At 38.1% G+C, this 144,179-nt stretch overlaps 6 protein-coding genes and 2 pseudogenes across 14 annotated transcripts in view; 6 read left to right on the forward strand and 2 right to left on the reverse strand.

The window, feature by feature from the left end:
- The first annotated feature begins 1,386 nt into the window (after positions 1 to 1,386).
- LOC127438891 (phospholipid-transporting ATPase IC-like) lies at positions 1,387 to 10,992 on the forward strand (annotated as a pseudogene).
- Positions 10,993 to 13,789: 2,797 nt separating this feature from the next.
- LOC127439310 (phospholipid-transporting ATPase IK-like) lies at positions 13,790 to 26,135 on the forward strand. Of its 5 annotated transcripts, none has more exons than XR_007896899.1 (14): positions 13,790 to 13,999; positions 15,830 to 15,952; positions 16,029 to 16,119; positions 16,392 to 16,505; positions 16,621 to 16,647; positions 17,141 to 17,259; positions 20,149 to 20,210; positions 21,584 to 21,650; positions 21,839 to 21,930; positions 22,157 to 22,315; positions 23,557 to 23,653; positions 23,778 to 23,986; positions 24,080 to 24,356; positions 26,000 to 26,135. XR_007896899.1 is itself a non-coding variant. In XM_051695579.1 (14 exons), exons 7-13 carry the CDS (start codon positions 20,165 to 20,167, stop codon positions 24,292 to 24,294), a joined length of 885 nt encoding a protein of 294 aa, XP_051551539.1. In that variant the 5' UTR covers positions 13,790 to 13,999; positions 15,830 to 15,952; positions 16,029 to 16,119; positions 16,392 to 16,505; positions 16,621 to 16,647; positions 17,141 to 17,259; positions 20,149 to 20,164; the 3' UTR covers positions 24,295 to 24,341; positions 25,989 to 26,039. The 5 variants fall into 5 exon arrangements, 2 of the variants coding, with proteins under 2 accessions (XP_051551539.1, XP_051551540.1); XR_007896898.1 differs by having other exon boundaries at positions 25,989 to 26,123; XM_051695579.1 differs by having other exon boundaries at positions 24,080 to 24,341; positions 25,989 to 26,039.
- LOC127438892 (phospholipid-transporting ATPase IC-like) lies at positions 25,167 to 33,402 on the forward strand (annotated as a pseudogene).
- A 12,288-nt stretch (positions 33,403 to 45,690) lies between these two features.
- Positions 45,691 to 59,433, reverse strand: LOC127439294 (hepatocyte nuclear factor 6-like). Its single transcript, XM_051695535.1, has 2 exons — positions 58,389 to 59,433; positions 45,691 to 45,995 (listed from the first exon to the last, which is right to left on the reverse strand). Exons 1-2 carry the CDS (start codon positions 59,431 to 59,433, stop codon positions 45,691 to 45,693), a joined length of 1,350 nt encoding a protein of 449 aa, XP_051551495.1.
- Positions 59,434 to 91,387: 31,954 nt separating this feature from the next.
- Positions 91,388 to 92,853, reverse strand: LOC127438893 (forkhead box protein E4-like). Its single transcript, XM_051694801.1, has 2 exons — positions 92,387 to 92,853; positions 91,388 to 91,741 (listed from the first exon to the last, which is right to left on the reverse strand). Exons 1-2 carry the CDS (start codon positions 92,762 to 92,764, stop codon positions 91,388 to 91,390), a joined length of 732 nt encoding a protein of 243 aa, XP_051550761.1. The 5' UTR covers positions 92,765 to 92,853.
- Positions 92,854 to 97,898: 5,045 nt separating this feature from the next.
- Positions 97,899 to 111,887, forward strand: LOC127439065 (E3 SUMO-protein ligase PIAS4-A). Its single transcript, XM_051695100.1, has 11 exons — positions 97,899 to 97,950; positions 100,139 to 100,520; positions 100,640 to 100,724; positions 101,638 to 101,679; positions 101,793 to 101,883; positions 102,150 to 102,278; positions 102,439 to 102,544; positions 105,115 to 105,188; positions 105,293 to 105,453; positions 105,538 to 105,689; positions 108,710 to 111,887. The coding sequence occupies exons 1-11, from the start codon at positions 97,924 to 97,926 to the stop codon at positions 108,976 to 108,978; spliced, it is 1,518 nt and encodes a 505-aa protein (XP_051551060.1). The 5' UTR covers positions 97,899 to 97,923; the 3' UTR covers positions 108,979 to 111,887.
- A 2,916-nt stretch (positions 111,888 to 114,803) lies between these two features.
- On the forward strand, positions 114,804 to 131,795 carry LOC127439045 (dual specificity mitogen-activated protein kinase kinase 2-like). Its single transcript, XM_051695066.1, has 11 exons — positions 114,804 to 115,409; positions 115,641 to 115,851; positions 115,953 to 116,099; positions 117,913 to 117,990; positions 122,460 to 122,511; positions 123,905 to 124,029; positions 124,221 to 124,434; positions 125,065 to 125,129; positions 125,261 to 125,322; positions 129,322 to 129,367; positions 130,000 to 131,795. The coding sequence occupies exons 1-11, from the start codon at positions 115,327 to 115,329 to the stop codon at positions 130,108 to 130,110; spliced, it is 1,194 nt and encodes a 397-aa protein (XP_051551026.1). The 5' UTR covers positions 114,804 to 115,326; the 3' UTR covers positions 130,111 to 131,795.
- Positions 131,796 to 135,403: 3,608 nt separating this feature from the next.
- LOC127439054 (zinc finger and BTB domain-containing protein 7A-like) overlaps positions 135,404 to 144,179 on the forward strand; it is a 21,542-nt gene continuing 12,766 nt past the window's right edge. Inside the window, exon 1 of one of the 5 annotated variants that reach the window (XM_051695080.1) lies at positions 135,404 to 135,515. In XM_051695080.1, the coding sequence (XP_051551040.1) occupies positions 135,507 to 135,515 (9 nt within the window). In that variant the 5' untranslated portion in view covers positions 135,404 to 135,506. Of the gene's footprint in view, positions 135,516 to 136,180; positions 136,312 to 136,385; positions 137,668 to 141,524; positions 141,558 to 144,179 lie in introns of those variants that run through there. The other 4 variants (XM_051695081.1, XM_051695082.1, XM_051695083.1 and 1 more) reach the window with 4 other exon arrangements.

Genomic DNA, 144,179 nt, shown 5'->3' on the forward strand with positions numbered 1-144,179 from the left:
GACATGCCGGTGTTATGGACGTCGCCATCTTTTAGTCACTGTCACTATGTTTACAGGTGTGACTTCGGTTGTTCGTTCATACAGACAGTATTCGAACTGCTACAGTATGCTGTTGTATGAATATGACATTTCAAGACTCACACCTGTAAGTAAATACGGTTGTCAATCCCAAACACTGACTGTGTGAATGTAGCCTATGTAACAGGTCTGCCATTCATTTACATTTTTTAATGTAATTAATTACATGAAATGCCAATTATATCAATATTTGCAGAAAAAGGTCCTCAAATAAACATAATTCAATATATAATAATCATCAATAATGAATAATAATAATTATAAATATAATGGAGTTTCATTAACAAGATTCGGGAGGAGCAAGTTAATTTAATCCGACCAATCACACTGCCAGAGTAAGCGTATATACACAGCTGCTTACCTCTACGAGGCATTGAGTCTTCCGGTGTCCCTCCACCTCCCCTTCTCCTTGTTTCTATTCATCAATAGCTAATCTAAGTCCAGGGGGGTCAAGGTCAAGTCACTCAGGGGCCAGTTTCAACAAAAATGTTCTTAAGAGAGAGAGAAAAAAAAGGGTTCTTATAAGAACTTTGTAAGAATGTTCCCAAGTGTAAATCTTAAATTCTTAAGGTTCTCAAATATTTTCTTATAAACCTCTATTTTTTTCTCAATAAAAAAAAAGAAAAGGCTTTTACACTGTCTGAATTTACTAGCCTGCTCATGAGGTTGCTTTATGTATTACAACCCCAGTTCTGAAAAAGTTGGGACAGTATGAAAAATGCTAATAAAAACATAAAGGAGTGATTTGTAAAGTCGATTTACCCTTTGCTATATTGAAAGCACTTCAGCAAATTTAATATTTTAACTTGTGAATTTATTTAATTTATTTTTAAATAAACACTCATTTCAAATCAGATTATTGTAACACTTTCCAAAAAAAGTTGAGATGGGCAATTTTGGACTAATAAAAATCTGACTGTCAAACAGCAGAGTCTCAGAAAACGAGGGTGTGGATCCAAGTGCATTTTATTAAGGAAAAAGAAAAAATACGAAACAAAGCAAGGCACAGACAAGGCAAAAACAAGAACTGAAACTCATGCTACATAAGAACTGACAAAGAACACAGGGATTAAATACACAAGGAACTAATGAGAAAACAAGGAACACTTGGATCTAATAAACACAAGAACCAATGAACAAAGACAAGGAAAAGAGTTACAAAACCCAAAAGCAACTGAAAGACAAGTGAACAATAAACATACATGCGACCCCTAGTGGTCATCATGGTAACCCTTAATAAGTGGCTCCTGACACTCAAAGACATACATAACACACACACAAAATAGTTCATAAGAGGAGCAGGAGACCATGGGGGAGCAGACATACCAGGAGACCACAGGAGGAGAACAAATGGAGCTGAAGACAATGGGGGAGCAGGACACGAAGGGGGCTCGGGTGGAGCAAGAGACAACTGTGGATCCAGCGGATGGCCAGGAGAGCAAGTAACAGAGGAAACACTGAGGACTCAAAGAGCGGAGCCGCAGGAGTCAGGGACGTAGTGGTCAGGGGGGTGGCCAGGGACTTGGGCGAGGTTGCAGGAGGCGGAGAAGCCACTGTAGGGGGTGCTGGCCATGGCCCTCTGCCACCTGGCATATCAGACCGGGTGGGCTCTTCCAGGCCATGCCCAAAAATGTCCTTTAGAACTAATGCGTCCCAGTTCACAAGGTTGGAAAGCTCACAGAAGTCAGCCACATATTCATCTATAAGGCAAGCTGAGAGTGCGGATTGTATTGCCTGCAGTTCTGACCAACCCGCTAACCCACCACTTGTTGCCCTGTCTAGGTGTCCTGTCAGCTCCTGTTTCTGAGCCTCACTTCTGTTCTCCTGCTGGTCCTGGCTCGTTTGGTGACTGTCCCAACTTTTTTAGAGCATGTTGCAATCATCCAATTTGAAATGAGAGTAGATTAATATATATATATATATATATATATATATATATATATATATATATATATATATATATATATATTTAAATTCTCAAGATAAAACAAAATAATGTGTTGTTGTGGTGCTTTCAATATAGCAAAGGGTGAATGAAATTTACAATCACTCCTTTATTTTATTAGCATTTTCTATACTGTCACAACTTGGGGTTGTAGAACAAATGATATCATTATTATGTTTCAATGGACTCGTAAGATCATAGAGAGAGAGAAAGCGCTACGTAGCACATCCTTTTACATTTACTAGCATGACTGGGCACCACATTAAGAAGCTTTAAAACAACCTTTATTTTTTGAATTCCGTGATAACATTTACAATATGGTGGCCCAGAGGTGCACAACACAGGGAAATTTATAAACCAAACAAAAGTTCACAACACAAAGAAATCAAGCCCCAAATAAATTAAGCTGCAACACAATGAGATGAAGCCACAACACAAATAAATGAAGCCACAACACAGGTAAATTAAGCCACAATGCAATGAAATTAAGCTACAACACAAATAATTAAGATACAACACAATGATTAGGAAAGTTCTCATGAATCGAGTGCTTTATTTTGACATAGCAAGCCAAATTTTTGTATGTTGCCTGGAGGCAACACCATCCCATAGAGAGTTAATTACAATACTCAGCTTCACAATGCACAAATGTCTTTGTTAAAATGTATTAGTTAAATTAAAATTATAACATAATCAAAACATAAATCTACTTTACTCACATTGGAAATGTCTTATCATGCCCTGTCCTCCTCATGTAAGTATGTAATTCTGCCAATAAAGTTTTAAAAATCGAAACATTATTTACCAGTTTGATGTTGCCCCCTAGTGGCCGGGAGTATTTCTGTTGTGTTGTGGCTTAATTTCTTTGTGCTGTATCTTATTTTCTCTCATTTCTTCTCTAACATCTTATCTTTTGGGATTTAAGACAACTGTGAGGTTATCAACAACTTTAAGATGTTATTTATGATGATTTTTAAGAAGATTTTTTTGTAGAGAATTTGAATTCTTCTTAAGTTACAAACTTCTTAACTTCTTAAGAACAAATTTAAGAAAAAACATAAGAACTTTCTAAAGAATTTTTATTTCGGGAATGCAAAATGTTAACTTTTCTTATTCGCACTGAATTAATGCATTAAACTCACTGCCTTAACATGAAAATTAAAATGTGATATTCGATCTTGACAGGTTCAGACAGTAAAATCCTGCAGAACAGTGGCCACCTGAAACTGAAGAAAACTCAGGTGGAAATTTTGCTGAACAAAGTGGTTTTGGTGGTAAGTGAAAGAAAAAGAGAGCAAAGGAGGTTAGAGAAATTTATTTATATACTATTCCTTTTACACAGTCTTTCTACTAAATAATTTTAATGGTTCTGCCTTTGAAATTTTACTTGCTTGACTCGCTATTTATCATATTTCAGATTGTGCTCTTCGTGCTCACAGTGGCTCTTCTCCTGGCTGTGGGTGCTGGGCTTTCAGAGTACAAGGTTTCACCCAAATATGAGGTTCTCTCTGCCATGCAGCTCGGCTCCTCTGCTGCCTACCTGGGCTTCCTCACCTTCTGGGGCTACATCATTTTGTTCAGCCCTGCTATGCCTGTGTCCCTCTACATAACGTAATATAAACTCTCTCAAAACTGCTCTCACAATTCAGCTTGCCTTTTAAACATTTCAGTCATTGTTGATTTCTTATTTGTTGTTCCATGCTAGATTGGAGTTGATTCACATGGTGCACTGTTTCCTGATTGGCTGGGATGTAGAGATGTACTGGGAGGACAATGATAGCCCCGCTCAAGCTCGTACTTCCAACCTTAATGAAGAGCTGGGTCAAGTGGGCCACATACTTAGTGATAAAACCGGCACACTCACGCAAAACCGCCTGCTCTTTCGTCAGTGCTACATTGCTGGACAAATTTACGGTCTGTCAACATCCCTGATATTCTATGTTTGTTCAGTCTTATTGTGTAGAATCAGGGCCATGGTTGTGATAAGGGGTTATTGTATAGCCCACTCATTGGGCCCAGCATGAGGGGTCCCATCCATAAAAATGTTGTCCTGGTCCCTGTGAATTTTAGTGATGACCCTGTGCTAAATATTTATGATTTTGTTTTTATAGTTCAATTTTTTTGTTTTTTTCTTTCTTTCTTTTTTTTAATTTTTTTGTTCAGGTGATACGTCAAAGGAAGTCAAGGTGAGATAGAATGTTTTGATAAAAATTGTCTTCTTCTGATTCAAATTTATTCTTCATTTAATTCATGCTTGAATGGGCCCACTCAAAATCAACACCTTATCTTTTTTCTGATTTGTAAGCCACTAGATCTAAGCTGGAACAAGTTATCCTGTGGTGGATTAAAGTTTTCTGACCAACGTCTGGTGGAGAAGCTGCGAGGACAGAACAGCCCTGAGTACCAAGAGTTCTTCACCGCTCTGGCCCTCTGCCACACTGTTATGTGCGAGTGGAAGGATGGTTAGCATACACACAATTCCTCCATCATCCATAGATTAATATAGTAATAATCTTAAGAAATAAATCAATAGAATTTAGTACATTCTAGTGTATAAATACAGGATTGCCTCAGTATCAGGCTGCCTCTCCAGATGAGGATGCTCTGGTGTGTGCAGTGCACGAGAACTGGGCTGGGTGTTCCTCTCCCGCACACGAGACACTCTCACCATCAGTGACTTGGGCGTCACACGCAACTATCAGATCCTCGCCCTTCTGGACTTCACCAGCAAAAGGAGATGCATGTCAGTGTTGGGTGAGTTTCATCATCTGGCCCTCAAGAGTCTGAAAAACTAGAGCAAATTACCGTAAAGTTAACCTTGAGCAATCACGGCTTTTGTATGTGTATAGTACGGGAGTATGGAGGTTGGTTGAAGCTGCACTGTAAAGGTGCAGATTTTGTCATTCTGGAGAGGCTGCAGAAGAACTGGCCACTTCAAGAGAGCACAGAGAGAGCGCTAGAGGTGAGGTGACTTGAAGAGGACACCACAATTGGACAATTAGTGCTTGTATACAATCTTTGTGTTTCATGTCTGTGCTCCTTTTTGGCAGGTCTTCGCTCAGAGTTGTCTGAGGACTCTGTGTGTGGCTGTGCGCTCGGTTCCTGAAGCCCTGTGGACAGAATGGAGCCACGCCCTCAATCAGGCAAGCACTGTGATGGGTAACCAGGAGACCATGCTGGAGGAGATATATGATCAAATGGAAAGAGACTTGACGGTACTAATAAATGCCTACAATTGATTCTAGTGTTATTTAGACTTATTACTTGTGCATTTAGTGTTAGTCAGTCACTTATATAACATGTCTGTGTAGTTGTTGGGTGTGACCGCCATTGAGGATCGTCTCCAGGAAGGAGTAGCTGAGACCATCGCCACCCTGCGGAGGGCAGGCGTGAAGGTGTGGGTGCTGACAGGAGACAAGACAGGTGAAGTGTTTCAACATAAAACTGGGAACAGAGTTGTACAGATGAACCTACAGCAGCGAATGACATGTTTTTCCTGTGTCTTCTTCAGAAACGGCTGTGAATGTGGGTTATGCATGCAAACTCATGGATCCTGACACTACCCTCATTCAAGGCGAGGAGCTTTGGTCAGAAAATACACACATGCACGCATGCACGTACGCACGCATGCACACATATAACCATGCATGTGGTATGACGAAGTATGACAGTTAATTTATTGACATCTCCAGGCAGCTTCTGGAGTCTCCCACTCCAGATGTTTGTGTCATGTCTGAAGAACCTGAGGTTTGGATCACAGACAGGAAAGCCGTTAAGAGAAAATCTGCACTAGTCATCACTGGTCCTGAACTGGTGAGCATGTTCTACGATGTTACAATATAACTAGCTGCCTTTGTGGGTCTCCCTGCTGTAAAAAAAGAAAAAACATCTTAAACCAGTCTAAAGTGGTTAGCTGGAAGACCAGGTAAAACTGGTAAGGCTGGTTTGTTTTGCTTGTTTTAGAGGGTTCTTTTTTTTTTTTTTTTTGACAATTTTCAGGTGGTCAGGCTAGGACAACAGCGAAACCAACTTTAACTTGCTAAGTTCAGAAAATCAGGCTGGTTTAAGCTTTTTTTTTTTTCAGGAGGATGTGGAAAAATAATGCAGGTTGTCTGCTTTATTTATAGTTTTTAGAATATATTCTCTTTGTACTTCACAGGCAGAACTGACCAGAATGCCAGAATGGGGAGCGAAGTTTGTTACTTTGTCCTGTCAGTGCCAGTCTGTGCTGTGTTGCCGTGTGACACCAGCACAAAAGGCGGAAGTGGTTGAGATGGTCAGGACGCATTCGACTTCCATTACCATGGCAATAGGAGATGGAGCCAATGACGTGAACATGATCAAGAGTGAGAAATTCATATATATTGAGAATAATGTTTAATGTTTAATGTTGGGGCTAACGCATTATACCATAAGAATTTTTCCGTAGGGATTTCTTAAATTCCTTCATAAAAATGTTCTGAGCCATTAACCAAACCAACCAGCTTCGATGTAAATTACAACATTACACACTTTGATTTTGAAGCAAAAAAGTATTTGAAAAGCAGAAAAAATGGTTTCAACAGAATCATAAAGCATCGATTATCATCCTTGTAACTCACGACAGATCTGTCTTTAAAGGTTTATAAGTTATTGTTAAAAATCTATTTGCCTATGGAGTGAATAAATGGGATTTTTACTTCCAGAACTAGACTGTTGCGCTCAATTGCAACACATTACTTTTAAAAGTAACGTTCCCCAACACAGCAGAATGGTAACCTCTAACCAATTTTTATTGCTACTACTTATCTCTGTTTGTGTATTAGTTACACAGTAAACATTGCTAATTTAAAATTCTAACACTATACACAGATCATTCAGATCATAGGTCTGTCTTTTTATCCACTTATTTATTACACTATAATTTATTCTCTCCTTCTATAACAGCGGCACATATTGGCGTGGGTCTATGTGGCGTGGAGGGCAGTCAGGCAGTACAGAATGCAGATTTTGCTCTGGCGCAGTTCAGCTTCCTTTGTAGGTTGCTTCTGGTGCACGGGCACTGGTCCTACTACCGCATCTGCAGCTTTTTGCGGTATTTCCTCTACAAAACCACTACTTTAGCTCTGGTGCACATCTGGTACAGCTTCTATAATGGCTACAGTGCTCAGGTAGAGCAGCTAGGTCATTTATTTCACTTTACTCCCACCCAACCGTATTGCTACAGAAAGACTCAGTAATGTTTGAGATAAAAGTTTTTGTCTTGTTTTGTTTTTTTCAGTCAATATATGAGAGCTGGTTCATAAGCCTCTACACGATAGCATATACCTCTTTGCCTGTACTGTGCCTGGGTATTTTCGAACAGGTGAGCCAAAATTCAGAGATTTTGGGCCAATCATCTTTAGAATTTGAGCAGGCAATGACAAATCTGATCGGTTCATTTGTTTATTTCTGAACCATGATATGATGTGAGCGCCAAGAGCTGTCTCAGCTGGCCAGAGGTCTACCAAATTGGACAGAAAAAAAAGCTCTTCAATCCTTTTGTTTTGGCAATCACACTCTTTCACTCCGTCTATACCTCCATCATCCTTTTCTTCATCCCGATGGGAATATTGCAATACTCTGCTCTCGATTATCAGACTTTTGCCATTACTGTAGAAACATCAGTGGTGTTCACCACCACTGTCGAGGTAACCAGATTGCATAAACGCACTTCCATGAATATGATTGAAAGCCACAACATTTACAGTGCATCCGGAAAGTATTCACAGCGCTTCACTTTTTCCACATTTTGTTATGTTACAGCCTTATCCCAAAATGGATTAATTTCATTATTTTCCTCAATTCTACAAACAATACCCCATAATGACAATGTGAAAGAAGTTTGTTTGAAATCTTTGCAAATGTATTAAAAAAAAAAAAAAAAAAACACAACACCCCACACACACACACACACACACACACACACACACACGTACAGAAGTATTCATAGCCTTTGCTCAGTACTTTGTTGAAGCACCTTTGGCACCAATTACAGTCTCAAGTCTTTTTGAGTATGATGCTACAAGCTTGGCACACCTATTTTTGGGCAGTTTCTCCCATTCTTCTTTGCAGGACCTCTCAAGCTCCATCAGGTTGGATTGGGAATGTCGGTGCGCAGCCATTTTCAGATCTCTCCAGAGATGTTCAATCGGGTTCAAGTCTGGGCTCTGGCTGGGCCACTCAAGGACATTCACAGAGTTGTCCCGGAGCCACTCCTTTGTTATCTTGGCTGTGTGCTTAGGGTTGTTGTCCTGTTGGAAGATGAACCTTCGCCCCAGTCTGAGGTCCAGAGCGCTCTGGAGCAGGTTTTCATCAAGGATGTCTCTGTACATTGCTGCATTCATCTTTCCCTCGATCCTGACTAGTCTCCCAGTTCCTGCCGCTGAAAAACATCCCCACAGCATGATGATGCTGCCACCACCATGCTTCACTGTAGGGATGGTATTGGCCAGGTGATGAGCGGTGCCTGGTTTCCTCCAGACATGACGCTTGCCATTCAGGCCAAAAAGAGTTCAATTTTTGTTCATCAGACCACAGAATTTTGTTTCTCATGGTCTGAGAGTCCTTCAGGTGCCTTTTGGCAAACTCCAGGCAGGCTGTCATGTGCCTTTTACTGAGGAGTGACTTCCGTCTGGCCACTCTACCATACAGGCCTGATTGGTGGAGTGCTGCAGAGATGGTTGTTCTTCTGTAAGTTTCTCCTCTCTCCACAGAGAAACGCTGGAGCTCTATCAGATTGACCATCGGGTTCTTGGTCACCTCCCTGACTAAGGCCCTTCTCCACCGATCGCTCAGTTTGGCCGGGCGGCCAGCCCTAGGAAGAGTCCTGGTGGTTCCAAACTTCTTCCATTTACGGATGATGGAGGCCACTGTGCTCATTGGGACCTTCAGTGCTGCAGAAATGTTTCTGTACCCTTCCCCAGATCTGTGCCTCAATACAATCCTGTCTCGGAGGTCTACAGACAATTCCTTGGACTTCATGGCTTGGTTTGTGCTCTGACATGCACTGTTAACTGTGGGACCTTATATAGACAGGTGTGTGCCTTTCCAAATCATGTCCAATCAACTGAATTTACCACAGGTGGACTCCAATCAAGTTGTAGATACATCTCAAGGATGATCAGTGGAAACAGGATGCACCTGAGCTCAATTTTGAGTGTCATGGCAAAGGCTGTGAATACTTATGTACATGTGATTTTTTTTTTTTTTCCGTTTTTTATTTTTAATAAATTTGCAAAGATTTCAAACAAACTTCTTTCATGTTGTCATTATGGGGAATTTTGAGGGGAATAATGAATTTAATCCATTTTGGAATAAGGCTGTAACATAACAAAATGTGGAAAAAGTGAAGCGATGTGAATACTTTACGGATGCACTGTACATTAGATGACATGCAGCCTTTAAGCAAAGGCAGTATTAGCAACATAATTCAGTAAATCATGCACCTGTTGATAAAAACATTTAAAAAAATAAACTGGTCTTAGCTGGTTTAATCTGGTCTTCCAGCCTGACAAGTGCCCCAAAATACTTCTAAAACCAGCCAACAGAGCAAGCATTCTTTTTTTTTTTTAGAAAGGCTTAACATTTGTTGTTTGTAAAATTTGTTTCTTGTTGTTTTTATCTGTTCTAGGTTATTCTACATACAAAACACTGGACCATATTTAACATTATACCAATTATTCTTAGTCTAGCAGTGTTCTTTCTGTCCACATGGGGTCTTCATAGCGCTTGTTTGTTTGTTGCCTCACCTAAATTCTTCTACTTCCTGGGTAATTATCTCTGCTTAATTAATCATTTGAGAGATTATTAATAATTATCTAGAGTGACAATATATGAAAGAATGTTTTTAGGTAATTAGTAGACTCTCTACTTATCTCATGTTTTCAAAATCTGGTGTAAAAGGTATGTGGGTAGTTGACATATTTTGTCAAGTTGATACATCCTGCGTTGTGACTCCATCTAGAACTGTTTTAAACAGCATTTCCCCAATTATTATTATTTTTTCAGAATTATTATGCATGTAGCTTTTATGGTCTGGAATATTTGGAGGATTTGTTTATTTTTATACTTTTAAAAATGTTCCTGTAATGTTTCAAGAGCTCAACTGGTAGAGCATGGTGCTAGCAATACCAAGATCATGGGTTCAATTCAAAGGGAACATACAAATTGATCAAATATACACATCAAATGCAGTGCTTTGTATAAGTGTCTTCCGAATGCATGAATATAAATACAAAACCTCATTTGGAGCACTCTTCACTTACACCTCCCTTATACATTCATAAACGTTTCAACCTAAAATCTTGATGTTGATGTAAAAATTCCATGGACATGTTTTGGTTCAGCTACTGAACCTATGTATCACATCTTGGCCACTAGGGGGCAGTTGAAAGATCAGTTTATAAACGAAAGTTACTGATTTTTTATTTATTTATTTTTTACTTTTCATATCACAGTTTTGACCCTAATTCATAGTGGTCATCTTTTTGGAGAATGTTTTTAACTAACAAAGTTAGCCTATTGGTAATTTTAAATTCGCAGGAACATTTGGAAATGCTTACAGTACCCCTGAGGTTTGGCTGACTGTATTTCTGACCACCTGTGCTGCTGTTCTCCCCTCAATGACCATTGGAGCCGCAAACATTATGATAATAAACCCCAACAAACATAAGGTTAGAAGCCCTCTAGTGGGTTTTCTTACTACAATGCCTTTTCTCCACTTGCTGTTGTCTTCTTGGGTGTTTTCAATATAGATTTCTTTTGTGCATGTCATGTAGATTCACAGTTCAACGAAAGAGCCTGTCGAGCTGCAGTCGCCGTTTCGGAGAGGTGCTTTTCAAAGGCGTTCTTCTTATGCGGTGTCTCAAGGAAAAGGCTTTGGAAGGTTAATTACCACAGGAGCTCTGCAGTGTCCCCACAGGACAGGAGAGTTACACAAGATGGTTTGAAGAAAGACTCAGTACAGGGTGCACATGGAGAATCTAATAGTCAGATGGAAGTATATTTTTCTACAGTCTAATTTCAGGCACTTTAATGCCAAAAATGTGATAAGCTAATGCTCCGCTTCTGAGGCTGTCAATCCGCACATCTTATGACATGGCTCGTTGTGCATAACACCGCGGAGACTCCTCATGTGGAGGCTCATGATACTCTCCGCGATCCACACACAATTTACCATGCCATTGAGAGCAAGAACCACTAATTGTGACCACGAGGAGGTTGCCATGTGACTCTACTCTCCCTAGCAACTGGGCCAATTTGGTTGCTTAGGAGACCTGGCTGGAGTCACTCAGCACACCCTGGATTCAAACTCGCGACTCCAGGGGTGGTGGTCAGCATCACTACTCGATGAGCTACCCAGGCCCCCTGAAAAGCTAATGTTTTAATTTATTTACGGAAAAAATATATTTCAATAGCTGTTTTGTTGGAGTACTACTATTTTATATTGCAAATAGTATTGGTAATTGTTACGCATATTGTAAGGCCCAATAAAGTGCAACAGTTGGGTTCCAGAAGTAAAAATCCCATTCGTTTTCTTTTACCCTTTTAAACAGACCAACTGTGAGTTCCGAGGTCGTTAATTGATTGTATATATTTCTGTTGGTATAATCGATGGTATAAGTCATCAGTCTGCGTTATTTATTTATTTTTTAACCTTGTTTAAGAGCAGAAGTCCTGGTGAAGAACTACACTACCCATGATCCTGAAGAGAAAACATCCACCAATCAGAGAATAGCGGCAAACAAATCCTGCCAAAAGAGCTCTGCATTGACTGCCCAATAACGTACTGTGAATGATGCAATTGAGTATGTCTGCCTAAACTATCTTACTGCTAATATATTTATATACGGTATATCCGAGTATTTTGTAATAAACTTAAAATCTATTGATTCTATACTTATGATAAACAACTTTAGTTGTATATTTTCCACCATTTTTAATTAGATTTATTGTTCGCAATACTTCATAGGATGTAGTTAATTTACTCATTACAGCCGATAAGTACACAGCGCTGTAACTTTGTTTCCAAATACTTTTTGCTTCAAATCAAAGTTTGTAATGCTGTGATTCATCTTGGAGCTGGTTGGTTTGGTTCATGGCTTAGAACTCTTTTATGTAAGTTTGAAATTCCTATGGGAAAAATGAATGGGAAAAATAAACTTTTCTGTGTGTCTATTTTGTCTGTTTTTATCTTTAAATGTACAAATAAACTGTACATTGTACAAATGTACAAATAAAACAAATAAAATTAAACATTAGCAGTCCAATCAAATTATCATTCAAGTGGTTAAAAATTATGATTGATTCCGGGAGTTTCTGGTTCATTGTTTTATTGGAAGGTCGAGTCAAGCAGATTGCATTGTAGAGTAAAGCATTTCTCACAGTGTGTACTGTTGCACACATTTTGGCAGATCTAGTAGGTCATCTGGGTATTCCATGCATACAGAAATGTTTCATACTGTGCTCAAAACATAGTGCAAACTGCAAGAATATTATGAGAAGTATTAAATTCTGCATTTGTCTTTCTCTTTGTACTTTTTACAATGAATTAGTGTATTATATATCACTTACTCAATAGCACCATACTGTATTCAATACAACAATCACCCTTTACGATGTTTTGATAATTGGCCCAAGCTCTGGATGTTGTAATGATAAATTCACTTTTAGTTCTATTTCATGATATTTTCCTCTCTCCTGCTCCTTTAGAAAACCCATTTTTTTTATGAATCCCAGTAATGCTGCCAATTTGATCTCTTTATTTTTATCAGACTTAATGTCTGATCTACTGAATCTGATTACTAAATAACTGAATATTGACATTCTTTTTCTTTGCTAACAACAACTAAACCTAAAAAAATGTAAGTGCAACCTCTGCCTGCCCCATAACTGGGTCTGAAATGCCCATATTTGAATTTTCTATTTCATATAACCCTTAATCACTGGCTATACATGTTTCTACTGCCAAACAACACGACTATACTTGGTTGAGAAGTTGGTGCCTTGGTGACTGTTTGATTTAGATCTTAATGATGTCACAGGTGGGGATAATTATCAGTCAAATCTTACTAATTAATCCTTCCCTAATAGCCAGCGTTACCCAAGCCCTCCCAAAAAACAGACTTAAATCTCTGCAGAACAAAAATGGGCTTTTCCTAATCAGTGGGCATTTTCAAACCATTAAGATTCATTACTTTGATTGGTTAGTTTAGAAATGCCCATTGATTTCTACACTGAGATTCCCTACTTTCATTGGATAGTTTCGAAACACCCACAGATTTGAAAACACCCATTACTGTTCTGCAGAGACCTATACTTCCAAAAAACTCCTGTTTGCCACATTTGGAATTACGTCACTGGTCACCAGTGGTTATGTATGTCAGTCCAATCCCATGGGGCCTAAAGAGACACAATGGAGCTTTGTTAAACTGAATATTACAGTTTTGACGATGATTTTACAATTGTGATTTTTCTGGCTTTGGTAATCAAACAAAACCTAACTGAAGTCTTATGGTGCATTTCATCCTCTTTGTCATTATTATCATTCGAAATTATTCTCTTTTTCTTTTTCTCGTCCTATTTTCCCACCTGTTGCTACATATCAAGATCCATCCCCTCCCTTTACTTGGTGGAACACATTTGCACAAACTCTCCAGCTATGCAATCGAGAGGGAGGAGATAGAGCTGGAAAAAAAAACGAGGAATCAAATGAGTAGTTGGAGTAGTTGGAGTAGTTTAGTTTTTAACACAAGACAGAGAGATAAACAGAAGAGCAGAGGGGACATGATCCAGCAAATGTGCTAACATAGAGACTCAGGCGGTTCTTGGAAGTGTAGAGCACCTGATCACACGGATAGAGCAAACTGTGATTTACCTGGATGAGACGCAGGGAAGAAGAGTGCAGAAAATGACCCCACTGGGATCTTCTATCAAGGAACAATAAGTAGTAAGCAGGTGAGGTGTTTTGTAGGTGAAATTCCCCAGTGTTTAACACTTTATTATAAATCATGCACCATGTTAAAAAGTTACATTGTACTACTGTGTCTTTTTTCTGAATAGAATGCACAATTCCAATAGCCTGTAATGGGGGCAGGTGGCCTGTTAATTTGGATATAACATATCCTGTAGCTTTTCAGAAGTGATCTAATGGTTTTGTTTTCATTCTCTCTAACGCAAATGCAAATACAACTTCTCAAGAATCAAAATTAATGAATCAAAAATGAAAGAAGCTGCTAGTATTTTTGATATCCTGTTCATGTGTTCACGGTTGATTCAGAGAAGAGAAGTGCTCTGGTTTTAACCCCTAGTTTGCTGGTCTTTAAGGTCTGGTCTTTAAGTAGGTTTAAGACCAATAAACCAGTTTAGGCTGTATTTTAGCTGGGAATTGAAGTGTTAAATGGTGCTGTAACCTGGAAGATCTTTCTCAAATTATTTGGCCTCATAAATTAGAAAATCAGGATTGTTTTAATTTATAATTTGGTGGTGTGTCCAGTACCTCTTAACTATTTGCAGGACATTCCTGAGATGATGTGTAAACCCTACTTGCTCTGATTCTCCTCTCGTATTTTAACGCACGACTTGCATTAGAACTCCACTTATTACAATGGCAACCATGTTGGATTGTGATTGTGTGGGATGTCATATGCATGCATTGTGCTGTGTGTACTGTGATGCAATGCTTTCAGCCATTCAGCAAAATAATTTGAAGTGCGTAAATCTTATGTTTTTCTTTATTTTGTGATGTCATAAGCTAAGCGTAACATGTCCACTCTGTTATGGGAAAATGAGTGTAATGTTAAAATGTCAGTATATATATGTTAATTTCAGTTGTTAATAATACAATTATTACAATAAGCTTACAAATTTGTACCAAAAAATCTTTCAAAGACCATGTAGTGACTAATTTTACCCACTGAACGTCCACCCTGTTATTTTCTATGAGAACCCTGCCCACCTAACCCAATGGACATCTGAATTTAAGTCATTTAGCCTGACCTGTATGACTTATAAAATCTTTAACATGTCCCTTTTAATGATGAAACCTAAAAATGCCTATAATGTTGTTTTTTGTTTTTTGTTTTTTAATAAGTTGAAAGCTGAAAAAGCACCAAATTGTACAATTGACTGCTATTTATTAATTTAATGAAGGAATCAATGCTTGTGATGGCATTAATTCCAGATCCACAGTCTGCATTCAAGACTAATTCAGATGATATACAGTGGGGTTCAAAAGTCTGGGTCCACTTGAGAAAATGCATTTTTCTTATTTAATATTGTTTAGTCATGACAACTATCTGAATATAGACATTAAAAGCTTATGCTGCTGCTGAAGAGCAAGTACAAAGTCTTGCTACTGCTAGAACAAACCCAGACATGCTGCTCCACAATGAGACAAACATTCAGTCCCATTGAAACAGATCTAGACAGCTTGTGCTGGGGAGGAGGAGGGTTTCAGAAAGAAAACTCTAGTAGCACACTAAAAAACTGAGGCAATTTAAACATTAGACAAAGAAAGAATATACAAGTTGATTGGCTAACAGATTACATGTCAAAGGAGCTCCAGCAGCAACATGAGAGCCAAGTGGCTAACAGATTACAAGTTCAAAGGACCTATCATTTTGCACCATGTGGAGCTTCATGACTGACTGAAATTTTAGTTTTATCCATGACAAATTAATCTGTATTATCAGCATAAACATTTGAGTAAAAATATTAAGGTACTTAATACAGGTAATTCTGTATTTTTTAGTATTGTAATTGGTAATGTCCCCATTTTTCTTTAAGGACAGCATGTACACGAGCTGGCATGGACTCCACAAGTTTGTGCAAAACCTGATGATCGCAGACAAGAAAAACTCAAGATTAAGCAAGTGGACAGGGTGGAGCAGAAACTCTATATGAGCTGAAGTATGTCCAGGTTAAAAGGAAAACATTTTTGTATGGCATTAGAGGTTAGATCTTCTCTCTGTCTTTAACTCCCCAGGAGTATGTTGGGAGGTGCGGGCCACAGTCGTCATTTTCATGAGTCATCGTGCTGCAAATCCTTCCTATGTATCCGCTGGGGGGGCTATGCTGTACGTGAGAAACTTTTTGATCATATTGACTAAGGAAAAGTAGTTATGGAAGCATTGAACAACATTTGATACAATGGCACACCTTGAAGTTCCCTTCAGCCCCATATTTTAAATGGATAGTTCATCCAAAAAACGCTGTCATTTACTAACCCTCATACAATGAATTTTCATTTTTGGGTGAACTGTCCCTTTTAATGTAGATGTTCCAGTGGTGAAAATTGTGGCCAGTCTTATTCATTGCTTAAAACTTTCCTAATGGATAATTTTGCCAGGACAACATGGTGCAGAGCAACAAATACAACCCCCTGACCTTTCTGCCCTTGAAACTGTATGAATAATTCCAGCGAGCAGCAAACCTTTTCTTCTTGCTTATTGTGGTCTTGCAGGTTTGTGGGTTTTATCTCCCTCTTTAGTAATAGAAAGTTTCACACAGCTAATACATGTCTAAATACCAAGCCTTTGAGGAATATTTGACTAGCACATTTTTTCCTATGAATACAGAGTTTATGGTGGCTGCTTGGATTCAAGGTAAATGATGGAAGCATTTGCTCTTTTGCAAACAGTGGGTCAAAAATACCTGCTGTTTGGAAAGGACATGGTATTTACATTAATGATTTTTAAGCATTGTGACATACCATGTCCTGTTTTGTAATTTATTATACCCAGTAGTCATGGCGAACCATTTGCAAACACGTTTTGTTCCAGTGAATTGGAAAAATAAGGCATCATCAAGTTATTCTTAAATATTTGGAGTTCCTGTTAACTCATTTAATATTTGCAGTGATCTTCTATTATTAACCATTTAATTATTAATTCAATCAGACATTAATACTATGAAATAACACCACAGTTCTTCAGTAATCCTCAACTTACCCTGTATTATCTGCCTAATAATGGTAACACTTTACAGTAACATTGTATTCATTAACATTAGTTAATGCAATAGTTACATTATGTAAAAGTTTTGTTCATTGTTATTAATCTTGGTTAATGTTAAACCAAGATCAATAAATCTGCGCAGATGAATGTGGTTTGAGGCACCGGTGTACACATGGATACAGGACATATTATCAGAGCGAATGGACAAATAAATAACGAAAGATAGGACAAGACAGACATCTGAAAACGTCATCTGAGCAGGTAAGTGCCATATCTCATGCTGTTGTTTTGACTTATTGGAAACATTGATGTTTTGCGTTACAAAAGCTAGGCAACGTTCATTAACATGAGTTATAACGATTGCTAGTCTGATAAGGTCAAACGTTGTAAAGTTTTTATAACTGCAGGACATTCTGGCCAAATAGACCACAGTAGTAATTAATTTATAGATTGTCATTGTTATCAACCAGTGGTCAACATAATTTCAAGACTCACATGTCCTTGGCAAGCCTAGAACTAAAGGATCTATTTATATAAATTATTGCCGTTATAAAGAAAAATACACGTGTGCTAGCAAGTGAAAATTTCTGCACCGATTACAGTATAATTATTGTATTTCAATACACACACCCACACAGACGTGCTTTCATGCACCGGTGAATGAGGTATGTATGCAATTTCCTGCTAAATCCGTCCCGACATCTCTAAAATATAAATCATTACTATAGGTTTATGAAAGTGTATTTGGGTAAAGTAAATACATGGTTTGGAAGATGGATTTTTGTTGCACTCTCTCATTAATAACATTGTTATTTTTTAACAAAATTAATTATTCAAATGCACGAATTCAGATCGTCACATTCAGATTCAATGTTTTAATATGCTGATTCAGGTTTTATATTCAGATTCGGGTAAATTTTACAAAGACATCTGGGACACTCAGAAAGAGGTATCGAGCCTGTATGTATTCTCACTCCTGCTTGACTAATCACAACGTAGCTCAGAGTTCACATTTGGAAGAGGAAGGGTCCATTGTGAAATAGTGCCAATTTTTGGTTCTGAACGAGAGTCATCACCTCTCTCTAGCATAAGTTACTCGTTCTGCCCTGATGCAAACTCCAGAGGTAATTAGTGTGATTGGCAAACAGGCTGTTAGATGCATTAAATAAATGTTTATCAGTGATCTGATATCTGACGTGTTTACGTTTCATTATCAGATCAATGTTTGCCACCCGTGTTGTAACTACAAGGCAATTAGTTTATCTTTACTGCTGTTGTTTTATTTTTTTATTTAATTTGTTTTTAATGTTCTACATAACACCCAGTGGATGCATTAATCTTTGCTGACTGACCTTCCAATCCAGACCTGACTTAATCAACGTTAGCTTCGCAGTTGCTATGATTTGGACACCTGCAATCGAGGCACGTCCAGCTTACCATCTAAACTCGAAAAACTAAAAAGTAGAGTAGACTATATAGCAAACATGACATTACACAGAATGTGGTTGGCTCGTGAAACACAGCAATCATTAGCTAACTACCTTTTGGAACCTGTGGCAAACATTTGATCTGATAAACATTTATTAATGCATCTAACAGCCTGTTTACCAATTACACTAATTACATCTGGAGTTTGCATCAGGGCAGAACAAGTAACTTACCCTAGAGAGAGGTGGCTCCAATGATACTACATTGGCAATATTTCACAATATTCCTCTTTCAAATGTGAACTGTGAGAAATGTTGTGATTGGTCAAGGAGTGCGATTGCATACAGGCTCGATTGCTCTTAGTCAAATTTACCCGAATCTGAATGTAAAACCTGAATCAGTGTATTAAAAACTTTAATCTGAATTCGTGCCACATACATTTCAATATTAAGTGTGATGTAATTCAAGCTCAAAACTGCAAATTCAAGTAAACATGTTCAAGTTCAAGTCCCAATGGCACATATTTCATTCCATATACAAACACGTCCGTCTGAGGCAGGCACCTGTTCATAGAGCCACAATTAAAAATAGCGCAGACGGAATGCAAGAACGGGTACTGTGAGAACTGGACACATTGACGAACTCATTGCAAAACAGATTGTTGCCAGCTGTAGGCTTGTTCAGTGAAATGAGAATAAAACAAACAATATGTTCAGTTCTTTTGTTTTGTCTGATCAATGCTGTATTAATCTGCAACAGTAATGCAATTTATTTCAAACTGAATTTCAATCTGTTTTATTTATTATAGGCCCTACATATCAGATTTATAAATATAAACATTTTTATGAAGATTTTACTTTTTTCAGCTGTGTTGGATAGCATATGTCATACTGCCATAAAACTTCCTGTTCTATTATCTGTATTTGTTTTAATATTATGTATGAAATACAAACTTTGACAATTGTAATTGTGCATCAGAACTGATGTGGGGCAGTTTTTGTAAAGCAATTCAATGTTCTAGGGATGACAGAATATGGAAACCATCATTAGACATTTATTAGAAATACAAGAACCATCATTAGGTATTTATTAGAAATGCAAAGGAAAATTTTAGTCAAAACTTTCTATCCAAACAACCACCACAGCACAACATGTAACCACATTCTGTTGGTAAATTAATCATCTGTCCTTATGAATCATCTGTGTATTGCCTTGTGATTAGACTATGTTTCACAGGTGTGTGAAAATACATGTTGGTTTGTGATCTTTTCTATCTGGTTGTGTGTTTTTTCTTTAATATGCAGTGAGTTCCTGCAATTGCAACTATCCCGTGGTACAGCATATATATACTGTGTGTATATATATAATATATATAATATATTATTATTTATTTATTTATTTATTTATTATTAGAATTGTTTTTAAATCTGTTATTCCAAGCCCTGTATGACTGAAATGATGGACAAAATTCACCATTCACTTTCATCGTATGGAAAAAATATACAGTGAAAATGAAAGGTGACTGAGTAACACACTGCCTAACAATTCTTCATGTTGTTCCTTTTGGGTTTGGAACAACATGAGGGTGAGTAAATTATGACAGAACATTCATTTTTGGGTAAACTATTAATTTAAGGGTGAGATAAGCAGTATGATTCACTGTTATTTTTTCCCTCACTCTGCATCTATCTGTCATTCTCCCACTATTCCCATGTCTCACAGGAGCGGTGGCACAGTGATGCACAAATTAACAAGCGGACAAGTAATATTCTCACTCCCGATGGGTGAGTAATTTTAGCGATATTTTCACACAAAGCTATGGAAAATAAAACAAATACATGATCATCAGAATTAACATTTGTCTCATTTGCAGTTTTAAAACAGTTAAGTGGAAAAACGTGTGTATTGGTGATATTCTCCGGGTTCATAAGGACCAGGTCATACCTGTGATTGTGTATTTTTGAGAGTGTGTGTATCCAGACTGATAACACTGTGAATTTGGCAACAGTAAGTCGAATGTTTTGCTGCTGAAATCAGTCTGTGCTCACCAAAATTCGAATCACTGCCCCCTGGTGGCCAAAGCTGGATGTTGAACATATGGGCATGTGGGAGCTCAAGTTTGCTGGTGAAACGTCCACAAAGTGACAGCAAAAGCTAGTTGTATTTTAGGTTGTAAATGATGTAATACTGTCAACAACAGGAATGCATATTTTATTTACTTGTCCCTCTAAACCATACTCCAACCCTAAACCTAAACTATTAGTTGAGAACGAATGTAATTTTAGCACGTAAATGCAACCTCTGAATCACACTCACCATTGTTGTGAATGCGATTACTTAATGGGTTCCATTGGACCAGAACACGTCTTAGAGGTTGCTCGTGCATTACGCTATCAGTAGGGAGATGCATTCACACTTAAATTGATGCAAAAAGAAAAACAAAAGTTTGATGGGGGATGGCGCTTGTCAGTAATTCGGATTACATGAATTTTCAGAAGCAATATGTCCATTTCCAATGTGATCATGTTGGTTTATCTGTTTTTAACCTACTTTGGGGACATATTAGATGGAAAGTGGTTTGATGGAAAGTCCCTAAATCCAACAAAACTTTGTTTTTATGAAATCTTCAGAGAGAATAGTTTTCTTTTGAATTAAGATAAGAATTAATCTGCAATCATTTTATGTAGCTGTATTTCAAAATGACCCCTAGAAATTGCTTAATGAATGCCATTTTTTTTCTGTTTTGACCTATTTCATATTGAAACGGGAAGTTGGGGTGGTACATATCGAAGGGCTTGTCAATAACCTTACATTTATGGCACATCCATGATCGTGATTTTCATCTTGCTTTTGCAAATCAGTGGTATTAGTGGGAGGGGCATTCTCATTCTAGAACGCATTTGATTGGTCAAAATGTGTGAGTGCAGTATGAGTCATCCATATTTTTTGCTCCATTTTTCCAGGAAAGAAAGACAGTACATTTTAAATATGTGTATTTTACTATCATATAGATGACCTCAAAGCTAGCAGACATGGACTCAATGCCACAAAACTCCAATTTTGATTTAATGGAGTCTTTAAAAATCAAAATAAATGTGTCTCTGTGTGTATTCAAGTTTTAATGCTCTAATGTTCTAATACTGATTCCCTCAGGCAGACCTGCTCCTCCTATGCAGCACTGAGCCACATAGTCTTTGCTATGTAGAAACCACAGACATTGATGGGTAAGAGGACCTCCATCTGGCCAGATACTAGAATTGACTTCAGCTTAACACTAATACCTATAAATACTTTTCAGGGAATCACATGCAAAAAATAATAAACAAATTGGCACTGTGTTTTGCAAAGTAGTTCTAAACTGTCAATGGAAAGGTTGTTGTCTAAAGATCATGTTTAATGGTGCCATTTGCAGAGAAACCAACCTGAAGTTCCGTCAGGCTCTTGCTGTCACTCATACGGAGTTGAATGGAGAACAAACTGAGAAAAACCTCACAGCTTTTGATGGTTAGTGTGCAACTACAGTATATGAATTTTATGGGCAAACATAGTTAGAAAAAGTGTGCAGACTCTTCCATATTATGTCAGGCACTCTGATTATTTCTAATTCTATAAATTGCATGCAAAGATGTGTCCTAAATTAAACCCTACTTATCAAAGTAAGGTGATCCAAAGTTATTAAAACATATCCTCCCTAATTCTTTCTTTCTCTCTCTTTGTCTTTTCTTCCCAGATGTTGTGTGGTGTGAGGAGCCAAATGGTAACCTGCACTCCTTCAGAGGTGAATTACACTGGAAAGGAGAGCGCCACCTGCTGGACACAGACCACCTGCTGCTCAGAGGAACTGTACTGAGAAACACAGACACAGCCTATGGGCTGGCTTTATACACTGGTACATAAAATGTATAGCTTAACTGCTACCAATCCATTGCAGATCTATTGTAAGAGCTTAAAATGTTAGCGCAATTGTTAAAGCAATAGTTCACCCAAAAATGACAAATGTGGCATGTTACATTGCACCAAGTCTGACTGCAGAGGTTTGACAAGTGTGGAATGAAATGATGATAATGACAAAATTATTGCATTAAAAAGCCATTGCTTTTAAATTAAAAAACAAATCTTTCTCAGCAGGTTTGGACAGTAAAATGCGAATCTGTGGCCGTCTGAAACAAAAAAAAAATTTGAGTGGAAATACTACTCAACAAAACGGTGTTGGTGGTAAGAGAGAGAGAGCAACCAACCCTGATAGCGCATGTACATCCCCCAGACGTCTTTTAGATGTGTGTGTTTAGATCTGGAAGACGTCTACTGTATATTTAACGTTGTTAGCTCATCTGCAGTACGTCTAGATGCATTGTATTTTCCTCTCAGATGTTTATTAGAAATTCAGTAGATGTTTTTGAGACGTTTATGATTGAGAATGTTTGTAAATCTGATTTTTTTAAGATGTTTAGCAGATGTTAATTAGATTGTGATGCTTTGGAAAAGATCCAAAACAGACATCTCTGGGACGGATGTGTGCTGTCTGGGAAGAAACAAAGAGAGAGTGAATCCCATAATACTGTATAACACAGTGATAGTAATTGGCAGACCATTAAGAAACATCACTTCTATTTTTTAAGGAATGGTTTACCAAAAAATTAAAATTTTATTATAACTCGTTCATTATATTCCAAGTCTTCTGAAGACATATGATAGATTTTGGTAAAAAACAACCCGAAATGTAAGTAATTTTTCAGTTAAAATGTTGGCGTTCTATGAGCTTGTTCAAGCGTGTTGCTCACCAAAACCTATCAGATGTCTTTAGAAAACATGGAATTTGACTCACAAGTTGCACTGACTAATTTCATGATACGGTAGGGTCCTTTGTTAAACTTTAAAGTGAGTCACTATGACACTATCCACTGCCATTGTATTGAAAAGAAGGACTGTGCTATTAATTATCTTACTGTTCATCTCCTTTTGTGTTCAGTATAAGAATACGTTTTTGCCTTTGAAATAATTCCTGACCTGCTATTTATCATGTTTCAGATTCTACTCTTCATGCTGTCAGCAGTTCTTCTCCTGGCTGTGGTTGCTGGGCTTTTTGAGTACAAGGTTTCCCCTAAATTCAATGTTCTCTCTGCCTTGCAGCGTGGCTCCTCTGCTGCCTACCTGGGCTTCCTCACCTTCTGGGGCTACGTCATTTTGCTCAGCCCTGCTACAGTATGCCTATGTCTCTTTATATAATGTAACACCAGCTTTCTATATTCTCAACTTTATGCCTTATTCCTTTTTAAATTTAGATAATTTTGTTTGCTGTTTTCCCTCACATTTCACTCACTGTTGCTTTCTGATTGGTTGTCCCATACCAGATTTGAGGTGATCCACATGGTGCACTGCCTCCTGATTGGCTGGGATGTAGAGATGTACTGGGAGGACAATGATAGCCCCACTCAAGCTCGTACTACCACCCTGAATGAAGAACTGGGTCAGGTGGGCCACTTGCTCAGCGACAAATCCGGCACTCTCACGCAAAACCGCCTTGTTTTTCATCAGTGCTACATTCCCGGCCATATTTACGGTTTGTCAATATCTCTGATACTGTTTTGTAGAATATGTGAATTTATATTTGTTTTTTACAATGTCGGTAACAACAGCGGTCTGGTTTGTTCAGGTGAAATGGCAAAGGAATTCAAGGTAAGAATTTATGCCATATTAATGCAAAGCATACTTTCCCATTTGAATCTACTGACCCAACCAAAATGGACACATTTCACTTTTTGTTTTCTACAAGCCACTAGACTTGAGCTGGAACTGGCTTTCATGTGGTGGGTTGAAGTTTTCTTACCAGCGTCTGGTGGAGGAGCTGCATGGACGGAGCAGCCCTGAGTGTCAAGGGTTCTTCGATGCTCTGGCCCTCTGCCACATTGTTATGAGTGAGTGGAAGGATAGTAAGTAGATTTGAAATGTATTCCTTCGTATCATTATTTATTATAACATTTTAACAACATTTACAGGGCCAAGCAGCAGATACATAGCGGCTCAAGCAAAATCCAAAGAATCAGAGGACAGCAGAACTAAGATTTTCAGGAAAATGGTTATGAGCAGATTTAACCATTAGATACAATCTTTAACCACCAGGGGGCCCCAAAGTTTACATGGACTCTCAGAACATTGGTCCTGAGGGCGATCTGTTAACTTGAAGAAATGTTCCAGGTTTAATACAAGTTGTTAATTACCACAAAAAACTAAGAAAACAACAAACAAAAGAATTGACTCGTCCCATTTTTTTATATTTAAAGAGCAGAAATCATGGTTAGAGTAAGGGACTTACAATGGAAATGAAAGTGGCTAGTCCATAAGTGTTAAAATGATTTGTTTCAAAAGTATAACCACAAGATGTAAACATTACATGTGTTAACAAGATTTAGATTTTAGTGTGATAAAATTGCTTACTAACATTATCAGCAGGGATGGATTATGACTAACAAGGGCCCCAGGGCCATTTGTTTTTTTTTTTGTTTTGTTTTTTTTTTTGTGATAAATGTGTAAACGTGCATATATTTAAAGGGGCAATAATACATTATGAAATATTTTAACTTCATCGAACACTTTAAATATTGAATAATTTAACATAGGCTACTACAGTATCTATGCAACTAATTTGTGAATTATTTGGAAATATACTTGATCCAACAGGAGGGTTGCCAACTGTCTTGTTTTAGCCGGGACATCCTGTATTTTCAAATGTCCTGAACGGGATGCCTATTGTCCCATATTCAAGTGGTAAAATGCAAGGGGGAATCCCCCCTAATTTGATGAAAAAAAAGATTTTTAGAAGAATTACTCAGCTCTTTTGGTCCATACAATGCAAGTGAATGGGTTCCAAATTTTGAAGCTCCAAAAATCACATAAATCAGCATAAAAGTATTCCATAAATCTCCAGTGGTTTAATCCATGTCTTCAGAAGTGATATGATAGGTGTGGGTGAGAAACAGATAAATATTTAAGTCCTTTTTTGTTTTACTATAAATGATCCTCCCTGCTCAGTAAATCTCCACTTTAACTTTCACATTCTTCTTCTTGTGTTTTTGGTAATTCATATTCTTTGTGCATATTGCACCCTACTGGGCAGGGAGAAGAATATTTAGCAAAAAAAAGACTTAAATATTGTTCTGTTTCTCACCCACACCTATCATATCACTTCTGAATATATGGATTAAAACACTGAAGTCGTATGGATTACTTTTATGCTGCCTTTATGTGCACAAATCATAATATGTGTTCTGCAGAAGAAAGAAAGTTATACACATCTGGGATGGCATGAGGGTGAGTAAATAATGAGAGAATTTTCATTTTTGGGTGAACTATCCCTTTATGGTGGTAATATATCATCACAATCTGTGAAAAAGGTCCATTCTGCTGGTTTGATTGGTTACTTCAATGCAGCTTGTTTGATAGTGAAATTGCACCCAAAAGCCTTTTCTTTTTTTTCTTTTTTCTTTTTATCAGGGTGCCTAAAAGCCTCAAAGCCAGAGTGAAGTATAATTCTTCATTTAGTACATTCCAATTTCTAATCTCAGGTTTACCTCAGTATCAGGCTGCCTCTCCAGATGAGGATGCTCTGGTGTGTGCAGTGCAGGAACTGGGCTGGGTGTTCCTCTCCCGCACATGAGACACTCTCACCATCAGTGACTTGGGCATCACACGCAACTATCAGATCCTCGCCCTTCTGGACTTCACCAGCAAAAGGAGACGCATGTCAGTGTTGGGTGAGTTTCGTTAACTGGCCCTCAAGAGTCTGAAAAACTAGAGCAAATTACCGTAAAGTTAACCTTGAGCAATCACGGCTTTTGTATGTGTATAGTACGGGAGTCTGGAGGTGGGTTGAAGCTGTACTGTAAAGGTGCAGATTTTGTCATTCTGGAGAGGCTGCAGAAGAACTGGCCACTTCAAGAGAGCACAGAGAGAGCTCTAGAGATGAGACAGGCCCAGTTCCAGATCAAATCACTGAGGGTGCTTCTGAAAATAGTGGGGGTGCTCTGTATAAAGTGGAGATGTATCGTAACTACACATTTTTTAATAGATTAAATCATGTTTAAATGCTACTTAATGTAAAGAAAAGTTTTTTGTTTTTTTTAATGTACAAAACATTTATTGCTTTGGGGGGTTTTTTCCCCATGATCTGTCACTGAAAATGACAGCAAAATTCTGCGCCTGCAGATTAGGACATACTGATTTGCAAAATCACACACTTTTATAAGTTTTGATGCAGCATTTTGTGCATTCACAAAATGCAAGGATTTTTGTGTGTTTGCTGGTATTCAAGAAAATCTGCTTGCCAATTTAGAGTATTAGTCTTACATATTCAATTGAGCAGGGGTGTACAATTATTTTGGTACTGGGGCCACATCAACCATTAAGTAGAACATGGAACAGAGAAGATAAAAAGTTCTGCATAGTTTTATCTTTTAAGCCCAGACATGCACTCAATGAATGATGCATAATTTTCTGAAGGTGTATACTGATGGGACGAATCTGTGATTGCTTGAAGTTTTGCTGCTATACTTTCATGTGTATCATGTGTTAGTAAAACCGAATAAAGGCTGAATAAAATTATTAATTGATTATTTTACCATACTTCAATGCAAATTATAAAATAAATTTTAATAAAATAAAAGCTTATTTAATGTTGGCCGCAAAGTGGACCCGTTTACTTGTTTTATTCTCAGAACATTATCAACCTGTTTACATGCTCATGGGTCATGATGTGGGTCTTGTCAATGTTTGGCACCCCATTCAGCACACCACTGAATAAAACAGGCTGCATGAAACTGATAAATGATTACTGCCAGAGTAACATTCACATACAGGTGTGAGGGCATTTTACAAATAACACAAAGAATAAACATATTCCTCTCTCACTTGGTTTTACTTACTTGTCCCCTCCATGAACTATTGAGCGCTAAGTTGTTGTTTGTTTGTTTTTTGCGGAGAGAAAGCTCATGCACTCGCATGTATGGTTGCCAGATTGCATAAATTAAGTATGACATAAGGCGAAATATTTCCAATTTGTGCAAGTATAAATCTCTGATTGGGGTGTTGCATATATTATCTGGCATCCCTGAGCATATTAAAAGCTTGTGGATGCCCGATAGGTCCAAAAGCCAGATAAATTAAAGATCTAATAAAAAAACGTTCATGATAAATCGACCCGCGGGCAGTAGTTTGCCCTGGTCTGCAATTGAGGGTGCTCTAAGTTTCGTTTGAGGGTGCTTAGCACCCTCAAGCACCCCCGTAGAACCGGGACTGAGGTGAGGTGACTTGAAGAGGACACCCCAATTGGACAACTAGTGCTTGTATACAATCATTGTGTTTCATGTCTGTGCTCCTTTTTGGCAGGTCTTCTGTTTGTGGCTGTGCGCTTGGTTCCTGGAAGCCCTGTGGACAAAATGGAGCCGCGCCCTCAATCAGGCAAGCACTGTGATGGGTAACCAGGAGACCATGCCATTATAAAATACAATCTGCCTAAAGTTGACTCTAGAGACAAATTAGCAAATTATAATCTAGCATCAATTGTTCTGAGATAGCATGTTTGTGTAGCTGTTGGGTGTGACCACAATTGAGGATCGTCTACAGGATGGAGTACCTGAGACCATCGCCACCCTGCGGAGGTGTGGTTGTGACAGTAGACAAGACAGGTGACATGTTTCAACATAAAACTGGGCACAGAGTTGTACAGATGAACCTACAGCAGCGAATGACGTGTTTTTCTTCACGCTTGTGCCTTCAGAAACGGCTGTGAATGTGGGTTATGCGTGCAAACTGATGGATCCTGACACTACCCTCATTCAAGGCGAGGAGCTTAGGTCCGAAAATACAGTACACATACTGACACACATATAACCATGCATGCAGTATGATGTCGTATGTTTATTGTAGTTTACTGACATCTTCAGGCAGCTTCTCGAGTCTCCCACTCCAGATGTTTGTGTCATGTCTGAAGAACCTGAGGTTTGGATCACAGACAGGAAAGCCGTGAAGAGAAAATTTGCACTAGTCATCACTGGTCCTGAACTGGTGAGCATTCAAAGGCATTGGGGTATGCTATTAGATCTGACACCTGACCCCTGAGTGGTTCAAAATGGCTTTTAAAGATCTGCCCACTATAGTCGAAACAATGCGTCATGGAGTTAACCTTGTGTTATGATGCATTCTCTTTGCACTTCACAGGCAGTACTGACCAGAATGCCAGATTGGGGAGCGAAGTTTGTTGCTTTGTCCGGTCAGTGCCAGTCTGTGCTGTGTTGCAGTGTGACACCAGCACAAAAGGCAGAAGTGGTTGAGATGACCAGGACGCATTCGACTACCATTACCATGGCAATAGGAGATGGAGCCAATGACGTGAACATGATCAACAGTGAGAAATTCAAACAGAATGATAATTAAACCTTGATCTGATCAAAACAGTAACTAATGTAACTGTTTGGTCAGCACTATGTATCTCTTTTTTAGTAATTCAATGAATATTTTGGGATCAGTTCAAGTTAACTGTTGTCATTTACCACAAATTAATGTTGGACTCATGCTTCAGTTTGTAAAAACAAGCAAAAATTACTTTTGCAATAATGCACTTACAGTAGAAGTCTATGGGGCAAGACTTTGCACCGAAATCAAATTAAAGTGCACATTATTTGGAAAGTGCAGCTATACGTGATAAAATCACTTACCAACCTTTCCGTGCAAAGCTATATATAGTCTTTTAACTCCTGCCATTGCCATAGAAAACTGCTAATCCCGATAACTTTTAATACGCTAATAAATAAGAGAAAGTAAAAAATTTATAAAGTGTTTGTTAATAATGCAGAATTACTGTAGATGTTCATCTGCCTCGAATGGTAGTACCACCACTAGAAGGATGATTTTGTACTTTACAAATAACACCCAATTTTGTATGGAAGAATTAATATAAGCACTTTAAAAATATAAGCTTCACATTTCTGCTTTTAAACCTAATGGAATGCCTTTCCCCATAGACCTCCAATGCAAGTGCATGTTTTTACAAACTTGTCGAAACAGTCGAATTTGTCTGTACCACTTGTGGTTCTTGACAGCATACTAATTCTACTAGTTTTCTTGTCAGTTAGTACTTCACCAATTCTCTCCTTCTATAACAGCGGCACATATTGCCGTGGGTCTATGCGGCATGGAGGGCAGTCAGGTGGTACAGAATGTTGATTTTGCTCTGGCACAGTTCAGCTTCCTTCGTAGTCTGCTGCTGGTGCACAGGCACTGGTCGTACTATCACATCTGCATACTCCTATTTCCTCTAAAAAACCACTGCTTTTGCTCTGGTGCACATCTGGTACAGCTTCTACAATGGCTGCAATGCTCAGGTAGAGCAACTGTCATGTAATTTACTTTACACCCACCCTGTTATTACTGTTATTACATATCTGGATTTAGATATGTTTGAAATAAAATTAAGTTAAATCACTCCATAACATCAAATGAATCAAGTAAAGAATTCTAAAAAATTTGACAAATGAGTCTGCTTTACCTAATGTTGGCCAAATTTTATGCAAATAGGGGTTGTTGGGCAACATGTGTAATTGTGATTGTGAAAATGATTATTTGAATTAGTAAGCTTTAGTAGGGTTTTTCCCAGTACATCTACACAATTTAAAACAACTTCACTCTCAAAGGCTTTCTTTTTTACAGAGTAAAATAATATTCTTGCTAAGGCTGCGAGTTCACACATTAATTTAGTGTGATAATAATATATAATGTAAAAAAATATTCATTATATATTTAAAAAATAATAATCATGCTCCCTGACCTATACATTGTCTATAATAAAAGTATCGGAGCAATTCATGCTTAAAGGGGCACTCAGTATTTTTTTCCTCATTAAAAAAGTTTAACTCTTAAAGACATGAACTGTAATTTTGCAATATATGTAGGAAATCATGACCACTCACATTAAAATGAAGACTCCAGTCATATCAGTAACCTTATAAAAGCTGTTTTATTCTACATGGAGAGGGTCCGCACATGGGGGCTGCCATATTAGAATCACATGACCAGATGAGTACTACTCGCTTAATCTCAGTATCCGTCCTGTTATTTGACACTTTCACTCATTGATTAAAATAATCATGACTGACTGTGAATACTACATTTCTAAAATGGTATCTGAAACTGAAAACTATTGATTTTAAATTATGCTGCATCCAAGCCGCTAAGTGTCAGTGTAACTCCAAGATGACACAAAGACAAAAGTTACTGAGTGCACCTTTAAATTATATGTAACATTTTACGAGCCGCGTCAGTAGGGGGCAGTCAGCGCACCTTAATGAACCACAGAATAGCCGATCACATAGGACAGGTTCTTGACAGCTGGATGAAGCACAACAAAATGCAGGGATCTCGAGATGCTATTTTCAAAGTTCATCTACTTTTAACTTGACACAACGTCCTACAAATGCAGCATTTATGAAGCTGAATGTTCAAAACAAAGACCAAACAAAAAAAAATTGCGAATACGGAACGCAACAAGTTCGCATCCTCTCAGAACAGGATAGACTGATGAACTCCGTTGCAAAATGAAATGCTGTCGACTGTAGGTTTACTGTATGTTCAAATATATGGGAATAAACAATATATTGACTTCTGTAACTTTTTGTATCATCTAATCAGTGCTTTACTCATCTTCCACAATAACACAGTTTATTTTCATCTGATGTCTATGATATGTTTAAATATATTTGTATTTATATTGAATTGTCTTTATTTGGTGGCATTTCTCAGCAAATGTTGACTTGTGTATAAATGCAATTAATTAATCTGCATGTCATGCAATTAATTCAAATAAAATTGTAATCGATTAACCACCCTAATTCTTGCATTAAAAAAATCTTCTGTCTGTGCAAATTTAAATATGTCAGTGATATTAATATGCTCAGTATTGTTTCTCTAATTATAAATCACAGAAGTTTACCATAGTGCAATTCTACCCTCTTTTCAAGCCTATGTATGAAAGCTGGTTTATTAGCCTCTACACAACAATTTATACATCCCTGCCAATACAGTGTATGGGCGTTTTTGAACAGGTAAGCCAAATACACTTCATGACCAATAACATTTGGAATTTTAGCTGGCAACGACAAATTGTACAGCTGAGTGGTTCATCTGTTTATTTCTGCACCTTAATAGGACGTGAGCGCCAAGAGCCGGAGGTCTACCAAATTGGACAGAAAAAAAAGCTCTTCAATCCTTCCGTTTTGGCGATCACACTCCTCTACTCCGTCTATACCTCCATCATCCTTTTCTTCATCCCGATGGGAATATTGCAGTACTCTGCTCTCAATTATCAGACCTTTGCCGTTACTTTGGAAACATCAGTGGTGCTCACCAGCACTGTAGAGGTAACTTGATCTGCAAACCCATTTGATTGCATACTTCAGTGAATATGATTGATGGCCACAGTATTTACATTAGATGACTTTTGGAACCTATTCAATACTGACTAGAGAAAATATTATTTGCCTAACCTGTTGAAAGTCATTCTCTGCATTTTTACATAATTCAGGGAAATAATCTCACTGTGGAAATTAACATTTGTTTCTGGTTCTTTCTGTTTGTTCTAGGATATTCTACATACAAAATACTGGACCAAGTACAGCATTGCAGCAGTTATTCTTAGTTTAGTTGTGTTCTTTCTGTCCACACTGGCTCTACATACTTTTTCCTGGGTAGTTATCTCTACAGATTCATAATTATTCATACAAATTGAAAAAATAAAGATCAAATAGCAAACTTTCTACATATCACTTCAAAGGTTATGGATCAACATATTTTGATGGTAATGGAACAAGATTCTTGGGAAAGAAATGTTGTCCTAACCCTTACTATGAATTAAAATCAGAGGGAACTGATGGTCGGTTAACACCAATGGTTTACAAGCCCATAAGCTAAACCCTAAGCCTATCACTTTCGCTGACCCTAAAACTTGATTGGTTGATGTTGTTCCAGGGCCAACAAGGATCCAGGAACATTGGCCAAATTTGTACTCAAAATGAATTTATCTGCAGTACTGGGGCCACCAGGGGGAAGTGTTGAAACTGTTTAGCTGAAAAAATAGGTTTTCTAGACTTCTAGACTACTACTACTTCAGTTGTTTGGTCTTTTGTCTCCAAAGTGGAGCATATGGTATTTCCATAACCTTAATTTCTTGAATTTGCAGGAGCATTGCCAAATGCTTACTGTACTCTTGAGGTTTGGCTGACCATATTAGTGACTACCTGTGCTGCTGTCCTCCCTTCAATAACCATACACACCCTAGGCGTTGGGTTAACAAACCCCAACAAACATAAGGTTGAATACCTCCCACAAAGCCTTTTGGTTTAATAAGCATATAATACATGTTGTAGCATTGCTGTTTATGCTTACTTTATTTCCTCTTTTCATATGTAGATTCACAGCTTAATGAATGAGCCTTTAGAGCTGCAGTCGTGGTTTTGGAGAGGTATGTTTCAACGTCTTCTTATGCAGTGTCCCAAGGGAAAGGCTTTGGAAAGCTGATCACCTCAGGAGTTGGGCTCCTCTCTGCAGTGTCCCCACAGGACAAGAACGTTAAACCTGATATTTTGAAAAAAAGACTGTCCACAGGGTGCATGTAGTTCTGTGGCATGAAAGCATCAAGAGTGTATCATGCAATGCACTGAAAAAGTGATTTTAAAAAAATTAGAAAGGGTAGCTAATATTGTAACCAATGATCTTTGGTCCACAAGCCCTGGTCGGTGCATTTCCAAAATGCATGTCAAAAATACACCAAATAAAATTAAACGATTGATAGTGACCATTTTGTAAATGTTCAGTCTTTTTGGAGAGGGTTTGTACATTTACCATGTAAAAAGAGAGAGAGAGAAATTGTTGGTTTAATCGCATAACCTCTAGTTTTATAATGCTTTATATTTTAAATCTAGTTGCACTTTTTGTATACATATATTTTACAAATAAATAAATATATTTAAATGAAACCGTTTCCTTTTTATCAAAATGGTGTCATGAGTCAACTATAACATTTCATGATCTTATGGCAAAAACATAATCAAAACACTAAATGCTTACATTCTTGTATGTTGCATGTTCATGCATTTTAAGGAATATTCAAGGTTCAATGCAAGATAATCTCAATCAACATAATTTGTGGCATAATATTGATTACCACAAAAATTTATTTTGACTTGCCCCTCCTTTTCTTAAAAAATAAAAAAAAAATCTGGGTCACAGTGAGGCACTTGCATTGAAAGTGAATGAGGGCCAATTTCTTAATGTTAAAAACTAACTTTTTCAAATGTTTATGCATGTAAACATGATTTTAGTGTGATAAAGTCACTTACTGACCTTTTCTGTGTAAAGTTATAGCCAATATTACAACTTCGTTGCCATGATGATGTAATGACAACAAACCCCAAAATGACTGTAAAAACTATGATTTAAACCAGTGGTTCTCAACCTTTTTGACTCCAAGGCCCCCCACTGTCCAAGACAATATCTGAAGGCCCTCTCACCCGAAACTAGATGTGTCTGATTAAAATAATTAATCATGGATCATTTTTGATTCTAGAAGTTTCAGAAAGAATCTGTTAATAATTTGTAGGCAGACATCTTAAAATAATTTTTTTTTAGCATTTTAATTTGAAAAGTTGAATTATTTTAATAATTTTAATATTTTTTATTTTTTATTAATTTTAAGTCGACTTGAGGCCCCCTTGGAAGTGTGCTGTGGGTCCCGGCCCCCTGGTTGAGAGCCACTGATTTAAACAACTTAACAGCTCAAATAATGCATGAGTTTTAACAGAAGAATTGACCTATAAAATTACAAGATTCACATTTCAGCCTTTAAACCCTTCAGAAATTGGCCACATTCACTTCCATTGTAAGTGCCTCACTCTAACCTCAATTTTCTTTTTTTTTTCTTCTTTTTTTAAAGAAAAGGAGGAATGATTCAAAATAATTTTTTTTGTGAAATCAATATTATGCCACAAATGCTGTTGGTTGAGCTTAACTTGTATTGAACCAAGAATATTCCTTTAAGTATTTACACTGCACGAAAAGTTTTTTATGTTTCACTAAACACGTTATGCTTGTTGGTCACTGCCATCTTGGAAATGACATCAAATGGCATCCATTACAAAAATTACAGAGTTCTGGAAAACTTGACACTCAAGTGGTGTTCCTCCTTTACAAAAATCGAGAGTTCATGTCAAATTTGCCTCAAAGTGCCACAAATTTGCCATTGATCATTTTCACATGCAAATGAGCTTTGCGGCAAATTGTCCATTCTTGCCAAAGGTTTACCAGGGGTGTAAAAATTACTCTGAAATTAAATTTAAGTGAAAGTATGGATACCGAGTGAAGATTTTACTCAATTAAAAGTCCAAGTATCTAGCCAAAAACATACTTGAGTGAAAGTAAAAAAGTATTCACATTAAACTGTACTTGAGTATCAAAAAAGTAAAAAGTAACTTTTTTCCAATCTATAATGAAATCAAGAGAGAAGATTGTGTGAGAAAGGATTTTTAAATTTGACTGTTTTGTTAATTTGCCTTTTTACTGTCTCCGTCGACTGTCATTTCTCCCCTAGTGGCATTTGCAACCTGGTCATAGGATCATCTTTCAATAACAAAATGTTTGCAAAAGGATTTTTAAGTGACCTGTTGTTACTGTATGTAACACGGCAATTTCCTGGTGGAATGAACGCTAGAGATACTGAAACAACGACTTTTCTCCCCTTTCACTCAAATATCGAGTAAAACTGCAGATTATCAGTTCATAAACACTTACTTTTTGCTCTGTACCTCACACAATGCTATCTTATGACATATAAACACCTTTACTATCAGCAATGTTTGCCCATTGAAGCTAAGCAAGGTTGAGCCTGGTCAGTACCTGGATGGGAGACCTCCTGGGGAAAACTAAGCTTGCTGCTGGAAGAGGTATTTGGGAAGCCAACGGGGGGTGCTCACCCTGCGGTCTGTGTGGGTCCTAATGCCCCAGTATAGCTTATGTAAGTGTGATCAAATTGCACGGTAGCTCAACTGATAGAGTGTTGCATATGTGATACAAAGGACCGGGGTACGAGTCCTGAAGAGCAAGCAAGTCGACACGTGAACTGAAAATCGCACAAATATTTCAACGTATCCGAAGCTCAAATTAGATCTGAAATTCCACCTCTGCAGATGGTAGGAACTCCACACAGCCACTGTGCGACACAGCATTTTGAAATGACTGAACTCTGGTCTGTCATCTATTGTTTGTCGAATGCAGTAAATGGGTGGCTTCAGTCCAGTGGGATGAAAGAAAATGATCTGCAAAAATGTAATGAGTACTTTTCACATTTAAATAAAATTGTAAGGAGTAAAAAAAGTACTATTTTTTTTTTTTTTTTTTTTTTTTTTTGGAAATGTAATTAAGTAAAAGTATTCAGTTTAAATTGCACTGGAGTAAAGTACAAATCCCAAAATATAATACTTAAGTATAATACTTAAGTATTTTTACTCAATTACTTTACACCCCTGAGGTTTGCTGCTGGTTCACCAGTACCATTTGTGAAAATAATGAATGATACATTTGTGGCAAGTTTGCAGCTAGTTTGCCAGAACTCTGAATTTTCCCACCTCCTACGTGAAAATAATGACTGCCCTTACAAAAAAATCTAGAGTTGTCTGAAATACACCATAAGCATGTAAAGAAATGAATAGCAGTCAATTGGCCTCAAAGCATCTAAAGCAAATTATGTTATGCACTGAAAACCTAACCAAAAATGTGCAATAGTTGCAAATAATGAAAACAAAGATCTGTGGTTCACAAGCCCAGGGTTTTAGCATGTTTTCAAAATGCACGTCTTCAAGGGCATAGCAGTCATTTTAAAAATGGGGGGGTGGGGGGGGGTGGCTGTCAGTAGGTGGCTCGCAGAGACCCAAACACTTACAGTGCAGTATTAATATATTACAGTATATATTAATATATAATTATTATATTAATATATACGTATTATATACTTTTAATATTTGTAGTATTTTAAAGATTCAAGTATTGCAAATTAATTGCAAAATTTAGCAAAATTAGCTGCAAAAATAAAGGACATCTCGTTCAGTGACCATTTCTGGTAATGCCAGAAGGTGGTGACAAATGAGTGTCTTGTGTGAAATGAGTTAGTCACTGAATCAACAATCAAAAGAAAATCTGAATCCTTTAAAATTTGTATGTCTGAAAGAGACTTTAGTGGAGGTTTTAAGCATTATAAGAACAAAGCAAATCTATCATTTCCCTACAGTTTGTGAGCTGCTAAGCATGACTTATCAAAAGACAACAATAATAGTCTTATAATTATTACGAGTTTCAATAACGTCCATAAGTTTTCATGTTAAAAAAAAAGCATGTCTACATATCTATTCACTTCAGTAAAATGCTTTTACTTCAATGATTTTAAAGTGTTTTAAAAACATAGCAGATCTATCATTTTTTACAGTTTTTATACAATTTGTTGACTGCACACCATCATAGAGGTAAAAAAACAGGAGCTGTCTGATTGACGGCCTATTACATAAGGGTTGTTTCGGCTCATGAAACTGACCTGTGATTGGCTGGATGGTTGATCAGTCAGCCCAAGTAACAAAACACAAAGAATACTGTATACAAATCCACCATTTGGACTCGATATGGGTTTAGCTTGAAAAAGTGCGGGGGACCAAATCACCTCGTGAGGGACATGTCCTCCATGCTGCTATGCCCTTGCATGTCCAAATTGCTCCATTTCAAATTCATTTTGATAATTTCTACAATGTTCAGTGTTATTGGGGGAGGGTTTGTACAATGCAAAAGAGATGACACCGTGAGTATCATATACAGACAAATAATTGACTGGATAAAAATCCTATAATCTCTAGTTTTGTAATGTTCTATCTTTAAAGTATAGTTCTACTTTTTGTTAACAAATTTGACATTTAATTGAAAATTGTTCCTTTTTCTTCTTTGTTTCCTTCAAACATGTTATCCAAAATAAATAAGCAGAAAATAGCGTGAAAATGTTCAACAATGTTTTATTTTATTTCAAAACACGCAATTTACCCATATTACCTTTTGTTTTTGTTTTGTTTTTCAATTTTCTGTAGCAATTATTACTCCAATTTTCTTCTTTTCAAGAGTGTCCTCTTGCACTAAATGAAAAGTGCTCCACAGGCTCTCTGGCGCCCCCTGTAGGACAGGAGGAGGAAAGATGCTCTCCATTAAGTCTTGCCCATCATCAGCTGCCTGAGAACTAGTTTTTGTGTGTGCTTGTGTGTGTATGTGAAGCTTTTACATCATTAATGGGATATTAAAAACTGGACACATGTGCATTAGATTTTGAACATAGACAGTTAGGTACTTCCATGTTTTCTGTATTACGCCAGCCTGGACAACTGATTGGATGCTTTTAAAAATTATTATCCTTTATTGTGAGAGAAATCCTTGTCCCCTAGCATCAAATATAGTCCACCTGGACAGCTTCAGAAACACACAGAGTGGTTGGATTGTCTTTACCCTTTGATGAATCTTTGTCTTGAGTAGATGTGCTCTAAGGATAGTTTGTGCGCATTTTTTTTTTTTTTTTTTTTTTTTGCACACAAAATTGTATGTGCTAATCTGCTGCATTGCTGATTTATTTTACAGATACACAACAACAGAGGTTTCCCTAGTCTATAACTGGTGCAGGCACCCTTTAACAACATCACCCTGGGTGACTGAGGAACTGGAAATAAAGCTTGAACCAGTAGCATCGATAAAGATTGAGGTAAAGGCATATTCTTCTTTTTTTATTTTTTTATTTTTGCATAGTTTTCTGTGCAAAGACAACCAGCCTAAGCAGCTCTACATTGACTGGTGTGTGGTTAATAGAGAGCAATGTTGGCGCAGAATTTAGCATGTGTCTGTCCTGCGCTAGCTCTTTTCAATTGGTCTGGCAGTGTGGGAGCAGGTGAGCAATGTAGCTGAAGTGACCTTTAGCATTGCAGTTTTCATAAAAATGCTAAACTGCCTCTCTTGTTACTTGTCTTTTTGGATGGGCTATAATTTGTTGTGGAGGTTAATTTTATTACTTGAAGTTCTTGCTGGAGAAACCACCTTATACTAGCCTAAGTTTGTTTGCTGGTATGTCAGCCTTGCCAAGCTGGTCATCAGCTGGTTTAACTTGTCAGCTGGTGTCCTGGCCTGATAAGTGCTCAAAACCCTTCTAAAACCAGCAAAGTAGACCAGCCTAGCCAGACAGTGAGATCAGCTAAGACCAGCAAACCATCTTAGGCTGGTTTAAGCTGTGTGGGTTTTTATTTATTTATTTATTTATTTTTTTCAGCACGCTTTGTTAGTTTCTAATTCCCATTCAAGGTTAATGTCTCTTTTGGATTAAGGGGGAAGTGCGTTTGAAAAGCTGGGTAAAGTTGCACACCATAAGCACCACAGCAAGCTAAATAGGGCAGTAGTCACCTCTCAACTTGTGACCTATGAGAGCTTCTTTCCTCCATCCTTCCTCCCCTTCTCCTCTTCCTCTCAGCCTGTCTTCTCTTTACCATTTTTCTCCTTGTTTTGAAACTGATTGTCTTCTACCATCACAAAGACACTTGGTTCTGATTGATTGACAGGTAACAGAAGAGGAAGAGCACAGTGTGACTTGGGGGGTTGGATCTCCAGACAGACACATAAAAAAACATGATGTACCTGTCATACACAATGCTGTTTTACAGTCGATGAGAGACCATTTCTGGTTGGAGGGGTCCTTTGCAAAAGACTGGCCGGTAGCTTTCCAGTTTGGAATGAACTGGTGTGCAACCCGAATTGAGAAACACGCCACATGTAAACAAATGCACAGAAGATTACAGATTTCAGAAGAGGAGACATGTGTACTTTGGGTCCATGACCAAGTTCTGCTTGCCCAGCTTACACGGTCATGTCCTGCTATAAAGAGTTATATACATTTAAAGAAATACAAGGAAGGCAGAGAGAGCTGCAACAATACATGCACCAGCCAACCATCTCTTTTCCAGCCAGTGAAAAACAACAGTGACAGAAAACTCTACAAAACAAAGACCCCTCCAACATCCAAACCTTAACCACCCTCACCCTTCCCACCAATCTTCATACTCCCCCGGGGTCTATTTGTCCTATTCGCTTCCAACAAAGTCCAGGCCGATCCAGCTTTATACAATATACAATAGTCATGCAGAAAATAAATTCCCCCACCACTTTAAATGGGAGGAGTTTGTTTTTTCATTATCTTTTAAATTAATGCTAAGCACTTAACACAATCAAGAGTTAGCTTTAAGGAATGAAAAATAAAAACAAGAACTTAAACTATATCATGATAGAACAAGTTTGATTAATGATAAAATTCAAATGATTAGAAAAAAAACTTGATTTGGTTTCTTATTATTAAAATTCAAATGCCCATGTATTGGAAATTATCAGTAATTGTACTGTGCTTACACTCATTCTATTTTTTTTTCTTTTCTTTTTTTTCTGTTTTTCTTCGTTTTCTTCAACTCTCAGATCTTCCTATTTCTTCATACCACATCTTTCATTAAAAACATTAAAACGTCTTTCTTTAATAAAGAATTATGTACCACCATAGATCAAAATAATATTAATATTAAACAAGAAATTGGCAAATTAGCAAACCAAACAACAACAAAACACAATTCAACAGTATAAAGCTTCAAGTCACATGTTGAAAAACTAACTATTATTAGTTTTAGTAGTGTTAGTGTACTCATTGTAATTATCATTAGTTTAATCTAAATTACATAAACTTTACACAAAACATTTGAGGTATTTCAGAATCAATTGTCAACACCTGCCTGCCAAGTCCGTGTGACTTCCATTGGAAGAAATAGAAGAGGGAAATGGTTCAATGCATCATCTAAAATGGCCTCTTCTCCTGAATCACTTAAAGCCAATTACATCTTGATAACCAGACTGCCAAAAAGAGGACAATTTTATTCTTAATTTGGTCCTTATACCTCATCCCATTTGACTTACACCCAATCAATGTATAATGTTAGCTTTAGAAAATGCATCTAACCCTGCTAATTAAGGTCAGCTTTAGGCAATATCCACACTAATCCGGTTTCCTTTGAAAAGTTTTCCTCCATTGAAAACAGAGTGTATTGGAAGTGCTCTTTATTACTGCAAACTTTGGAAAACATCACGGAAAATGGAATTCTTAAATTGAAATGAATAATTGGCCACTTCCACACTAATACGTTTTCATTTGAAATCACATTAATTTAGGTATGTTTATGCCTCTCATCCACACCAGGGGCGCCTGCAGGATTTAATCTGAGGGTACGCATAGAAATTTGCCTAATAAACCTTATATCTAGGGGGTCTGGGGGATTTTCTTTTTTTTTTCTTTGGTGTATGTGCAAAAAAACAACACCAAAGCGTTCAATTCTGGTGACTTTGAGATACGCATTTTTTTTCTAGAGTATGAGTAGCATTCATGTAACTATTGGCTAAAGCATTTCTTCCGGTAACCGTTCAGATAGACGCGTTTTCGCGCTAAAAAAGCGAAACGCATCACAACGAATAGAGCAGAACGCAGGTGTCTCAAGATGTATTTTTATCAGTTGAAGTTCTTTTTAACTTGACACAGCATCTAAAAATGATCTCCCGTGAGAGATGCTAAAAACACAGTGAAACGTGACGTAGTTTTCAAAAGACATCTATCTAGCGAATGTTTACATGGAAAACATTTGAAAAACATCGTGAGTGAATGCAAAAACACGTTCAGTTTGAACAGCCTCTTGTTCACGTAACAGCACTAGCTGAAGTTTCTCAAAGTTACCTCTCAAAAAGACAGACTTTTGTTTCAGTTGATTGTTGGTACATTTCCACTGTATCCAGCGCTGTTTGTTTTATGTATTCGTAAATATCCCGACACTGTTTTACTGTGTGAGAAACCACTCCAAATGATTCAGTGAGAGAGCACTCTGAACGAATTGTACTGAATCACGAATCAATTCAGACAGTTTTGCAAGCCCGTTTGGTCAATTCACTGAAAAGAACTGACTCAAAATAATTATTCATTCGCAAAGTGGGCATTGCTAGTTCTTTTAAACAGCCAACAGAAATACGGGACACATTTCATGATTGGTGAAATGTTCTGAGAGTAAATATTTCTCAGGGCAGTCGGAGCGCTCATGGTACGCACAGTGCATAGGCCCGTACATCTGCAGGCGCCCCTGATCCACACTAGAATAGCATTTTCCTCCTACGAAAATTGAGCGTTTCGAAAATACTCTCCATTTCGCAAACTTTGGAAAACGATAACGTTAGGAAACTGAAAATTGAGTTCTCAGATAAAAATGGATTGGTGGCCTTGTCCACACTAATATGTTTTTGTTTAGAAATTTATTGATTTTGCTTCGTTTAGTCCTCTCATTCACATTAAAGTGGTGTTTTCATCCACAGAAAACAAAGCATTTCGAAAATGCTCTTCATTACCACAAACTTTAGAAAACAATAAGGAATCTGAAAATGGATAAGTGGCCACGTCCACACTAAAACGTTTTTCGTTTGAAAATGCATTAATTTTGGTACGTTTACGCCTCTCATCCACACTAAAACGGCATTTTTCTCCACCAAAAAAGCTCTCCATTTCTGCAAATTTTGGAAAATGATAGAGTTTGGAAACTGAAAACAGAATTCGCAAATGAAAATGGATTGGTGGCCATGTCCACACTAATACATTTTTGTTTTAAAATGCATTATTTTGCTACGTTTACACCTCTCATCCACACTAGAACATGTTTTCCTTAGCTGAAAATGGAGAGTTTCTAATAACACACTCTAATACTGTATACTTTTGAAAACAATGACATTAGTAAACTGAAAACTGAGTTTTCAAAACGAAAATTATTCGTGTGAATGTGACCGGGCATTTAAAAATGGCAGCCAGTTGATATGGAATATAGCTTAATTTAAATTAGACCATGCTCAGGAAAATAGGCCATATGTGGGTACAGCAGTGAGCATATTGAGTGGAATCAGAGTACAAGTATGACATTAGAAATACTACGCTAACATTGAAGGATACTTCAAGAAAATCTGACTGTGCAAGCTGAATAAATCGCCATCGGCTCCAGCTCTACCCCTTTTCACATAGCAAGGTTTAAAGGTGGCTCAACCAAGACAGCTGACCAACAGAAAACTGGGCCTTTTTTTAAATCAGATAAATAAGGGCTCTACGCCAAAATAATTATGGTAATTAATAATACATAAATAAATAAAGTTGGCATCATAAAGTGCTTAAACAAGTTAAAATCTCACATACTCTATTTCCAAGACTCTATGCTTACCTGCTGTACATTCATATGTATGCGTAAATTCTATGTGTGTGTAAGTGTATGCATGTGCTTCTATTTGTGTGTGTGCGCGCGCGCTCCAGAGCAGTCCCACCCGTTGTTGAAGAAAAAAGGCACTCAACTCAATCTGCATTGCAGCCACATCCCTCAGTGTGGTGCTTTGCAGTCTGACTGCACTGTGAGAGTGTGTATATGTCATGTATGTGAATGTTTGCATCTGTAACAGCTTTGGTTATGCTATTGGGTACTTATAATATTTGATGTGTATCCCTCCCTTTGGCAGCACAGGAATGGCAGGTCAAAGAATCTTTGGTATCAGTGGCTGTTTCACAAACCACCCAGCTCAGTGAGGTAGCCATACTGGTTCTCACTACAAACAAAAGGTCTTTTTTTTAATCAGCTAATATACATAGATGCCTGCTGATTTGTGTACCACAAATCTGCTTTCGTCTCTTAATGCTTAAAAGTCAATGCTTAAAGCATTGTTTAGCTCGCATTAACAGTGCCCACTTCTATCTGTTCAGCAAGTCCTGCAACATTTCCAGAAATGCTACTGTTGCATTCAAAGATGCCTTAAAAAACTCCTCTTCGATTTTGAACATCTCCCCATGGAGGTAAGGTTGTGCACTTGTTTCACACCCATTTTGGCAGGGTTTTTCAAGATTTCTGGGAGGAATTCTGGGTGGAAAACTTCTCTTATTTCTCTCCAGCTTTCCCTTCCTTTGTGAAAAGTTCCTTCCTTCATGACCTGTGTTATTTCACATGCAATGCAGAGATGTTCCTTGTCCAACTGCAGTCTTCCAAAGCTATTCTTTTAGAAAGTCTTTTTTATGATTTTTGTTTTTCAAATGATCAACAAAGGTGCCTTACATATGCACAACAGATCACAAGTTTAATAAGAAATAGAAATATTTTTGTACCAATTACCCGCTTTAATATTATGAAGAGAAAGTGGGAGACAGACAAAAGAGGAGAATGGGGGATTGTAAAGAGGAATAGAATCAAAGATATATCAATAGAAATTATAGTGAGCTTGTTTTCCTATTGTTTTTCTCTCCATTTCTGTCACTGTAGGTTCATTTCTACCTGTTCAGGTGTTTTTGTCATTGACTTGCTGAACTGAATGTTCTAAATTATTATTTTCATATTTTTGCTTTAAAAAAGATGATTGTTGATTGCTATGGCACATAATGCAGGTTAGGGGGATGGACTCTGGCTGAGGGTATGTGAACTCCTACATTAAGGCAAACATTATTGGCACTAGATTTATGTAACATTTTGGACTGTTTACCCCTAGTCCACTTCACAGGATAAACTAAATATTTGATTTGTTTGCAGGATTTTAGTTATGTGTACCATTTTGTAACAAATATTTCCATAAATTTTTTTAAATGTGCCTCTCCTTGTGTTTTCCTGTTTTGACCTTTGGCCTATTGTGTGGGTAAATACGGAATGAAAAACACTTCAATTGTAGTTGAAATGTCATAGATTGCTGGAAGTGGTCCGGTACATTGACTCCAGTCCAATGCAGATGTGGTGACAGTTGTTGACCGATACACTTCTTGCATTACAGGGTATGGATGGCTGCAGCCTGTTCTCATAGAATCACGTTGCTATACCTACATTTTGCACAATTATTTTTACGTGGCTCATTGTACATATTGGTTAGATTTAGGTTCAAGGTTTAGGGTAGGGATGTATGTTTTGTTAATTTGAAACTTGATAGACCATTAACCTCAAAAACCTCATCTGTTTGTGAGAAAAATATAGCTCACTTTTAGCACCACACTGTGGATATTTCATGTAGGAAATGTTGTGATACGTAAGTGTAACCGGTCCTGCTCGATCCACTCAGAGTGGGATTTATGGAAGGTGGGCGCGCTAACGAGGAGGCTAAAGGCCACAACCTCTAGCGTCAGTCGCCTCTTGAGGCCAGGAGAGTGAGGTTTACACATACCGCACAGCTATCACGTACCAGCTGGCTCCCATTATACTCACACCCCTAAACCTCACTCCCATACAGGTCATGGCACCACTGTAACCGGTCCTGCTCGACCTACTCTGAGCAGGTTTCGAACCACCTTCAGCCGGCATGGGGGACGAGCGCACTAACGAGGAGACTAAAGGCCACAGTCAGTCGCTAGTGCACTTCTTTTTGCCTCATTTTGCAAAAATGTCACCACAGTCACGTAATTTTCATGAGATCAGGCTGGATGGTTCGGTTGCAATGTGCTGATTGTAGATTGAGACAATATGGGCTCACAGGATACAGACATCGCTCAGAGAACACGTGTTAACCACAAGTGCCGTGAAACGTTGTAGCCCAGGCAGGCCTCCATTTACATCTGTGCAAAATAAACCAAATGGAGAGCTGTGCTGGGAAAACGTGAGCGCTTGTTCCTTTTCACCTTCAGTAGAGGTCAATGTCCTTCGCTTTTTCGGTCCGTATCGATTAGTGTCTCAATTCATTAGCTTAGCATATGATCTGAGAGCCTTGGTGATACAACTGGCCATTAGGGAATTGTGCCGCGGTGGACAGAGAGTGATGATGCAGGTGGTAGCTTACTTTGACAACCTTGCTTGAGTTACAAGCCTTATGTGCTGTGAAAGTGCTCATTTGTCCTCAAACACACAGTGTGATGAAGAGAGCAAAGACTGCAAAGTGATTGGGATCTTTGGTTTATGTGATTAGTTGCCTTTCCATGATGTGGACTTGGGTGCTTTTCTATTTGAAGGTTTTTGGCTTGGTTCATAACAGTCCCAAAGAAGTGACAGGTTTTTTGTGGCAGCGGTGGGATTTATTGGCACGCAACGAGTAACTACTTAAGATTGGACTGGAAATTGCCCGGTCTCAGCCACCCAGGGGGAAAGGGATTTAGACTTAAGCCTTCGAGAAGGTGGTGGCGGAGGTGCCTGCCTGGCCGGGGCTGGCACCATGGCTGTGATGATGTTCCTCATGCCAGCGGTCAACGCAGCGGCGACGGGCATTCATGAAGAAGTTGCTGACGGTGCTATGTTCCAAGCCCAGCTGCTGTGAGATGGTCAGTTGCATTTCCTTTGAGGGCCGCTTGTTCTCCTTGAAAATGGCAATAAGTGTGCGACGCTGCAGGTCGGTGAAGACCAGGCGCTGCTTCTTGGGTGCCATGTTACGCTCCTTGTGCTGCTCCTGTTCTTTACGCTTGCAGGCTATGAGAAGACAGAAAACGGGAAGGGACCAAGACAAGGGGATAGACAAGAAAAGGGAAGGAGACAAAGATGGAGAAAAGATTCATTAGCCTCATGTTTGCGCTACATACTGAAATGCCCTATTTGAGAGCAAATTCCACAGATGAGCTGCTTTCCAGGGAGTTAAATTTTTCAGTCTCTGTTGTTTGGCTGTGGATTAATAGTGATTTAAGACAAAGCCATTCTATCTCCCCGGAGGTCAAAAATAATCCCTTTAAAGAGAGCAGACAGAGCAGGCTGGTGGTGAGCACCTCAGACTGGTCATTGGAGACACCGCTGTTTGATTCAATATTAATGCAGTTTGGGTTCACAGTAGGAGAGCGAGTGACTGGTATACAAAAGTAGGGGCCTTTTGTATGTGTGTGAAAGAGAGAAAGAAAGACAGAATTAAAGAGAGAAAGAAAGGAAGATAGATCACAAAGGGATATTGACTCATCCTATTTTAGTGTGTATGTGTCTGTTATTGGAGGTGGGGTCATCCACGGAGAATTCGTTCTGAACGCCCCTCCAGCAGGTTTGCAGTCTGCGACTTCAAACAGAGGCCACTGGAGGGCACAGACCTAAGAGAGGCAGGGTATTTTCAAACTGCCTTGTACTGGCACCACCGCCTCCCTGTGTGTTTCTGTCCTGGCAACACAGAGAGAGATAGTCTGGCTGCTACTTGAGGGCACTAAACACTGAGTGTTAGGAAACATGAACAAGCCAACAAATGTTAAGTTCATTTACAGCTTGCAAGTAAATCTTATTTTATTAGGTGAAAGAAAATCTGATGTGTTTTAGCAGATGCTTACTTACAAAAGAGATTTGCTATGTGCCCAAATCATGTTATTGGCAATTACCAGGTTGGGTAACAGAGATTATATTTTTTTATTTTTTGTCCTCTAAAGTCTCTCTCTCTCTCTCTCTCTCTCTCTCTCTCTCTCTCTCTCTCTATGCAGGTAGGAACCTTGTGCTTCTTTCAACGATCTTTGTGAATAGATCATTCATTTCACACCTCTGCCCTATCATTATCCTGTAAAAGTAGCTCTTGGTTTTGTCTGTGTTCATGTGTGGAGTGACTGGAGCCAAACGGTGGTGCCATATATCTAATTACACAGCTGAGGCCCATTGATCACGTCACCTCTCGCAGTCAAATCTGTTTACTACTGGCGTCTAACTGCCTGGAACGCATGATACGCATCCATCATATTCAGATTTAATATCAGGCACTCAGCGTTTACATGCACACTTGGGGGTCGTTCACAACGAACAAGTTTTGCATCTGGTTGCTCAGTTACTTAATTGTTTTCCTATTGCGACGGGTGTATTTGACCGCGCTCATTTCTCTCTGTCTCGTGAAGGAGCGCTGCGTTTATTAAAAGAACGTTAACTCTATAAACTAGCGCAAGGACGTGTTCAGTGTGAACGGCCCCTTATAGACGCACGCCATTAAATGCACTTGAAGCCTGACATTTAAAATTTGGCACTCCCTTAACGTGCATAATGTCAGGCAACTCGTTGTCGCGTTTTCGATGGTGTAGCCTGGGTGTACCAGCAGGTGTCGCTGACGCTATTCCCTGGTGTAAATGGTTTACAGGCGTAAGATTTTGTAGTCAATATTGATCGATCGGTTGGAAAGGGGGCCCTAATTACTGAACCAAGCTCGGCGTAGAAAAGGGGGAAAAATCGATAGCTGCAGACTTTAGAGCTACAGTGAGCAGAGACTGGGACTGAGAAGCGCACACATATTGTTAAGAAACAAATAAGGCAATGAGTGAAATAAAAGTGAATTGAAGTATTGCGTGGGGATTTTTGACACACTATAGGCTAGGCCTACTTATAAACAGGTCTGACAAATTTCACACATTCTAAGTAAAACGGGACAATGAAGGTTCTTAATTTCTTTTTCTTTCTTTCTTTCTTTCTTTCTTTAATTCTTTACTATACTAATGGATAAACAAGCTATGAAACAAGTAGCTGCTATTTTTCTGTGTTTCAGACAGAAGTCGCTTATAATATTCTCTGCCTTCCATAAAGAATAATTGGTAACACTTACAGTCAGGTTCCATTAGTGAACATGAATTCATGCATTAGGAATCATAAACAAGCAATGAACAATATAGGCTATATTTTACAGCATTTATTAATCTTTGTTAATGTTAGTTAATAGAAATACAATTGTTCATTGTTAGTGCATTAACTAATATTAAATGTCACTTTTGATTTAAGAATGCAATGTTATATGTTGAAATTTACATTAACCAAGAATAAATGCTTTAAAAGTATTGTTCATTGTTAATTCATTTTAACTCATGTTGTTAACTAAAGTTAACCAATGGAACCTTATTGTAGTGTGTTGCTGAATATTTCAATTTGGTCTGATAAACTGACAAAACCTTGATCTGCAGCTTATAATTAGAATTTCGTATACACCCTTCGTGTAGTTACACACAAACAAACATTGTTTTTTGCTACCAGTCGGGTTACAACATGCTTTGACTAATTTAGCAGGTTGTGGGCACAGTGTGTGTCTGCAAATGGTGTAATGGCACACCAATCGAGTCACTGCACTGTTCTCTGACTCTCAAACTCTGCAGGAAACAATGTGGTTTTGGATGTGGTTTTGACCCCCCACCACCATCAGGTAACACATGATGGACAATGTGAATGTCAGCTGCTTTAATACATTAATGTACTCAGATTAGATTGAGATAGATTCATACAAATATTATTATGAGAATGTGGGAATGCATACATTTTCAGTGCAGGCAGAGAGAGAAAGAAAGACAAACCCGAATCTGAACTTTTAGACGACTGTTCCTCTGTTCTCTGGAAGGGTATGATGACTTGCCCTGCAACACAGGATAGGGTAGGCCTTGTGGTGTTCAGTATACCAGTCGATAAATCTGTAAATAATTAGTTTTTAAAATTCATTTAATCTAATTAATTATAGTTCCATGAGGTAATGAGGCAGAAACTATGGAAGACCTCCCAGTACCAATGGGACGCTGAGTCTAAATAATACCAATTTAATAGGACTATGTGTGTTGTGCAATGTGGGGAATGACAAATGAGAAATCACTGCAGTGTAATTCTGAATAAAGACTGGAAAAAAAAAAAAAAACACCAGCTGCAAACCTCCAGAAAACCTAATCTATGAAAAGCCTGTAGTGTTAATTAGTCTGAATGCGGGACATTGGCCAACTGCAGTTGCATCTTTAATTTACGCACATTAGCCTTTCTTGTGAAATTGAAATGTAACATGTTTTTTTAAATAAACAAATCTTCTCGGCATTGGCTTAAGCCATTTGAGTTGGTGTAAATGCTAATATGTTCTGTAATGAGCAGTCTACTTGGCCAACCAACTTGAATAATGAATTATTATCTTTTAAGTTTTTGTTTTGTGTTCGTCTAGTGTGATGTAGTTTTATCGTATTTCATTTTGTCTTCAAAAATAAAGATTCTGAACTTTTTCAAATAATCAAATCTGCTACAAATGCAGTCTAAAATATGTAAAATGATAAAAATGATAGGCCTGAATTACTCGACCATGAAATTACCCAAAAGTGGAACTGCCTGTGAAAGCTGGCGAAAAATTGTTTGGTTCAATTTCTTTTCTTTTGTCCTTTTCTAATTATTGGCTAGGATAGTTATGAGCTGTTAATTGGTTGGCCTAGCTGTTCTTCTTAACCAAGTTGTGCTCAAGGCTCCATGTCTCTAAATACTCGAGTAAATTTAGTGTAATGTAATAAGAAAAGATCAGTATGCTAATGTTTAGGTAATTTGAAATAACAGCTCAGTCAGTTAAGAAAATCTATTAGTTATTGAGACAGAAATTATAGCAAAATCATTAGCCTAGTCATGAACTTCTCTTTGAGAACTTTACCAGCAAAGGGAAAATACAGAATATTAATAAAATATAATATAGGCCTACTATAGCCTACGGACAAATTAAATATAATAGCTATAAAATATAGGCTATTTTAGAGTATAGTAGTGTCCACCATCAATCTATGGTCTAGGTTTCAGTTGGTTATCGGCCTATATAGGAATCGTTGCGATATGATAAACTATTAAAAACACAGAATACAGTAGGCATATGTGTCTTTTAAAGGTACACGTAGGCCTACTACTCATCAAAGGCAGTTATAAACGTTTGAAGTATAGGACTACAAGGCCCAAGGCAGGGTCCATTGTCTTTGAGGGTTAAACTTGGGTTCATCGTCACAGTTAATTGGAACTATAATAACCGAACTCCAAGGGTTCTCAACTTTACTTGCTTCACAGTGTCTAAATAAATAAATGGTGTCTCATGTGAAAGCTGGGGGTGCATGTGCGCTCTCTTGGATTTCAAGTGGGAGGACTGAGGGAGTGGAGAGCTCAATGGCTGGCCTCGCCCCTCAGCCAACCAGTCTGCCTAGGATCGATGCATTGAGTGCTGCTGAGCTGAATTTGGGAGCGGAGTGGCTCCCGTGGAGGCCCATCTAGCGGTGGTTAAAAAGTCAGTGTGTCATGAGGTTGCCCTTGTATTAACATGAATTTTTATAAGCATTTAATAAATTTTATTAAAGATTAACCAGGGTGTGTTTTGCATAAGTAGGCTATGCTTGTGTTTTAAATCTACATATTTAGCATCACTGCATCCTAAGGCTAGTAGATTTTGTCTTGACTTAAAAAAAAAAAAAAAAAACTCCCATAAAATTACTTACTGTCCACCTTTTCAGACAAAACTTAAAGGGATAGTTCACCCAAAAATGAAAATTCTCTCATCATTTACCCTCATGCCATCCCAGATATGTATGACTTTCTTCTGTTGAACACAAACATTTCTCACAGAATATCTCAGCTCTGTAAGTCCTACAATGCAAGTGAATAGTGACCATAACTTTAAAGCTCCAAAAAGTACATAAATGCAGCATAAAAGTAATCCATAAAACACCAGTGGTTTAATCCATGTCTTCAGAACCATTCGGTTTTAGGTGAGAACAGACCAAAAAATAAGTCCCTTTTCACTATAAATCAGCAGTCTTCTTGGCAATCATGATTTCAAGCTCAATTACACTACCTAGTTCCATCTCGCGCTCTGCGCATGCATCAAGAACTAAGAAGTGTTATCGAGCTTGAAATCATGATTGGGTCTAGAGACTGTAATGGCAAGATGTACAGTGAAAAAGGAGCTATTTTTGGTCAGTTCTCATCCAAAACTGATTGGATCGCTTCAGAAAACATGGATTAAACCACAGGAGTCATATGGATTACTTCTGTGCTGCCTTTATGTGCTTTTTGGAGCTTCAAAGTTTTGGTCACCACTCACTTGCATTGTATAGAACTATAGAGCTGAGATATTCTTCTAAAAAACTTCGTTTGTGTTCTGATGAAGAAAGAAAGTCATACACATCTGGGAGTTAAATGAGAGAATTTTCATTTTTGGGTTCCTTTCAATGTTTATAGATGTTTATCTTGGAAACTCCATTTTATCATGGAAAATATCTACATTAGCCTAGATATGTTAAAAGGATAGTTCAGCCAAAATGAAAATTCTCTTGTCATTTACTCACCATCATGATGTTAAACCAGTATGACTTTCAACTTGCTTTTCTCTGTGGAATACAAAAGGAGATATTAGGTAGAAGGACAGCCTCAGTCACCATTCACTTTCATTGGATGGAAAAAAGATGGAATGTAAGTGAATGGTGACTGAAATTAACATACTGCCTAACATCTCCTTTTGCGCTTCTCAGAAGCAAGTCATATTAGCAAATGATAGCAGAATTTATTTTGAGGGTGAACTATCTCTTTAAACATATACAATGAGGGGTTGCCCATAAATATTTTTAGTGACTCAGTTATGTTAACTAGTTAGGCTTCTATATGGACTTATGATCTGTGTGAAGCTTGTTAAAAGACCGTTTCTGTCTCTCTAAAACATTTCTATTAAGGTTGCACCTTTTTCAAATATTTCCAGCTGCTCTTTCCATCAAATGGTCGTCTGACTAAATGAACACATGACTTTTATAAGTGTCCCACCTGGTAGACTACCATTTCTTTAGGACTTATCATGGATTGATATTATCTTTGTCTCTGGTTTGATTTATTGGCTGCTGTTTTTATCAGCGGGACTTGGTGCTAATCGTCTCAAAGGTCGATGTTTTGACAGTGGCCAATTCTGCTGAGTTAGCCGGAGAGGAGTATGGTGGGCCAGTTACAGAGGCAAACCCAGGCTGAGACCAGTTCTTGCTACCGTGCACGCAGGTGCTCTAAACATAAAAGGTTTTAAAAATGTAAAATCCTCAAACGTTTAAATTTAATTAATTCAGGCTTACTGCTGACGTGACCATAACAAACGACTATCGTCGTGAGATCAATAGCTGAATGGTCTAATAACACTGTTGTTTAAGCCAAACATCCACCCCATAGGCCTATTGACGCACAGGCATGCATTTAGTTGTAAAGACTGCTTGACCTGCTATTACAGTCAAGTGAGTTTAAGAGGTCTAAAGAGCTGAGAGACCAAACACCTCGCACATGTCTTGAAAGAACATTTAAAACCTCTGAAAATACCACAAGATTAATCAATATGTCTCATTTCTTGTGTGGACTCAAGCTGACACTGAGCACGCCCAACTAACTTCGCAGAATATTGCAAAAGATGACAAACATTCAAAATTAGCTAAACGACTCAACACTACCAGTCGGGTTACAACACGCTTTGACTAATTTAGCAGGCTGTGGGCACAGTGTGTGTCTGTAAATGGTGTAATGGCACACCAATCGAGTCAATGCACTGTTAAATGATTCTCAATCTCTGCAGGGAACAATGTGGTTTTGGATGTGGTTTTGACCACAGTGGCTTGTTCACATGTTTTTACAAGTTCACGTTCATTGTAATGTAAATATAGGCTTAAATACAGTACACCACTTCATATTTGATTTCACACTGATGTTACTACATTGTCACAGTGTTGCGTGTCAAACGGGCAATTCAATTCTTATTCTTATTTGTGTTGCATTAAATTAGGATATATTATGATACATAGAAAAATGATGCCAAAATCTGCAGAATAAAAGGCATATCAATTTTTTAATTCTATTGCATGAGCTAGATTCTCCAGACAACTATTTATTCTTTTAAATGACGCAACCTTATAAATTACGCTAAAAGGGAAGATACGAAAAGTAAAACGTTTGCCTTGTCGGTTCCTACGTGGCTCTGAAAGTTGGAAGGAACTATGTTTAACTTTCTGGTAAGGCAGAGAGTAAACTGTATTTAGGCTTCACGCATATGATTGAAGCCAGTTGGGGGCGTTGTTCTGTAATATCAGCTTTGATCAAATTATTAAATCCTTGGTAGAATTTAGTGGTGACGCAATGCAGTTAACCCCTTGACGCTTTCCTCATAGGCGGCACAGTCTCGTAGCAATTTGATTTAAAGGTCACTCTCTCCTATCGATCCATTTTGACGGGCGAGTACAGAGATTGATCATGAAAATCTAAGCTTGCGGAGACAGTATTGCGCGCATTATGAAGCAACAATTTTAGATCTTATGGTGGCGCGCGTAGGCTATATTTATTCTACTCTGTCCCCAATTCATTTCATGAAAAGTGGCGAGGGGGTGTTTTTGAACATATTTTTGGGTGTACATGGTATGGTGTCTGCCATATTGACTTTCACTGTTCTGGATTCACAGAAAAGGTTGCTGGTGGTATTGCAAGATCTCAACGCAAAGCAGAAAGATCACAGGAGGTGTGAATATAGATCTGCTAACATCAAACGGGCATTCAACAAAAGCTATGGCACTTATAAACGTTGTTTGCACATTTAAAGGAATATTCCAGGTTCAATACAATTTAAGCTCAATCGAGAGCATTTGTGGCATAATATTGATCAACACAAAAATGTAATTTGAGTTTGCCTCTCCTTTTCTCAACAAAATAATAATAAAATAAAAAATAATAATAAAAACTGGTTTCAGAACAATGGAAGTGAATGGGGGCCAATGTGTAAACGTTAAAATACTCACTATTTCTAAAGTATAGTCACACAACTTCATCAAAATGCGTGTTGACATGATTTTAGTGTGATAAAATAGCTAACCTTTTCTGTGTAAAGTTATAGCAAATTTTGCAAATTCGCTACCATGATGTAATGTCAACAAACCCTAAAGCTACTGTAAAAATGACGATTTAAACAACTTTACAGCTCAGATAATGCATACGTTTTAACAGAAGAATTAATGTAAGTGCTTTTGTAAAATTATAAGCTTCACATTTCTGCCTTTTAAACCCTCCAAAAACTGGCCCCATTCACTTCCAATGTAAGTGACTCACTGTAACCTCGACTTTTGCATGTTTTTTTTTTTTTTTTTTAAGAAAAGGAGGGAAACTTTGTGGTAATCAACATAATGCCACAAATGCTGTCGATTGAGCATAACTTGTACTGAACTCGGAATGTTCCGTAAGGTATAAGGACCTCCTAACTAGGATTAAAAATAAGAATGGTGCATAAGCCAAAGGGGTAGAGGAAGCTATTGAAATAGAATACCAAGAAATGGAAATCAATACAGATTCACTGCGTGTTAGATAGACCATATATGTATGATGCAAGCCATACATGACATACAAACAGAAAGCCTAAAGATTCAGACATAGTCATCATGGCATTTGTTTAAGAGTATAAAGATTCTCTTTGAACAGCCTAAAGTAATCAAATGAAAAAAGCCCTGTATGCATTTGTTTACCAAACAGGTGACCACGTCTTCATTTTTTCTCTTCTGGCTCTATCAATTATTAAGGGCATCGATCATTTTCTTGGCCTGCCAAAGCCCATCTCCCCTGAAAATGCCTTGATTCGCTAATCCTAAATCAATTGCGTCCATCCTCGTGGGTTGGGAACTGGAGGCAAGACTTGAAGTCATTTTGATGAAGATGATGATGATAATGCTGACTGAAAAGCAAACAGCCAACTTAAAAGTGATAAAGTGCATAAGGGACAACTTGCTGTATCAATTCCAAAATGCACCTCTTTGATTGGTTTCACGCAAAAGAATAATTCTTAAACTGGGCAAGATTGAATAATCCAATTCTATGGCATGAGGACAGGCCTTCAAATGGCATAGGCATGCTCTTTATTTGTTAAGGAAAAATAGGCCAAATCAACTCGCAGTTAGCACACGTACATCTCCGAGATGTCTGTTTTAGGTATTTTCATCTGGAAAGCATCGCAATCTAATAATTAACATCTGCTAAACATCTTAAAAAGATCAGAATAACAAACATTCTAAATCGTAAACTTCTTAAAGACATCTGATGAATTTTTATTGACATCCGGAGGTGTTGTGAGCAATCAAGCTAAAAAAATACGTCTTCCAGATGTAAACACACATAAACATCTGGGTGATGTACATGTGCTGTCTCTCTCTGTAGCGCATTTCGTGTAGAAACGCTTGCTGACTTTAGCTATAGACAATATTTGAACTTCTCTCGCGCTGACTACAAGAAAGACTGCATAAGACATGGTTCACAGTCAAATCTGCCTCCTTTCTTCCAAACTAAACAGTAGGTAAATCCAGAGTCCAATGGGAGAGAGTGCTGACCCGGTATAATTGATAGATGTACTGGCTATATTTATCGATCGCTCTATTGATTGGACCAAATACATTGAGATGGAGTGTGGAATACAGCACAGATGCTGAGACGAATTGTTTTTCTTCATTCATGCAATCTTTAAACGTCCCTCCCAACTGCTGGTCGTCTGCATTGCGCATTATTCGAGGATTGTAGGCTATAGGTTAGGTTACTTTTTTCTTTCAGAATTAGTCATATATCCTGCATATATATGATGCTTATATCTGAGAGTTTTTTTCTCCCCAATATAATTTATTTCACTATTTATCTGCCAATATATATATATATATATATATATATATATATATATATATATATATATATATATATATATATATATATATATATATATATATATATATATATATATATATATATATATATATATATGGGCATCACCTGTGAATTATGCTATAATAAAAAAATAAACGCCGTGTCAGCGAGTTGCGTCAATGCATTGTGTAATATTATTGTTTTTTAACTAGCATGAGCTGTGCCTGTACTGTCGCAAAACGGTTCGCCACACTAGTAGAACAATACCAAATGATCATACAGACACGCGCATTTTCGCATTAGCCAAGCAGTGCCACGGCATTGATTTTTGTGACTGTGATGAATTTGGAATAGTAATTTGAATTTATTGATTGATGTAGTGAACGAGTATTCCCAGACTCTCTATGAAACAACCCCCCAACTTCAACATGCGCGCGATGCATAATGGCTCGTTTAATGCACTTAAGTAAAATCATGCCTTTTGTCGTTTGAATACCATAGTAATTAATCATTGCGCTAAATGTATTATAGATCCGGACTATATTTTTATTTTATTCAAGGAGTACCTGTGTTTGTCAAAATACAATATTACAATGTTCCTCTGTTTTTAAGAATATTTTTTTAGAAAGACCGTTTGAAATTATTTGAAATAGTAATATAAATAGGCCTACTATGCTTTCCATGTTTAAAGCAGTTCACACTTTACATTAGGATACATGTTAGGCTGCAGTAATTCATTGTTGTAACATGAATTGCGTGTAACATTGACCATGCATTGTAAAGCGTTGAAGAACAAAAGCTTAAAAGTTTACCCAAATTACATAAATGTTGCAATCTCCAGTTCAGGGAAACTTCATTTTAATAGAGTGTGGAAGAAATAAAAAATCCCGATGCCCAATTAGCTTTAACAGCAACGGCACTTAAGAAGACAATTGAATAGCGTTTAAATCTTTATTTACCAGGACCACTTTAAATGCGCAAAGGAACAATTTACATTCCATTAAGTGCTTTTCAACAGGGCATTGACCGGAAATAAAATATGCCACTATATCCTGGTTAATTGAACCCACAACTGAAATACGACATGAGGTGGTTTGGACGGGTAAGCGGCCTCTCTGCTAATCAAAGGTAGGCCTAATGTTCAAACACACACACACACACACACACACACACACACATGTTTGTGTGGCTATCCTTATGAGGACTCTCCATAGACATAATTATTTTTAATACTGTACAAACTATAGATTCTATCACCTAACCCTACCCCTACCCCTAAACCTAACCCTCACAAAAAACTTTCTGCATTTTTACATTTTCAATAAAACATCGTTTAGTATGTTTTTTTAAAGCGATTTACATTATGGGGATACTAGAAATGTCCTCATAAACCACATTTATTGCATAATACCCTTGTAAACATTTAACCATAAACCACTTAAACCTGCCCACACACACACACACACACACATATATATATATATACACTGCCCTTTTCAGTTTTTTAGGCAGAGATTGGTCTTCAGCAATGGTCACCTCTGTCTCAGTTTGGAGTAATATTTGGAAATTTCTGGAAAGAGTTGCTACGTGATAATGCATGCAATGTCAAGAGCTAAGTGTTCAGCAATCACTGAAATTATTCTGAAAAACAAGTGACCTCTAAGCCTAATGTTCATTAATGAGAGGGCGTAGATTAGGCTTGAACATTGGGGGGTTTGCAGCGTGAAGCATTTACATATTTCCATTGATCATTGTATAAATAATGGGGGGGGGGGGGGGGGTTGTTGTACTTGTTTGTTTTGATTATTGGGGGGTTACCTGGAATCTACCATCCCCCCCTATGAAAAATTCCACTTGAGCAGGCCTCAAATGGTGTATTGGTGTATGTATTAGTAATTTAGGCTAACCGAACTTACCTGTAGATAAACCTGCAATCTTAAGCATATTTATAAGCAATATGTGTTTGCTTTAATTTTCAGCAAATACAGCCCATGAAATCATTTTTGAATGCCTCTGAAAACACTTTTTGTTCAGATAGAATGTTTATTTGTCTGGCCTTTAAACCTGTTATATATTATTACGATCTGCCATCTAAAATGATTATATTTCTTATTAGTAATAAACCCCTGACTTTTGCGTGAACGCATCTTCCTGCTTTTAAAGGACTTCTTGTGTCCGTAGCATCTATTGCGTGAAATCAAGCACAAATACAATCATTTTAACACTCAAAAATATTTTGGGATAAAAAAATGTGCCTTATGATTTTTGGTCAAGTAGCCTACAATGTGTTCGATACACTGTTGAAGAGAATGAGATCAGAGTGATATAGATTTTGTGTGACTGTTTTGATTGACTTGGGGCAAGCCTCTATAGGCTAAAATCACCAGGATCACATGGCTCTGTCACACAGCGATAAGAAATCCTTTCCTTTTTGGGCTGTAAATTTTCCTCGAGGAGACTTCTGTCACCTTCACTCACCTGCAAGCCTGAGGGCCGACATACGCTGGAACTCGGGTTCCTGCAGCCACTTCCACATCCTTCTGAACGTCTCTCGACCTGACTTGAGTTTACTCCAGGGTTTAGGGTTCCTCAGGAGATCAGAGAGAGTTCCTTGAGAGCGACACAAGATCCTCTGGGCGAAGATGGCCTGTGGAATGCTATACCTCTTTAACTCCGCCGTTATTCGCTGAGCCACCTCTTTGGTGTTGATCTCCTCCACCTGCCCGGACCCTTCACCCTGTCCGCCGGCGCCTGCCGCCTGTCTGTCGCGCTCTGAGAGCACCGACCCGTTCACCTGAGCGTGCGAGTGGCTGTGGTGGTGGATCCCGTTGAGAGAAGACATGATGCCCGCCCCATGTCCCCCTAAACCCCGCGTCAGGTGCTCCTCGCCCCTACCGAGCATCGTGGCGTGGGACTCGAAGCCTCCCGTGGAAATCATCTTTTCGTTCCCCAGGTGTGAACTAGGACCATAGGCGCCCAGAGTCTGTTGAGAGTTGTGCAAAGACCCAAGGCCGTTGGAGAGAGGTGATAAAGGCTGTCCCATGCCGGACAAGTCTTTGGAGTAGTGGCCGTATAGGTTGCTCATGGACGCGAGGCCCCGATCGTCCCGCATCAGTGTGAAGCTGCCGCTGACGTTCCCGGCGGTGAGACGCTGGTGCGCTGGATGGTGATGAGCGTGCGGGTGCGGGTGATGGTGGAATTTCTCTGAGACGTTGGATATGGGAGGCAGGTGGTGCTGCAGCGGCGTCAATGTGGTGTAAGTGCTGCTGAAACTCATGTTCGAATCACAAGACATGGTCATTGCTGGATGGAGAGGACCGGACAACGAATGGTCCGTGCGATACTCCCCGGCCCCATCCAGTATTGAGGCCATGCTGGAGACCATCGCTGATCTCCCGTGCGATGACACCAAGTTCCTATGTGTCGCCGACTGTCGCGCGTGAGGAGAGTTCATCAAGTCCCCCGTTTGATGGGAGTGTGACACGCCGTGCAGATTTCCAATGTTATCCATTGTAAGTTCCATTGTTGAAAGACACTGTTTCTTTCTCTCTCTCTCTCTCTCTCTCTCTCTCTCTCTCTCTCTCTCTCTCTCTCTCTCTCTCTCTCTCTCTCTCACCCCGTCACACTCTCCCTTCCAATAAATTTTAAACGATCTGAAAGCCGCGCGCCATTGATCCCGAGATCTTCAGCGTTAGTCAATCCAGCATTTCACGGGGCTCTCTCAGTGCTTCAATCCCACCACGCACATGCACGTACGCCTGGTGTCTGTAAACGTTTGTATCTATCGCCGTGGCGCGCCTCTTACTACTGACAGTCGAAGCTGAGCGAGTGAGAGTGTCTGCCTCGTGACCGCGCAATATATTAAGATGAGTGTGCTTGTGCGCACGGGCGCGCGCACCGTACATTCACACTGTTTCAGACAGACTAGGAAGGGCTTGACGTCACCACTACTGTCTGTCTTACAGAGGACGGATATCTAGGTGATAAAGGCCACTTACACTTTCGAATCGCCCTACTGCTGCTTTTGAATAAATGGTTTTGGACTCATATGGGGCGGCGGAGCTATCTCCACACTTTGACACCAGCAGTGTTGTTGTGAATTATTGGGGACTCCTTTATGGACACGATTCATCGGTTTCTCCTGCTTAAGTTGCTTCACTTGGCGCCAGCGCGCGACATCTTAATGGTTAAATATTAATGGGTTTCCCAAACCCCATGTAGATAAGATAGTCAAATTCCTTTTGAAGCATATGAGATCACATGATTCATTGTATCATATTTGTGTTAAACCTTTAAGTGTAACGAAATGTGATTATCTAACAAAATGGGCCATTTGCACATTGCACTCAGGCTTTATGTTGTGGTAGAAATGTATGTGATGAAATTAACGCCACTGCTGCGCCACAATTTGAACAACAGAATTCAGAACAACACATGAGCTAAAAGAAGTCAGTGTGTTTAATTTTGTCTTAAGGATGCCCTGATAAACCTGGAAGAGAAACTGAGTGAGGCAAATAAAATAAAAAATTACAAGTTGCTATAGCATGAAATTCACGCGCACTGTGTTTTTAGGCTGAATACGCACTTGTTCATTTGACAAGAGTGAAGCTGTTTTTCAGATTTCATAAACTGTATTTCAGATGCTTGTGTGCATGGAGGACGGTCAAATTAATTTCATTACATTCATGTGCCGTTTCATAGGCTACCTGTGTGATTCAATAGAGTATCTAGAATGCATTTACAAGAGCAAATTTCTATCGGTCTGCAACCCTAGTCGGATTTTTAAAATAGATGGCCTACATATATAGGCTATTTAATTTCCCTCCTTTTCAGGATAATCGTTCGCCTTAATCTCGTTCAATGCTCGTTACTAATTAAACTTGATACGACAACCTTTACAGTTGTCTCCACCTTTTTCAGATGATCAGTTCTGATTCACAACGATTATTAATGCGCTCAGTCTTCGGTCAATAAATTGATCATTCATTATCCTATGCGATAGGTGATAAATAGCCTAGCTATAAGCCTGTTTGTTTTCTCTCAGCTCGCAAAGGGTGAATTCGGATTGTCACGATGACTATCATATTCATTGGTCCAATCATTCATTGATTGTAGGCGTATTTATTGCCTTCAGTGAATAAATTGCGTTTAGCCAAACAAGAAAATAGCTGAACCGAAAAACACGAATAATGATCCCACTATCTGTTGTCGAATTTCTGAAATCTTCGATATCGTTTCTTTACCGCTACAACAAATTTTGCTTTTGAGACTTAAATGCTGTTGTTACTTCATAAGTAAAAATAAATAAATAGAATAATAATAATAATAATAATAATAAATAACAAAAATTAAAAAAACTCACCATAACATATTTAGCTTCAGGTAGTCTGATTATTCAAAATATTATAATGATGGCATTAGACGAACAACCGCGGCCCCTGGGATTGCTGTTCCCTTATTGATCTTTGCAATCACTGTTATTGAAAATGAATTAGGCCTACCGGACGCGCGCGACACATTACCCGTCATCTTCACAAGACTGGGCGCCCGCAGTTCCAGCTGTTTGCTGCTGCCTTAAAGAGCGTCATTCATATATGTCAAGTATTTTTATTATTTACATATTCTCATTTAGCTGTCAAGTAACTGTTTATTAGGCGTCTCGAGCACATTCAAAATATGTATCAAACCCAATGTTTCAACCCAATTAAACCCAATGAGATCCAAATGGATTTAGAGGTCAGTGATAGCCTATACAACAACATTATATGGCGGTCGTATGGGCTAGCAACGATTAAATGGTTCAGATATTTCTGGCTCACATATCCGAACACAACCACAACTGATTATTGCATTGATTTGTCCCTTGCTATTTACAAAATCAAAATCATGCTCTGCTATGACAGGATAATTGAATGCGGTTTAATGTAGAGATGAACTGTAGCATGCGTTTGCTATGAGTGAGAAACCCATACAGGCAATTCTATCATGAAAATAATATAAATAAAGATATTGTAACAATTGGCAGAAAGCATGGATTTGAGAGGCTAAAGTATCCTAAACATATAACAGGGCCTTTGCCTACCTGTAGGTATATTTACAAGTTAAAGATAAAGGGCAATTAATAGGTAATAAATAATCAAGTTAGGACAGAATGACTTCAGCGATTAAAATGATATGAAATGTCATCTTGAGTCAGAGTGTGCATGCTATTGAAAAAAATATATAAAACTACAGTAGCCTATACAATATTTTTCGGTTTTAATACAAAATAAGCAATACAATTCTAAATTGTATTGATCCTACTTCAGGAAGTAGTTAGAAGGTGCCGAGAGTGACGCAGGCATCGGTTGATTTTTTCCCCCCTGATATCTGATCAAATTAATTTAATGGGTGTTCAAAAAAATAAAAAAAATAAAAATCCTTAAATTGCTAAAATGTTTTCACAAAATGCGGGATAAAGAAATACCTTTCCTATAAAAAATAAATAAATTAATTAATAAAAAAAACAAACAAAAAAAAAAACATTTATACTGTTTTTTCTAAATGTAATTTTCTTACAGTGGCCTGCGTGGGTCAATAGGTTACTTGTCCATATTGCATATTTACAATCACGATTGTTTTTCTTATTTTTTTCTACTTATCCATCTTTTTTTTTTTTTTTACAATTCTTTCAATAATGGTTTATTATTCTCTGAATAATATCTAGAAGCGTATAATGCAACAGTGTACTCGCTGCATAAATTATTAGAGAGCAGACCCTGATTTAATTTTCAAATGAGCTAGACGTATCCTGTGGCTCACACAATATGAAATATTAACGCTGTCGATATCCAAATAGAGACGAGGGATGCCATAGAGACTCAATCTTTTACTGGAGTAAAATATCTGGGAGTCTAAAAGTCTTCAAACACAATTACTTCTGTTGAGCCCATAATAATTCTGTCCACCGGTTGCATATAGTATTCACATAAAAGTCATATACACATGAATGAACATTACATTTATATACCGCTTTTCTGAAATGAAACTAAAGATTGAGAAATCTGTCATAAATGAATATCTGAAAATGATTTGTCCCCCCATACTGATAAATGACTGTTATTCTGTTTTAATTAGCATGCGATAGGACTGCCAATAATCAATAATCAGTATTTGTAAACATTTGTCTAGAAACCAATTGAAATATTCAAAGAGATTGAAATGAACAAGTTTTAAAAAATAAAATAAAATAACTGGAAACTCACTTTTCAAATCCGTTTTTACATTCAGTAGAACTGTATTTTTCTGATGTTTTCTTAGATATTTCATTCGTTGAATGTAATTCCAGTATGGGAAGTGTGAAAAAAAACGAGTGCATTTTAGAGTGTGCTATAAAGTCTTTTCAGGTGTATAGTGTGACAAAGATAGACTCAAAATTGCTTGACTGCATTAGTAGTATCGCTTGGCTGATCGATCACCTCCTAAAGTAAATTTACTTGAATTGGTTTATTGGCAGAAGTCGAGCAGCCCTGTTGATCCGACCATTGCAACCCGCAATTCGCGTGGAGTTGAAATTCATGGTCTCCTCAGTCAGACAAAACTCCACCAGAATTTACTATATGTGACCTCAAATCTGGCACCTTATACGTTTTAAAATATATAACCATTTACGTTTAAATATTTAAAGAAATAATGAAACTTCCAGATCACCTTTGATTCTTGCAGAGCAATTTGTCTGACACTTGGAGGAAACTTGAACACAAGTAAAAAATCTTGCATTGTCTCTACTGACAGTTAAATCTTGCATGAAAATATTTTGTTGCAATGTCATTTTTACCTTAGAATTTATTGCTACATTAATGTCTGTGCTTCAAAGATTAACCTAAACAACATGCCGGCAACAGTTTTGTTTCAAACGATATAACAGCTGGGATAACAGGAACTTATATGCAGGATGTGCCTTTATACATAATCTGTATTAAAATGTCTCCAGTTGATATCTTTGTAGCTATGTATATACATAATCTCATCTTCTCTCAAATGCAGTCTGAGAGTCTCTTTGGAAGCAGTATTTCAGAAGAATCAGGCCTGTATTTAGAGACCTGTGTATTTGAAACCGCTCTGAGAAAGAGAGCGTGTGATCTTTTGCTCTGGTCCCTGATCGATATATCCGCTTTCTGATCGATTGGTATGGCAGAAATCTCAGGGACCCGTATAGAGCTTTTCCATCTTATCAAAACGCTCATTTAAAAGTGGTTCTTTAGACATTTTTGGTTTAAGAAAAGTGCCAATTTTATAAATGTGCATGAATTATTTTCGTCGGTTTCGAAATATTTTTAATCAGTTGGCTGTATTTATTTTTGCGTAGACATGTTTGCTGCTCACATCAGCTTAATACGTTTATTAGGGAGTTTTAAACATGCATCAAAATTGTGTTTTAGGCCCAGAATGCTTATTAGACATTTGTTAGAATATATATCTATAATTTATTTTTTACTCTTTGTAATAACAAATTTGAGGTCCTTTGCCGATATTGCGATAATTTGTACCCTTTTCCCTAAGTTTCAAATGGAAATAGATGTGCTAAATTATCGTTATTTATCTTATTCGTATTGCCTATTCTTTTTCCACTTTTTATAAATTATGCTCAAATCTAAAATGTCCTTTTCCACATAGTGCACTTTTCAAAACACCCAAAATGTCTCTGCTTCTCAGTCTAACGAAAAGTCAGCATCATCATTTACATATGATCGACTATATCGATTATTTAAGCCTGCAAACGCCTGATTCACATATGTAACATATTTTCCTATTTTAGCTGACCCCTCATTTTTCAAATGAAAAAGGCTTTTACTCTGTTGTAAATTCGGATGCGTGTGGACTGCAATCATTTTTTATTTATTTATTTATTTTAAACATATCTAATCACGAACTGTTGCATAGATTGGATGCAAAATGTCAATTTCTCTAATCTAATTTCTCTAGCTATTTCAAGAATTCATTCTGAAACTACAGAAATAACTTTCAGTTTGCCACAGTGCAGTGGCACACGCAGTGCACTCCTCATCTCATGTAGTTTTATTTTGCATTTTAACTGCTAGAGCTATGGAATGGAAATATCTTCTTACATATAAGCAATTCATCTCGTTTCACTGAAGTTTTTAGTTAAGTAAATGTCAACATGTTGTTCCTATCACATGTCTGGAACATGTTGGACACCTCAACTCCTATTTTTCCTCTCCTTTAAAAAAAAAAAAAAAAAAAAAAGTGTGATCAGAAGATCAGTAGTTTCACTACTTTGTATTCCCTGGTCACACAGCTTCTGTCCTAAAGTAGCTTATGATTTTCTTTTTAAATAACAGACTTTGAACCTCCCTTTGAATATGTTAATTAGACAGACATATATTAGTATAGTAATATAGTATTATTTACACTACAATAATAATGATAAAAACATCTATCAACATAAATAATAATCATGCAATTATTATTATCAGTGATCAATCATAATACTTCAAAAACAATAGCTGTACTACACTGATAACTGTGGTGATCACAAGCTTAAATATTATTTATTATCCTGATACATTTTTATCAGTTCATATATTGTTATTTTTACTTAAGGAAGAGAAAGTCTAAATAGCTGCCAAAAAATTCAGAAATAGATAACATGTCTTACATCTGTTCTGCAATCATCTCACGCCTGTGTTTAACAATTACACTTTGGAATAGGCTTGCCTAAATATATTATAATTCAAAAAGCTCTCCCTAAACAAGTTTCTTTAAATTTCCTTTTACTTGAAATGTCATAGACTGCATATGCAACCTTCTAAGGGAGTTATGCAAAGTCAACATACTGTATATTGCAAATTGTATTCATTTATAGTATGTAATAACTCCTGGTACAGCAATGTATTTAGAGTCATCAATATATGAGTTGTACTGTATGTGTGTGTGTGTGTGTGTTTGTGTGTATGTTTGTGTGTGTGTGTGTGTGTGTGTATGTGCACACCAGCTTTCAACACAAGGGTTTAGACTAAGAGAGAAATAAAGAAAAAAAACATTCCCAGCCTCCACAGCTGAGAAAGCACTGGTTGCTAGGCGACAAGCGAAGGAGAGATGGATTGAAAAGGCATACTCGATCAATTCCGGTGAGAGTGAGGGAAAAGGAGAGAGTGACCCAGAGAGAAAGAGATTAAGAGAGAGAGGGAGAAAGCAAGGAAAGCGATTGCAGCCAAATTTACACTGCAATCTTTAAGCTCAGTTGAAAAGGATCATTCCACGCATCTGTCTCCATTAGACATACCTGCCTCTGCTAATACATTTACCTCTGTCCACCCCGTACTCTGGGTGAACTCAAACCTGCTCATTCACCTGTGTCAAATACACCTCCATTGATGGAGGACTTCTCAAAATGGTGTATTTCACAATTCGCAGCCCGATTCGACAGATCCGAACAGATGCCCCTCCACCCCCCAGTGCAAGCCATGCACACATATGCATGCACACACGCTCACACCCCGCAGTGTGTGTCTGCACAGAGCAGTGTTGAGTGTATCGACTGTGTATTGATCCTTCCACTCACCTCCCTGCAGTCAGCTCTTGTCCTACATAGCAAGGCCTGTCTGATTCCTCCATTAATGGCCCTTATCCAGTGCCAATCTTTATTTAAACTGAAAAGTAGGAATCAGCACTCCTACGCTTCTTTCTTTCTTTCTTTCTTTCTTAATTCATGTGGTAACATCCAACCGATTCACTGTAATTGTAAAACAGTTTGTGTTTATATTTGTTTTGAGTTTCAAGAGTTTCTGCGGCTTTGACATTTGAGCTGCAGCAAGTGATGGGGATCTTTATCTTAGTCATGCAGAAACAAGCCATACGCAATAAGACATTGGCTTCTATCTGTACTAGCACACACAATAGGGATTAATTGATCCCCTAATACCACAGATAAATCAATGTCCCCCTCGCCATCTCTCTGTCCAATCAGAGTAAGTGTCACTGGATCAAAAACCTTCTCGGCCAATAGGAGATAGACTGGGAGTGGATTGACAGCGGGACAGTGCCAATAGGAGATGGACTGGGAGTGGATTGACAGTGAGACAGTGCCAATAGGAGATCGACTGGGAGTGGATTGACAGCGGGACAGTGCTCAACATTGGATGGAGTCAATCAAAATGGCATCGGCAAGGGAGCTGTTATTCACTGCTCCAGCATAGACGTAGCATCGAAAATACTCTTCCTCTTCCTGAGCCATATCTGCACATGAGATACCATATGTTGCTTATGTTGAGATAACCATGTTGTACAATGTGTAAATGTTGGACTCTTACCTGGAGAAGTTTTGGACCTTCAGGGCAGACGCCATATTTGATTTTACTCCAATGAATGAGAATGCGTCTGTGATGGATAGGTGTATAGATAGAATAGAAGATCTATTTTCACAACTATCTGAAATGTGTTTTGAAAAGATCAATCTGGTTTCATGACAAGTCGTAAAAATAGTATGAGATGGTGAAATTGTACGAGTTGGCTCATACACAAATTTACAAGTTTTACTCCCATAGAGAAAAAATAAACGAACCAACGAACAATGTTATAATGATTTCTCCTAAGTTAAACCTAAACCTAACCATACAGACCACTTCAAGGACTATTTGTCTGTTTAAGGAAGTGACATATTTGTCCCTTGAACATTTTCTGATAGTTGTGGAACTCATTCAAAACAACAGCGGGAGGTGCTTTATTCTTAGTGACTTTAACACGATTAACGTTACTAACGCTAACACGATTGTCATAAAATTTTGTTCGGTGGCTGGATGCTCCCTGGATGCCTGGAACTAATGGAAATTAAAGTGTTTAGATCTCCGAAAAAGCAACCACAAATGGACGCATGAACTGCTGCAGTGAAGCGAAACAGCTGGATACATGCAGTACACGTATCACAACAGCTGTAGCACACATCTCTGGTAGGTGAACAAAATGTATGCCAACTAATAGTAAGTTTGATAGGCAGAGCTCTAAAAATGACTATAGATCGCCCCCATTATAATGAATGAAGCTGCAGTCATGAACACGACAAGCAATTTATCACACAAAAGTCAACAATTTCTGCAGTATCGAACTGCTAAGTTTTTAGAGTAGCTGTAGTATAGAAGCTAGAGCAGAAGAAAGAGACAAGAAAAGTATTTTGTAAATAAAAAATTAAATTCTTACCTTGTCTGCAGATCACACAGGCAAGTCACTTCAGGTACTTATCTTCTTTGAGAAAATTTGTTAACTCAGAGCCTTGTTTTAAGGATCTGTTAATGATACCAGAAATGTGTCAGGGTCAGTAGTGTTCTAATTCCTTTGTTATTGTTTACATCCTTGAAATGGTCTCCTAACCACCTTTACCCGAACCTTAAACCTAACCATGATTTAAATAGGAAATTAACTTCTGTTTACCACTGAAGAAGAGTGGTTTTCAAAGAGGGCTCTTACTAAAGTTTAAACCCAAATCTAAACCTAAATATGAAGTCTAACCCCTTAACAATGATTTTAATAGGAAAATAACTTTTGTATACCATGGAAAAAGAAAACATCAGGGTTTGGGACAAGACAAGGGAAGCGGAATGAGTAACCAAATTTGTTCACAGACGTTTCCTTTCTTAAATTGAGGAATCCATGGGAATAAAGTCATACCTTTTCATACAAGCCAAGTCATACAATATCCTACAATTTCGCCATCTCATACTAATTATTATGAGATGTCAAGAGACTGTTGGAAAGATGTATTTCAATGTTTTATCAGCTGAATGATCTACTACGCATAAGGACAAACCACTGAGCAAACTGCGAGTCTGTCCATCACAGCCTCGTTTTCATTCATGTCAAATTAAATATGGCATCTACCCTGTCTGAGGTACGTGCATCTACATATTGTAAATAATGGAGCTGCATTCTGCATGATGTCCTTCTGCTCTCAGACTGACCATCAGTTTTGACCTCTCTCTCTCTCTCTCTCTCTCTCTCTCACACACACACACACACACACATCCAATTTTTATTTCTTCATACCATCTTCACTTCAGACTTCCTTCTTTTCCACAATCAATTTATCCAACATTCTGTATCAAATGCTGCTAAAAATATTCCCTTTCTTTCTCAAAATATTGATTTTGCCTGTAGCATTGTCTATAGTGTGTGTGTGTTTGTTTGTGTGTGCGCGTATGTTTGTGTGAGTCTTTGGATGTGTTTTATTGGGGGGTAAGGGGGGTGGGGGTGGAACCAACATTAAAGCTAAAAGAAAACGTGTTAAAATATTGTTTTTTCCACTTTTAATAAAATCTTTAAATTTCCTGACACCACACAATCAGCTTCATCAGCTTTGCTCCTTAACATATGCTCAATTACTCGGAGCAATTTGACATGCCCTTGATTTTTACCAGACAGTTTCATTCAAGTACACTATGAATTTTGTAAGTTAGTCATTTGCCAAATGGATGAAAAGCATATAATTTTGCCGCAACAATCGCAGGCTCTTTTGTCATTGGGGTATAATGGCAATGGAGGGAACTGATCAATAGGTTATTGATTTTCATTGGACAGAGTTGGGGGAATTGAGAGAAAGGGAACAAGAGAAAGAAAGAGATAGAGAGGCAGTGGGGGTTGACTGTGAAATGCAGGTTTTTTAAATCTATTTAGAAGATGAAGGCACAGTTCTCAGTGTGTTGAGGATAGGCTGATTGACGTGGCCGAGAAGGTCTCCTAAAACTGTGCTGTAAAAACATGTTATGCAAACTTCAATAAGTATCTGTAGAGGCACTGTGTCTAAAATCTACAAGGCGCATGGTGAGTTGTGCGTGGATGCCGCGGAGAATAGTGTGAAGCCTCCACACGCGCTATGTCTCAGATTGACGGTCTCAGACGCGGAGGCAACTGAGATTGGTCCTCCGCCACCCGGATTGAGGCGAGTCACTACGCCATCATGAGGACCTAGAGCGCATTGGGAATTGGGCATTCCAAATTGGGTTTAAATGTAGTGATTCAAAACTGGTGGAATTCAGCTGCAGTTTTACATGCAGTTGCCTCATGGTTGCATGCATGCATATGCTACAAATACACCATTATGTTTGGCTCTACACTCTTAAAAATAAAAGTTCTTCAATGGTTCTTTGCAGCTCTTTCGGTTCAACAAAAAGCCCTATTTTTATCAAGAACCATTTTTCGTCTTGAGTTGGCTTTAAACACGATCATACAGAGAGTCGATATGTTGCCATCGAACATTCCAATTCCCTGACATCAACCCCATTCTGCTGAGTTATTGGCAACTGCCATCTCCCATCAGACATTTCTGGATCAGTTCAAATGTGTTTACATTTTCCTGTGGTGCTATTGATAGACAGCAAACTTCAGAGATGCGGTTTCAGGTCCTGCGTGGAAGCCAGTGGCCTATATCACAAAGCAGGATTAAGCAGCTAGCTAGATAAGTTTAACCCTTGTGCGTCAATAAAAAAAAGTTACTCAGAGAGTTACTCAAAAAACTGCCATTATAATATTATATATTAATATTATTTTCCACTTTCAATTAGTTAATTTTTTAAACCAACATCAGTCCTGATCATAACTACCAAACATTCAATCATTTTAAGTATTTTAACCCTTTAAATGCCAATTTGTTTATATAATGCCACTATTGTTTTTTATATAAAAAAATAAAAATAAAAAAACACACAAGCAAATGAATTATTTTCCATATAATAAATGCTAAAGGGGAATTTTTTGGAGGGGCGGGGGGGGATTATCACAATCTGGGATATGTTGATTTTGTTATGTTGTAACATTGATTTTGATGCATTATTATTTTTTTGTGCATTGTCAGATAAAAAAAAATAACTCACACTCAGGACCTTAGAGGACAAAAATGCCTGCGTCAAAAAACTGCCATAAAAATATTATATATTAATATTATTTTCCACCTTCACTGACATCAGTTCTGATCATAACTACCAAATATTAATTCATTTTCAGGATTTTAACCCTTTAAATGTCAGTTTGTTTACATAATTCCACTGTTGATTTTTACGCACACACAATTTTCTCAATACACACATACAAAACACACTCTGACATCTATACCAATACACCCACACAATTCTAGCTGCATAATTTATTCAATTGGCCTGCTGTGCTCTATAATACAGCAAACAGAAAATAGGGAAAAAGCATGTATTTGCTCCATAGGCTAAACATGAGAAGAATGGCGCCATCTGGTGGAAAATATAAAAAATTTACATTTTGAAGCCAGGGCTCTGGAATGAAAGCATGATATCATAGAATTCATGATTTTATGCTTTAATGGCACTGGGATCAAATATTGCAATGGGGACATTTTATCATTGAGGTTCTCAATGGGGACTATTTGTGTACACAGTGTATTATAGATGTATTTCAGAACTGAGGTTGTAACATCAAAATTCCTCCAGTGATACACACCGTTAGTAAAATTTATACGATTGGTATTAATATAGCCGAAACAATCGAAGAACGAAAATGAAAAAGACAAAAATGTCCCGAAGGTCGCACAAGGGTTAAACTTAGTTTAAGCGAACTCTGAATTCGCCGTGGTAGCGTAAACTAATCGGCTAACCTGCTCCAGGGCAAGTTATGTTCCCCATCAGAGATCTCATCCAGAGACTGGACCAATCAGCTGTGAGCAAAGTGACAGTCACTCCCCCAGTGTCTTTCACTCCAATTTAAAGTGCACTTCAATGAGACAATTTTACACATTTACAAAATAAGCTATTAATGATCATTATTTATTGCAAGAAATATATTTTTGGCAGTCTTGCATTTGTTTAAAGACACTTTAACTTTTCCCCAAGCATTTCCCCACACTGGCCATAAAATATGTATGAATAAATAAACCTAAAATAATTATAAAATTTCAAGTAAGATGATAATACAATATCAATAATGATCGAATGACTTTAAAATATAAAAACTTAATCACTCTACAATATACTGTAGATATATCAGAAAAGTCTGAATGCCACCCAAACCCCTTCTGATTAGGATTTGCTGGCAGAGATGCCATGAACATACAGTATTTCACTTGAAGTTCAATAAAAGCACACTAGCACACAAATGTGTCTTTATTGTGTCTTATGCTTAATATAAGTCTTTATTTTTCCAATGGCTCACATTTGTATTATTCGATAGTGTATTAATGTCTAATAGTATTAAATAATATTAAGTTAGTATTTTAAATAATACTAAAGCTTTTAATTTAAATCAAGATATTAAACTTTTAAAATTACAAGCCTGAATGTACTTGTTGTGGACCTATATAAAGTTACTTTCACAACGATATATTATCTATTTTTATATTTTCATCACAGTCAGATTTTTTTCGTGCTCTAGCAGCAGCAGCAATGTTTCTTCTTGCTGTGCAAATGCCTTTAAATTATTTTATCATTTATTGTGATAATCTGTGCTGTGTGAATGTATTATAATTATTCATGATTTCATAGTCATCATTCGTGTTGTGTAAATGTGATTTTGTTGATCATATTTTTTAACGTCCTCTTGTACTGTGTTATAACTGTGTTTAAATTCTTATAATTTGTCATAATTTTCATGTGACTCGTGCTGTCTCGCACGCGATTGACTGTTCGCTTCATGTGAACGCGCACGTGAACTAATCATAACCTCGGGATCAAACTCTGAATTGACAGAGAAAGTTGTTAACGAGCTTCCTGATACCACTTAACCCTAATGAAGCCTGACTAGATTTGGTGAGTCTGGAATCTAGAATTGGTTCAGCTTTTTTTGTGATACATGGCACAGGAAGTAATCATGTTCACATAAACAACTGTGAGCGTCATTTGGAAGTTGAATTTTCCCTCTAAGATACATTTTTTACCCCACTGATGGTTAGGTTTAAGGTTAAAGTTTGGTTTACGGTTTATGGTAAATAAAAAAGCATTCCTCTTCACTGTATGACAGCATTTAAAACTAAAAACAACTCGCTTTACAACTCGCTTTTGGCGCCCCTCTGTGGAAATTTCACCTGGAGCACACATGTGCCCATACATTCAACAACACTTCCGACTTTGGCTTTTGGGAGCAGTGGTGTGAATTTCGGTAAGCACAAACTGATTTCAGCAGCAAAACTTTGACCTAATGTTTCCGAATCCACAGTGTGATCGATCTGTCTTGAGTTGGCTATATGGTCATTTGGAGATGAAAAAGGACAGGTAGACATAGGTTTTCTATAGACACATATTTCTATAGACATAGATTTTCTATAAAACTATAAAAGTAAGAGTTCATTGTGGAACGTACTGCCTGGACTATTAACTATTCTTCAGTCTGCCTCAGTGTGGAAAGTACATGCTAGGACCTCTTTGATTATCCTCTACTAAAACTCAGACAAAAACCCCCAGAAAATTACAATCAGACCAATTACATGCACATAGACTCTCATTTATCTACTCATTTGTTAGGGAGTTCTAACTGATCTATCACTGAGGCTGATTCGCCAACACTTTCCAATGTTTGGGGTACAGGCTTTATGTTTTCTGGGCCGGTATCGCAGGCGGATGTGTGGTGATACGTGTGTATGGCGCGTTAATATGTGAAGCTGGACTTCCATTGATCCCCGTGCAGGATGTCAAACATTTTAGCGGCGATCTTGTCCTTGTTATTGCCCTCCACAGCCAGGTTGTTAATGCATAAAAAATCTTTTGTCCCCATGTTTTCCTCCCCATCTCAATTGGAGGCCCAGAGCAACAGAAGAATACCATGTTGGCGTACTTTACATCCGCTCCTCCCCCTCCCATCGTTCTCTTCTCCTCATCCAGCATATTTCCATTTTTGTCTCCATCTGTCTTTATGACACCTGGTTTCTTCGCCTTAATGTTTCTGGACTTAACAGTCTCTCTGGTCAAAAATTCTTAATTAAGCCTTCTGTGTGTATTTGCAGTTAGGAGAATTGCAACCTGACGGGGCTAATAAAAACATTTTCAAATGTGAGAAAGTGAAGGCACCGAGCGAAGGTGAGGAGAACCATCATCTACACCCCAACAACACTCTCTATTCCTTCCTTTCTTTATCACTGTTGTCCTCGGCCTGCATCCTCGCATTTTCTACATCACAGCCCAGAGGAAGAGGAATTGATGGATATTGCGGGTATATTTGTGCAGGTCTTTTAATCTCTCTCCCCTGTTGTTTTGGCCTGCAGGACTCATCGATTACAACATTAAATAAAATATCCCGGAGATACAGATATGAAAGTTTTGTTTGCATGCCACCACCTCATTTTAAGCTTTTCACTCCTCCTTGTTTAGTACTGTCAGTCATGGTTTCCAATAAGTGTCTTTAGATTTTGCATCCAGGGCATAGCCAGTACGCAACAGAATTTGCTCAAGTACCTACTAAAAGATTAAAGTACCAGTGCATTCACAGCTTACACATTTATATTCTGAAAACAGCTGTACGAAACATCCCGTTTTGGTTGGGGGAATGTATAATCTCCAGTTTTCTTAATGCGAGTAGAACATTAGCAGTGTAACATTGTGGAAAACATTCTCTCAACGTATTTTGTATTAACAACCTACCATTCTAGGATTCAAGGATGTTCTTTTAAAGTAGTATACAGAATATTGTGAGAACTTCGGTATCAGCTTAAAAAATCTAATGTTCAAAAAACAAAGTTGCACTAAGCACATTTTCCCCTAATATTGTGAAAAATGCAGGTTTTCCCCTAAAACTGTGAACTTCATAAGGACGTTAATATTATTTTAAGCTTGTTTACTCCTAACATTTACACAACCTTTGCATGTTATAGCCAAAAATTCCTTGACAGGTGCATTAAAGGCCTTTTCATACCAAACACAAATTTTTGCTGAGTTTTCTTGCCGCAATGATGATGCAATTGATGGTGCTAAAGCACAAAAAGCTGTTTTGCCCGCAGATGTTAAATGCTTCAGTAACGCGAGGAAGAAATCCTGAAACAGCAGTGAGGATGTGTATTTCATTTGTATCAAATGTCTTAAAAAAAAAAAAATTCTTACTTCATATGGGTTCGCTTAACATGTATATGATATTGCCTCATCTCTGCCTTGCATCACCTTTTAATAAAACTTCATAAGAATTCATAAGAAAAGTTGCAGTAAGCTTGTCTTGGAATCTGGCAACTTACCTAGAAGACCATATACTGACTCCTCAGGATAACTGGTTACATGGATCTGTGAAGTCCACATAATTGCTTTTTCCCACTTATTGTCCTATGGGTTTTCAAAGGTTTTTCATTGTTGCCTGAACTTGGGCAAATAACCTGTCTTTATTTTGCAAATTCAGAGCGTCATTTTCTTTATAGGATCTATAATGTTTTAAAAGACTGCTGTATGACAGGATATTGTACCCAGTGTGTTCTAAGAAACAGCTCTACATGAGCTGACACCTTGCTGTCCTTATGCCCATCACCTATCTGATGGGCGAAAATCCATTTCTGTAGTATCAGGCATTCCTATGAGGGACCAGTGAGCTCCTCACACCTCTTGTAATAGCTTATGAGATCCATACCTTCAACAGAACACCCCGTGGTATTGCTTGATCAAGTGAGAGAGTGGACATTGGCTGTTATGCTCACAGCTTTCTAGAGAGAGAGAGAGAGAGAGGAAGAACAGGAAGCAAAGGTGTCATAGCATGTCAAGAAAAGGGCTCTTGTGTGCCGCGACATGTCAGATTGTCATTGTGTTAAATGTGTGTGTGATTGCATCAGCCTCTTTAGTGGAGGATGCTGCAGTTAAACAGCCCAAGAGGTCCTGTAGGGTGTTAGTCTTAGAGTTATAGAGTCCTCCTCTCCTGCCAAGAGTCTTGACATCTCTTAACCTCTGTCAATTGTCATGGTGTCACTAACCGTGTTCATTCCTGCTTGAAGCCAAACGGCTCCTCAGACACTCCCTCTGCATACAGTTGTGCGGTGAGAAGACTAGTTTAATCTACAGATCTTTTCATCCCCATAAATGAGGCACCTGATTTGATATTTTTGATTTAATTAGATTTGTATTTAAATAAACTGTAGTGTAGGCATGTACAAAACCATTGTTTGAAAGGGTAATAGTGTTTATTCATTATGCAGCAGTAGCGGTTCCAGCTTGTATGGCGCCCTGGACGAAACCCGCTTCAACATGCCCCCAAAGTTGTTGACTGGGGGGGGGCGGGTCTGTGTGGGTGCCTCGTGCTGTCCCCCTGCAAGATGCTGCCTTGGGTAACTGCCCCTGCCTAAATCCACCACTGTTATACAGGCTTGGTAGAATCAAATAGCATTGCTCTGTTAATTTCTGTGACGTTTCAATGATGTTTGTAGTAGTTTGTGATTACACATACAAACTCTGATCATTTTATAGTAATTGCACTCACAAACAGCAATTTCTAACTAAAGAAATATTTTAGAGCGAAGCATAACTAGAAAAAATGTATTGACTATAGAAAATGCCATGCCTTTCTCCATGATTTTTTAGAGATTTTATTAATTTCCATGATGTCTTCTCCAGGCCTTGAAATTACAGTTTACACCCTGATATTTCTACGTTTTTCCTTGACTGTGGGAATCCTGAACAAACCAATAAATTTGTAATTTAATTAAATAATTATTATTGTTATTATTTTTGCTTTAATTTACTGGAAAATTGAGATAGTACAGAAAGAGGGAATGGGGTTGGCACATGGCACAGGCAGTTCTTGAACCTTCAACCCTATGAGCACAACTGCAACGTGTTTTTGAGCACACTGGCCACAGCTCCAATAACTTGATGTAACGTTAATGAAAAGTTATGTGTTAAAACTAACCTGGTTTCACAGAATCACATAACTATACCTACATTTTTGCAAAATGATTTTTACATGGCTCGTTCTATGTTTGGCAAATTGTGCAGTTGCTCAAATAATTGAGCGTTCTACTTGCGATGCAAGGACTGTGAAACGAGTCTTGAAGAGCACACGAGTTGACATGTTAGTCGAAAACATCATAGAAGCACCACAAGATTAGTTGGTTGCTTCAGCAATTGCATTTTTAATCTCACATTTCTGACACTATCAGTTAGGTTTAGGTTTAAGGTATAGGGTATGGTGGTCGGTTTTTGTTGATGAAAAACTTGACAGGGCATTAACCTTTAAACCCTTTAAAAGCATCATCTGTTCGACATTCGACCCGCTTTTAGCGCCACGCAGTTGACATTGCACCACGGAACTGCCGCAATACGCGTAATGAACCACATAATATAAATTTGAAAATATGTCACCACGGTCACGTAATTTTCATGAGATCACGCTGCATGGCTAAAACAAACGATTCTTTATAGAAAGCAATTTCGTCACAATCAATTCTAAAAAATACACAACATTCTGTTACCTTTGCATGGCTCTATATAAATAAGCATTAACCAACAGGAACTAGTAAAACAAACAACCAATTATTATGCCAGAGGAGCAGTAAACACAGATATTTTAATGAGATAGAGAGGAAGGAACAAAAGAGAAGGCAGTTTGTCACTGGTGTCTGTAAGTGGGTTCAGGAGCCTAGGGTCAGTGCTGGAAGGTGAAAGGTCACAGCTCCTATTAAAATACCTTTTCAGAGTCCTTCAGAGATCTTATGTAATAGCAGTGGGTAGGCTGAAGGTTGTTAGCTTGCAAATGAGGGATGCTTCCTTTGAATGTGTTTTAACAATCTGTGTTGCATTGATGGTCAAGTTTATGATTCACTATAATCTTATTGCTAAGTTCTTTTTGCTTGCAATAGAAATTCACTTTGATCAAACAATTTTTATAAAGCGGTGGCATGATCTGAGTAAAGTAGGAAGTTTAAAGTTTAAAACAATAATTAAAAATAAAATAACTGAATTATCGTGCAAAATCGTCTCTGTTATTGCACTGTAAATGTGTTGTCAATAACCTATGATAACATTTAATTAACTGGTTTTATTTAGGTAAAAATGTTTAAAATATGACTAAATGAAACTGTCTACATTAGGTTACATGGCCGAACATACTTTTTCAAAGAGTCAGATCTATTTAAAGAAAATTCCAGATTCAATATAAGTCAAGCTCAATTGACAGCATTTGTGGCAATATTGTTATTACCACAAAAATCAGTTTGACTTGTCCCTCCCTTTTCAATGAATGTGAATGGGGCCAATTTTTGGAGGGTTTAAAGGCAGAAATGTGAAGCTTATAATTTTATAAAAGCACTTACATTAATTCTTCTGTTATGCTGTCATGGCTAACACAGAAAAGGGTATTAAGCAATTTTATCACACTAAAATCATGTTAACACCCATATTGTTTACTTCTTGTGGCTTTTGAAACAGTGAGCATTTTAATATTTATGGTTTGACCCCATTCGCTTCCATTGTAAGTGCCTCATTTTAACTCAGATTTTTGCTTTTTTTTAAAGAAAAGTAGGGACAAGACAAAATAAATTTTTGTAGTAATTAACATTATGCCACAAATGCTGTCGATTGAGCTTAACTTGTATTGAACCTGGAACTTTCCTTCCAGGTAACAACTCCACTTTTACAGTATAAAAAAAGCATAATTGCACAGAAATGTATTATCATAAAATGTATTGTTCTGCATATTTTGTATAGCTTTAGCTGTTCTTTGTTACCCTTCCCCTTTAATGTGTAAATATACATGATGTTATGACATGATCAACTAGCAAAATAGACCAAGAAATTGTTTGAATTTTTTATTGTCATAATGTATGATGTGATATCAATATTTATAAGGGCATATTAAAGATGACATTTTATATTATTTTATATTAGATTACAAAATATTACAGGCGGTCGTGGAGTCCCGTCCCCACTCGCCTCGCGGACGGCGGCCGTTCCCCGCGTCCGGGTAGTCGGGCTACTCCGTCCCCCGTCGGACGGCAGCGGCGCTCCCCTGGGTGGACGGCAGTGTCGAGGACTCTGCGACGGGAATCCCTCCTCCTTCCCGGGTTTCGGCACCAGTGTAAGGGGGTTTCGAGGAAAGGAGGAGGCGAGAACCGGCTTGACAACTTAATTTAATAATTTATTAAACAAAAACCCAAACAAAAACACACAACTAAAAACACAGCACAGCTGTCTGTAATTCTCTCTCTCTCGAACTGTCGTCCCCGGCCGCCTTTATCCCTCGCGCGCCCCATCAGGCTGATTGGGGACCGGGTGTGTCTCATTCCAGCCCGGCCCCGCCCTCCTCAGCTCTACACGTATATATATATATGGTACATGTGATAGGGATAAAAATAGACAAAGTGTTAACAATCGTTAGTTGCAGCCCTAATGTCAATTGAAGTTTTCAATTGTCATTAGGGCTGCAACTGACGATTATTTTGATAATCAATTAATCTAACGATTATTAGAACGATTATTAGTCTTTTCAGCGATTATTGCAACGATAAGTCATTAGCTCTTAACCTATTATTCAGCTTGTGCCCCGACTTAAAAGGTTGTATTAAACGTGCTTACTAATAATAAAGAGGACAAAATCATCTTTTAAAAATACCTCTAAATGATATTCACTGAAGTAAAGGGGAAAAAAACCCGTTTTATTAAGTTTAATTCAGTAAAGAAATTCACTGCAAAAAATCCTATTGTTATCAAGTGTTTTTGTTTTCCATTTAAAATTGTCTAAAAATCCTTAAAACAACATACATTTACTTGAGAAGCAACATATAAGATATTTAGACTTGCTTTAAGAGAATGTATCTTAAATATGAGTTTTTATATATATATATATATATATATTTATAAAAGTGTATTTTTTCACTTGGTTATACTTCTGCGAGTGCAGTAAAGACTTATATAATATACTTATATTTAAGATCTATTCTCTAAAAGCAAGTCTAAATATCTTATATGCTGCTTCTCAGGTGAATGCATCTTTTTTAAAGGATATTTAGATATTTAAAAATATTTGTATTTTTAATATATTCAACATTCCCAGATCACATTTATTTCTTCTGCAGTATAGCTGCTAAAGAAAATGTACATTGTTTTAAAGGAGTTTTAGATATTTATATTGGAAAACAAGCCAAAACAAAAACAAATCAAATGCGTATTTTGTTGCAGTGTATAATAGAGTGAAGACTACCCTCTCTCACCTTTCTGTTCACTTCAATCCATCTTTAACTCACAAAAAAACAAATTCTCTCTTATTAATAAAGCTGCGTATTGCCAATTTTCTTCATGATAAGAAATGCACAGTGACATATATTATGATTCAATAAGTCGCGAGCCATCATGTTATAGTCTAGCTGCATTAAGCGTGCGCGCTCGAGGGATGAGCGTCCCCGCGACAGAGTGTGCCTCATTCGGGTGCAGTTTCAATCTCTCCCACTTAGATCGTGACATTCACGCAACTCATAGAAGAGGCGCTGACCACACAGAGAAATGCCAGTTTCTGAGTTTGACGTTATTTACATGACCTGCTTCCATATTATTTGACCTTTAATAAAGTTATAACGCATTAAATATAACTGCATTAAAGATGTAACGCCGAGGTGTTTCCTTTAAAGAGCTCCGGCTCCGTTTATTCCACAACGAGAGCGCTTCTGTATTTACTTATTTGGTATTTTTGTATAATTCCCTCATACTTTGCAATCTACATCACCTGAAGCTGTGAAAGTTTAGAGTGTATCTGGACTGAAAGCTGTGTAATTCTTCCTCTCCTCAATCAGGCGTGAGCTGAATTGCTATTCTCGCGCATCATCATTAGAGTTTAATGTAATCTCATTTTAAGTTAAATGAGATCAAACAACTATTCAACAACGACATTTTTTGTCCACAATTTTTTATTTTCGATGTTGTCGGTAATGTCGACTAATCGTTTCAGCCCTAATTGTCATACACAACAGTAGATAACTACAGTACATCGAACACTCAATTCCATCTCTTTTCTACATAGCCATCACCCGGGGTCCTTGTGTCTTTGTTAGAAATATGCCACAGATCTCCATCTCTTCCTCCAGTTCTACATCTGCACATGTCCACCTTCACCTCTGCACCCCCTTCATCCTCATCCTCTCCACTATCTCTCTCTCACCATCTCTTAACTAATCATCCCCCATCCTACCTTTCTATCAGTCCACGACCATTACGTTCATAAATCAATATTGACGACCCATCATCCGATGGATATGGGACTGTGGATGGCTATGGTCATGTGACCGTCAGGTTTTACATTATGTTTCAGCCATTTTGTTGAACCATTATGCACGGCTACTCGATATGAGGTCTTTTCAATATGAGCCTGATGAGGAGATACATTACTATCTTTAAAAGCACTTCATTGCTGTTTCTCTTCACTGATAAATAGCAAGGTGTGAGACTAAATGAATAGGTCATTTGGTGATGCAAAGCTATAATAAAGAAAGCAGTTGTGGTCACAGCTCTTAATAAGAAGTTTTGTATAAACACACCCACACATGTCCACAGTGGGAATATGATCGATGTTACATTTTCTATAGAGTCTTTCAATGCCTTTATACACCAAACACAGTGTATAATGACATTCTGTACTTCCTTCATTAAGAAATTATCGTAGGAAGCCATTGCTGAGCGACACCTACTTCCAGCTCGACAAAGAAAGACACTTTACAGTACACCTTTCCAGTCAATTTAGAATGAACTTCAAAACTATAAAGTAATCTTTTCCTTAAAATTTAATAATTTTTCTTACAGGTTAAAGCAGAGCCAGTACGGGGGATGTTGATAGTTTTGCTGTCACTCAGGGCAACGGTATCAGAAATTACCCGAGTCTAATTCCTGCCAAGGGTTTCCCAAATTGAGAGCTTTTCGACACTAAGGCATTCATTTCTGTATAGCTGCTTTGAGACAATATGTGTTGTAAAAAAGTACTAAACAGATACAATTGACTTGATTTGACTTGGGAAATATGTTGATATGAGCTAATTGCAAGGTTTCAACTAGAGATAGCAACAAAGTGTGCATTGATACTCTATATTTGTTGTAAATATAAAGTTCTCAAGTTGGTCTATCTGCTACCCATACAAATATACAAATATGTATTTTTTCAGGCACTTTTCGAGTCTAAATAGAAGCACAACTTACAAATTTTCAGTAGTACACACAAATTGCAATAGCCAAATCACACTGTACATGTATTAAACTAGTTTACTTTTATGTTGTTTCTTCATCAAATAGCAATGTCAAATGTAAATAAAGTTAATCACTGAAACAACAGTGTCACCTTTAGTAACAAATAACATGTATAATATGAATGTGTACACGCATTTGGCATACTGATAATTCACCATTGTTTCACACAAAATCAACCTGATGTAGTAAAGTATACTAAACATACTTAATCATAAGTTAATCATAAAAAAATATGATTTATGGAAGTAAAAAAAAAAAAAAAAAAAGCTATTTTGTGACACTATTACATACCTAGGTTCTCTAATGACCCTATACACTTTTGGCACTAATACAGGTGCATCTCAATAAATTAGAATGTCGTGGAAAAGTTCATTTATTTCAGTAATTCAACTCAAATTGTGAAACTCGTGTATTAAATAAATTCAATGCACACAGACTGAAGTAGTTTAAGTCTTTGGTTCTTTTAATTGTGATGATTTTGGCTCACATTTAACAAAAACCCACCAATTCACTATCTCAAAAAATTAGAATATGGTGACATGCCAATCAGCTAATCAACTCAAAACACCTGCAAAGGTTTCCTGAGCCTTCAAAATGGTCTCTCAGTTTGGTTCACTAGGCTACACAATCATGGGGAAGACTGCTGATCTGACAGTTGTCCAGAAGACAATCATTGACACCCTTCACAAGGAGGGTAAGCCACAAACATTCATTGCCAAAGAAGCTGGCTGTTCACAGAGTGCTGTATCCAAGCATGTTAACAGAAAGTTGAGTGGAAGGAAAAAGTGTGGAAGAAAAAGATGCACAACCAACCGAGAGAACCGCAGCCTTATGATTGTCAAGCAAAATCGATTCAAGAATTTGGGTGAACTTCACAAGGAATGGACTGAGGCTGGGGTCAAGGCATCAAGAGCCACCACACACAGACATGTCAAGGAATTTGGCTACAGTTGTCGTATTCCTCTTGTTAAGCCACTCCTGAACCATAGACAACGTCAGCGGCATCTTACCTGGGCTAAGGAGAAGAAGAACTGGACTGTTGCCCAGTGGTCCAAAGTCCTCTTTTCAGATGAGAGCAAGTTTTGTATTTCATTTGGAAACCAAGGTCCTGGAGTCTGGAGGAAGGGTGGAGAAGCTCATAGCCCAAGTTGCTTGAAGTCCAGTGTTAAGTTTCCACAGTCTGTGATGATCTGGGGTGCAATGTCATCTGCTGGTGTTGGTCCATTGTGTTTTTTGAAAACCAAAGTCACTGCACCCGTTTACCAAGAAATTTTGGAGCACTTCATGCTTCCTTCTGCTGACCAGCTTTTTAAAGATGCTGATTTCATTTTCCAGCAGGATTTGGCACCTGCCCACACTGCCAAAAGCACCAAAAGTTGGTTAAATGACCATGGTGTTGGTGTGCTTGACTGGCCAGCAAACTCACCAGACCTGAACCCCATAGAGAATCTATGGGGTATTGTCAAGAGGAAAATGAGAAACAAGAGACCAAAAAATGCAGATGAGCTGAAGGCCACTGTCAAAGAAACCTGGGCTTCCATACCACCTCAGCAGTGCCACAAACTGATCGCCTCCATGCCACGCCGAATTGAGGCAGTAATTAAAGCAAAAGGAGCCCCTACCAAGTATTGAGTACATATACAGTAAATGAACATACTTTCCAGAAGGCCAACAATTCACTAAAAATGTATTTTTTATTGGTCTTATGATGTATTCTAATTTTTTGAGATAGTGAATTGGTGGGTTTTTGTTAAATGTGAGCCAAAATCATCACAATTAAAAGAACCAAAGACTTAAACTACTTCAGTCTGTGTGCACTGAATTTATTTAATACACGAGTTTCACAATTTGAGTTGAATTACTGAAATAAATGAACTTTTCCACGACATTCTAATTTATTGAGATGCACCTGTATATCCCCCCCCCCCCCACTTTTTCAATTTGTTCAATTATTTTTTTTTTTTTTAGTTACACTATCCATAAGAGAAAGGTTGAGGAATCCTAAAGAGGTGTGGGCATAACTAAAAACAAATTGATGTGGTGTAGGGGGTGGAATGAGGCCCCCGGTCACTAAAGACCCGAAGTATGCATTTCAAGGTTCAGAGAGCACACCATATACAGTGGGGTCCAAACATCTGAGACCAGACTGAAAATCTGTGATTTTTATTTAAATCGTGAAATTAACAACGTTTCAGGATGTCTTAAAAATAATATGACCTAAGACGAAGAAGACACATTTCTGATTCTGCAATATTTCTTGGTTACAAATCAAATGCAAGAAAATTTGTGACTTTGTGAACTAATTTGTACAAAAGGTCAGATTCATGCTGGATAACATGGATCATCAGGTTTTGCACAAACTTGTGGAGTTCATACCAACTCGAGTACATGCTGTCTTTAAAACAAAAGGGGGACATACCAAATACAAAGAAATTCTGAAATTCATGTAAACATTCACCTTCATTAATTAGTAAGGATTTTTTGTTTGTTTGTTTGTTTTAAATTAAAAATATGCTAAATAGAAGCATTTTTATGAGTGGTTACAGACTTTTAGAGTCCACAAAAATGGTTGAGTTTAACATCTTACAAAGTGAGCTTATTGTGCCACCTTGTGGTTAGATTGCGAACACTTTACTCAAATTGTTACTCCGTTCCATGGAAGGAAAGACATGTCTCTCTTCTCGTATCTTTTGTTCTAAAATGAATCAAAAAGATGTAAATAACTGCATTCTGTCTGTGTCACAAAGAGTCTACAGCCACCCTGTAGTGCTGCTATCTCGTAGCATTGTGCTCGGCTGTTTTTTAAATAGTGTAGGCTAGCTTAAGTAACAAGCTAATTTCTCCTAGTAGAGGTGTAGCATAACACAAATTGTAGTTCTAAAGCTACAGTGTATCATTTTATTGCACAGCCTTGCAATACCAATCGAGCAGTGTAGGAGTTAAACAATATCCTACCTCGAATGTTCTTCTCTCTCTTCAGTGAACTTTAATGGGAAAAAACTTACCAAGATTCAAACAAGTCACTCAGTTGTTCACCAAAAGCCTGCTCATCAGCTAACTACTTTTTTCTTCAAGAGCTACTCATGATTTAAAGTAGTTAAAGGAATATTCCGGGTTCAGTACAAGTTCAGTTCAATCGGCAGCCCATTTGGGGAGTAATGTTGATTACCACAAAAATGTATTTAGACTCGTCCCTCCTTTTCTTAAAAAAAAAAAAAAAAAGATGAAGAAGCAAAAATCGAGCACTTACAATGGAAGTGAGTGGGGCTAATTTTTGGAGGGTTTAAAGGCAGAAATGTGAAGCTCATAATTTTATATAAGCACTTACACTCATTTTTCAGTCAAAACTCATGTATTATTTAAACTGTAAAGTTGTTTAAATGGACATTTTTACAGTCCTATTAACCCTTTAGGGTTTGTTGACATTACTTGGCAACGAAGTTGGCTATAACTTTACACAGAAAAGGTAAGTAAGAGATTTAATCACAATTTTTTTTTTGAGTATTTCAACGTTCAAAAATTGGCCCCCATTCACTTTCATTGTAAGTGCCTCACTGTAACCCAGATTTCTGCTTTTTTTATAAAGAAAAGGAGGGACGAGTCAAAATTATTTTTATTGTGCCACAAATGCTGTCATATGAGCTTAACTTGTATTGAACCCGGAATATTCTTTTAACTACTTTAAATCATGAGTAGCTCGTAGCTTGGTAAGTCACCGTTTTAATGCAGCTTCCCCAACACTGGTGCTATCTATCACAGATATCTTCTGATACAATATACAGTTGACAGAGCAACCTATAATAGCAGATGTAAATGGACTCACATAGAATTTTACAACATCCCTATGGATTTTAAATCTAGCACCTCCAAAAATCTGTGGCAATGATTTAGCTAAATTACTATTGTTCTCCATTATGTGATCATAGTAGTGGACACTATAATCTATATGATCTATATGTGTAAATGTAATTGACTTCAACATTTGCTTGGAAACAACTGGTAAAATGTAATTAGAAAAATGGCTGAGAAAAGTTAGCTCTGAGAAAAGGTCTGGCATTATTTGTTTGCAGATGCCACTTGATTTTATATTTTGCTATGGTATTACATTTTAGAGTCCAAAGTGTCAACATGTTGACAGCATCAAGCATTTGCTGCAGATTTGTTGGCTACACATTCATGCTGCAAAAATTCAAACATATTCATGTCACGGACGAGGTGACATGTCCAATTTTCAAGACATGTTGTGCATAGATACACTTCTGCATTGCACTGTAACACTTGAATTTTCAGTTTTATTATCTTTATCTTGTGTTTTATTTAGTTTTGCTTACTGCATTTGTAGTATATTTTTTCAGTGCAAATATATTTGTTCCAGTTTCAAAGTAGCTTTCCCACAGAATTTACATGAAATAACATTATTTTGAGTATAGGCTAAATTATAATAATTAGGTCTTGAATCAAACATATTATATTATATATTACAACAAATCAGTCTTCGCTCCTTAGAGTCTAGATCTGTACTGATACTCTAGGCAGCTTCAAATGTCTGATGATCTGGGGTAAGTCTGTCTTAACCAAACTGTGCCGATGCACAGTTAATCACCAGGTAGCAGGAAGCTTTGGCACCATGAAGGCGTTTGATCAAATCAGCTTTGGAATGCTGAATAAGACTAAACCAAGACCAGAATGTTTTGATCGGCCTTCGCCGTATGACTCATCTCTTCTTACCCCACTGTCCGTTAATCAGGCCCATGTCTCCGGAGTTAATCTCCGCCCCCTCCCCGTCCTCTCCCATGTATGTAATTAGATTAAGGGGATCAACACACCAAGCACTGCTCCGCATCTTAAGGGGGCTGAGGGGACAGGTTTTGATTAGAATGAGAAAATGAACATAAGTGGGTAATTTACACATGTGGGTCTCGACCAAACTATCCAATATGATCACACTATCCAAGTCAAACTATCCAATATGATCACACAGAAAATCTACATGTTGCTTCCGAATGTTCATGTACTCTGAAATCGACTCCATTCTGCCAATTACTTACAAGAACCTTCCCTCGTCAGGCATTTTTGCATCAATTCAAATGTGATCCTCCAAGACACAGGTTCTGGTCCCACGGTGGAAACCAGGAAGTAATCACATTATCCCTTGCAAAAATCTAGAGTTCATGGCAAATATGCAGCAAACTTGCCACAAATTCGACACTGATCATATTCACATGCAAATGAGCTTTGCGGCAAAGTGTCCATTGTTGCCAAAGGTTTGCTGCAGGTTTACCACTACCGGTGAAGAGCTGCAAACTTCTGGCAAACCTTTGTGGCAAATCACAAGCTCATTTGCATGTGAAAATAATGAGTGGCAAATTTGCATCAAATTTATGGCAAATTTCTGGCTACACTAAAAAAAAGAAGTTCACTGAACTTAATTAAATTGAGGAAAACTTTTCCACGCAATTACATTTTTCCAACACAAATAATTGGTTTGAACTGTTCTAGTTCTAGTTGTACAAACTTAAATTCATTTTGTCAGACCAACTAGATAAGGTATAATTCATTATCTTATGTTTGTCCAACTAAATTAATTTTATTAACCATTAGTATATGACAGGTGAGGAAGTGTAACAACAGTGAAACTGTTGCACTGTCAGTCCATACACAACCTAAGAACAAGCGGCATTCTTCACCACAATGGTAACTCCAAAAACTCCAGCCTAACAAACAATCCTTTTAAATGCCAATATAACACAACATTAAACATGAACAAATCTCTTATTCTTATCTTACTCAAAAATGTATAAAATAACACTTAGTTTCAACATTTGATCACCCCATCCAGTCACCAGCAAAACATGCTGAGAAATGGACATTTCTTGCCCAGTTTCATCAATGCTACAAAATGTATTCATGTAGTCCTAACTCAAATTTATTAAGTAAACTTAATTTTTACCAATTTAATTGGACAAAATGTTAGGAAATCAAGACAAAATATTCTAGAATTGTGTTGATTTAGTTCATTTTAATTTAGTAAACTGAACAACCTGCAAAAATCCTTTTTTTTGCGTGTGTGTGTGTGTAGTTTGCCAGAACTCTAGATTTTTTTGTGTCAGTAGGAAATATAAATATTAGACTCACAAACATTACTTTTGCAAATAGAAAGGATTAGAATAGAAGAACAGGGAGCCCTGCAACAGATGTCATGGTGCCCACAAAGCCCCCAACTGAACATCGAGTCAGTCTGAGATTACATAAAGAGACAGAAGCAACTGAGACAGCCTAAATAAATAGAAGAACTGTGGTGAATTCTCCAAGAAGCTTGGAACATCCAATCTGCCAACAACCAAGAAAAACTGTGTCCAGGTGTATCTTGGAGAATTGGTGCTGTTTTAAAGGCAAAGGTGGTCACATCGAATATTGATTTTAGGTTTTTTAGGTTTACTGGACTTTGTATGACATTAAGTGATAAATGAAAACTATTTATGTCATTTTTGAAGATATCCTCACTACATTTTTCACAAGCGCCTAAAACTTTTGCACAGTAATATATATATATATATATATCATTTGCCAAAAAATATTGCAATAAAAAAGCAAAGATACCCAAAACTGTGTATGTAAGTGTAGATGACGAGAGAGAGAGAGAGAGAGAGAGAGAGAGAGAGTGCAGATTGCAACCTGTTCAACAGCTTGTATCTAATAAGCATAAGGCACGCATATGCAACAGAATTAAAGTCCTAAAGCTGTCAAAGGCAAGAGGATTTAATACTGAGGACCTTTCATGGGAATTAAGCAAATTAATGCAAAGTAAAGAACAATCTGGTTAAAAAAAAAATTTAATTAGATGGCTTTGAAACAGTGATAATTGACTAAAAACCTTGTGTCTTGGGTGTTCCCTCATCTCTCTCTCTCATGACTGGAGATATTTATGTCTCAGTTACAGATTAAATAATAAAAGGTGAGCTAACAATAATTATAATAGAATTTATTACAAAAATAATATTCTACATATTCTAAATAAGTGTATAAAATACATATGTCATTAAGTAAATAATTAAATTGTTTTTATAAGTTATCAAAAGCACAAAGGTTCTTGTTTTATATTTAAAATAGTTTGTAAAAAATCCAGATGTTTTAGCTTTTTATTCACATGTCTTTCTTTCTCAATAAAAACAGAGTCTACAACCTCTTATGTGTCTTGTTCACATCAGTTGTCATTGTCATTAAGACCTCTCTCAGTGGATTAAAAAGTATGTCGAGCAAAGACCCTAGTTGTGTATTTAAAATGATTAATTGAAATCTAACAGCACACTGTATAATTTCACACCAAATGTAATCTGATTGTTTACCTTGCTACAAAGCGCTATGTCATCAGTATTTTCACCTCAATAAATGTATAAAAGGGTCGTTATCTTTAGTTTCCTCCTTATATGCTTCTCTTTTCGAGTTGGGTTAAGGTCATATGAACGACATGGCATCTTCAGTTCATTTTTTTGAAAGTGAAGTGGGTCAAGTCTGCTGTTTTAGAGACCCATTAAAGACTTCAGAAAGGATGCAAGCCAAAATCATAATTTAGGCATTAATTATACTGTCCAGATGTCCCAAATTAACTCTTGACCCTGTTGTGTTCTGCTTGTGGTAATACAGTGTTGACCTCACCCCACACTTGCCTAGCTCATCCTTCCCTCCCTATTCTCCACCAGCAGTAGGTCCTCACCCGAGGAACGCTTACCAGATTATGCTGTGTGATAAGCTTCCTATTTTTCGAAACTGCATGGAGATTTATTGGATTATCTAGGTACTTATCCCGGAGTCGGCTTTGGGCAGCCTAAAGATTTGGTTTCTGAGGTCTTCTGTCTAATTATTATTTGAAGTGGCCACAGCCGTGAGGAATGTGTTCACTTTTTTACACCAAAATGAAGCTTGCAAACAAACACACTTGGTGAGAAATTAAATGGTATAATAGTATTACTACTGGTCTTAGAACAATTATATTATGTTGAGGTCTACAGACGTTTTTATCATAATTTCACACAGTCAGTGCAATATATGCCTATATCTGCTTGAGCACATTTTTTGATCATCCTTATGGCCTCATTAGTTAATTCTGTAATTACTAGGCCCACATGGAACGTACACCCGCAAATTTCTGCAGAATTTAACAGAATTTAAGCTGTTTGAAGGAATGTTTCAGGTTTAAATCAAGTTAAGCTCAGTCGACAACATTTGTGGCATAATGTTGATAACCACAAAAAATTATTTCCATTCGTCCCTCATTTATAAAAAAGAAGAAGCAAATATTGTTGTTACAGTAAGGCACTTACAATGGAAGTTAATGGACCAGTCCATAAGTGTTAAAATACTGCAAACATTATATGCGTTAACAATTTTAGCATGCGTGATATAAATCTGTGATTTATTGGCAATATGACCAATAGATCACAAGGTTTACTGCCATTAAGTTGTAATATTGGATATAACTTTACACAGATGAGGTTAGTAAGATGATTTTATCACACTAAGATCTTGTGGCTATAGTTTTGAAACAGCATGTATTAAACATGTATGAACAGGTTCCATATACTTCCATTGCTAGTGGCTTACTGTAAACAATTTTTGCTCTTTTTTTATTTTCATTAATTTTTTTTATTAAACAGGGGACAAGTTGAAATAGTTTTTTTGGTAATCAACATTATGCCACAAATGATGTTGATTGAACTTGTATTAAACCGGGAACATTCCTTTAACACATTTTACCATGTTCAAATCCCTTCCATGGATTTCCAGTTTTCGCATTTTGCATATTTCCCCCCCAAAATCAGTGAAACTCATCCACAAATGTTTTCTTATGCAGTCATGTGGAGAAATTTCATGTAATTTAACTGTGGTCATAAATTGGACAGCCCCTTTAAGAGGTTTGCTACGCCCGCTGTGTAATATGTACATGTGATGACTGGCCTCTACTGTAATTCATTTGTTGTATTTCGTTGAACCATATTTCAGTCCATGTATTTTCTATATTTTTATTCTTTACTTACAATACGGTCCCATCGATGCTGTTTTTTTATCTTTTTTCAAACAGCTGTCAGAATAAAGTCCCAAAAAGATATTTTTGTATCCTGTGGTTATTGTTTTCAGCCCACCGGCTGCACTTATAAGGTATTCGTTTAAGAGGATGCACTGAATAAGAAAATGCAACAATACTTCTCATTATCTATGTTTATTTTTTGTAATTTTACAAACAAATTTGCACATGATGTATAAGATGGCTTACAAAATATGTACACTTTAATTCCCAACACCTTTGGGTACAGAAGTAATTTCAGAGTAGATCCGGATTATAATCAATCATGTCAGTGCATGAAGGGAGGGTGGACGTATTGCCTGAAGTGTAGCCCAGTTCCAGTACACTCTGGGTAAGAAACTCATTAATGTATGGGAGGGTGTCCAGCACCAGCACGGTGTCCGTTTCATGCGGTTGAGGGTCTGATAATGTGCAGGTAGTGTGAAGGGAAGCTGCCCTGTTACTCTACGGATCCTTCTCCGGGCTCGTCGCCGGTGGTAGTCTCCGTTAGAGAAGTCTTGAAAGTTGGCCGGATGAATTGCCCAGAAATGGCCTTTCCCATTGTCACTGCGACCCGCTTTGATAAAGCACTCGTTCAAAGAGAGGTTGTGCCTCACACTGTTTCTCCAGTTTTTGTCCTGTTGAGAGGGGAACGTGAAACTTAGACAATGCTTTTACCTCTTATAATGAATCCATTGACATCTACTAAAGCTCTGTTTTATTTAGTCTCTGTTGAATGAATTTGAAAGATTTGTAAATTAAACGGCCATATTTTATGTACCAAGGTATTATTAAGAAATGTGTCTTGTATGGAAAAACAAGCCAATTGATACCCAAAGACAAGTTATTTATGATGAATCTTAATGATTTAAGATTTACCATTCCCTGAATACACTCTTGAGTTCTTTAAGGGAAGTATTTTGGTTTTAATGTTAAAGGTCCAGATGTAAGTCTTAGATAGGTCAGATATAAGCACTTTGTTACCAACAGGATTATGAAATGTTAAGAGTTTTGTAGATTTCCTGACTTCCAGAATACTTAAGGCAACATTTAGACATTTAGAGCAATTGTTTGGTAATGATTTCAACTGGGAGGTAAGAAGTCTCAAGTATGTAATCATTGGAGATTTCTAAGATGTCTCAATGAGACAAGCTGTATTTCATCTAGAAAACATTTAACTGATCTCTGACTTTTGAAAGATTAGTCAGCAACATCATTACTTAACCACACAACAACCACAAGTGGAGGAAGCTGTTCTAGTTGCTTTCGTGAATGTACAATACCTTGCTTTTGAAGTATGGATAGTGATCCATGATCCACTGGTAAATATCGCATAGCAAGAGCTTCTTCTCTTCCGAATCCAGGATGGCCATGGAAATGAGGGCAATGTAGGATTGGGTTGGCTTCTCCTCTGTTCCCTCACTCTGTAGATTCTGCTTTTTGTGTTCCTCTTCACATCCATCCTTTTCATTTTCCTGGTCCTCTGAGAGAGTTCCTTGTGTTTGCTCATTGACTGTGGTTTGAAGGTCTTCAGATGGAGATGAATCGTCCTCTGGTTCTACTCTTTCAGTGTTGTGTCCCTTATTGTACAACAGGTAGTCAATGGTGAACTTGAGTCCCAACTGCTCTCGATCACTATGGCATGTGTTGTTGTCCTCCATTGTTGTATTGTTTAATCCCTGAATCTATCGCTTGATGGTTGAAATAGCTGAATTTATGTAAATTCAGATTTTGGATCCAAATTCATAACATTTTGTCCTGGTTTCGAGTTTCTTTGTCTTTCCTTGAACTGTCGGCCTTTTCGAGAAGTGCTGTCAAAGATTAGTCCTTGCTGTTGATGGACTAAACAAACGATTAATTCGCTAACAGATGTGACGTCAGTCTCCAAGACATGCGTAAATCATGTAAACAGGTAAATACGTTGAAGTTGTGTGTTTGTCAATTTAGCCACCTGTTCAAAGCAAAATACAAAAACAACACAAGTTACGAATCTTCCTAGAAATTCTTCTACTTGGACTTCACCTGCAATGACCAAGGAGTTAACAAAGTTTCATTTAAATGCTCTTCATATTTAACCTCGCATGTAGAAGCGACATGGGGTACAAGAGAGTTAGAGGCAGGGGGTCTGATTGAGGAGGATTACTTTTATTACCCCAAGCATATCTGTGTAATTACGAGAGATTACACAGATTAATGTACACAAATTGTCTAGGCTGGTGGCTGCAGTGAAACAGCATGACCTTTGGGTTGGCTTATCCTGTTTTGGGGCATTGAAAACAATTCTTTGGGGCCAAAACAAAGCATCCTACACTTTTTAGATTAATTTAGTTCTAAAAGACAGTAACCTTCTGAAAGAGTTTATAAATGTAACCTTTCGGCATGGCTGCAAATGTTTTCATTTATCCATTTAATTATAGAATCTCAGACTTTAGAATTTAGTTTGAAGCATCTTGTTTATCATTGTTTAAGATGTTTCACAACTCCGTTCAATAGACCTTTTTCACACTCCGGGTTTTGGCACACGGAAGTAAAAGTTTGCAGGGTAAACTTCGACAGCGGTGAATGGGAGTGAATGGGAGATCATGGCAAATATTATTTTCACTTACCCATTTGCTCCAAAAGCAAAGGAAAATATCCACTATTATATTTGAATGACTTTCCAGAAGAGGAAAAAAAATAGATAGCGGTGGATTAAGCAAGTCAGATGGGAGATGCCAAATTTACTGTCACTCTCTCAGCAGCTATAATAGAAACCCCCTCGCAGCTGTGGTAATTCGTTTTATAAAAATAATTCCAGGGTAATATAATACAAAGCATAATGTTATACATTTATATTCAATATTGAAAACATTTATAATATAAAAAAATTTGCAAGATTTACGCTAAACTAAACATTATTATTCATTATTTGCATACTTTAATTAGTGTTTAGGTCTTTTGATGATACTTTTTAATTTTTGCAAATCGAACACAAGCAATGCCTTTAACATAAAATCTGAAATTGTGTAGTATCTCATTATTGGGTTCAAGTGTCATTTTTCAGTTTAACATGCTTTAGTAGACAAGTGCACACACACAACCACTTGATGTAACTTTACATGACATTCTCATTGTTGCGACAGCATTGTTTAAGTTTATTACAGACATTTAAACTTAAATGAATATAAAGAGTTTACCATAAAAGCTTTATATGAACATGTGTAATAGTATTGGTTTTAGATTTCCAAAGTTAAACTCACAAGCTGATATTGTGCTGGATTTTTTTCTCTCCCCAGTCTTTGTTTTATTTCCTGTGTCCAACGCACCTGCAACCAACCAGGTGTTTATTTATTTTTCCAAATGAATGCCCTAAAAGATTTGAAATGTGATTGGAACATCTTTATCAATTAGTTCATTATACAGAAGATCATGAAAGTAGTGATTGGATTACAGGTAAAACTAAAATCCTGGTAAAGCCACTGTGTTTGTTTGGTTGTTTGCCTGTTGTTAACCTTACACTGGAGTGGCCAGTGATATTACAGGGACATGATGTAGTTCCTTCACTTAAGGTGGAAGAATTGGCAAATAATGACACATGGGCTACAACATATCAGTATGTCTCAGTTGAATATTTGATTTTTACTTGGCCTTTAAATAACTATAAAAAAGCATACACATACACATGCTCCTCCCCATATGTGCTACAGTATCTGCAGTCCCTGCAATGCAAAAGGACTCAATATTCAAACAGCTGCAGCCAGTTCCATGCACTGAGATTCACCGTAACCAAAGCAAAACAGTGATTTGTGTTACAGTAAACATTTCTGAGAGCATCATGAAGTATCACAGGTGTGTATGACTCATCCTGTGTCTACATGTTCTTCTGCATGCTTTTTGGTGAATTTAGTGAAGTTGTCATCTTGCAGTGCTAGCGCTTTTGGAAATCATTTATATGCTCTAAAAGTGTGGTTCATATGTTATTAACAGAGCAAGTTTGCAGAACACAAAGATACTGTTTTGTATGTTAATATCAATTTTGTTCTTAAAAAAATGTCAATGTTTAACAAAGAAAATATGTATAATGTTGAAAATGTAAACATGATATATTTCCACTTGCATACAGTATGGACTGACCAATGTTTTACAGTCATCATACCTTAATATTTCAGTTTAGAGACAACTGAATTGTATATAGCTGCTTAAATTTCTGAATGTTATTTTAGATGGGACATTATGGTATTAAATAATATAAAGTAATAAAGCAGGTGTACATAAAGTCATAATTTATATTACTTTCAAATTCCATATTTAAACTTTCCTGCCTCTTGTTGCTTTTACTTATTAAAAATGAACACATGAGTGTATTGCACTTAAAAGTGAGTCTGACCATGTATTTTGTATTGTATTTAATAATTAGTTTGATTAATGGTCAATTAATTAGTTAGTATTCTCTTATTCATAAAGAGCTGTATGTAGCTGTTTCATATTTTCTATTAACATGCCTGGGATTACTCATTTGTTACACGTGCATCCAAAACAGTTCAAATTGTATTAAATGTATAAATGAGACAAACTTAAAACTTGACAAAGCCTTGTCAGAAATTTTAAACTAGTTTTAAAAGTTTAAATTTGCGTTGGACAATAACATAAGACAAACAGCCAACAAGTTAGCTACATATAGATAGTCAGACAGACTGTCAGAAATATATAGAGAACAACTTAAAGAAGATCAAAGGCCTTTTGTGGGTTTGTTTACATTTGAATTTTTGATAGTTGCAGTTTGAATGAGCATTCCATTGGCCCATTTAAACATTCTATGGGATTTTTCTGATGTTTGATTGTATGCAGTGCGGAAACCGTAACTCCAGTCAGTTAGAAATTATGCTTTTCCGAAACAGTCTGAAGGTCTGTGCCAAGTTTGGTGGATGTAGCTTGAAAGCTTGGGAGTAAGGGATGGATAGATAGTTTTGGTCTCGGTTTAGGATTTTGAAAAAACCCTGAACAACGTTTGTAGAATAACAGTATACTGGCTTCCACAAGCCAACATAATTAGACCACATTGTTTTTTAAGAACAACGACAAAAAACTTTTTACTTTCATATTTTTTTTATTTTTTTTTCAATTATTACTGTATTTTTACAGATGCAAAGTAGCACTGATGTAAAAACACTCTCTATGAAATGAGTACCATGGGAAAGAGTTAACATGGATTTTGTGGCTAAACAGGTGGAATAGAACCACTGTCAGCTTTTCCAGTTCAGTATCTGAACTCAGGGGTGACTTTTGTAATTTGTTTATTCAGGGGTTCATGATTTCTCGCCAAACCTGACATCCTGAAAAGTCACTGTTTGTTTCTTCATCAGAGTTTGGCCTCTAATGTATGTGGTGTCAGTATACCTGATGAACTGGGGGATGAAACGTTATTAGCCTAAAATTTGCATAAAGTCTATGGACCCGATACTACCATCTTTCGGAAGTGGGTAAATGAGTAAATCTCGTTCCCACAAAGGGAAGTTTCTTATTTCCGCTCTAAAAACGAAGTACTTTACATATAATGACAATACCACTGGTGTGTATCCCCTACAATGGAGACGTGGCAGCATAGCCTTAGAGATTTGTCTGAATGCCTTAAAAATGCATAAATCTGGCATCTTTCAATAACTGATTTGACAGCTGTATTTAGTTCAACATTTCATTATGTGGGTATCAGAAAACTGAAACTATCTCGAGTGACTTCATTAGGCATATGAAGAGCGAGTTTTAGACATCAGCGCCCCCATGTGGCCAGAATAGGGAACGCAGCATGAAGTTCCAGTAAAAGGCAAAAGTATTTGACATTAGTACAAGTGAGGCGTATTTAATACCTTTCATCAACTATTTTGTTTGTTCTGTTTTTGTTTTTTGTTTTTTTCTTGTTTTTTTTTCTCACAAATGAGATTAGTACGATTCCAGGACAACAAAAATATAGATCCATTATGAAATTACTCTAGTGCTCATGGTTTGGTTTTAATAATAACTTTGCAAAATGTCTTAAAAGAATAATATTTTTATAGCTATGGTTTATTAACGTGCAAGGATGCATGTGTGTTTTCTTATTCTGAAATGCTGATGTCTGATTATTACCTCGGCAAATTGTTCTCAAACGTTCTGTGCCTTCCCCTCCCCCGCAACATGCAATAAAGAAGCAAAACATGGCATGGAATTTCCTGAGGAATAGGGATTCAATCCCATGTGGATTTTTACCGTTTTAAAACAGACTGGTTTACCGGACCGTCGCCCATGCCCACGATATTGTGCTTGACGACACATTATTAACTCGATTTCCTCAGGAATATATTTGCTGATTCAGTACTCTTGTGCAATCACAGCAGGGTAGAAATTAGACAAAGCATTTACTCGTCAATATTTTGGCTTTTTGCAACTCATGGAGTGGAGTTTTCGGCGCGGAATGGATCGGATGGAGCCACGATCTCGTCTTCCACTTCTCGCGAAAAGCCCACCTCTCACATCACATCTGAATTCAAAATGCAGTGTGCTTTCGTTCTTACACCAGACTATTAAAACGAGCAAATCAGACTGTGAAGTTCATGCGACGGTGGGTAGGTTTACAAGCACCAGAGGCCTATCAGGAAGGGTAGACCTCGCGGCAAGTACGCTTTTTTTCGAGCGCACTGTCACTTTAAAAGCTCGCTTTCACGCCCCTTTGCGAGAAACCCCGCCTACTTCTGGACCATCAGCCGTGCTGATTGGACGCGAGCCGCGGTCGTTGAACGCCTTCTCGGCTTGTCATTGGCCCGTTCCTGCCTTTCGCTTTAGGCTCTCGCGGGGCTGCTGTGCGAAGATGGCGGCCGAACTGGTAGAAGCTATGGTGAGTAGATAAGATTTTTTAATATAGTGAAAGTAAAAGGACCCCATCCAACCGAGAGAGTACAAATGTTGTACTTTTAAAGACAACTTAAGCCTAATTTCACATTGTGTTATTTTATGCTCGGATAGGACCAGTGGCAGTCTCTAAAGTGCGTTGGCAATTTGTGTATGTGTGTAAATGGCTGTTTCAAAACCTCGTGAGCTGCCTACCTAGACAATATTTTGAGTGTCAAAGGCGCTTTTGAACGTACACTTGGAACGTTCGGAGCGCGCCTGTGATGCCCAAAACTGTCTAGGTAGGCGGTTTACTAGGCTATAAGACGCAGCCAGTGTGTGTGTGTGTGTGCGTGCGCGCGCCTGGGCAAGGGGCACAGCAGGCTATCTGGTTAGCCTGTGAAAATGAATGATTTGCATGCACAATGTCGGCGCCAAAATAACAAAACGTTGTCTGTCTCATTTCTTCATGCAGCATGTACCTGTCTAATGTAAAAGCACAGTCATGTACTAGAGGTGATCTGACTATCAGTAAAGCACGACATAACAGCTATAATAGCACAACAGTGTGCAACCAGTGCGCAGTGATACATTTTAGTATACAGGTGTGTAGTCTCATGCACCACTGATATATATATGTGCCTTGACAGTATACATCATTTTGATTGTTGCCTAGTAGCCTGCATTGACCTGTCATAGACAGATAGTATGTAGGGTACTTATTGCTGATACTATAGGGACAATCATTCAAAACAACCTTAAGTTAAGTGTCTTACCCGAGGGCACAGTGGTGATAGCTCTTGAATTTGTAACGTGGGATTTGAACCTACAACCTTTTGGTTACAAGCATAGATCTTAAATGTATAGTTCACCCTAAAAATGAAAATTCTCTTAATTTTCTCGCCATCATGCCATCCCAGATGTGTATGCCTTTCTTTCCTCTGCTAAACGCAATGGAAGATTTTTAGAAGAATATCTCGGCTCTGTAGGTCAGTTCAATGGAAGTGAATGGTGGCCAGAACTTTGAAGCTCAAAAAAAGCACATAAAAGCAGAATAAAAGTTATCTGTACCACTACAGTGATTTAATATATTTCTTCAGAAGCGATATGATAAGTGTGGGTGAGAAACAGATCAATATTTAAGTCATTTTTTTACTATTAATGTCCACTTTCACTTCTATATTCTTTTGTTTGGTTTGTGTTCTTCGTGCATATCACCTCCTACTGGGCAGGGAGTAGAATTCATAGTAAAAAAGGACTTAAATATTTATCTGTTTCTCAACCACACCTATCATATTACTTCTGAAGACATGGATTTAACCACTGGAATTGTATGGATTGCTTTTATGCTGATTTTATGTGCTTTTTTGTGCTTCAGAGTTCTGGTCACCATTCACTTGTATTGTCTCAGTTCTGTATTTCCATACATTCTTCTGAAAATCTTTGTGTTCAGCAGAAGAAAGTCATACACATCTGGGATGGTATGAGGGTGAGTAAATGATGAGAGAATTTTCATTTTTGGGTTAAAGGTGCTATATGTAAGATTGACAACAAGCATTTGAAATGGGTACTGCAGTCCAAATTCAAAATATTGGAGACTCGAAGCTCATGCGGGTTGCCAGAATGAGGACAGGAACGAGCGATGAGCTTTACACTGCAAGTTAATCAGCTAATTTATATGTTTGCAATGTTTTTATTGTTTGCAAATTATAAACTAGCTCGTGTGGATTTTTTCGTGATCCAGTTCGTTTGCTGGCTTCCATAGATGCAGAATGCAGTATTGTTTGCCTGTAAACTTGTTCAAATCTGTCAACCCGGCGGTGTTGAAATACTATTGGTGAGTGGGCAGTGGGCGGGATCACACAGGCCAAAACATAAACAAAGTCCAGCCCAGAATGGAAACTTCAAAGTAGAATTGTTATCAGAGAAGCCAGTATTACAACTTAGCATGTTTCCTAATTCTCTAATGACATATTATGGTCATTTTATGATTTAGTACAGTAAAAATATTACATATAGCACCTTTAACTATCCCTTTAACCAATTTGCAGCACTACCCCACTAACTAAGAACTGAATTAAACAACATGACATGCTACCGAACCATGGTGAAGATCTTTGCAAAAAGATTGTGCAATGACTGTCCTTTTATTTAGTTTTTTGCTTGTTTCTCATTCTCTTCACCTGTCTTCTCAGAACATGGTGAAGAGTTTCCGGGTGTCTGACCTGCAGACGCTGCTGGCCTCCATGGGCCGCAGTAAAAGTGGGTTGAAGCAAGACTTAGTGGGACGAGCTCTTAGGCTTGTGCAAACGGAGTACAGTCCAGAGCTGCTAAAGAACGTCCGACAGCTCTATGAGACACGCTTCCCAAAAGCATCAGCCTGGCTGGCTGCTCGACGTCCCGATGCTGTACCTGTAACATACCCTGCCCTCAACTCCTCGCCCAGAGGCACAGCCCAGGGCACAGACTACCTCAACGGCATCCCCAAACCAGCACCACCTCCTGTAGCAGAAGTCAAACTGGTGCCACTGCCATTCTACCACAACCTAGAAACGCTGCTGCCACCTGCAGAACTAAGTGAGTCACTTTACAACTACATCATCATGAATAAACAGTCGTCCAATTATAAAAGGTTTGTCTAGAAGACGAGGAAAAGAAAGTCTGTTAGCTAACTCGGGTTTTGTTGCTCTTTGCAGTCGCTCAGAACAGTGAAAAGCTGCAAGAAAGTCAGCGTGTTTTTGAATTAACACCAAGCCAAGTGGAACAAATTCGGAATTCAAGGTAAGGAGCACATGTGCAGTCTTGCTAACTGGTAGCTTTTTTACTCCTAATACAGAATTAAATGTATTTAAATGCTTTGCATGCTCAGTGTGAGAAGGTAATGAACTTATAAACACGCTGTCTGCAAATAATCAGAATTATTGTACTGTATTTGAACATTGGGCTGTTGAATTAATGTTAATTTAGTGACTAATTATATTAAAAATAAGTAAAAAAAATATATATATATTTTTTTTTTAAATGTATGCCTCTGACCCATACTTAATTTCTGTAATAAGGAATGTTCCTACTATTGGAGGAATTCAAGTATGACATTGACGTTTTTGCATGTCTGTGGCAGTAGGGGGCAGTCAGAACAACTCCAGCTGTACAGGCAGCACGCCTTGTCAAACCAAAGAGAAGCAGGCAGACCAACATTTGATAGACCAACAATTAAAAATAGCACAGATGGAATTAAGACAATAATAGAGTTATGTTCAACGATATGGAATAAAAGAGACAATTCTGACTTACTGTTAAACCTTTTTTTTTTTTTTGTATTGTCTAAATGCTTAACTTGTCTGCTGCCACAATATATGTAAAGTATATAAATATTATAAATGTATTAACTAATTTACTTATAAGCCTATATACTAATATATTAATATATACTATTAGAATGAGGAAGTCTTTCTCAGAAAATATTGATATGCGATTAAGATTGATTAAGCAGCACATCATGCAGTTAATATGATTAAAAATTTTAGTTGATTGACAGCCCTAATTAAAAATGGCAAAATTGCTTAATAAATACTGATTGTTATATTTGAGTACCAGAAAGGAAGAATCAATACTTCTATTCTGTCTTAAAAATAATATAAATGTATCTTTTTATTTATTCATTGCATTTCATTTTTTGTTTGTGTGTGCACAGTGAACTTCGCCCAGGGATGAAATCCGTTCAGGTTGTTCTCAGGTATGTTGGTTTATCACTCCCCTAAATCAGGTTTGTAAAGCATCAAGTTGTTCTCAAAGGTGTCATAGCTCTTTTCTGTGTTATGATTTTCTTTCCATTTTATCGTCTCACAGAATCTGCTACACAGACTCTATTGGTGTTCAGGAGGACCAGTATCCTCCCAATATTGCTGTGAAAGTGAATCAGTCCTACTGTCATGTACCGGTAAGAGTTGAGAATTTGATTTAAGCTGAAAGAAGAGGTAGTTTGATGGTTTCATCACATGTAAATCTAAACCGCTTTAGAAACAACTTATTTTTGCCATTTTCTCAGCTTGCCAAAAGCAATATATAAAGTCAACCTTATTTTAAAATTATTAGTGTTAAATTTGTGCATGTATATATTGTGTTGTTATATAGCTTGAGTCTTTCCTCTTTACAAACAATGTTGCTGTAAATTAAATTTTGTTTGTTCAATGTCTTTCTGTTCAGGGTTACTACCCCTCCAACAAACCAGGTGTTGAGCCACGTCGACCCTGTCGACCGGTCAATGTAACACCCTGGTTAAACCTCTCCTCAGTCACTAACAGAGTCACCATCACATGGGGCAACTTTGGAAAGGTATACAGGTTTACTAAGGTTCCTGATGCAGTATTGCTCAGTTGACGGAGCTGTATTTCTTTCAATAAATCAAAGCTATATCTATATTTTTGAATGATGAAAAATACTTGATAGAGTTGGAATTAATGTGTTCTTAATGACTGTTGTGTTTTGAATGCAGAGGTACTCTGTGGCAGTGTACCTGGTGAGGGTGTTCACATCTGCAGAGCTCTTCAACCAACTGAAGCACTGCTCCGTTGAGAGTGCTGAGCGTTGTCGGGAACGCAGTACGTTTTTTTTGCCTTTTACATTTTATGTATTTAGCAGACACTTTCACCCAAAGTGACTAAGAATGCATTCTCTATATATATAATATCATTTTGTGTTTATTGGGAATCAAACCCAAGAACTTGGCACTACCTTGGTACCCTGCTGTACCAGTTGAGCTAAAGGAACCTTTGGCCTTGACCTAGCCTTAAATTCACAGCAAACTTTGGCAGGATTTAACTGCTTCTTTGGAGTTGTATGGTTATATTGTTTAAGCTAATATTCAATATTGTTTAAAGCTGAAGTATGTAACTTTTTCTGTGTTAATCAGTGTTTGGGATAATGCGTTACAAGTGATGTGTGTTTCAAATAACTCATGTTACTTAATCAGATTACTTTTTCGAGTATTGAGTAAAGTAACACAATATTTTTTTTATTTTGGACCATAATATCGGAGTTACTTTTTAAATAAAGTTACGCGTTGCTTTTGTACACCTTTACTTTCCCTGCATTGCGAGAAATCAGGAGTAAAAGTGTGGAAACTTCGGGGAGGAGACGTAGTTCATGATTGGCATTGTACATGGAGTGTGAGGCCATTTCTGACTATTCAGCAGATAGAGACGAGTCACTTCTATTTAAATGAATGGGAGGAATTGGAACGCCCAACCAAAAAGCTGTAGCACCCAACAGTCAATGGATGTAGTAAGGAAGTCCCATCTTGCAGGTAAAAGAGCCAATCACCTTTTAGATACATCACCTGTTAATCAACTCGCTAACACGCATGTGCATTAACTATACAAGCCGGGAAAATTGCGTGTTTTAGCGTCATATGAGGTCAACATACTTGAGTGAAACGCGACTGATTCATGTGTTAATACACACTGCATTAAAAAATCAGTAAACGTGTTTAGGCAGAGGGATTATAAGAGTAGTCTTCCATTGGCAATGACTTAAGACACAGGGTGAAATACTCTCTCAATTCACTGACTTATGCAGCCAAACTGCTCTGTATTACAGCTCCCTGTAACTGGGAGAATGGGATGAGAAAAGACTCTGGATCAGTCGCTCCGAGCAACGTTCTACATTGATTGTGTATGCAGAGAAAATGTCTTAGTTTCTAAAAAGATTCTACGTTTTTGTTTTATAATAAACAAGTAGTTTGATTCATGAAACAAACCGTTTTTATGACATTTTGGTAGCATTAAAAACGATTCCATTCAAGTTGTATCAACATGCGCCTTTGAAACTGTATGCGATCAACCAGTGGCGTCTGTACGCACCATGGATCAACTCAAAACAAGCATGCACTGAGATGACTTAAGTTTCTTTTATTATCAGACGCATTCCTTGAACATGTTAGACTGGCATTCCCCACTGAATTTTCTCCTGACTTTTAAAAAACATCTCAAGTTGACTCTGACATTGTCGATGGGCACAGCACATGATTGCATACGGTATATGATGCAGGTTCAAGTGTTGGACATTGCTGCTTTAGGTAAGACAGTGGTTATTCTTCATTATTCAAATTGGCTGCCATGTTGATGGAAAAACAAATCATGCATATTCATATTATTGATTCTTTATTTTAAATATGACATGAAGACCTACTTTCTAAATATGCATGAGTATCTCTTCTACATGAAGATTGCAGCCTTTAGCGGCTTAATAAATCACACTAGGACATGTCACGATTTTAATTTGATTAACTGTCTATTTCAGCGTAAGGAGTATCAGAGCACATGCTCAGAATGAGCATTTTAAAGCAGTCATGTGTCAGTCATACTGCGTGAGGGTACCGGATTGAATTGGTGCTCGGTTCTACCGGTACTGCAGAAAACTGGTATCGTTACATCTTTTTTAATTTTAGTATCGACTTGGTACCGAAGTACGGGTACTTTTGACAACACTAGAAGAAAGTATTTGAAAGTGAAATGCTGCATGAAGCAACAAAACTGCAGAAATCAGAATATATTTGATGTTTAGAAAATGGCTATGTGGAGTAGTATTTTGGACCAATAAGATTTCAGTGCTATCCAATGCAACATGACAGAAATAGAAATCAAGCGACTACCAAAATCTCTTGTATGCCATTTGTCATGGTCGTGACTGGTTAGTACACTCTCAGTGAGTGTGTTTACGTGCACACTAATACACTGATAACTACCAACAATCAGCTTATTCTGAAAATCTGACAACGCAAGAAAACCGCATTTACATGAGATTTGAAATCATGGGATTATTCTCTGCTTTGACGTCAAAACGTAAACAGTCATGCGCACAACTAGTATTAACAATGCTGGAAAAGGTGTTTACATGTAACACAAACTCGAGGTAAAATCACAGAATGGTTTTGCATAAGCAGTTTATGACCTTACCCCAATATAGGAAAGCCTTTTACAAAACCTTACATGTTGATGGCTTATTAAGCATAGTCGGTGTAAGTACATGTAAACAAGCTCATTAACATGGAAGAGATGTGATTTAAGACACCGTGTTTGATCTTTGAGTCAACAAAGAGTCGTTATGTCTGCATTTATGCTCAACTTCAGTACTTTATTAAAACAAATTTGTTTGTTTTTTTTGTACACAGTTCAGGACAAGCTGCGCTTTGATCCTGAAAGTGAGATTGCCACTACAGGACTGCGAGTGTCCCTCATTTGCCCTGTAGGTTTCATGTTTACATCTTTTATTGGACTTTTAAAAGTTTAACCACTCTGTAACAAATGGAACAACCATTAGTAGATTTAATAAATCTCTCTCTAATCCAGCTGGTGAAGATGAGGCTGGGAGTGCCGTGTCGGGTCCTCACTTGTGCCCACCTGCAGTGTTTCGATGCAGTCTTCTTCCTCCAAATGAATGAAAAGAAACCCACATGGACTTGCCCTGTATGTGACAAACCTGCTCCTTTTGAGCTTCTTACTATTGATGGGTAAGCACACTTTTGAATGATAATCATGGTTTCTTACTGGTTCTGGCGATGACGCTCACAAAACATGACCTGTTTTTTGTCCAGGTTGCTATCAGAGATCCTTAAGGAGACGCCGGAGGATGTGGAGGAGATTGAGTATTTGACTGATGGCTCATGGAGGCCAATCAGGGATGACAAAGAGAAGGAAAGAGAGCGAGAAAACAGCCGCTCACCTGACTATCCAGTGGTGGATATATGTAAGAAGACTTGTACTTTTAAAATAATGTTCCAGGTTTAATACCTTTAGCTCACTCAATCGAAAGCATTTGTAACAATTAGGGATGGGACGATATGTCGAATTTAGATATATTGCGAACCAAAATATCTATGAATCCTATTGAGGCAAAACTCGGCATTTCGAAATTTGAAACATTGTTAGCTCTCCATGTGATCATAAATGAAATGACCCATCAAAGATCATAATCTCTCTATCGCTTGATTTTACCCCTACTGCGTTTTCTTTCTACACTGTTTACAGGGTTCACACAAGGTCCTTGAAGTGCTTAAAGTGCTTGAACTTAACTTTTAGAAATGTAAGTACTGGAATACCTGGAAAAACGCCTTGTTTGTTGAAAAGTGCTTGAGATTAAGACGGACCATTTCTTCTGTGTAATGTGTATCCATCAAAGATGACATTCACACACTCCACTGTCATTGAATAATGTCTTTTAACATCCTTCCTGTTCTTTACTGTCAGATAAAAAGGTAAAAAGAAATATTAATTTTAATCACAAATAGCACGGATGCACTAAAAACCGAGACTGTGAGATGCGTTTTAAACTCTTAAAGTGACGGTACCATTATAGTGCTTGTTATACAAACAAATGTAAACTTAATGTTATTACTTGTTAATTGCACACATTATTTCAAACATTGACATATCATTATTATATATACCATTTCAAGAAAAATATTAATTCATAGAATGTAAAATGTGATTATAATAATCACGACAAACAAATTATTAGAAAATAAATGTACACTTTCACATCATTTTTCGTCCTATCCCTTGTAACAGTGTTGATTACCATGGAAAATTATTTCGAGTTGTCCCTTGTTTATTTAAACAAAAATCATGGAAACAGTAAGTTATGTACAATGAAAGTGGATGGGGACAGACCATAAATATTTAAATGCAAAAGTATAGCCACAAAATGTAAACATTATGTATGTTAAAGGGATGGTTCACCCAAAAATGAAAATTCTCTCATGATTTACTCACCCTCCTGGCATCCCAGATGTGTATGACTGACTTTCTTCTGCAGAACACAAATGAAGATTTTTAGAAGAATATCTCAGCTCTGTAGGTCCTCACAATACATGTGAATGGGTGCCAAAATTTTGAAGCTCCAAAATCCACATAAAGACAGCATAAAATTAATCCATACTACTCCAGTGGTTCAATCCATATGTTCAGAAGTGATATGATAGGTGTGGGTGAGAAACAGATCAATATTTAAGTAATTTTTTATCATATATTTACCTCCCTGCCCAGTAGGGGGCGATATGCATGAAAATAACCAAAAACAGGAGAAAGTGAAAGTGAAGGAAAAATAACTTTAAGATTGATCTGTTTCTCACCTACACCTATCATATCGCTTCAGAAGACATGGATTTAACCACCCGAGTCGTCTGGAGTACTTTTAGGTTGCCCATACGGGAATTTTAGAGCTTTAAAATTTTGGCACCCATTCACTTACATTGTATGGACCTACAGAGCTGAGATGCCTTATTTTCCGGAATATAAGTCAAATTTTTTTTTCGTCATCTGAAAGGTCCTGCAACTTATAGACCGAAGCAACTTTTATACATAATTTATACATAACTGATGTCAGCTTGTCAAACACAAGCGCACCTAAACAGATGAAAACATCAGTCATAGAGATGGTAGAAGTGTTTTAAAGTTGCCAATTCAGAATATTTTGCCTTTACAAAGGACTTTATGCAGCCAGTTTAAATATTTTGTCCATCATAAAATTATTGTTCTGACAAACTCTAAACCACTGTCAAACACAACTCCTCACATGCCCACAAAATTGTTTCATCACACTGATAGTAAAACATTCAGTCAGTGAAGCGAATAATTAATACATTGCAAAGAGGGTTGCAAATATCCAAAATATATACAGATAGACAGTCGCTAACATTAATGAATGAATAGAATACAACAAGCATATTGTTTTACTCAGACTAAAAGCTGTTTATTTGTGCACAGCATAGTTACAGATATTATAAACAGATGTGGCTTACTTGTCGCGTTTTTTTCATGACACAAAAAGAATGAGGAACTGTTACACACAATTATTTAAAGCAAATTTTCCTGTTTAAAACGAGCACAAAAACACTGTGATACTGATTCTGAGTCACTGTAATCTTCACGGAGCATGTTTGACATGTGAGTGGCTGAATGGTAGTGGGGCGGCTGCTCCCGGGGCCTAGTGCCTGCTGCATGCACCCTCTGTCAGAGCGACTTATACACAGATGCGACTTTATTTCTGGAAAATATTGTATTCTTCTTAAAATCTTCGTTTGAGTTCTGCAGAAGAAAGTAAGTCATACACATTTGGGATGGCATGAGGGTAAGTAAATGATAAGAGAATTTAGATTTTTGGGTGAACTATTCCTTTAACATGATCATAGTGTGATAAATTCTCTGTTCTACATGATTTTAGTGTGTTACAATTGCTTACAGGGTTTACCTGCATCATGGAAACAAAGTTAAATATTGGATATAACTTCACAGATACATGAAGCAATTTTATCAAACTGAAATCATGTATAATAACATGTATTACACATAATGTTTAAGTCTTGTGGAAATACTTTTGAAACCATGTCTGTTTTAGCATTTGTGGATTGGCCCCAAAAACTTCCATTGTAAGTGCCTTACTGTAAATGCGTTTTTTTATTTATTTATTTTTTTTAATCTAGGGACGAGTTGATTATATTTTGTGGTAATCAACATTATGCCACAAATGCTGTCAATTGACCTTAACTTGAATTGAACCCGGAACACTCCTTTAGTAATTTACCAGATTCTGTATAGAAATAGCATTAACAAATTGAAATGGTACTTTGTTAAACATTGCACGTTTATCATTCATTGTGACGTATTTCTGAGTGAAACGGGCCATTCAGCTGGAATTAATTTACTTAATGACTTGATTTTAATAATCAGGATTTGATTAATTGGATAAACTCTTAACACTTGTCCAAGGTGTTCCTGAGGCGAATGGACACTCCCCAGCACACAGTGGCTCAAACCAGACCGGGAAATCTGGATCGGGTGGCTCGTCGACAGGAACCGGCGGGACCAGCGGTGGGTCAGGAGGTGCGGCAGTGGTGGACCTGACTCTGGATGACTCATCAGATGAGGAAGCGGGGGGAGGGGCTGAGGACAGCGAGGACACAGACGACAGCCAGGACAGCCCAGCCCCAAAGAGGGGCAGATACGATTATGACAAAGACTTGGTCACCGCGTACTGAGACTGGACAGGACACTTGGACTTCTTGGGGAGTAGATGGGATCTGAGCCTTGGAATTTTCAAGAATTGTGTCCCCATGTCCTCTCCTGATAGCATACATACATCCTCTTGACACCCGTGGGATATCCACAGATGCCCCATAAAGCCATTCCCTATAATTCACTGCATCTTAAAACTGTATTTTCCCTTTAAACACCATGGAAAAGGAACACCATCTTCAATTCTCAGTCTCTCATCTTCTATATCAATTAGCTTTTACAATCTTAGCCATTTAAACTCTTACCATTTTCAATTTTATAAGGATCTGTTCCAGACTCTCCTTCAGGTTTCACAAAATATTGCAGAATCAAAATGAAAATGACATATGAGTCAAGCCACAAAAATGTTCTAAAAATGTTCATTCCTACAGTAGAGATGATACGAACTCCCAGAATTCAGTTTCGTTTTTTTTAATTATTATTATTATTTTTTTTTTTAGGCATTTTCTGTTCTCGGATGTCAACATAAGATGTTTGTTTCATTGTGATTTGGAGACACACTGAAGAATTTCAATCTCCTCATGTCCCTTTTTTGTTTTAATTTATCCACAGATGTTGACAACCTACCTCAGTCTAAAAGCAGACTACACCAGAGGATTATAGAAAGGGGGATGAATTCTTAAGCATGATATTTCTTTTTTTTTTTTTTCTCATACAAAAAGCAACACTGGAGAAGATCAAGCATTGCTCATTGCTTTGTAGTTGCCTCATAAGGCATCATATTAAAAACAGTTCTGTCTTGAGCAGTGAGTTTCCAGTCAAGTCTGTGACAGCAGCGGTCAACAGTGACACCCAGTGGCGTACTATGCATAACGGTTTGAGCCCGAGGCCTTGACTAAATGTGGGCTTGTCACTAATCATCACTCAAGAGGGAATGACGTTTTGACAGTGATGGTCCTTTTGAGGTGCAAGTATATATTGTACAATAGATAATGTACTGATAATGTATTATATCTGATGATTTCATAGAATATTGCAGGTCTCATGTCAATGTCATTTTATTCCTTTCAGTTTTTATTGCTCATTAAAGGCTGCTAAAGTGAGCCTGAAGTCACAGCATGAGAAATTGTGCACAAGAAAGGCAAAGATAGTCTTGATGAATCAGGGCAAAGAGAGGACAAAAAAACTGTTCCTCTCTTCTAGATGTGACTGTAGTTAATATTAGGTTTATTTAGCACAGGATCTTATGTTGGCAAAATACCAGAAATTGTTTTCCTGACATTCCCTGTACTCAGAAACCGAAGTAATTTGCAATCTTTTCAGTTCACTTAGTCCTGCTGTTTGCCTTTTTCTCTTTCTTTTAAGACCAATGGCTGATTTACATAAGGTCTTTTGGGCTTTGGTGTTCATGACAGGTGTGATTCTTAAAGATACGTTCTTTCATTTGTTGTCAGAATGAGTATTTATTGGTTTTGCTTCTTTTTATTTGAATAGCGTTTGGTATTTGTGCATTGTGAGGCATTTGCCAGCAATTTCCCACTTTTCAAAGGTTCCTTTCTAGGTGCTGAGATTTTTTGGTTTGAGGCTGGTTTCTATCGATGGAGTTTTCATTATGATGGTGGATATGCTGTGTCCTCTCTCAGCCTGCTGTTGTCCAAGCACATTCAGCCATTTGTGACAGTCCGAACACAAGGAGCTTAGGCAGGACTATGCAGACTTGATCTAAACTTCAAGAAAAAATAAAAAACTTGCGCTTCATAACCAAACACAAATGGCACATCCAGGTGGCTGATCTGTTACGGAGGACTCTGGGATTACGGGTTAGTTCTACTTATCTTTACATTTTCTTCTCAGCCACATGATGCTCAAATCAGAATCAACCGGAATATTGTGTACAATATTACCTTTACCATCGGGTTGGAAATGAAGCAATCTTGGCTGCTCGGATCTGAACATTTAGAGGGATTTTGTTTTGACAGCATGCAAAATGATTCAGGTGTTTTGTTGAATAGAGAAACCCCCCCCCCCAGGTTTCAGACAAAACCACTGCACGAAGCTCACATCTAGTGGCAAAGGTTTTTTTCCAACTAATCCTGAATTCTGACTTGAAAACGTAGTACTGTATCCTGTCTGTGCTTTGGAATGTCTCAGAAGTATATTGCCATGGAGGTCGTCAAATTGCTTTGTAACTTTAGGTTTGTGTTTAGAGTCGACATGGTCTTCCACTTTCTCTTCATGATAAACCCAGCTTTTGTATCTTTTTATTTTAAAGAGTAATCTGTGCTACAGTTGATCGTTTCATATAATAAGGCCCAAATGTAGTACGTACCCCTAAATTTGACCACACTTTTAAGGTTTTCACATTTAAGGTAAGGAATTTATTAAATAGACTTCCACCTTTAGATACATAGATCAGTCTATTAGAAAAATGTGGCTAAAATGTAAGCTTGCTGACAATTAAAAGATAAATGGATGGCGATTGACAACAAAATGTATTTCCAGCTTTGAGGTGTAAACCTAAATGGCCTTTGTGCAGCCAGGTGAGGTTGAAGTGTAATGGTTTTTTGACATAAAGTGGTTCTTTGGGAATGGAGGCATACCCTCTTGTTGCAGTGCTTAAGACAGCATGGACAGTGGCTTGCAGTTCTTTATGTAAATGTTTTGTTTGTGTCTTTTTATATGTTCATATTAAAATCCAATAAAATGAATAATATTTTATCAAGTTTTGAATTTCCTCCAGTTGCTGCAACGGGTGGGCACAAATACATTGGTTTGTGGTTAATTCAAGCATTGCGTATGGAAAATGTTAATTCCTTCATGAGGGATTTTACAGTAGGAGCGAGTCCCTGTCCCTGTCTTAAATGATTTCAGAAGCTGTAAAAACTCTTAACACCTGTCAATAATGTGTGCAATTAAACTGATTTGAAATAAATCTAGAATTTGTCTTTCTAGTGATTTTAAGTATTGGATTTAGCTCATTTGATTATTTAAAGAATGGATCTATTCTTAAAGCTGACGTGTGTAATTTCTGTGCTTGTTTTCAAACAGCTTTCTAAATACACCCATCTGCTGTTGATTGAACAAACGGATAGTCCTGCCCCGAGCTCGCACTATTGGTTGAGCCGATGTAATTTTGTTGGTATGGACGGGTAGCTCAAAACAGGAATTTTTATAGCTCCACAGAGACACAGATAGCATTTTAACTCCTAAAATTTACACACTTCAGCTTTAGGTGTACATAAATGTTCTATGGTGAAAAAAAGAAAGGTTTCTGCCAAGACACCATAGTTACTATAGTAAGTTAGTGTTCCTACAATACAACTGGTAACTTCCCAGACAGCACATGTGCATCTCCGTGGTGTCTGTCTGAGCATTTAATCTGAAAAGCATCTTTAAAAGATAAAATGTGCAAATATTCTAAATCATAAACATCTCAAAGACATCTGCTGAATGTCTTATTAACATCCAAGAGAAAACGTCTTATAGACATAGCAAATAGTATGTCTTCCAGGTGTAAACGCACATCAAATAGACATCTGTGGAAATGGTATAATGATTGTATAAGATACACATACCAAAGTTTTTACATGATATCCTCAAAGATAAAAAACACAATGGGATGGACCTTACTCATACTAGAGCCATCTTTGATTTTTTAATGGGAATGACAACAAGACTGTGAGGGATAAACTTACCATCTCTTCAATGGCACGAATGGTATAAAGCTGTATGAAGCCCCTTTCACATTGTCAATGATTTTGTCGCTAGTGGCTGTTCCTTCTGCCGCTCTAATGTTATTGGTTGGCTGCACAACTGGCCATAGCTTTAGAAAATCTGATCACAGATGAGCTAGATTGCCAGTTAAACAAATATATCATTCTTATTTGAAAAGGAATAATTTGTTTTGCCTCTAGTAATGATCATTCTGAAGGGGAGAGTGCTTTTATGTAAACTACAGCTGCACTCAATGCATCCTATCAAAAGATGAACAGTAGTCTGTTAATGAATCCATTAAACTCACTAACAGTGTTGACAATTTCTGGTGCATTATCCAATTTGATGATAAATCAGTTTACTTGCTGCTAAAAATGAGCATTTTGGATGGGAAAGTATTATAAACTGCAACAAAACTCAATGCATTTTATCAACACAACTATCTTTCAATGTATCAATCAAACTCACTCAGAATCTGACAATTTCTGACACGGTTTACCACGCATTTGTTTTAATATATCATTATAAGTTATTATAGAAACATGATACAGAACAGTGAAATCTTTCCTGCACTCATCTCCATTATCTCACAGGTGACTGATGACGTGAGTTTCACTGTCTTTTCTCATTGGCTGTCAGCTGTGCGATATCGCTCTGCATTTGCATAAAGTTGAACTTTTCTAAACTTCGTCGTGTCTCTTGACATGCCCACATCCTGTCGCCAATGGTCGTTCTCATAGAAAATCAATGGTCTCTTGTCGCATCCAGCAACAAAATCGCTGACAATGTGAACGGGGCGTAAAATTCCTAGATCACATCTGATTTTCCACAACTCATGTTATCTGGAGTTCTTTGTATACTGAATGTCCTTGGACAGATATTTTATTAATGTTTTGTCCGCAGAACAAAAACACTTCCCTCGCAAACTTTACTCCGTCTCATGGACTCCATCCATGATGTACGTCACTGCTTATGTTGTGCGAGTGTCCACTACTGGTGGAAGATGTAACCTTGATCACTTGGAGCATGTTGAAGGCTGATGAAAATTTGTGGAAATATTTAGGCTTATGTATAAATCTTGTATGTTTAAATTTGTTCAGATTTACACAAACAAAAATGTTAATATAACAATGAACACATAGGCTATAACTGTGTGATAAACAGTTTAAGGTAGCTACAAGTATTAAGCTGTTAAATCTCAATATAACGTTTCTAAACTGCTTAACTGATATAACTTCACTTCCTTCATACATTAGAGTTGTGTGGGAAGTGCAATCTGCTGTTACGTCACAATCGAGTTGCATTGTGGGATATGGAGCTGCCTGAAGCGTACATCAGAGTAGGCTCGCTCCCTCTGTCAGAATCGAGGGGTTGAGGGTCTGTCAACAGAAACTTCCCTCGCTTACTTAAGGAAGTGGAACAGACTTCCAAAATGGCAGCAGGGATTCCCCCAAGGGGAAGCGGAGTTAGCAAGTGGATGTTTAAAGTGAAGTGGAACACAGCCCAAGTCTATCCTTCACAGCCTCGTTGTCATTTCCATTAAAAAACAAAGATGGCGCTAGTGTGAATAAGGTCTATATGGCCAACAAAAAAAACAAAAAAAAATACAAAAAAAATCGTGCTGGGTCTTGGTACTTCATTAGTGAATGGTTCTGATAGGTTACTACTGTGAAACGTGGGAAATTATTTATTATGGAAATTTCTATTGTGAATATAAATTTAATGAACATAAACCTCGTAATGGTCATAAAAAATATATTTTAAATTATATAGACTAAAAATGGCTCTTTGTAAGTGCAATGTCTAAATCCATACACAGCTGTCACGATGGACTGTGAATGTCATGAAAAAGCCGTGGAAATTATTTCGTCAAAAGTTGTGGAAGCATGGTATTTTACAGCTGTAACTATTGTATTTTGGCTGAAGTTTATTCTTTTACACTCTTGGAAGTCGGAATAGTAATTACGGTAATTCCGACATGACGTGAAAGCACCATTATCCTTATAAAAGTGCCGGTTATGGGTGTTTGACAAGTAAACACGACAGTTCTTCAGTCCACCACTAGATTTCGGGCTTACTCAATGTTCATTCCTCCTGTCCTCAAACCTCGCGATATTTCAAGCGCTCTGACGAGTTTTCTCGAGAGCTGTGGACGCTTTCTCTTGGTTGGAGATTGGCTTCCTGACCGGACTTTTTTTATACATATCTTTCTTTTCTTAGGTGAAATTTCAACTTGAGTTTTAAAGGAACAAACACACGCGTCTTCTGAGCCAAACAGTTTCGGACAGCTTTACACGTCCAGTCCCGTGGCAGTAGACGAGAGGCCTAACTTGTCTTTTGCCGCCTGTCAGTGGGAGCGCTTGAGAGTCAGAGGCCGTATCGAAGACACATTACAGCGATGCTCTAAAATAATTTAATGCACCCTAAATGCACTTTTGCGCCTATGGCAGCAGCTATTTTGACTTGACACACTCATTTGAACTGATACTGCTGCTAGAGGCATGACAGGGTGGTGAAATCTGGGGCTTCAGGATTTCAGAAACGTCTGTAGAGACCATTGAAAGCGTTTGTGTGATCAATTGACAGTTGCATTTAGAGGGATTGCATGTAAGGAGGGGCAAGCTGTTTATTCTCTTTGAGGTAGACTGCAGGCAACCATGGCACCCAAAAGAAGACCCGTCCCCTTGATTATAACTTCCACTGGAGAGGGACAGTCAACCAACATTGATGCAGCAGCAGAGTGAGTAGATAATTTGTTATATCATTGGAAAATTGTGATTTCACTCTTTTAAAAGGCCTGGAAAGGTCGTGGATCTTAAAGTAATGGAAATGGTCTGTAGTGCATGTACTGTTTCTCTAGTTATGCTCTCCTCTAAAATATTTCATCATGTACATTGCGTCTTGGTGTGGGAACCCTGCTTTGTGCAAACTTTAGTATGTCTCACCTTGAAACCATTTCTATGATCTTCAGGGCCAACCTGGAGGCCTTGCAGAGGAAGTTGGGGGAGCTGGACTTGGATGAACAGCAGAGGAAGCGTCTTGAAGCTTTCCTCACCCAGAAAGCTCAGGTGGGCGAGCTAAAAGATGAAGATTTCGACCCCATATGTGAACTTGGTGCAGGTAACGGTGGAGTGGTCCACAAGGTCCGTCACAAACCCTCAAGACTGGTCATGGCCAGGAAGGTGAGTAATCTACAAGCTTTATGGATCTGCTGTTGCTACTTCTTGGTCATGGGATGTAATGTGATGTATAGAAAGGCTAATCCCCTGTATGTCTTTCCCAGCTTATTCATTTGGAAATCAAACCAGCCATCAGGAACCAGATTATACGAGAGCTGCAGGTTCTACATGAGTGCAACTCACCGTACATTGTAGGGTTTTATGGCGCTTTCTATAGTGATGGAGAAATCAGCATCTGTATGGAGCACATGGTGAGAGAACAGAGCTGGGGTTGGGTGTGTTTTGTGGTCGAAGGATGGTTGCACGTGCTCCGACAGAGCAGACGATCAACATGTATTTACTGTTCCTTCAAATTTTCGATTATGCATTGTGACATGTATATTAGGACACATTAAAACTGTAACTCAAGTATGCCAAAACTAGGGCTGCAACAACTAATCGATAATTATCGATAATGGAAATCATCGACAACAAATTTCATTATCGATTAGTTGGATATTTGCAGTAAGTACGGAGAAGCCTCGTCAGTGACGTCGCTTCACAGCCCAGTAAAAAATGTGTTTCATGAGAAAGGGAGTGCCATCATTTTGATAAAACTGTCCAACGTCATACCACGATTTCAGTTTCAATGTAATCAACTGTGCAGCTTTCATGGATATCAGACTGAAGTCTCAGCAGTCAAGGTGTGCCGGTTTTAAAGTGTTTTAAATGGTTTCTCCTCATCATGTAATACAGTGAGCACCAGGATGATTCTTTTCAGCGTGAGAGTGAATTTGCACGGGGTTTACAGGTGATTGTACTATATTAAACTGTATGTAATGCTGAATATAATGTATAATAATGCTGAGGGTCCTGATATTTGAAAGTCCTCCTGATAATGCCACATCATGTAATGTCTGATTTCACTAGTAAATTTATATGATGGCAAACATTATTTTACTGGATAAACATACACAATGTTTTGAAAAGAATAGTTTAGAAACATGTAATCAGTAAAAATACTACTTTAAAAACTATAATATTAAAATACTTACATTTATATAATCAGTGACAGTGTACAAGCATACTGTATGTATCTAACATAATTATGTATTTTTCAGTTGGGCAGAATTATTAACATTTCTGTTCTCATGTCACTATTACCCTTGGCTGGGCTGGGTTTTGTCCCACTAGATGCCCTATGGATCATTTTACTCTTTAATGATGAGCATTTTTTAAGTTTTACAAGTTAAGCAACTGTTTCGCATATTTCCTGAAAGTAATAATAATAATACATTTAACTTTTTATGATTCAGGCTTTGTTCACAGTTTTGTGAGAGTATAGAATCGTTAATTCAGTAATGTAAATCAAACCAAATCCTTACACCCTTTATCATTTCAGTTTTTTGAAAAATCATTTTTATTTTATTTTTTCGTGGATTTTCTCCCCTTTTTCTCCCCAATTTGGAATGCCCAATTCCCAATGCACTCTAGGTCCTCGTGGTGGCGTAGTGACTTACTTCAATCCGTGTGGCAGAGGACGAATCTCAGTTGCCTCCATGTCTGAGACGTCAATCCGCGCATCTTATCACGTGGCTTGTTGAGCGCATTACCGCGGAGACATAGCGCATGTGGAGGCTTCACCCTATTCTCTGCGGCATCCACGCACAACTCACCACACACCCCACCGAAAGCGAGAACCACATTATAGTAACCACGAGGAGGTTACCCCATGTGGCTCTACACTCCTTAGCAACCGGGCCAATTTGGTTGCTTAGGAGACCTGGCTGGAGTCACGCAGCATGCCCTGGATTCGAACTTGCGACTCCAGGGGTGGTAGTCAGCGTCAGTACTCACTGAGCTACCCAGGCCCCCCGAAAAATCATATTTTAATAAAATACAGGGGGAAAAAATGCATTTTTATCTGATTAATCGATTAATCGGAGAAATAATCGAAGATTAATCGATTATCAAAATAATCGTTAGTTGCAGCCCTAGCCAAAACCCACTGTAGCTTAATTGCAACTGCATTTGAAAACATACTTTCCTAAATGTTGCAGCAGACTGAAATGTGTTTGTCAACAGGATGGAGGCTCACTGGATCAGGTGCTGAAGGAAGCCAAAAGAATCCCTGAAGAAATTCTGGGAAAAGTTAGCATAGCTGTAAGTATTACTGTCCTCTTCTGTTTTGAAATAATGCCATTTAAAGATAGGTCAGGGTGGTCGACTAGTCAGTGAGGTTAAATAGTGAGTTTAAACTCATTATGAACTTAACATTTTTGTAGCTTTTGTAGAATTTTGTTGTTCTGGCAATCAAACCCTCTCAGACAATTGTCTCTGTATGTATATACTGCTTAGATATGTTGGCTTATTGAATTATGTTTGAAAAAATTATAGTACACAATAATGAATTTCTCATTTGAAAGAGATTTAAACAGGTAAGCCTGCCTGACATGTGTAAAGGCTAAAGTATACTTGGCGCGTCCGCGTTGCTGACCGCTCCGTGCACAGTATGTGTGATGTAAATTTAGTCATAATCCAGTCCGATCCAGACAGATGTTTTTGACTCGTGGACGCGGTCATCGTCTGCGCATGCGGTGGTCATTGACTCTACTAAAAGAGTATCACAAAGAAGTTGAAGTGGGCATGTGTCAAATGCGTTCGTAGTCGCTCGCGGTCAGAAGAGTATACTCACAAAGGCAACGCGGTCGACCAGGCGCAAGGTGATCCGGAACACGCAAAAACTTCGTCTAACAATTAGTCTGACTAGCTAAAGATGCCATAGAAAGCCTGTTGCATGAAACAAGCTCACCGCTGTCTTTAGAAAGACAGTAAGTCTAATTCACATTGTATTGTGGGAAAGTAAGACACTGAACAACTTAAAAAAAAAAAAAAATGGACTGTGGACGCTCTATACAGTTTTCATTTGTTGAAACTATTTCCTTATTAGAGGATTCTAATGCTTCAAAATGTATTCTAATTAACAAATTGAGTGATTTTTAACCCAAATAATAAAAAACAACAAATTTTGTTACCATCATAGAAGTCAAAGTCTTCTACAAAGTCTCTACTGAAGCCACTTCTATCCCCCAACTTAAACCCCCACTGGCTCAGCTGACAGTTATTGTCCATGATAACATGGAATGTAAACAAAAGTTAGCTTTGGGGTCTGCTGTCTTACGTTTCGGTCTTAAATTAGAACAATCTAAGTATTGATGCAACTGCCTGAAAAAGTTAAGACCAAAATTTTAGATGACTAACTAGTAAGTCTAGTCTAAAAAAGTTTTATGCAACTGGCCACTGGGCCTTACTGATTACACTGTTATTAAACAGCAATAGAAAAACACAAAATAAATGGATTCGATGGCAAAAAAATGGCACAAAACCTCCATCCTAACATGTCTGGCACCAGTAAACACAGACACTCATAAAATAAAGCTGTGACCACACCCACAGATGTGCAAACTCTCTTTACAAACTTGCAAGTCAAGTTTGTTTGAAAATGACAAAAAGAAACTCCAGACATTGTACAGAGAGCTGTATATATAAGTGTTTGTTCTGTTAATCTATGCATGAGTGAATGCATATCAGCTTTTGGGAATCACTAAGCAGAAGTTGTTTTGTAAAGTTTAGACTAATGTAACATGTTCTGTAAATTAAGGAAGCTAAACGCAACATTGGCCACGTTTACATGCAACCAAGTCCGTAACCATGTCTTGAACATTGGGGGGGACCAAACCAATTTGGGGGTGGGGGGTTGCGGGTGTCCTCTGTCCTTTAAAATAATAAATGCGGAAAATGCAATCAGTTTCTGAATAATGGATTTAAATGCGTTAAAGTTTTTTAAATGCGACCAAAATTGGATAATGTTTGATTTTAAATTGTTTTAAGTTCATACAGGACAAGACAAGACAAACGCTGTGTCTGCATTGCTAGCAATTTGCCTGTTTGAGTCATTTTTTTCTTTCTTTTTGTGCTGTATCAAAGAAAAGACTATAATTTGAATTTCTTTTCATCACTGATGTATCTGTAAAATGACGACATCAGCTGGCTAGCAAAAAGAAAATACTCAAAATTATTTACTGTCCTTAAGTTGTCCCTCATTTTTTACCCCCCATAGAATCTTAACACAATGTTTTCTTCAAGAATCCTAGCGCTGCTCTTTTCCATACAAAAACAGTTCATATTGACCACTGTTGTCAAGGTCCAAAGAGAAAAAAAATTATTAATAATTTATTATATAATAATTAATAATTATTTAATAATTATTAAAAATACCATAAAAGTAGTCCATACAACACTAAGCTTTTCTGTGTCCCAGAAAGCTTGGAATATAGTGCACAAGTCATATGGGCAACTGCTGTGATGTCTTTATACTGAACCTTTAATAGTGCTTTATAGTATTTGTCCTTTATGGAGCTTGACAGCTCCTGCTCACTATAAACTGTTATTCTATGGAATAGAGCTGCTTAAAATATCTATTTTTATGTTCCAAGAAAAAGTAACAGCATATGTGTTTTGAACAACATAACATTTAGGTGAACTACTGCTTTAACTGGTGGTTCATCCTCAAAATAAAATGGTCTCTTTTAAAAGACTCTTAGGAGATGCTGTACAAAATTCAGAAGGAATTAAAGACATAAATACATTATTTAGAAAATCTTAAATTGATTATTAATTATTACTTAATACTATTTGCACTAAAAATATATGACACTGTCCTTGCCACAACCTAAAAACCCAATTGAAGCCACAAGTCACAAGTCTTACCATGTTCTAGTTTTAATCTGTGGGTGAAAACGCACTACTTTGTGTCATAGATCATTTTCTAAGACAATATCAAGTGAATTTTCTAAAGAGGTATTTCAGAAACTTACCAGATAACCACATTCATTCAATTCCTTTACAATATACACAAATTTGCGCTTTATCTTAAGCCTGATATGCTGAAAATAGCTCCGTTAATGTTTTCACATTCACAATTATTAATGACATCCAAATCACATACTGTACATGACATATTTTCAATTCAAAACGGCGGGTTTGCACCCTTGGAAATTACCTTCAGTTGGTGCAACATTTTAATCATAAAACAGTGGTAACTTATTGGGGGGAACAATTTGGCCATATCTGATTATTGGGGGGGGACTTGTCCCCCTCAATGTATATTGCGGTTACGGCCCTGCATGCAACAAATAATCCGTTTAGAATCCGACTGATAGCTCAATCGGATTGAAAATCCTTTATGTCCTAAACACAAAAATTATCTGAATGAGCTGTATCCGAATGAAATTTCCATCTGATTGAAGGGGGTGGTGTAGACCTAAAATAATCAAATAAAAATATTAGCCATGTAAACGTTTGAATCTGACTACTTTCTCAATCGTATTCAAAATACCTTGCGCTCATGCGCAGAGATGTGGTATGTATGTATGTTATACATAATACTCTTCGCGTGAATCTACAAAGAAATGGCAAAAAGCATTATTAAGGGTATGTGGGCTCGCACTGAATATTCTGCAGGGCACATATGTTCTTTCATGACATCACATAAAGCAAAAAAGAACACTGTGTCATTCTTAATAAGGACTTTAAGCAGCAGGTGCGGTTATGGCGTTCTGTGTTCCATTGCATGTACGTGACATCACTTCCTGACGTCGAAACTATAACTATAAATACAACTATAAATTCTAAAGCATTTCATCTTTGCCCTAGTGACAGTCAATCGTACGTGACAGATTAAGAAAGAAAATGTTAGAATATGTTTTACAAGATATGATGCAAAGAGAACACAGTAAATGGCCTATACATCCTCCTCATAACTTAAGTTAAATTACACACGGTTATAGGCTTTGAATAAAAAACATCAAAAATATCAGTAGACTATTAATAATAATATCTAGGTTTTAGACGTAGGTTATTTATATCGTTCAAGTGTAAAACTCTTCTGACAGTTATTTAACACTGCAAGTATCCCTTCTCTTGCTGTTTTAAATAGCCTAACTTTTTTTTTCTTGAATGATTAAAGACTCTGTTCCACCGTCATTATTGCTTAGTGTTTATTGCGGAGCGTCCCATCCACAGATGTTGCTTAAAGTCCCTATTATTTTGTTTCCATTCCACATCTGTAAACTCCTTTAAGGACAACTCTCACCCACTGTCTTTACTTCGTACTCGCATCCAGAGATGTCTGCGGTTAGATTGGAGGAGGAATGGGCATGAGGCAAATACATGGTAAAATCAGACAGCGTATTAGACACTGCTTCTAATTCTTTGTTTGCCAACTAGAGTGAGTAACATAAGAAGAAAGCTTTTCTGGCATTTGTTTAGATATCTCAACAAAACAAAAACACCAATTATGGACTTTGGTGCCATTCTCACTTTCTCAGCCTTTATCCGTTTCTTCAGAACACAACAACTGACGCTCTTCGCATGTGCAGAAGTTTGGTTCGGAATACATGTAATGTACATGTAAATGAATATTTGTATTGGATTGCAAAGTTTATGGGACATATAAAAAGTACATTCGGAATCTGCAGTCGGATTGAATTTATTCGGACTGATGAAAATGATTGCATGTAAACATATTGTTGAACTATAAACTCTATTTATGATCATAACTCTTTTCACAGGTACTCAGAGGACTTGCATATCTTCGGGAGAAGCACCAAATAATGCACAGAGGTACTTGAAACATTCCATGCTAGTGTCTTCGAGAACATGCGTGTGTGTACACGCACAGGACAGGGTGCAGGAATTAGGCCCTTCAATGCAGAAATCATATATTGAAGCTTAAAAATTATTATTATGGACAGATTAGCCCACACTTTTAGAATTTTATTCGTATTTCACTTGAACTCTAACCACAAACATCATAAAGTTGCTAACTAGAGATTAAACTGAGCAGTATATAAAAGTAATGCAAAGTTAACAAATGCATTCCAATATCTTATTGTCTGTTTATAAACTGAAAGTTAAGCTCATCTTCACTAAAAAAATTAAACAATAAAAAAAAACATAGCTACTTCTTATTCAAAGTACACTGATTGTCTCAGAAATATCTTCAAAATCTTGCAGTGGGGCCTAACCATCGTGAACGGTAATGACGAGCCTAAAGGTGCTACCTATGTAACAGAGAAAAGACTGAAAGTGTTTCACCATCAGGTTGTAAAAGGGTCTGGAGGAGCCATTCTGGTTTTGAAGGGTTAAGGCTGAAACATATTCTAAGCAAGTACGTTAACGCAGGCGCTTCTAGCTACTCAAACTTGATTTTGTGCATTCCAAAATGTGTCAGACTGCAATTCATAACACACTGCAAGTACACATTGTAGTCTCAATGCAAGGGGTGCTATAGCGTATACTAGTGTGAACTGTCCACTTCTCGGGGTGAGTTTTGTTATTCAAGTTAATTACTGTCATGGCAGAGCAACAGTTTGAAGAGATTTCTGAATAATAACACATCCAGTTTAATCGCACAGCCTTTTGAAGGTAATTCTATCGCCCCCTCGATGTCACAGTAAGGAAAACCAGTCCGTTATAAACTATATGCATTTGTGTACGCATATTTGCGTGAAGTATGTTTCTGGCTTTAGACAGGGAGGGTCAGGCCTGTAGTTGTGCTGTTGTGGCAGGGAGCGTTTGCTTGCAAGGAGCTGTCGAAGAGCCCAGCCAGTAATTACAGCCTCTGGGATGTGATTACATGGCAGCCGCACCCTGCAACCCTCTCCCACTCTCACCCCTCTGTACACTCCCAGTGGGTGTTAGGACTGAAGTAGGGCCCGCCATGTGTGGAATCGCTATATGTCCACACTATTATTTGCTCCTCTTGCCCTGTGTTTAAGAGGAGGGAGGTGGAACATGTAGGCCTGCGTATCTGTCCTCTGTGCAGCTTTGTCAGATCTAGCCTGCAGAATGCAGAACATCTTGTGAAATGTTTTTGCTGCCTGAATGCTGGCCGTGCAGGACAAAGGGCATTTGAACGGGGCTTGAGAAAGAAAGGCAGGTGGTACTGCTGGGATTTGGACCCTGGCCCTCTCTTCCTTCCCCATATAACCTGGTCTCTCTCTGGTCCCTTTAGACGTTAAGCCCTCCAACATCCTGGTGAACTCGCGCGGTGAGATCAAACTGTGTGACTTTGGCGTGAGTGGCCAGCTCATCGACTCCATGGCCAACTCCTTCGTTGGAACACGGTCGTACATGTCGGTGAGTCACCCTCCCATTCCCCAACCCCTCCACCCATCTCGTTCCAAGACCTGAGCCAGTGCCCAGGCTTCTTCCATGTTGTGAGAAGAAAGCTGCTGCCAAGTTTTAGCCCACTGCTCCTAGCCACCTGCAGGATGCGGTGCCCCACACTAGTACAGCTTTGACTTGCTCTCTGCTCTCTGCCTTGACAGCCGGAGAGACTCCAGGGCACACACTATTCGGTTCAGTCAGACGTGTGGAGTATGGGCCTGTCGTTGGTTGAGCTAGCTATTGGACGCTACCCCATCCCCCCACCCGATGCCAAGGAACTGGAGGCCATTTTTGGCCGGCCAGTACTGGATGCAGGTGGGGCAGAAGGTCACAGCATGTCCCCGAGACCCAGACCTCCAGGACGACCAGTCAGTGGTAAGACCTCAATTTATTTCCCTTACATTCTTCTTTAGGATATTAACCATTCTGTGCATTGACGATGCAGGCTGTTAAATTGCAGCTCAGTAGTAACAGTTTGTACATTGTCCGTCAACATCTTGCATCAATAATCAAACTTATACTAATTTCCAACTGTGACATTTACTAATTTGACTTAAAGTTGACTTTAGTGGGAAAGTGCACCCAAAAATTAAAATTCTATCATTTACTCACCCTCAAGTTGTTCCAAATATATTTTCTTCCCAGGATCACAAAATATGTTCTTAGGCAGTATTTTAAGTCTCAGTCACAATGAAAGTGAAGGTGCCTAACATATCTTTTGTGTTCCAAGGAAGAAAGTAAGTCTTAAAGGTTTTGAAAAACATGTTGGTGAGTAAACTGATTAATTTTTTTGTGTGAATCTGTTTTATAACATAAACAGTGTCAAAATGACCCTCAACAACATTGAAGGCTTAAAGAGAGGACTTTTATATTAAGAGTCATCAGAATTGCTTTAAGTCTGGTTTAGTGCAAAATAAGCATTGCGTTAAGAGAAGGTTCTCTGAAAATACCATGTCCAAGTAATATACAGAATTTACTCAAGCCTTGCAAATTCTTTTCCCACAGGACACGGAATGGACAGCAGGCCAGCCATGGCTATATTTGAGCTACTGGACTACATTGTCAATGAGGTCAGAGAATTTGCTTAGCATGCAACTTGCTTCCTTTGTGCTTATTTTTGCCTTTTGTAGTATTTTTGATGTAGCAGTTTTACTCCAATATCACCCCTTTCTCTGCTCCCCACCTGTCTCTGCATCTTCAGCCACCACCCAAGCTGCCCCATGGCGTCTTTACCACTGACTTCGAAGAGTTTGTGACGAAATGGTGAGCTTTCTTGTTTTATCTTTATCTCTATTTTGTGGCCAAGGTAAGGACAGAAACATCAACAGAAGTACGAAAATTCAGATGCAAATGCTTGGCCAGTGCATTGCAAGCATGCGGTCCCATTAGGGGTTGGCGATATGATCAAAATCTTATATCACAATATGAGTAATTTTATATCATGATAACAGTGTATATCTTGAAATAGTAATGTTTTTGAAAAAAATCAATAAAAATTGGATTATGTATTAAATAACCATACTGTAATGTCTGTTTTTAGGTAATTCTGGCAGTGAATTAATTACTTTAAAATATTTCCTCTTATATAATTTTCTCTTTATTTGGAGCTTGACAATAGTCAAAGAACCAAAAACGATTTTTTTTAATTTTTTTTATTATTATTCTTACCATAATGCTAAATATCACATTATGCCACATTTTAGTCTATGTTGTTGAACAAAATTATTATAAACTTTCCTCAAGAAACTTGAGATCTTCTAGAGAATAAAATATAAAAAGAAAAAAAATTAAGCAATGAAAAGAAACTTTTCTTGCAGAAAATATTAAAAATTATGTAAACACTTCAAATCAAAAAAATTACAATCAAAATAAGGCAGAGAATATCTTTTGGCTTTCATAACATTCTTTTGCATGCTTCCTTTTGAGGTAAAACAAATTGCTTGTATTACGAGTGCTTTTCGTTGATTGTCGATTGACACTTTATCGTCACCACTATATATACACTGATCAGCCATAACATTAAAACCACCTGCCATATATTGTGTAGGTCCTCCTCATGCCGCCAAAACATCGCCAACCCGCATGTCAGAATAGCATTCATCTCATCACAATTGTACAAAGCGGTTATGTGAGTTACCGTAGACTTTGTCAGTTCGAACCAGTCTGGTCATTCTCTGTTGACCTCTCTCATCAAACAAGGTTTTTCCATCCGCAGAACTGCTGTTCACTGGATGTTTTTTGTTTTTGGCACCATTCGGAGTGAATTCTAGAGACTGTTGTGCGTGAAAATCCCAGGAGATCAGCAGTTACAGAAATACTCATACCAGCCCATCTGGCACCAACAATCATGCCACGGTCCAAATCACTGAGATCACATTTTCTCCCCATTCTGATGGTTGATGTGAACATTAACTGAAGCTCCTGACCCATATGTGCGTGATTTTATGCACTGCACTGCTGACACACGATTGGCTGATTAGATAATCGCATGGATGATTGTTGGTGCCAGATGGGCTGGTTTGAGTATTTCTGTAACTGCTGATCTTCTGGGATTTTTACACACAACAGTCTCTAGAATTTACTCAGAATGGTGCCAGAAACAATAAACATCCAGTGAGCGGCAGTTCTGTGGATGGAAACACCTTGTTCATGAGAGAGGTCAATGGAGAATGGCCAGACTGTTTCGAACTGACAAAGTCTACGGTAACTCAGATAACCGCTCTGTACAATTGTGGTGAGAAGAATGCTATTCTGAGATGCGGGTTGGCACTGTTTTGGAGGCACGAGGGGGACCTACACAATATTAGGCAGGTGGTTTTAATGTTGTGGCTGATAGGTATATACAGTGCTGTGAAAAATGATTTGCCCTCTTCCTGATTTCTTCTATTTTTGTGTATTTTTCATACTAAATTGTTTTAGATCTTCAAACGAGATGTAACATAAAACAAAGGCAACCTGAGTGTAAACAAAATACAGTTTTCAAATGTGTGTATATATATAATCATATTTATTATTATTTTTTTATTTTTTATTTTTTTATTGTATACCTATATCTCCCATCTGAAAAACTAACTGCCCCCTTAAACTTAATAGCTGGTTGTGCCACCTTTAGCAGCAACAACTGCAACTAATAGCAGCTTCCGATAACTGGAGATCAGACATTCACAACGCTGTGGTGGAATTTTGGCCCACTCTTCTTTGCTGAACTGCTTTACTTCAGCCACGTTGGAGGGTTTTTGAGCATGAACTGCCTGTTTGCATCTCAGTCAGGTTCAAGTCAGGACTTTGACTAGGCCATTCCAAAACTTTAATTTTGCTTCTTTTGAACCATTCAGAGGTGGACTTACTCCTATGCTTTGGATCATTGTCTTGCTGTATAATCCAGTTGCGCTTGAGCTTCAACTCACGGACTGATGACCGGACGTTCTCCTTTAGGATTTTCTGGTAGAGAACAGAATTCATGTTTCCCTCAATTATAGCATCTGGCCCTGGAGCAGCAAAGCGTCCCTACACCATCACACTACCACCACCATGCTTGACCGTAGGTATTATGTTCTTTTTGTGGAATTCTGTGTTTGATTTATGCCAGATGTAACAGGACACCTGTCTTCCAAATAGTTCCATTTCCAACTCATCAGTCCACAGAACATTTTTCCAAAATCTTTGAGGATCATCAAAGTGTGTTTTGGCAAAATTCAAATGAGCCTTAACGTTCTTCTGGGTTAGCAGTGGTTTTCGCCTTACCACTCTTCCATGGATGGCATTTTTGGCCAGTGTCTTTCTGATAGTGGAGTCATGAACTGTGACCTCTATTGATGCGAAAGAGGCCTGCAGTTCCTTGGATGTTGTCCTTGGCTTTTTTGTGACTTCCTGAATGAGTCGTCGCTGTGCTCTTGGAGGAATTTTGGAAGGTCGGCCACTTCTAGGAAGGTTCATTACTGTGCCAAGTTTTCTTCATTTGGAGATAATGGCTCTCACTGTGGTTCTTTGAAGTCCAAGAGCCTTTGAAATAAATCACTTTGTAAACCTTCCCAGACTGATGTATTTCATTTACCTTTTTCCTCATTTCTGGAATTTCTTTTGACCTTGGCATAGTGTGCTACTGGGTGAGACCTTTTAGCCAACTTCATGCTACTGATTAAGTTCTGTTTAGGTGTTGATTTGATTGAACAGGGCTGGCAGTAATCAGGCCCGAGTGTGTTTAGTCCAGCTGAACCCCATTATGAATGCATTAGATTCATTAGATTTTTTCCCATTATGGATTCATAGATTTGGGGATTTAGTAACTAGGGGGCAAATACTTTTTCACACAGACCCAGTTGGTATTGGATAACTTTTTTGCTTCAATAAATAACATTATCATTTAAAAACTGTATATTGTGTTGCCTCGGATTGCCTTTGTTTTATGTTAGATTTTGTTAGAATTTTTGAAAATGTATTATGAGATATACACAAAAACCGAAGAAATCATAGTTTTTCACAGCACTATATCATCATATCGCCCAGCACTAAGTCCCATTGTACATACTTGTGTGTCCTTGTGTTACTGTGGTGGCAACAAACCACAAGACTCAAAAGGGTGACTGTTTCCTTCTCATGTCTGTGCCATTAAATTGGATGTATTATTATTATTCAGGTTGCTAGATATGAAGGTGTTGACAGTTTAACTAACTCTCTCTGCAAGATTCTCTTTAAAATGTTGCTCTGCAATGACAGCTATTGACCTGAAATGGTCTTGATCCAAAAAATTACCACAGAAGAAGATAGTTTATGCTAATTCCTGCTATAGCGCCCCTAGCAGTAATGCTGAGAATGCAACATATACTTACAGTTATGAATTGCATTTAGACATACTGTGTTTTGTAATGCAATGACACATGAAATCAAGCTTGCAGAGCTAGAAGCGTTTGCTTTCAGATACCTGTGTAGAGTTTGTTGTAGGCCAAATTTTCACATTACTAGGGATCTAAAAAAAAGTGTCATCAGCCTATGCATAGTTCCATACAAACTGGATACAATTTTAGATACAGTTTTGTTGTACAAACTCACAAGACTAATTTGCCATTAGTGCTTAAAACATGGAGGATATATTTAGCCATGGAGAAGGTGAAACTCCAAAAAAAGAGGGCATGCTCCTCACCTTAGAGGTTTCTGGTTTAACATTGTGTTGATTCGGGATTGTTGGTTTGTCTTATTAATAGTTGTGTGTGTGTGCGTGTGTGTACGTGTGTGCGTGCATGTGTCTGTGTGTGCGTTTCACAGCCTCATTAAGAACCCTGCTGACAGAGCTGACCTCAAGATGCTAATGGTACGTAAGTTCACATTTCCTTTTATGGTACTTTAAAATGAAGACAGTGGTTCAGAACTTGAACCAGTCATATTAATATATGTAAATTTTACTTCACATCAGTAAGTTTAACCACAACGTTCCCAGGAACACACAAACTGATACAATGTATACTTTGAATGCACTGTAAGTCTCTTTGGATAAAAGCATCTGCCAAATGCATAAATGTAACGTATAGAAACAAAACAATACCAAAGTTAAACAGAATGGTTTGAGTGAGCCATAACTAATACTCTTGGCAAAGTCCCACTTGAAGAGTACGTTTTTGAGTGAAGAATTACATATGTAGTAATGTGTGGTTGTCACTATTTGGTCACGTTTGTACGGTGATTAGCTCAAGTTAAGACTTTAATTTGATATGTTCTTCCCCCCTCCCACTCAGTTGGAAGATTGAGTCAGTTATGTGGTACTTAAATGCCTGTAGTTAAGCACAACAGGATATCACAATGTATTACAGAAGACTTCATGTTATTACAGACAACAGTATAATAGGATAGATAACAGTTTAGGACTATATTCAAGGGAATCAAGGTAGTATCGATAATTTGTTTCCTTGCTCATGTTGTAGCTCATCATGTGATCTTTGTTTCCAGGGCCACACGTTTATCAAGCGGGCTGAGGTTGAGGAGGTGGATTTTGCTGGATGGTTGTGTAAAACCATGGGCCTCCATCAGCCCAGCACTCCCACTCATAGTGCCGAATGAACGCTCGCTCACAGCGTAGCCACCCATGCCATCTTCACCATCCGCTCTGCTCCTCTCCTCTCTTTTCTCACAGGCCTGTATGCTTGTAAGCATCTGACACACTGCTGTGCACAACTTTTACTGTTCTCTGTTTGCTTTCCCCTTCTGCTGCAGTGCTTTCTGGGGGCATTGTTTTATAACGGAGAGCTTCTAGTGTTGGAACACTTAGTCATTTGAATGAATATGGAGATTAGAGTCACTTAAGTGAAGTGGCTATATTTTTAAAGACCAGATTATTTAGGAATGTGTTCAAAATGCTAAAGATCAGCAGGGTTTTTGTTCATATAACAGCTATTTCATTAATTTAATGAAATTTTTTCAGGGTTGGTTTATTAATTCACATTAATATGCTTTGTTGCAAAGTGCTATTCATTGGCAGTTATCATTAAACTGTGTAAAATGGATAGCTTAATTTAATGGCAAGCGTTTATTTGAGAAACAGCAGCAAGTGCATCTAAGAAATTTGAAACCAAAGAGGGCTACCATGGATCTTACAGGTTTGTTACTAAGTCAGTTATAAAAATGCAAGATGACCAAATCAGAAACAACTTAGGTGCATGTATACTGGTGTTTTGCTCTTGCACTGCAGGCCAAGTAATCTTTCATGACAACCAATGCCCATGCTGTAAGTTTGCGCACACTAGCAGTTAAAAGAAACATGAGACTAATTGGAGTTCCTGGATCAGATGACCTTTGTCCTGCTGCTGTGCCTGTGAGAAAGATCAGTGACTTAGTATTCATACAATTATATGCCCAAGTTTCTAGGGCGACAACTTGGATCTTGATCAGATGATTTGATTGAAATTCTATGTACGGTTGTATCACCTTTTATTCCCCTTAATATTGGCTCTCAAAAGCACTTTCATCATGTTTTTATGCAGTAATCTGTTAATGTTCTTCTTAAGTTTCTGAAATCATGATGTTCTACTCTTAACCAATGCTTGAACGGTTTTCACATGTCAAAAATCTTGTTTCAATGCAGAAATTATTTTTGCAAGGATAAATTTGGGGTGAATTACGGTTTAACTTGTGCTTCAATCTTCAATTGTCCAAGAAACTGTTTTTTTTTCTTTCTTTTATTTGTGCTTTAGTACAACAAGGGTTGCACCCCACATTATAGTGCTTTTACTAAGAGCCTGATTAATTTGAACACATCTACTCCAGGTACATTCTGAGACTGAACTTCAAAGGATTATAAAGTCCAATGTAATGTCTCAGGCCACCATGTACAGTGCTATGCAGATCAAATGAACCTCAGCATATATTGCCGTATTAGTTGGTCTTATAAGTACACAGGTGTTACAGATGGGCATTGTGAAGTGTGGCTAAAGCCCACTTTCTTTGGATAGCTTGGTGTTTCTTTTTTTCACTCTCTCTAGTAATTTTCAGTAACATTTAAACTGTATTACTTGGACACTGGCATTCAGTTCTGACCAAGTGAATGCGTCACCACACTTGTGTGTATAAAACTATATGTACAGTACACATGGTACTGTTTTTCAGTCTTAAAAAAAAAAAGATTAGCATTTTATGTTTTTTTTTTCTTTCTTTGTCTTGTGTAGAGAAGAGGATATAAGTCATTTTATTACCATATGGAATGTGTTGAATACAATTCTAATATAAAATAAAACTTATTTGTGAATGATTATTTTCCTACCTTTATTGTCATCAGTTTTGATGAATGGCATGTTTGTTTATAGAAAATATCTGTACATGATAATATTCATATTGTAAAAATTCTTAGGATGTATCGTTATGGACCTTAGTGAAGGTAGACACCATATTTAAAGGATTAGTTCACCCAAAAAATGAAAATTCTCATCATTTACTCTCCCTCATGCCATCCAATATGTGTATGACTGTCTTTCTTCAGCAGAACACAAACAAAGATTTTTGGAAGAATATCTCAGCTCTGTTGGTCCATAAAATGTGAGTGAATGGGTGCCAAATTTTTAAAACTCCAAAAAGCACATATATCCCATCATAAAAGTAATCCATGATGACTCCAATGGATATGTTAATGTCTTCTGAAGCTAAACGCTAGGTGTAAGGAATCAATACTTATAACTTTTTTTTTTTTACTAAAAATGAGGGTCGAAAGCACGCTGCCTCTCGTGACGTAAGCGCGTTGGCAAGTTCGCATGAGAACTGACGCGTGAAATACGAAAAATACAGAAGTGCAGTGTTGTTTACAACAGAGGAGTATAGATATCGAATGACTCATTCAGCTGGTTTGGATACGTCAACTGCGATGCCATCTTGGAATGGTCAACAAGAGCTGTTTGAATCAGTCTGAATTTGCCTGCATTTGTGTGGAAACTATTGCGATCCAAAGGAACAGCCGGTAATAAGGTATCCATGTATGAATATCTATGCAGAAGAGGCTTTTGTGCTTGCGTCATGTGAGAGGCAGTTTGAACGAGTAGGCAGTTCAACAAGCTGGCCGGAAGCAAACATTTTTCTAAAAAAAAATTAATATTAATCTATTTCTTACACCTATTGTTTTGCTTCAGAAGACATTAATTAATCCACTAGAGTTGTATGGATTACTTTTGTGATGGCTATAAGTGCTTTTTAGAGCTTCAAAATTTTGGCATCCATTCACTTGCTTTTTATGGACCTACAGTATAGAGCTGAAATATTCTTCCAAATATCTTCGCTTGTGCTCTGCGAAGGAAAAACAGTCATACACATCTGGAATGGCATGAGGGTGAGTAAATGGTGAGATAATTTTAATTTTTGGGTGAACTATCAGCTTTAATTTGACATGTCACTAATGAAAATGAGGCTGTGAGTGATGGCCTTGGTCTGTTCAGTAGGTTGTACTGTTGTGTACCTGGGTGCTGATCATTCTGTTGATTAGGTGTGTAACGGTTTGGATTGTGTCACGGTTTCAGTAGGGTTTGGTATTTGCTTTCAGAAAAAAACATTTCAGCCAAATCCAAAGAATACTCTATTGCGTAAAAACTTCAACAGGTTTGCCCTTAAATAACTATCATGGTTTTACAACAGTAACTATAATAATAACAACCATACGAATCATAGTAACCACAAAATCAACATGGTTACTGTCATGGTTACAATATAAAGTATAGTAAAATCATGGTTACTATATAGAAACTACAGTATTACTGTTATAAATCCATGCTTAATTGTATCAAAACCATGATTTGTTCTCAGAAAACCATGGCAGTCATGGTTACTATTACTCTAGTAAAACCATGGTTAATTTTCGTCAAGGTCCTTAACTAAAAAAACACTTTCTCTAATTACTAAATCAACACTTTAACTTAATACCTCTACCCTATTACGCTACATGCATCAACATAAAGTGCATTTCAAACTCATCTCAACAAAGTATATTCAATATTCGGAAGATGTAAATCACTATAAAAGGAATAACCTTGCTATTAAAATGCATACAAGAAGGGATATTGTTATAATGCTGCTTGAGTATTTTAATCATATGGGGAAATCCCACATATGGCAATGAATAGCCCAAGCGTTTTACTTATTGTTTTACGTCTGTCTGAATTAGCACTGAGTGCCTGCTTAAAAATGGAAGGGGGTGTGTGTGGTTTCGGCTCACCTGCGGCTCTTTCCCTGGGTGATGTCGGAGTTAATGATTAATCATGTATCAATGTATTACTGTAACGGCATTTTACTGCCATTTATCAAAGTGCATTATTGACAATTGCACGCGAGGAAACAGGAAGAACACGTGTACGCGTTTTAAACCCTTGCACGCATTATACGGCACTCGCACCAAGCATTGTCTGCAAACGGTGCCCGTTTTGTTTTTTTGTTTTGTTTTTTTTCTCCCCAATTTGGAATGCCCAATTCCCAATGCGCTCTAAATCCTCGTGGTGGCGTAGTGACTCGCCTCAATCTGGGTGGCGGAGGACGAATCTCAGTTGCCTCCGCATCTGAGACCGTCAATCTATGCATCTCATCACGTAGCTTGTTGAGCGCGTTACCGCGGAGACGTTGCATGTGTGGAGGCTTCACGCTATTCTACACGGCATCCATGCACAACTCACCACGTGCTCCACCGAGAGCAAAAACCACATTATAGCGACCACAAGGAGGTTACCCCATGTGACTCTACCCTCCCTAGCAACCGGGCCAATTGATTGCTTAGGACACCTGGCTGGAGTCACTCAGCATGCCCTGGATTCAAACTCATGACTCCAGGGGTGGTAGTTAGCGTCTTTCCTCGCTGAGCTACCCAGGCCCCACAGTGCCTGTTTTGTTAACGTTTTTTGACCATTGCTGTTGTAATTGACTGCAAAAAGAAAATGTTCCTAGAAAGGAGAAACGCAGGGGGCTTCTTTATCAGTGGCTCGTTTTCTCCGCTTGCCATTTTCATTACACACAATGCGAGCAGAACTGTGATGTCATCAAGTTGACCCATGTGAAACACAGGCGGAGCATCCATCTACAGATCCATTCAGGTGCATTAGTGGAGGTTGTAACTGTGCCTCTCTGTTTGACGCTTTTTATTCACCAAACCTTGTGCTCCAGATGCGTCATTAAACTTGAGGTGAACTGCGGTGACAGTGCTTACCAAACTGAGGGTGGCAAACCGTTTGTTTTGTTTTTTTATCAAGAACAATTACACCCCTACTGTTAATCATTGAAAAAGTCTTTCCCTTACAGCCTTGTTTTAATACGTGTCAAATTAAACAGGGCAGCTACTCTGATTAAGGTCCATCCATAGTACTGTAAGTAATGTATTATTGCAGGACAGAAGAATTTTAGCTGACACTAATATAGCTAAGGTTTGCTAGGATATTACTGCTTGCATAGTTACCAATGTGAATTACATTACGTTTAAGGTATGTTTAAAGAGAACAATATAGTGAGGGAGTAAACAAGTCCGCCATTGATTCCCTGCACACCAGGTAGGTATGAGTGAGTCAAATACAAGTTGTAGAGAGACATTTTATGTAATACATTAACATGGATGGCATACATTCTTGGAACATTAACAAAAATCATTTAATATCTGAATTGATGCCAAAGAAAATACAAAGGTACGCAATGTTTATTTTAAAGTGCCCCTGCCCTCTACTGCCCTCTGTGGCTGGTGTGCGTAAGTTCATTCTGCAGCAATCCTACTTAGTACTCCTGATGCGCAGTTGTATGCCATACACAAGTACACTACTGTGTGTCCACTCCCTGTTTTACGGAAGAGTCTTCAATTGTACAGTCACTTTCAGGGAGATCATGTACTACTCCTGTTTTTGAGAATCTTTCAGTCCGGTATCAGTTAAACTGGCGAACGTGTGTCTTAAGTGGTGGAGGAGAATCCATGCCTGTCTTGCTGGTTGACTGTGCTCATCGCCCTACTCAACATGATTCTGGTGAGTATGAAATACCGAAGTAGTACCTTTTTCACTGATTAGTTACTCACCTTTATTATTTGTACATTTTCTTGTGAACCGTATGATTGTTTCACCATGGGGTGGAGAGAAAGGTAAGATAATAGTGTCACTCCTCTCTGACGACCCCTTGAGAGTGAGCATACTGAGTGTGAGATGTGTTAGTCTGAGACAGTAGAGGGTGTGTATATGTGTGTTGCGGGGGGGAGTATTGCTGGCAGACCCTGAGTGTCCTGGAATGTGCCATGGCTTGTTCTGGGGTGGGACTTCATGACCTCAGGCAGTGGGATGGGTGGGTGCGACTGCATTCAAACACAGGGGAGAGAAAAGGATGGTTAACTCTCATAATTTTGGCACACACACTCACCCAAAGTACACGTGCAACACCAGTGCAAAAAACTTTGTACAGATACAGACTGATTTTACTAGATACATCCTTGTGAACTCCAGTATTGTCTTTATATGATGGTAATGGTGGCCACTATTGCATGATAACTGCCTTTTACTGTATTCCTCTGAGAGAAGAGAGAGCCGCATGGGGGAATGCTGTTTCTTTAAAAGAGAGAGGGAGAGCAAGAGAGAGAAAAAGGGAGGGACCTCTTTGCCCTCCAGAAACCAGGAAGGGAATTGAGTTGATCTGCTTTTGCGTGGTTAACGCATACAGAGCTTTGAACAGCAGGGACAGCTGAGAGAGAGAGAGAGAGAGAGAGCTCCATAGAGGAGGGGAGAAAAGGAGGGCAGAGCTAATCCATAACAAGCACCACCACGGCCATCGCAGGTGAGCTTGCTCCCCCCCGCTTGTCCCCTGTGTTGTCTGCCCAGGGCCTGTTGGCTGAAAGGAGCAAGGCTGAGAAGGAAGGAATAAAGGAGGGGGGCAGAGAGAAGAGAGAGACAGAGTATGTGTACTGGCGGGGGGTGCCTATGCCAGTGACAAAAATGTGCTTTTTATTCTTCAGAAAAAGAGCTTTTGTTAACATTCAGTTAACTAGCATTGCTTGAATAAACTTTTTAATTCTTCCAGTTGTTAACTTTTTGTTGTTGTTTTGGAGGCAGCCCTTAAGGTGTTTGGCAGGGCTTAGAATGGTGGAAAAGGTAGTACAGTAGGAGGAAGGAACCAAAAATGATTCCATAGGACAAGGTGTAGTGGTACGCACTAGGGTCCAGTTTTTGTGGTTGGTTTGTCATTCATTCAGAAACAAACTCTGATAACTTGCACACTAGCTTTCTGCTTTTTTTTTTTCTTTCAGTCTCAAAATATATTTGGGCTGTTTACTACTTTGATGGAATATTTTAGGTTAAAAAGTCTCATTTGGGTCAGGAATGCTGAAGATTTTGCATCATGTGGTGTGACAGAATTGCAATTTTTTTTTTTTTTTTTTTACCTGAGTTGTAGTTGGAATCGCTTTTATCTTATTTCATATGTACAGAGCTTGGCATTGCTTGTTGGCTGGTCTGTACTTTTAATACCTGGTATCTTGCTAGCAACACACGGCAGTGTATAATTCAGCTCTGAATGCTTACGTTGAAGCAGGCTTAGAGATGTGGGGGTGGCAAGAGGCAGACAGTTTGGGATTTGTAGTTTATAGTGGTAGCTTGGAAGCAGTTGAAGTAGCACTTAAGAACTTCTCATCCCAGAGTGCCTTGTCCTTGGCCATACAGGAAAGGGAACAGCCGATAGCCTATCCTAGTGGGGAGGTGTGGTGATTGAGCAGCTGGCAGGCCAATCGCAAAGGGGGAAGTGAAGCCAGAGCAGTGGGCTGAAAATAGAGTGGGGGAGTTAGTAGGTGTCTGCCTGTGTGGGATCAGGCAAGGGCTTGCCTATGTAACTAGGGCCACTCTGAAGTTTCCTGTCTGCAGTTGCTCCAGAGCAGGGCCCTGCCCAGACACGGAGGCAGGCAGGCAGGCAGGGGGGAGATTGAGCTGACCCACAGGGAAACAAAATTTCATCCGGCCGGTAAGAGCTCCAAATGCACTCTCACTCTCTCTGGTGTCTGAGAAGGTATAGACAGGCTAGAAAAGAAACAGTGGAATCTTAAGGGGGGAAAGAGACAGGGACTTGGCTTGATTGAGTTTAGAGCGCTTGACCCACTTGCAGATGGCATCGAGATAGAAAACGGAGGCCTGCTGTGTTAAGGTATGGCTCTGCGAGGTCCTGTCCTGTTTCACTTTGAGTACTTTTTTAATTGAATTCTGTTTGTTTTGATTCTTATTTTTACCAGACAAATTGTAACCATTTAAATTTGAAATTGTTTAAAAAGGATATTTTAATACATATGCAAATAGGTTTAAAAAAAAAATTTTTTTTACAAGTTTGGATCACAAAATTGGTTGGTGACAGATGACCAAATGATCTGATACTTTGGCACCTTTGGTGGACTGCGAAACTATTAGAATAACTTAGATATACTTCAAAGACCAAAACCGTTGTGATCTTCAAAAACTTTGGACCTTGGAAAGTTTTCCTCTTCTTGGCAGATTCCATGAAGGCTTCTCTGCCCCCTCATTCTTTTTATAGTTTTCATAATGCACATCAACTTCTCCCTCTGTAAGCGTCTTTATCAAGGTCTCATGACTTCTCAAATCTGTAGCCTGCATGTTTTTTCCCTGGGATCAAATGCGTTGCAGGAAGCTACATTCTATTTCGCTCTCTCTTTTTTTATTCAAAGATGTATGCAGATCATTTCCAACCCATACTTGCTCAACTCGTTTTCACTAGTGCGGGTACAGGGAGGGCGCAAGGGGTATTTTTATTCACAGATAACGCCCAGTGTCTGAATAATGCACAGACAAGGCTCCTTGTCTCACTGGGGTGAGGCTGTTCTTTATTATCTGTTGCTTGTTTAAGTGGTAAAGAGATTCGTACCCACCATAAACCAGTTAATCCTGTGTATGGTTAAATTACCTGACAGGGTCGTTTCAGGTCAGCATATATGACAGAAAGGTATGTCAACTTCATGCCAACACATGAAGGTTTTTTAAACAACCTAATGTATTGGCCTGTTTTTCTTTCCACTGAATATTTCTGTTGCTATATCTCTGAAATTTCAGCATTTTCTGAGTGTATTTTTGATGCACTGGCTTATAGGAAACATTTAACATCTAAATGCTTATGAAATACTAATTATTAATATGTTGACACTGGTGTAGGTGCTGCATGCCTAGAGCCAAGCAGGAACATCAATTAAATGTATGAAGGAAAGCAAACTTGCATAGTCCTCTAGAACGGTAAAGTAAAATAGTGGTCTCTAGTGAGGAAAATATACACTGAAATATGAAAAGGATGTATGTATGTCCTTTTGCAGAGTATAGAGAAATGTATAGGGGCTTGGGGCATTTGAACTGACCATTTATCAAAGAGTGAGATTCAGGCTAAAGTAATCCCTAAATATTTTGAACACACTGAGTTGGCTTTCTGGATGAGATTTAGTTTTATTACATTTGGGGGGTAGTGCACAGGGTGGGCCATTGTGAAGCATTTTTAATGTGATCAAATTAACGACTCTGATGCTGGAAGATGGGCTGCTGCAAGTAAGCGTCACTATCAGTAATCAGAGAGCTCATCTCATTATTCTCTCATTGCACTGTTTAAAGGGCCTTCTTCCACTTGTCCTTATCTGCCGAAAGTCTGTCGACACAATGAGCGAGGCCTTCTTGGTTTCCTTGTATGTAATGTGGAGTCCAATTGCTGTAAGTTTATGCTCTCGCCCCCATTCGCTATTGTTGAGTTCGACCTCCAGCGGGTAGAATAGTCCTTGACATACTTACCTTAGTGTGATCATTCAGAAATATGCTGTGAGGTAAAACTGAAAAAGAAATCCTGGGTGGGTAGTTGTGTCTTTTTGCCGCCTCAGCAGAGGCTGAAGAGGGAAGTGGAAGCTGTGGTGGACTGGTGGTGGAGTGTGCAGTGTCTGGGAGAGCTGGTCATCTGATAACAGAGCGGGTTCTGTTACACCATCACCAGAGTCACGCAGGAAGTCTTCTTCCGCATATCCGGCTGAGCTGCTGCAGCACCGGAGGAGCTTGAGACACAGGCTGTGGCCTGAGCACAAGGGCATTGGAAGGGCTGGGGTAGTGCTGCCATCATTAGTCCATTTTGTTTCTGTTTGCTCTCGCTTTCCTTGTTTCCTGGCCGAGTCACAGATTGTCCAAAAGACCATTGGAAGCTGTGGGCAGCTCAAAGACAGATGTAGGGAGTTCGGCCTGCGAAAGTTTGGTAAAATTATTAGGGGCATCATAACATTTTCACACGTGGGCTTCATCTTTCAATAAAGCTGTTTTTTGTCTAAAATGATTGCAGGCATGTTGTTGCATTCAAAGTTTGATCTCCATTTCTGCTCTACTTCTTACCGTCTACTCTGCTCCTATCTGAAATACTTCCAGAACTAAGACCTTTGATTTTTCCACCATTTAGGGAAAGCAGTACTATTTTAGTATTAGGATTATATGTCTACAGAAGGATCCAGAGACTAAAACAAACTAAAAACGACAGTTGTGCCGACTCACAAGTTTGTGTGCACTCGCTTCAAACAAGCTTCCCCAATACCTTTCATGGGGCATTGTGAATACAAGTCTTGATTTTTGGCTCCAGTGAAACAGCCCAGCCCCACATCTCCAGTTTTATCAGTTGTTCACCCACTTCCTGCTTGCTCTTTTTGCAACCAATCATGCTACCCTAACCAACTCTGGCTAGAGTGACTCATTTGCAGGGCCTTGCTACAAAATCCAGTTCTTCTTGGAACTGGTCAGCCCCTCTCCATACTGTTTATGATTATCCAGTAATATCCTCTCGGCCTTGACCTTGAACCCTGTCAACCTAGTCCAGTGACTCCCCTCCCTCATGAGGTAGGAGGAACTAATCACATACAAGCTAACTTGCAAATAAATACTGAGTTGACACGTATGTTGAGGGATGCTCTCTGTGCATTTCAACTTCATTCACACGTTTGTCAATAACCCTTTCTTATCAGAGCTCTTTCGAGGAATTCCTAAGCTCACGCTTTGAACTCTGCATGAAATACAAGGTAAAAGAGCCAGGCATATATATTGAGGTGTTCTGTGAAACACTACTGCTTGTTTTGGTTTATGTCATAAGTCAAAATGTGTTACTGCAATGGAATAAATATTGAGTTGAGGGATGCCCTCTGTGCATTTCACCTTCATGCACGCTTGTCAATAATCCTTTATCAGAGCTCTTTCAAGGGATTCCCAAGCTCACGCTTTGAACTGATGAAATGCATGGTAAAAATAACAGGCGTATACTGTATATTGAGGTGTTCTGCGAAACACTACTTTTTGTTTTGGTTTATGTCATAAGTCAAAGTGTGTTCTTGGAATGCATGGCATGTGCTTGCCTAAAATGTTTCATGCTGAGGTGTCAGGTTTCGGTTTATATAATGAGCAAGTACATTTGCTGTTTGGTGTCCCCACCGGATTAGCCATGCTTTATAGTTAGTTTTGGAGAGAAGCAGCTACTTCCTAAGAACTTAATCACTAAACATATTAAATACCCTTGACACAATTTTACTGACATTAGCTATCTCATGATTCTTTTTAAAATAATTTACTGTTTTGGCTCGGTTATTTCCAAATGGTTACACAATGCTAAATTATTTTTGGTCAACAGTTATATTGTAATATGATGCAAAAATGCAACTATGATGTTTCTCTCATACCTATCTAAACATAACTGGCAAGTTGCATTTTTAAAGTGATGTGGTTGACATTTTCCCAGATGAACAAAAATAACTCAAACAATGCAAATACTTTAAGACAGTTTGATATCTATTCTCGATAGCTGCTCTTCACATTGGCTGGGAGGGGCTGTTAAGGGAGGGTGGGGGCTGGGGTGGTATGGGTATTTGCAGTAACTTGTGGTTTGACTTGCAAAGTAGCTGAGGCCTGTGCGTGCAGCCGGCAGAAGAGGTCTGGAAATGAGACGTTGGGGCCGTTGCATGGCCCCTGTCACCCATAGCCATGAATTAGTGATGAAGAATGTTGGGAGCCCTGAGAAGGTGTCAGGATCAGGTTTGTTTGCACTGTTTCCTGTTTCTTTCAGCTTTGCCATGGGTTTATTCAGGGACAGGGATGCTACTTTACTGGTACCTTGATCTCACTCACAGGCTGAAGTGCAAAGACCTGACTTTTGGACTATGGGACTCCCTTATATCAGCAAACCTACTCTTACTTACTGTCTCTAAAATTCATGATTTGTAGATTTTAACAATCTTGAAATAAACTTTTTATTATAATCGGACAATTTACCTTGATTTATGAAAAACCTATGCTAGATGGACACTTATTCACTAACCCAAACTTCAGCCTGGCCTCCACCTTGGCTTATTCAAATTCCCTGCAATAAAACAATGAGATAGATAGCACTTGTTTGTCAGGTAGATGGGGTTTTATCAGAAAGTCAAATGGAAACCAAAAAGAAACCTCTGTGTTATCAAAGCTTGGCATGCAGTTGCCCATCATTTGGCTCAAAAGTGAAGGGAGAGACAGGGAGAGAAGGGCTTAAGCCATTGGCTTATTGGCATTACCATCGAACTTAAAGTCAAGTCATGTTCCAGTGGGGGACTATTACTGGAATTGCTTCACTTAGGTGTGCTATGTGAAATGTGTAGTGCATACAGTTGAAGTCAGAAGTTTACATACACTTAGGTTTAAGTCATTAAAACAAATTTTTTAACCACTCCACAGATTTCATATTAGCAAACTATAGTCATTTGGGACATCTACATTGTGCATGACACAAGTAATTTTTCCAACGACAATGGATCAGAAGTTTACATACACTAAGTTAACTGTGTCTTTAAGCAGCTTGGAAAATTCCATAAAATGATGTCAAGCCTTTAGGCAATTAGCCAATTAGCTTCTGACTGGAGTCAATTGGAGGTGTACCTGTGGATGTATTTTAAGGTCTACCTTCAAACTCAGTGCCTCTTTGCTTGACATCATGGGAAAATCAAAAGAAATCAGCAAAGACCTCAGAAAAAAAAAAATTGTGGACCTCCACAAAACTGGTTCATCCTTGGGAGCAATTTCCAAACACCTGAAGGTACCACGTTCATCTGTACAAACAATAGTACGCAAGTATAAACACCATGAGACCATGCAGCCATCAAATCGCTCAGGAAGGAAACGCATTCTGTCTCCTTGAGATGACCGTAGTTTGGTGCGAAAAGTGCAAATCAATCCCAGATCAACAGCAAAGGACCTTGTGAAGATGCTGGAGGAAACAGGAAGACAAGTATCTATATCCACAGTAAAACGAGTCCTATATCGACATAACCTGAAATGTTGCTCACTGAAATGTTGCTCAACAAGGAAGAAGCCATTGCTCCAAAACCGCCATAAAAAAAGCCAGACTACACTTTGCAAGTGCACATGGGGACAAAGATCTTACTTTTTGGAAAAATGTCCTCTGGTCTGATGAAACCAAAACATTTACTGTTTGGCCATAATGACCATCGTTATGTTTGGAGGAAAAAGGGTGAGGCTTGCAAGTCGAAGAACACCATCCCAACCATGAAGCATAGGGGTGGCAGCATCATGTTGTTGGTGTGCTTTGCTGCAGGAGGGACTGGTGCACTTCACAAAATCGATGGCATCATAAGGAAGGAAAATGATGTGGATATATTAATTAGATGACACAAATAATTCTCTCTACTATTATTCTGACATTTCATTTTAAAATAAAGTAGTGATCCTAACTGACCTCAGACAGGGAATGTTTTCAACGATTAAATGTCAGGAATTGTGAAAAACGGAGTTTAAATGTATTTGGCTAAGGTGTATGTAATCTTCTGACTTCAACTGTATGTGTCCTAGATTACAGCATTTTCATCATATAAAGAGACTAAAGTTTTTCACTACATGTGCTAAAGTCAGATGGCGTGTAAAACCAAGGTGAGCTTGAATGTCATCCAAAGATAGTAATGCAACCAAGGCAGGTAGTTTAAGTTGTATTTGTAAATGTGTTTTACCTCCACACTACCTTACTAGTGCTACACCAATAGTAACCTGACATTGTGCCAACTCTCTAGGTGTGGAGGAAGGCAGTTGTGTGAGAGAGATCTAGCAGCCAGGTTGAGCATGTCCTGCATACATACCAAGGAGCTTGATCTGAAGGAATGTCATTTGAAAGCATTGCTCTTATTGAGTATAATCCCCTCTGGCCTTACCCCCTGCTAGGTCGTTCTGGCAGATGGAGGGGCGGGGGTAGTTAGGCTGTTTGGATTTTGTATGTGAGTGTGTGTGTTTTCCAGTGGACAAATCAAGGAAGGATGCCTTCCAAAGTCCCCCTCCCTCTATACCCGCCTGTACTGCAGTCGATCATTTAAATCCCCCCCCACCCCCCACGTGATGAAGGGGACAGGCCTTTCCTGAAACTTGGCACACAGTGCAGGGTGGAGCAACTGGCTCAGACCGGATTGACAACCTCCCTATTTAATACTGTTCCCTTACAGCACTGCGTGTGTCCTCCTACTCTTCCTACTCCTCTAGTGGGGTTTTTTTTTTTCCCACTCAGGCCTGTAGCTGGCAACCCCCTGCCCCCACCCCCTTTCCCCAGCAGCCAACTGACACACCACTGAGTGAACATGCTGTCCAGCCATACACTCTGCGCAATGCACTGTACAGATCCTT

Source organism: Myxocyprinus asiaticus, chromosome 50 (assembly GCF_019703515.2).
Source record: "Myxocyprinus asiaticus isolate MX2 ecotype Aquarium Trade chromosome 50, UBuf_Myxa_2, whole genome shotgun sequence".
Lineage (NCBI taxonomy): Eukaryota > Metazoa > Chordata > Actinopteri > Cypriniformes > Catostomidae > Myxocyprinus > Myxocyprinus asiaticus.

What these genes read in the sequence shown, in the direction of transcription:
- LOC127439310 (XM_051695579.1), top strand. Translation starts at nt 20,165, where the DNA reads ATGCACAAATTAACAAGCGGACAAGTAATATTCTCACTCCCGATGG. An exon ending in AAACCTCACAGCTTTTGATG is followed by an intron (nt 21,931 to 22,156) that starts GTTAGTGTGCAA and finishes TTTTCTTCCCAG; the next exon opens with ATGTTGTGTGGTGTGAGGAG. An exon ending in TGGGCTGGCTTTATACACTG is followed by an intron (nt 22,316 to 23,556) that starts GTACATAAAATG and finishes TCTGCCTTGCAG; the next exon opens with CGTGGCTCCTCTGCTGCCTA.
- LOC127439294 (XM_051695535.1), bottom strand. Translation starts at nt 59,433, where the DNA reads ATGGAACTTACAATGGATAACATTGGAAATCTGCACGGCGTGTCACAC. An exon ending in GTCGGCCCTCAGGCTTGCAG is followed by an intron (nt 45,996 to 58,388) that starts GTGAGTGAAGGT and finishes GTCTTCTCATAG; the next exon opens with CCTGCAAGCGTAAAGAACAG.
- LOC127438893 (XM_051694801.1), bottom strand. Translation starts at nt 92,764, where the DNA reads ATGGAGGACAACAACACATGCCATAGTGATCGAGAGCAGTTGGGACTC. An exon ending in ATCCATACTTCAAAAGCAAG is followed by an intron (nt 91,742 to 92,386) that starts GTATTGTACATT and finishes CCCTCTCAACAG; the next exon opens with GACAAAAACTGGAGAAACAG.
- LOC127439065 (XM_051695100.1), top strand. Translation starts at nt 97,924, where the DNA reads ATGGCGGCCGAACTGGTAGAAGCTATG. An exon ending in CCGAACTGGTAGAAGCTATG is followed by an intron (nt 97,951 to 100,138) that starts GTGAGTAGATAA and finishes CTGTCTTCTCAG; the next exon opens with AACATGGTGAAGAGTTTCCG. An exon ending in TCCGTTCAGGTTGTTCTCAG is followed by an intron (nt 101,680 to 101,792) that starts GTATGTTGGTTT and finishes ATCGTCTCACAG; the next exon opens with AATCTGCTACACAGACTCTA.
- LOC127439045 (XM_051695066.1), top strand. Translation starts at nt 115,327, where the DNA reads ATGGCACCCAAAAGAAGACCCGTCCCCTTGATTATAACTTCCACTGGA. An exon ending in AACATTGATGCAGCAGCAGA is followed by an intron (nt 115,410 to 115,640) that starts GTGAGTAGATAA and finishes TATGATCTTCAG; the next exon opens with GGCCAACCTGGAGGCCTTGC. An exon ending in GCACCAAATAATGCACAGAG is followed by an intron (nt 122,512 to 123,904) that starts GTACTTGAAACA and finishes TGGTCCCTTTAG; the next exon opens with ACGTTAAGCCCTCCAACATC.